Below are 144179 nucleotides of genomic sequence, written 5' to 3' on the forward strand. Positions count from 1 at the left end.
ACCTCGGATGCCTTTGTGCCTTTTAGGAAGTTTATACCCCACATATCTATTTTTTCCCATGGGTGTAACAACCCTTGTCTGCCTTGGGGGAAAAAAAAAAGAATGCTAAACAACGTACTACTTTGAAAAATGCGAAGTGCAGCCCAGGTGCCAAAAGTTCTCCAAGGGGTGGATAACACGTCTTATTTCTTCGTGGCTCAAAGAGGGTGGAAAGGGAAGGAGAAGCTTGACGCTTGGACTAGGCTGCGAAGGACCTGGATAAGGCTACCGCACCGTTCCCACCTGCTGCTCTCTCCCCCGGCCCCCGCCCGCAGCCCGGCGCAGGCTGGTGTCCCGGCGACACCCCGCGGGACACACCGCTGCGGGGTCGCCGGGGTCGGGGCCGGCTGCCGCCTCACGCCGCCCCGCCGCCCGCGCTCACCTCCGCCGGCTCGGCCCGCGCCGCCACCGCCTCGGTCCGGTCCCCGGGGCTGAGGCCACCCCGCCCCCGGGGCGGGGCGGAGCGGAGCGGCCGTTAACGGAAACGCGGCGGGGGGGCGGCGAGCCTGCCCCAACGGCCGGCTGGCTGCCGCGCGACAGAAACGGGCCTACCCGAAATAGCAGCACCGCGGTGCGCGGGTAGCGCACCTCGCTGTTTGTCACCCTGCTCGCTCTTTCCCCATACACACCAGCCGGCTGAAGTGAGAGTTTTCAAGAACTCAACCCGTGTGAAACGGTGGAGGTGCTGAGCGGTGGCAAGCGGGCTGCCGGCCCCGGGCGGCAGCGGGGGAATCCCTGCTGTCCGGCTGAAGGAGCCGGCCTCAGAGAGAGCGGCTCTCACAGAAAACACGGATCGTGCTTCAGCGACTGAACTCGTGCAAGGCAATGGTAAACGAAGGCCAGCACAACGCGCAGGTGGGGTGCTGCAGGGGTAAAGAATAGAGGAAAATGGTGATTATGTGGACATGGAATGGAAAAAATATCTCAAAGAAGAAAGGTAAAGAGAGTAGTGAAGAAACACTGGCAGGTAAATTCCCCAGCAGGATGGAAATCCCCCCCAGCTTTCTGAGACCAGCCACTAGATGCTGAGAAGGGGTCGGGCAAGGGGAAACCAGGCTGAGGGGTGCAGCCGGGGTGCAGGAGCCAGCTTTTATGGGCTTTGCTCAATGTAAGCATTTTAATCTGTAGAAGATGATCACACCGACTCATCTCAGTCTAGCAATGTAAAAATTTGTGTTTGCTGGCTGCTTTGTGCTTGAGCCGTTTCTTCTGGTCTTTTGCAGGTGGAAAGAGCCAGCTCATCTCTGCTCTTACCTCTAGTATGGCTGACCCTCTGATGTGTCCCTAATCTGACCCAAGCTAACTGTAAGCAGCTGATCCTCTACTCACATTCTTATCCTATTTCTAAAGGTCATTATATTCCATTTTCTACATTACCTTCTACTAAGTAGAATACTTAGACTTACTAAAGAAGTTAAGATTGAATGATAGATCTGTAGCTGAAGTGATTTATTTGCTTGTTACTGTAATTCTTAAAGAGGAATCCAGGGATGAAAAAGGGGGGTAAAAGAGAGGACAGGGTAATTTTTATTTTAAAAAATTATAGTAATTTAAATTTTCGTTTTGCATTTAAATACAATTTCTGGAAATTGATGGTGTTCGAAAAAGTGGCGACTTCTGAGCTAACTCTTGAGCACACTGCTGCCTGGCCTTATCCGCAGCAGTGAGCTGGGGATTTAGTAACATTGCATGGGAGACATAGGTGCCTAAAGCATTGGATCTACAATATCCGCCATGTAAACCAAAGCATGACCTAATCTGGACAGTTGGAAATGCAGAGCTGAGGGTCATATCTTAAGATTCACCTATTAAATAAAACAAGGCTCCTCTCTGTTGGGATTGCACAACTCTCAACCTCTTTTGGAATTAAATGCCTAAGGCAGCTCTTGCTTGCAACTTCCAGCAAGTTGTAGCACTCTTCTCCTGTCCTTCCACTCAATGGTCAGATTGCTCCTTCTGGAGCCTTTCTCTTCCTAATAGGATCTGAACTCTGCTTCTGTCCCTGATGTCCCCAGATGTCCCACCAGACCGTAAGGGTGTCTAGATAGGAAATTCTCACTCTTTCCTGCTTAACCTGTTCCGCTTTGTGTGGAATCGATTGGGCCAGAGATGACACCAAAGTGCCTGTCTTCATGCTAATTTGGGTTATGTACCTTTAATTACCGATACTTATGTCACTTCTATATTAAGTACTTACAAGTGATTGCATATATATGTATTTTAATGGTATTAATGCACCTCTTGTTGCCTGTGATACATTCTACTTACGTTAAATTGGATGAGAGACTACAACACACTCAGGCACTGAAACACTAGTTCTAAGGCCACTGAAAACAGGACCTGTGTATCTGGAGAGAAGTAATTTTGCTAAATTTGGAATACTGTGTTTAAACGACATAAAGGGAATCTGACAAAGCCAAACAAATCAGCTTAGGGAAAGTCCTACAGAATTCTGTCTGGTCCCATGGGATAGTAGAGAAGTATCTAGAAGCACCCATTGTTTTGTGCAAATTTACAGTGTGAGGAAGTGGTTGTGATACTTATGCTCAAATATATAATACTTATTTTCTGTTTGGTCCTGCTTCTCTCTCTTACTTATAATTGAATAGATGGAACTGGATACCTGAAGTTCTGAATATTTGCAGGATTACTCTCAGCTGTAATTAATAGGAAAAGACAGTAAGTGTCATTTCTACGGAGCCTGCCACCACAGCACCTCTTTCCAGGTGGTAACAGTAAGAACATGTTTGCCCCCAGTTTACACACACATCTCTCATGTGGATGATGTGGACACTTCACTTATAATCCCATTGTTGTTGATGTAGGTGGGGAACACCTATGTTTTTGTGGATCCTGTCAGCTTAGGCCTCTGTTTGTCCGTATACATAAAAGACTGAGTATTTTATATTGAAGTTACTGAAGCAAGGCCTAGAACCCAGTGACTGTTTAGGTGCCCGCTGAGCCAGTTTCAGATTGTGAATAAAACCTTTAGAAGTAGCTGAAGCAGCAGGTAAGCAGGACTGCTATCCTTTTGATGCTTTGAGCATCTTTTTGTTTAATATATAATGTACATTTCAGCATGGAAGCAAGGTATTCACTGCTGCTAGTTGTACAGTCAACTGCTGCTAACAAGCGGTCACAAATTTACAGAAGTAGTTTTTGCAAAAGCTCTTGCCAAGTTATGGTTGAAAACCTAACTTGGAACTTTTTTTAGTTTGGTGCATTGACTTTGATTTATCACTGAACTATGCTCACACACTATTATTACAACTGTAGACGTGCTTCTGGATTAAATCTTTTTGATTCAGTTATTAAAAACTTCTAAGTTTAAAATGTGTAAATCACAGGACTTTATAAAAGATGCCAATATATTCAGCTACTGTGCTTGTGCAACTCGGAGAGAAAAGAAACAGCTAAGTTGTCTGTTAACGCAGTCATATTTTCTGTACCACTGTGCTGATACCTTTAAATGCCTTCTTGCAGAGGAAGTAATGTAATTTCAAATGATGCAGATGAGCATGTTTTACTCTGATGACAAAAGGCACACCTACACACCCATCTCATGTTGTTCTGTCACTTGCAAGAAACTAAAACAAAAGTTGTGTTTTTGCCAAGGTGTCTGTGTTAAGCAGAGACATGTTTTTTGTTCCTCTGTTGTCTTATGCAAGTCACATACACATAGCGAGCTAGACACCTAGCAGGCACCAAAACGGATTAGGAAAGATGGAGAAAGAAAAGATGTCCTCTCCGCTATACACGTGAAAACACCAAAAATTAGGAACAATTACTTACAGAATTTTACTGTGTCCTGGATTTATGCAGCTTCTTGAAATTAAGCACCTGATTTTAAGCACATTACTAATTTCAAGAAAATACCATATATGAAGGTTCATTTATAAAAGGTCAATAAATGCTTTAACAGGTTTTGTAACAAATAGTCGTTTGTCTCATATTTTGATAAGACTGCGACAGGTTAATAGGCTGTTTATTGCCATGGTTTATCACCAGCTATGATGTCTTCTACTGATGTGCTTGTAACATTTCCAGTGTAACCCACTCCGATTTCAACATGCTAATAAAATACATTAATAATGTGCAATCTTTATAAGCCCCCTTAAAATGCAACCAGGATATAATCTTTATTGAAATAAGACCCAAACAGGTGCTCTCTCTTGTATTTAATGGGGTGGATTTAATACTGAAAAAACGTGCTTCCAGCCAAAGAACAGGCCCTTGCGTGTGCTGGTTGTGCAAACGACATTTGCCAGTTGCAATGAACTCGGACTATGAAATTCTAATAGCCACTGAAGGTTATCTATGGCGAATGACTAATGCCTTCTAAATTAAGGTCTATAATTGCACTCTAGTGATTAATGCATTAAACTACTGATTTCTTACATGTAAGACACCGAATGTGTATCTTATTGTACCTCTGGGCTCACCTATGATGTACAATAGGCAGGTGAAATCCATGATCATTTCCCACAGGCTTCTTCTAAAGCAGGCTTCCACCCACACAAGATCAAGGCTGTAATAAGGTCATAATTTCTGAAGATATGCATTTTCGTATCTTGCATAGGTAATGACATTAAGTTCCTTTAGCTTATGAGTCTCAGTTAGAATTATCATATTAAATACCAAGAATTATTTGATTTTTTCCCACCTGGATTTCACAACATAGGAAAATGTCTGATCTTCTTATAAATCTCCAGCTTTAAAAAAAAAAAAGCCAGTGTGGGTTGTGTTGAGTGTTTGGGGAATTATTAAAGTGTTTTAGAAAACTTTTATCAAAGCAGTGAACTCAACAGTTTGTCCACAGAATGGATAGAATAAGAAAAGATAAATTTCTACGTGTACAAAGATAATTATTCTCCCTTTATGCATATAGAAGGATCCACAATGAGCCTCTGCAAGTGATTTTTTTCCTGGTTTAGGTAGCATCGATTTTGATGTGAATGTGCTTCTGTGAGCTTCATTCTTAGTGAGACTGAAGACTTTGGAGAGGCAGGGTTTTGCATTTATATGCTTTTATAGCCTTGGCTACCACTGAGTTCAATTACAAATATGACTGTTAATTTGAGCAAAGAAGAGAAAAGCAAGATCAGTAAAGTCTAACTGAGCAAAGTTTGATCAATTGATGAAAGTGCTCTATCAGTCTCAACATAAGAATAATTCAACATATTACGTTTTAGCTTCAAAATGCTGACATTTTCATTTTAATACATATTGAAACCAAAGTTTCACCTGTTGAAATTAGTGTGGTCAGATCTTGGCAAAAAAGCTCAGAGCTGTGCTTACCCTGCTTTGGATTCTTAAAAATAAGGTAAAAATATGCAAAAGGGTAGTGTCTGAGGAACTGATTCAGCCCGCTCTGCTTCTCTCCAAGGTATGAGGAGGTTGTAGGAGAAAAATGTACTCCCACACTTAAAATATATATATATAAAAATACAGCCCCGGATTGTCTGACCTCCACAGCTGTACAGGGCAAATCCCTATTTCAGGCCCTGCTGCCAGGCCAGCCAGATGCAGCAGCAGCTTCCCCCCCGAGGCCACTCAGAGTAGAAGGAGACCTTTGTTCAGGCAGTGCCCACCGGCCAGGCAGCTGTTCCCTGTATTCTGCAAAGAAAAGCTGACCAGAGCTGAAACCTGGATTTATACTAACCTAAACTTAGGACTATAGTAAACCGGCCTGTGACAGCTTTCATGTTCCTGAATTGTCTGGCATTTGTATGTGAGCGTACATACACACGCACTCGTGCAAGCTCAGGTCTCTGCCCACAGAAACCCCCTGGGACTCACACAGCACACGGAGTATCAGGTAAGACAGGAGAGAGCCCCAAGAAATAATTCCTGCAGTGTTAACAAAAAGGGAAGATGAAGGTAAAACAAAATCCACTGGTAAGACCAAAAGAAATGTCCCGTGAAATTGAAAATTGTACATGCTGACAATATGCCAAGGTTCTGCATGCAATTGGGATTTAACGGTCAGCACCTCTACGACAGCCTCGTGACTCCTGTTGCACTTGAGACATCTTTCAGTTAACAACAGCATATTCAGGTGGGATGGCTGGACTGCTCCATTTTGACCACCTCTCCAAATGTGAAAATGACAGATGAATTGCAACATGTCATGTTGTGCCACTCAAAACCATAAAGGGTGAGGAGAGCGTAAAAACAGCACAGGACTTCTTGCACTCCCAGGAACATTATTCTTTTAAGCATCTCCAAAGTGGTTTATTAGCAAAGCACGTAGTATCATAGAAAAAAAGTCCTTAACATTTTTTTCACATGGAAAGATGCCTGCAGGCATCAGAATAATAATCTGAAGTCTTGATACTAGATCACATTTTTACCAAGAATCAGGAGGAAGTAATCTTCTACCCAGATTCAAGACGGAGGACTGCTGGGCGGCCACGCGAGTTCCCAGGCTGGCTGGCAGCCCCTCTGCTGCTGCCTCTGGCACCTACGCCCAGGGCGGGAGAGGCCCCAGAGCGGTGCAGATACGGGACCGGGAGGCTGTGCTTCCCGGCGGAACCCTGCCACTGCAGCCCTCTCTGGAGAGGTGACCTGCTACTCGGCCTCCTGCCCCGCAGCAGGTAATCCCATCAACTGGGGTCTCACCTGCCAGGACAGAACAATACAGCAGTTGTGCTGCATCTCTCTCAGTGCCTGGTTTATAGAATCATAGAATAGTTTGGGTTGGAAGGGACCCTTAAAGGTCATCTAGTCCAACCCCCCTGCCATGGGCAGGGACATCTTCAACTAGATCCGGTTGCTCAGAGCCCCCTCCAACCTGACCTTGAATGTTTCCAGTGATGGGGCATCCACCCCCTCTCTGGGTAACCTCGTCCAGTGTTTCACCACCCTCATTGTAAAAAATTTCTTCCTTATAGCTAGTCTAAATCTACCCTCTTTTAGTTTAAAACCATTCCCCCTTGTCCCATTGCAACAGGCCCTGCTAAAAAGTTTGTCCCCTAAGTACTGAAAAGCTGCAATAAGGTCTCCCCGAAGCCTTCTCTTCTCCAGGCTGAACAACCCCAACTCTCTCAGCCTTTCTTCATAGGAGAGACGTTCCACCCCCCTGATCATTTTTGTGGCCCTCCTCTGGACCCGCTCCAACAGCTCCATGTCTGTCTTGTGCTGAGGGCTCCAGAGCTGGACGCAGCACTGCAGGTGGGGTCTCACCAGAGCAGAGTAGAGGGGCAGAATCACCTCCCTCGACCTGCTGGCCACGCTTCTTTTGATGCAGCCCAGGATATGGTTGGCCTTCTGGGCTGTGAGCGCACATTGCTGGCTCATGTCCAGCTTTTCATCCACCAGTACCCCCAAGTCCTTCTCGGCAGGGCTGCTGTCAATCCCTTCATCCCCAGCCTGTATTGATACCGGGGGTTGCCCTGACCCAGGTGCAGGACCTTGCACTTGGCCTTGTCGAACCTCATGAGGTTCGCAGGGGCCCACTTCTCGAGCTTGTCCAGGTCCCTCTGGATGGCATCCCACCCCTCAGGTGTGTCAACCACACCGCTCAGCTTGGTGTCATCTGCAAACTTGCTGAGGGTGGACTTGATCCCACTGTCTATGTCATTGATGAAGATATAACAATACGGGTCCCAATATGGACCCCTGAGGAACACCACTCATCACCAACCTCCACCTGGACATTGAGCCATTGACCACTACCCTCTGGGTGCGTCCATCCAACCAATTCCTCACCCACCGGACAGTCCACCCGCCAAATCCATATCTCTCCAGTTCAGAGAGAAGGATGTTGTGGGGGATCGTGTCAAAGGCCTTACAGAGGTCCAGATAGACGACATCTGTAGCCCTTCCCATGTCCACTGATGTAGTCACTCCATCATAGAAGGCCACTAGGTTGGTCAGGCAGGACTTGCCTTTGGTGAAGCTGGCTGTCTCGAATCTCCTCCCTGTCCTCCATGTGCCTTAGCATAGCTTCCAGGAGGATCTGTTCCATGATCTTCCCAGGCACAGAGGTGAGACTGACTGGCCTGTAGTTCCCCAAGTCTTCTTTTTTTCTCTTTTTAAAAATGGGGGTTATGTTTCCCTTTTCCAGTCAGTGGGAACTTCACTGACTGCCACGACTTCTCAAATATGATGGATAGTGGCTTAGCAACTTCATCCGCCAGTTCCTTCAGGATCCACACATGGATCTCATCAGGTCCCACGGACTTGTACACCTTCAAGTTCCTTGGATGGTTTCGAACCTGATCTTCTACAGTGGGCGGCTCTTTATTCTCCCAGTCCCTGCCTTTGCTTTCTGCGGCTTGGGCGGTGAGGCTCAAGCACTTGCTGGTGAAGACCTCGGCAAAAACGTCATTGAGTACCTCAGCCTTCTCCGTATCCAGGGTAACCAGGTCTCCCATTTCATTCCAGAGAGGTCCCACATTTTCCCTAGTCTTCCTTTTATTCCTGACGTACCTATAGAAGCTTTTCTTGTTGCCCTTGATGTCCCTGGCCAGATTTAATTCTATCAGGGCTTTAGCTTTCCTAACCTGATCCCTGGCTGCTCGGACAATTTCTCTGTATTCCTCCCAGGCTACCTGTCCTTGCTTCCACCCTCTGTAGGCTTCCTTTTTGTGTTTGAGTGTGTCCAGGAGCTCCTTGTTCATCCATGCAGGCCTCCTGGCATTTTTGCCCAATTTCCTCTTTGTTGGGATGCATCGCTCCTGAGCTTGGAGGAGCCGATCCTTGAGTATTAACCGGCTTTCTTGGGCCCCTCTTCCCTCCAGGGCTTTGTCCCATGGCACTCTGCCAAGCAGATCCCTGAAGAGGCCAAAGTCCGCTCTCCTGAAGTCCAGGGTAGTGAGCTTGCGGCATGCCCTCCTGTGCTGTTTCCATTCCTGCTTTTATGCTGACAGCAGGAGTAACTGGAGAAAGCGCTCGGAGCGGGAGGTGGCTCAGCAGATGTCACATCGCTTCTGGCTTCACCCACACCTGAGAGTCCAACCTTTTCACTTTTTTATGGCCTCTTCCTGTATTTTTCCTACCTGTTTTGTCTTGACAGCAGTTTCTGCTCATTTTGTGCTATCAGCACAAGCCCTAAAACACTGCTGTTATCTACACCTGTTCCTGCTGTGGAGAGTGCTGCCTAAGGAAAAGAGAGATGCTGCAGAGGCTAAGCTTCTGTGACTCACTGCCTGTGAAGCAACCGTCACCTCACAAATCATGTTTGCCTGAAAACAGCATGCTTGCCATTTTCAGTAACCCCTCAGATTGCTGATATTTTTTATTTACTTTGTACGTTTGAGAGAATTTTGTGTTTAGTCACCTTTGCTACCGGTTTTCCTGGCTGATGTGCCACTATTTGCATTGATGGAGCTGTGTGGGTCAAGACCCGGTACAGATGGGCTACAATATTATAAACTTGTGTCTCTTTTGCACTAGTGTATATGGTGCAAATCAACAACCAGCCTTCAGCAGCAAACAGCTGGTGTTTTAAAGAGAGCAGAATCAATTCTCCATGACCAAGGGGTAAAGCAGTTACTCAAGTAGTGTATTTCCCAGTTATGACAAATTTATGCTTTTTAATTTTTTTGCATTTCCTACCTCCTTAGAGTTATATAGAAACAGTTGTGTTTGGCATCCACACAAGTGAGTCCATCTACATTTGGAATTTAAAATCTATTGCAATCTGCTTGGCACCAGTTTCCCTGTAAGCTTTCAGCATATACTTATTGCTCTCCACAGTCGTTCTTCATTTCTTTCTTTGTGCCCCGCTAATTAAAGCCTTAGCTCATTTTCCTTTTAAGGTCCAAACTCTCTTCGCTCTGTAAAAGAGAAAGATATTAATCAAATGTCAAAGGTCTTCAAACTGTTGTATTTGTGTTGCACCCTGTGATGATTACACAGGAGTCTCTCTGACCAGCAGCCTGGCGTGTATGCCTTTCTCACTGAGTAAACAAATCTTTTCCACAGAGCTTAAATATGTAATTGCATGGCAGAGGCTGTTTCTTTCCACAAAAGCACTTATGAACACATCTTGCATTAAGCTTTGAGATTTCAAGGCAATCATGGGCTAATATTTTTCTGGTTTACATGCTGGTTTTTCCTTCCAGGGTCCTAATTCTGAACACGAGATTTGGCTGCCCTGTTGTGAACTTCCTATTCTTCAAGTGCATGACTAATCTGAACAGAAAAATGAATGCACAGGGACAACACAACAAGGAGCCTACTCCTAAGCTTGATTTTTTTGTTTAAGGTTTTCTAATTCGTTTAGTTTTCAATGGCACTCGCTTTGGAGCTGGTGTGAGTTGAAAATAGCTCACTGCCTCATACAGCTGGGTCTGAAGAACATGCTGATACAATGATCTGTTAGTGTCGTATGCTGCTGATGCAAAAACCTAAGAGGACAAACCAAGGAAAAGAAAGGATAAAGCACTGCTGCAGGGGGAGGCCCGTTCTGCCACAGACTGTAAATATACCGGGTTCAGTGGGGGCTGCGGTGCCCAGCGTACCTGAGCGAGCAGGCGCAGCAACGTGGGCAGCACAAGGTGGCACGGGGGCCAGAGTGCTGCTCTCTCCCCATTGCATGCAAAGGCATCGGCCTCCCGGTTCTCGTCCTCCACAGATGTGGCTACAGCATGTGCAGATGTTGTGCGCTGCAAGCATAGGTGCTGTTGGAGACCCAAGGCCCATTGTAATTTCTCGCTGATTATTTGGCAAAAAAGTCCCCTTTCTACTTGCTGTTTGTTCAGTCTTGGATCACAGAAGTAAAGTGCATGGGGTTCAGTCTTCTTTTGGGCTAATTAAATTATCATTTAATTTCTTGAGAAAGGATACCCACCACCTTTCCTTCTGAAGAAACCCAAAATCTAAATTTATCTTGGGTGTTGTTTTTTTTTTTTTTATAAATTATTTATGGTTTTTAAATTATGTAGAGGAAAAAAAAGCATTTAGAAGATGAAACAGAGTGGCAGGTTGTTGTTCTTGCCAGCGCTGCAAACAAACTGAGGCAATGCCCTCGTACTGGAAACCGACAGGCAGACCTGTGAGAATGAAATTGCATTTTAAAACTGAGTTTGGAAGGCAGAAAATCCTCTCAAGAAAAATCTGTCTGCGTTAACGGATGGAAGTAATTTCCTCCCTTGTTAGGTATTCTAGAGCAGGCAGATATTTGATTTACATCTGCTGTCTCCTAGTGACATAAAATATGGTTTGGTGACACAGTCTCAATGAAGAAACTGAAGGTCAGGGAACAATTAATCACTTTCTTGCTCATAATTTATTACGAAGATATTTAGCCGTGTTTAGGATACTTAGGCATCCAAAGATGAAGACAGCACCGTGCTGGATTTAAAAAGTATCTCAGAGGGGAACTGTCTTGCTTTCACTTGCTTGTCAGTGCCTAGAGCAGCCACAGGCTATCGATGACCTGTTGCACAGCCCTATGTTGTGAAGGCTTAAATGAATGCAGAGCACCACAACGCACCCAGTCAGCCTCAGTTCACTGCAAATAGTGTAATGCAAGTAAAATTTGCTCTAAAGGAGTGGAATGCTAAACCCCAGCTTCCCTTGGATGGGAGCACGTGGCCTTTCTTCTGCTCCGGGGAATCAGGAGATGGGGACTCCTGACTGAGATGGGGTCAGAAAGAGCTCGTTGCTGAAAGGGGCTCAGTGGTCCCAGTTCCCATCCATTTCACTGGAAGCTGAGAGCAGTGCATATATCCAGAGCCTCCTGTCTGCAATAGCTCCTAGATTCAAAATTTCAGGGAACAAGAGACTGCCAGACGGGAGAAAACTGACATTAAACTATCTTTAATGATGCCTCTTTCTGGCAATTCTTCCCCCACTTTTTCTGTAAAACAGAGAGAACATTATCATCTAAGTCTTGTCGTAGATATGTCTATCTCCAGTAAGATGTATTTGTGACAGATCAGCCCAGCACTGTAAGCCTAACTGAAATGCTGGACCCTTTACAGCTGCCATGATGTCCTTTTTAATGCCGGGCTTCAGCACTTCTGTAGCTGTATCTGAGCTGCGCACTGCTCCAATGTGAATGGGTACGTAAGTGAACCTGGCACTGTGGCACTTCTCCTCCCAAGTGGTTGCCCAAAACCCAATGAAAAACCAGGCAGTGGGTGTACAAGCAGGCAGCTGGCTTTCCCAGTTGGACTAACCCTCGTTTTTGCTGCAGCACTTCAGTAAAAGCCAATTACAGCAAACTTCAGGAACGTCTGTATCAGTGATAGACTGCAGACATTTATAGTCTTCATCAATGAACGGGCTAAGCTAAGCTAAATTGTTCTGCTAAACTTTTTAGTAAGTAATTAACCCTGAATTATCAACAACGGGCAGCTATGGTAACGGTTATGAAAGAAATAACAACTGGTTGCACAGTTATTAATAGAGAGCACTGAACAAGGCAGACGAACAGCATGTGCTGCCATGGAATTAATAGAGGGGACAACGGTGGCAAGTGCGATCTCCCGCAGGGTGGTACAGTTCCAGGGGGCTGAGATAGCTGCTGAAAGACGCTCGCTTTGGCAAGAGCAGCATGTACTCGGCAGTAGATGGATGGAAGTCAGAAGCGGATGGTAATAAGGAGCGTTAAAAATAAATCTAGCCTAATTAGGTTAAAAAAAAAAAAAGATGTGAACCTGACAGCTGAGCAACTGGCAACTGTTTAGTTCGAGCAGTTATCCTGGGGACAAGAAATTCATATTGGAGCACCAGGAAGTGGACAGATGAAGTGACCTGCTGTGCAGCCTGTGCTCCCTAACTGGATCGTATCAGTGCCCATTTCACAGTTCACCAGTTTCAGAAAGGAGGGTCTCTTTAAAATGTCTTACCTTGAAACACTCTAAAATATTAGCTAATTCTTAAAAATCTTGGCTACTGTGTTTGTAGAGGAGCATTCACATGCACCTGTCAATTCTGGGCCAATGAAAGATCATGAGCTGACGGACCCGGCTTGGGACCAAGGCATATAGATACATTATAAATGTGGTAATGTGGGCTCCCCTCAGTGTCCCTCTCTAACCATTTTCACGGACCATTAGTCAGCAGAGTGAGGAGCTCCATGTCCCTTCTTGTCCTCTCTGCTGAGAAAGTAAATGAGGAACGCAAATAAGAGCAACCTCTTAAGAGGGAGGGGACAGGTCCTGAGGTCCTGCTGCGTACTGCACTGCAATTAAGCAACTTGTTTCGCTTCCCAGCATGACTGAGATGGCAGGATGAAACTGGAACAACAGTATTAGTCACAAAAAAAAAAGAAGAAAGAGAGTAAAAGGATAAGCAGTGGGGAAACAGAAGGCAAACACAGTAAAATGGAAAAAGTGGATCCAAACCAAAACCAAGACCCTTATTGCAAGCAGAACCAGCCTGACCACTGAAATGTAGAGGCGATGGAAAAGAACTGCTGGACCCCCACACCAGGAAGCTTGTCTTCCTTCCCTGCCCCTTGACTTTCTTTTGAACCAGCTGTACTAAGAAAACAGCTCCCTCTGTTCTTACTGGAGAACATGGGGAACTTACCCATGTATCCCCTGGACTTTATTAAAATTTAAGTGGCTTTTCTTTCTTCTCCAAGTTTCTGTGTAATATATTTTAGCAGGTGAATCCAGTTTTCCTGGGTTACAAAATGTCCCCACGTAGCAGCTCCCCCTGCCCTGCAGGACAGTCCCTTTGCCTTGCTGAGGAAAGCTGCCTCAAGAATCCCAGTCAGCCTTACCCGTCCAGTTTCTGTATGGGGTCTACGTGAACTATTAAAAGTCTGCTCTGATACCTGGATAGCAAATAATTTAATCTCAAGCTAATGCCCTTTCTGTTATTGTTAAATAACATATCTTACTGTCCTGGAAAAGGTAGGGTTGGAAGAATGGGCTGCACGCTACTATATAATGGTAGTGAGAAGAGAATCTTACAATGCATGAAAGAAGTTATATACATTATTCTGGGGGAGAAGAATTTGTCTGTCTGTTCTGGCTGCACACCCTGGCCTGGGAAAGCGATAGGCAAAGCAGGGCCTGTCTCCCCTCACCATAGTGCAATTCCTTTGGGAACTGTGTCAAGGGGACTGGACATGCCCTTGACAATGAGAGATGCTCCTGGCATTGGGGCAGGTGTTTACTTGCTTTCTAGTTCTTCTTGCCCTGGAGTCCTCTCTGAGAATCCATGGGAGACCAAGAACAGGAGCTTGAGATGTGCTTCTCTCATCTGTGCTACCCCTCCTCTGACAGCTGATGTGGTAAGCTATGCTACCATCTGCAGCACAGCGCAGAGGGGAATAAACAGCTTTTGTGGCATGGGAAGCAAATTTTGCATAAACATGACAATGGTCTCTGCGCTCCAGTGCCTGAGCTGCTGTTTTTCCTTGAACTCAATAGATGCCTTCAGATAATTGCCAAGAGAGGATTTACTTCACCTAATGCGCAGGCAGTATTAAAAGGGCTGCATTCATTTAGCTGCCTAAGATAGACACGAAGACCAGAAAATCCCAGATTTGGATTTGTCACAGAACAAAATTCTGAAATCAATGTCACTTTAACGCAACAGGGTTTAATTCACAGGATTTTACTGGAGTTCAGCCCACGCTACACAAAAAGCTTCTGTTGGTGGAATAGAGAGTATTTCTGGCTGTGATTTTGATGACTGCTGACCAGTTTGCCCAGTACCATCAGTCTGGAATTAGTCTATACGGGGAAAACCGTGCATCAACCAAGTTTAGTTGTCACAAGCTAGGAATCACACAGAAACAGAATGAGAAGGGGCCCCAATGTTCACGTAGTGCATCCCACCCCAGTGTTTTCCTGGCCCCTATTTATTTAAAACCGTCTTTAAAAATCTCTCATAACAGAGGTTTTTGACAGCTTCCTCAGACCATCTCTCCTTGCTTGTAACCATCCCTGTGGTAGAAGGTTTTTCCTAATATCTAATTTAATTCTCTCAAGCTGCAATTAAGCCTATTATTCTTGTCCTACTTATATGGATAATTCCCTTCTTCTTTGCAAAATATGCTTCTTACAGAAAACCAAATTTCCGTGTCCCCTTTGCTCTTCTGTTGTTCACACTGAACATGACATGATCTCTAATGTGACCTGTGAGGACAGACTCTTCCAAACTTCTAATAATTCTTGATTCTCTCTGCTTGGCTTCCCTCCAGCTACTTCACATTTCCCTTGAAAAGGAAAAAATTTGCTCAACATTTGACACACTGCTCTAGCCGAGGTCTTACTAGTGCTGAGTGGAGCTGAAGGATTGCTTCATGCAATTTATAAGTTTTAGTTCTGTGTAAACAACCCTGTATTGACATTTAACATTTTCACAACAGCCAGGTCCTGTTGACTCATGCTCAGGTTGTGATTCACTCCCTGCAGAGCTGCTGCGAGACCTTGGACCCCCACCCTTCCCCCAGCACTCTGCAGGTCAAGCCCTTGTTCACAAGTCGGTGTTGAAGGCTGACACATTGCTCCTTCTCCGTTTTCATTTTTAGAAATATTGGCATGCTGCAGCCAGTTCTTGTTTTTCTTTCCTGGATTTCTCAGTACATACCCTTTCCTCCCTCTGCCGAAGGCACAGGGGTTGTCCATCTTCACTAACATGCTGCTTCTCCCCTCACCAACAAGGGTTTTCCTGGGGTTGTTTTTTTATTCACATCCCGTTAGCTCAAGCGAAAACAGCTTATGATCTGCATAACATGTGCTCGTCCTCCCATCCGGTTTCATCTGCACGGCAAACATACGTCATGATCTTACCAGCTCTCCAGTCTCTGGGGGCCCTAAGAGTTATCTGCCCTCCTGAAGGTTTGGCTGCCGGGGCTCAGGGAGTGCTCGAGGTTGACCTGAGGTCTCAGGCCAGGGAGCTGCGGGGTTCTCCAGGCTGGCAGGGTGGCCGGGGGGCTGGGCAGGCTGGGGGGCACCTGGGGGCAGCCCGCAGCCCGGGGCATCAGCTTGTGGGTTGGGGCACGGGTGCAGACCCAGGGGCAGGCAGACCTCCCATGAGAATTCAAGCCCAATGTGGAAAAAAACAAGCAGCAGAAACAGTCCTCTCTTCTCCCCCAAATATTCAAGCATGCAAAACCCCCAAACTCAACCACACAAGTAATCCCCCCAAAACACCCTTTCAGGAATTCTTGTACATCATAAGCAAAAAATGGTAAAAACCTCTCTTTTACCTTTGTAAGCGATATTTAGTACGGTGCTATCAAAAGACTATCAAGCAATATTAATACATCAATGTTTTCTGGTGTATTTGCAGTTCTGCACTTTTAAAAATAAAATGGTCTAATAAGCCATAAATTTACATTTCTTAAGTTACCCTGTATGGCTCCCTTAACAAAATTACTGCAATGCAATACATACAGCAGTGTAAATCTGTAAAACCGTAGAGTTCCAAATATTAAGCAGAAGCTTTCCTAACAGAAATTAATAAACGGAAGTCCAGAAATTTAATAAGGAAAGAAATTTCACAAGCTGTTAAAAAAACAGCAAAGACAGGTTTCATAATATTTTATAGGGCATCTAAAGCAAGTTCAATACTTTTCAATGACATTATGAAACAAAAATCACTTAACTGACTGTAGGCTTGAGACGTGCTTCAGTTCAAGATTGGTATTTCAGCACTCTTCTTTGCTGGGGTGACAATTCTGAACTTCAGCTGGTAGTGCAAACACCTCTGGAAAGCATGGGACCTAAAAAGGAAGGGGTAGCAAAGAAAATACTAATACCCAATAGATACGGCTCTGGGGTCAAACTGAAGATACGATTGCCATTAAGACAATTTCAGCAGAAAAAATTGTAAATCTTATGTAAGCAAGAATGGAGGATAATGTGGAATATGTCTTATCTTTCAATACCAATCACTACATTCTCATCAATGATACTGTGGAATAATTGAGATTATTGTAATAATTCCTATTACACAATTTTTTGTCTCCATTCGCTCCTTGCTGTCATACACAGTTGCTGACAGGATGCTAATAAACACTTTCTTGAACGGTTGCAGCACATCTATCATTCTACTAGCCTGACTCATAAGTGGGGCCACTAGATGCTACCAAAATACAAATAAATAATTAAACTATCATGAAAAATAACAGAGCAACTCGTAGCAATCCTCTGTTTAGAGCAATAGAGATATTATTGGTTTACTTTGCACACATAATCAAAACTCAGTCTCATTTTTTCCTTTGGTTTGGATTAGCCCACATGATGGCAATCTCTATCATTTACATATGGTGAGTTCTTCCTTCAAACACTGCCAGTTTAGCATATGTTTTGTTTGTGCAATACCAAAAATAAGATGAGAAAATCTGCTTGGCTTTCAGTAAGTATATGAAACAGTCAGGAATTTTCCTGACAAATAACAAACAGCCTGTAACATCACAAAGGTGAACCGTTCATTCAGGCTTTAGCGCAATGCTCCGGCGTAGAGGAGAGACAAGCCACCAGCAGCATCTATAGAAGCCGTGCCACTGCTGCACCCATTTCACGTGCTGTGCTTAACCAAAACCCCTCTGTCCCTCCGTAGCTGGGTAATGACTATAAAGCTGAAAATGCTACAGACCAGGTGTTCTGCTGCCATCTCAACCTTCAGGCGGCAGCAGGTGAAACAAATAAGGAAGGGAAAAAAAGGCCAACTACACACAGTCAAATAAGTCAAAAGAACTGAAGCTGAACTTTATTATTTTTTTAAAAAGTATTCTACAATAATGGCTCAGAATACTACCACAACGTACAGGGACAAGGCAGTGCTCTGGGCTATGACTGTAGATTACTCTAGTATACATATATTTGTAAGAGCTAAAGAAAGGTTGAAGCAGGGCAGTTCAACGTTTCTTAAGCACATATTTCATTATTTTAACATTTTCTAGATTTCTCGCTGAAGGCTTGCATAAATAGAAATATCGATACTTTACCTTGAATATTGTACATGATATAAATTCTGCCTTACCTTTAAAAAAATCTCCAGATCATTATGTGACCTGGGAGTCTTTCCTTTTCTTTCTCTTTAAAAGTTTTTAAATATATATATATATATTTATATATATTTGCTATCATACATCAAAGTATATATGAATCCCATCACTTCTGTTATATTTTCTGCAGACATGGTCTGAAACAAAATCACCAACAACTAAATCAAAAGCTTCCTGGTTAACATAGGAAAGCCAAAGAGGATCTTTCCTCTTTTTTTGCGTTTCAGTACCAGTATTTTTTTAAACTTGTAAGGATTCTTCATAAACTAGAGGTCCAAGATCATTTAAAGCAGTCTTTATAAGCAAATTTACATACTTTGACATGCTTTTGTGAGGCAGTTAGTATCAAAATCCAATAATATTTCTTACAGAACCATATGACTTTCTGCGATGCAGATATACATTTCATTTCTAAAAAGCCACAGTTCTTTTTCTACATCTGCTCTCATCAAATCCCCAGGATTCATTCATAATACTGCTGCTGTTCCAAATGCTGATGCTGTTATCCCCGCTGTGGATTAAGATGTACACCCAATCTGGTGACATCATCACGTGGAAGATTGATAAGTAGGAAAATACCCTCCCGAAATCCACAGATAGTCTTTTCTATCTCTAAATCCTCATGATTCATGTCACCCAACAGTGCAATGCGACGGAGACACGTCTCTGTGCAGGCTAAGGGTCTTCTTCCATCAAAGGAATCTCTAGGGGAAAAAAAGAAATAGCATTAATTGCTGATTGTAACTTCCCTTTACACTTTTGCAGAGTATTAGTATTAGCAGTTCTGCAAAAATAGAAATGGACATTGCAATAACCTGAACAACACATACGGTGTCTCCAATTCTAGACCCATTTACGCTCTAACACCTATGTGAAAATTAACCTACAAAACCCACTCAGATTTTCTAAAACACGTTAAGCCCACAAAAACCCAAATGCAAACATCCTTTCTACACTAATTACTGAATCAGCATTCAGAATAGGCAGAGAATTTTGCTGGCATTATCATAATTTCTCCCTCCTCCTTCTAGCTGCCCTCTTGCCCGCGTGATGCCATTACAAGTTAGCCCCAACCCTATGAAGCAGGAAGACTTCCTCACCCAGACCTTCACCCACACTAAATTTAGGACACTGGGCTTCAGCTCTGCTACCAATAAATCACAGAGATTCCTTTGCCTAGTGACTCTCAGTGACTGTGGAGAGCAGGATCACAGCCACTGCTTTTAAATGTCTCCGAGGAAAGCTATCTAGTTTCCTTAACGTGCCGAGCAGCACACCATACGGCTCCATCAGAACTCAACGAAACTATATCAATGCATGCTCATATTCGATTTAAATGCAGACGATAATATATGGCAATCTCCCTTCTCATACATGGTCCTGTGGGTACGTTCCCTTTATGCTGTGACTCCCATGTCCATGGCTTAACGCGTACATGCTTTGGACTGAACAGTTTGCTTTACACGCAGATATGATGAGCTTGTTAATAAAGGCTGCTAATTTTGGCTTAGTACAAAAACACGATTTGCTTTCCATTTTAAGGAAAAAATCCTGTTCTTTGCTGTGAAAGCCATGGTATGTGAGGGAGTTGTGAGTGCAGGAGCTGAGGAGCGGATGAACAGCCCAACACAGACATGGTGATGGTTGGCTTCGCTGCTGTACCCCGGTGCCTGCTGCCATCCCTGTTGAGTCTGCTGTTACGGGGTCTGGACAGGAACCTTCTGGCCTGGAATTCAAATCCCTTGTGCCACAGCTAGCAACGACATATCACTGACACGAAGCTCTATGACCGTGGAGTAGTATGGTTTAAAAAATGTCCAAATTAAGATGTGGACAAAAACATGAAGAAAGTAGGAGCAGGTCAGCTGGGTTTATTCCTGCTCTGACAGTACGAACAAATGATGGCTCCTGTTTACGGACTCACCTATTGCACCTACGCAAGACTCACCATCTGCAATATCGATCCGCGGACTCGTGGACGCAGCCTCCCCGGCACTGCTACGGGATACATCAGTTCGATCTGAAGCGGGAAGCGCTGCCGCTTGGCATGCCGGGGACGGGTACAAACTTTGGAGCAGTTCAGAGGAGCCCGACCTACTGTCACAGGTCTCAAATTCGCTAGGCAGCGTGTCTGTAATCCTGGGGCCAGGGTAAGCAGGAGGATTCTGATCTTCTGTCTGCAACCTATGCCCCTGGTCTGTGGTAGCTGAGTATCCGGGTGCCAGAGCATTCAAGCCGCTGCTTACAGCTTCATCGTAGGAAGGCAGCATGACAGGAACGCCATCCACCACCACAAAGTCGGGGTCACCCATGGAGCCCTCCTGGTTGCCTCTACGTCAAACACAGATGAGTTACCACAGAGAGCAGGAGCATGTCAGAAGCACCTTGGAGCAACTGCTGAACTTAAGTAAACACAGCACTTTCTAGTCATGCAAAATGAAGCTACAGGATCATTAACATTCACAAAAATGTTTGCTTCACGGGTTTGCAAAACTCTGTTCAGGTTGGCAGCCAGGTTACAATCAGAAAAATGAAACCAATAATGCAAAGAACAATTTTGAGAAGGGAAGGAAAACAGGTGCTTGGAAGAGATAAGGAGCATCATTTGCTGTGCTGTGCATAGTAGCTATCATGGATGTAAGATCACAGATGTAGTTCACCAGTCAAAAGTGTCTGAACCCCTGGAAAGATGTGGGCTAGAGCACAAAAGTGCTTACAGCCCATGTGAATTGGCACTGAGGTGACTACTACTGGCTGACAGGACTTTGGTGGCCAGATTTGTGGCCTCCTTCAGGTCTTACTTTCAAAGGATGAAGGCTTCCTTAACCAGTACTAAGCTGGTTTCTTTTTTAAGCAAAACATTTCTATTAATTGGGAAGGTCTGTTAAACCCTAAAGTATCTGTCCAGTAGCCAATTAAATCATAGCAGAGTCCCAGCAGGAGGGAATTGGTCCCAGGTACCTTTAGGACATGAAAACATCTGAAAAGGAGAGGACAGAAAGCCATTTCAATCAGCTAAAAAAGTACAGGCTATAAAGCTATCCGTAGTGCAACCCATTACCCTAAAGATCTTCCTAGTTATATACGTGCATGTATACTACTCCCCATATACTGTATATATGCACGTATATATGCACCTATATATGCATATAAATTTACACATTACTTATATAATCTGTATACTTTTACGTACACATTTCTTTAACATTAAGATCACCAAGTCCTTTCTGCTGCATTTATTTACTGACATACATCTTTTTCATCTCTGTTTTCTGCACATGGTAGAATAAAGACACGAGAAAAAGCAAGCGCAGGAGAGGAGTCACACCGTGACGGTCCACAGCAAACTGAGCAGGCTGAAAACTAGAAACAAGTCTAAACCCAGATACAGTACTGGCTTTGCCTAAAACTCTGCATGCCTGCCTTTGTTTTTCCACTTGTAAGATAATAATAATAATAATACCCACCTACCTGTCTCATGAGGAGTGCTGTGAGAATCAATGACAAATGCTCATAGCTGCACGGTATTTTATGGAAATAAAGGAAGATGTAGGAGATGTTTATGAATCGTGATGAAAATAATACTCATGAAGGGAATGCAAACTTTTAATATAAATTTGTCCATAGAGAAAAAGAAAATCTTTCTTAAAACTTACATTACTAAGTCTACAGTAGTTAAAAAATTAATTCCCCCAGCACCTGAAAATGAGTATTTAAAAATATTGTCAGCTATTTTTACATGCAGAAGCAGCAATTCTCAGTAGTAGAACTGTAATTGCTCCCAAAGTGAATCTGGCAAACTTTGCCTTTTATCTTAGTTGCAGAAAGGACTACTGCGGGTTTTTGGGGGTACCCTTCCACACGGGTGGTTCAGAGACTTTGCTCAGAGCAGAAGAAGGTGGTATCTGCAAGGCTTGTGAGCCGCGCCACCTCCTCAGCAAGGAGTGCTGAACGTGAAAACTGAATCAAGGTCCTCAGTCTTCAAAAAAAAAGAAAACAGTACAAACCTTGGAAGGAAATGTGTCTTAAATTTGGTCTGGAACATCCTGGCTAAAATAACCAGCAGCAGTACTAATAAAACGCTGGTAGCAGTGAACGCCACTATTTTCCATGTCGTCAGGAGGGTCTCCTGTGTATTTGGCCAGGTTTGTTCTGTAACAAAAAGGCAATACAAGAGTTGTGTTTGATTATTACCGCTGTTATTTTGTATTAATACTTCAACAATACTCAGAAGTGCCAGTTAGGACAAGACATCTTTTATACGTATGTTGTAAAAAACACACATGAACTCAATGCCATATACCAAAAGCAGTTTTAATATTAAGCTGCCACAGGGGCTGGACCTTGCTTTTTCCCCTTGACTTTTTTTATACATGCAATCATGAACTTAGCTTGTTTACATATAAAAGTAGCCAGAAGATGTTAAAAAATACATTTGAAGAGCTAATGATTGAATGGTTTAGGATCATTCGGGATCTTGGAAATGTACTATATTTAATAGCATCTTAAAATCGATGTTCATCACTTAACCATGAAACAGATGAAGTACACCAGGCATTACAGACAACAAATTTGCTCTAAAAAAGAGGGACCTATAAGAGAAGAGAAGTAATGCCATTGCTGCTCCCTTACCTGTTTTGACACAGTATACTTGGTAGGAGGGGAACCACTCTCCGTACTGGCAGGTGATGTACTTGTAGTCGTTGGTGAGGGTGTAACCAGGATCACAGTAAAACTCCACCACCGTCCCGTGGTTGTAACGCTCGCAAGGCCGTGGGTGGCAGATGTAGTCTCCATGACTCACCATTGGAGGTAGCGGACAAACTTGGGCAAATAAACAAAGAGAAAAGGAGAAAGACGTTAACGCCAGCAACCCACTGCTGGGTAGCTTCAGTATGTCAAAATGCACAGGGGACACTTCAGGCTCCCTTTCGGGCTCCCTGCCGCTTTGGGTTCATCTCGGTGGTACCAGACCGCTGCTGCTGGGAGATCACGCACCCATCCGCACCAGCAGAAGGATGCGCACACCTCCCGCGTGGTAACGTGGGCTGGGGTGGGTCACTTTCGGCTCTCACCGACACCAGCAAGCTCTGCTGTCACCTGCTTGTTTAAAGGCCTGAGAGATGGGATCTGTGAAGCTTCCCATCCTCCGGGGGAAGAGGGGGTGGGAGAAACACAGAAGGGGACACGTATGCCTATAAGATGGCTATACAGGGATGGAGGGGACAGTCAAAACAAGGAGAATCCCTCTCCTTATGAAGCATCTCAAATTCAGCTGTAACATTCTATTTTTTGTTGCATTAACATAATTAAATGGTTATATGCACTAACTAAATTCCTAAATATTCACTTTTTAAAATAGGTTTGCCATCACCTGTGCTGCAAGAGATGCACAGCGCACAATGTTGCTTAAGCACTCACAATCTGTACCGCTGTAATATTATTAAGTTGAGCTTAAATTCTACTGGTGTTATTTGTGTTTTGGTATCTCTGAACAGCCCGATTGATCTCAGTGGGACCACTGGTGGGGTGGTCTGTTATTAAATAGAACAGAGGCTGAGCCTGTGTTAATTAAGTAGAGTGGTCTACATGAGGCTAGGTAAATAAGAGAGAATTGCAATATAAACATGTGGAACTTTTACTGTAGACCCTGAAACGAAATGTCCTCTCACATGGCTGGGCAGATGAACTCGATGGAGAACCAAGGGAGCACTCTCTAGGAAACAGCAGCGGGCAAAGCAGCTCGCAAGCAGTATTTTTATAAGAGAGGAAACTTTTGACTGAGTAAGTGTTAGTTGATTACTATTTTCTTAAGTGCTTCTAACACAGAGGAAAAAAACCCTACACAGTGTCATGATGTCTCCAATGGCCACATACTGACCCAAAAAGGGCTTAAATTACTGGATGGCCTATCTCCCTTCAGAGGCAGTAACCAACTGGCTCAGTGCCCCACCTACAGGCTGTTCCCTTCACTCCATGCCTCCCTCATGCAGGCAAGACCTACTGCATTGATTTAAATAATGAAAATGCCATCTCTCCGAAGAAGAATCTTGCCAGAAATTACAATTCAGCTGCTTCTCTCTGTGAATCTTGTTACATGAATAATGCATTTCATAAAAAAATACACAAGACATTAAATGAATCTACAAGAGAGGCTGATTACAATGTGCAGCAATGTCTATTCCCCATCCCCTGGAGACATGGTTTTGTTTGCATTTTCACTGGCAAGGCTTAATAATAACTTGAAATCAGAGCAAGTAATTCACATAAAAATTCACATGCTCAGTACTCTGCATACTTTCCAAAGTCTCTGGGCTCACAAGAAAGAGGAATGCTTTACTGGGAAGTCAACTCAAGATTGAAAACAATTTTCTTAAGACTAGGGCAAAGGTGTCAGACTGAAATAGTAGGAAAGCACCTTTTGTCCATATCAGGGATCATTCTTCTATTAAAAAGAAAATGATCAGTGAAAGCAACTATTCTGGTCTGTCATAAGAAAACCTGATATATTTTTATTATCTACGCTTAGAGCATGAGAACAAAGACAGCAATTTAAGCTTCTTTGCAACTGAGTTTTGCCAAGCTACTGCAGGCTGCAAGAGATGTGTAGATGCCCGGTACCTTTCTAGCAATGAGCAAGTAGAGCACACCTTCTCACAAAGAGCAGCACTCAGAGAAATAAATTTGCCTCTCCAGCAACGTACCTGCTGCCTCATCCCTAACCTCTTAATGTCATTAAGAGCCAAAGCAGCCTGCTGAATAAAAAAAGCCTCAAAGTTGGTGTCCCAGCAATGTGTATCAGCTCAGGAATGACACATTTCCAGGCAGATTAAAAACAATACGCTGTGGGGACAACCCAGATACCAGCTGTCGGTCTGTTTACAAATGGAGATGCATTTTATAAAACCTGAAAACAAGAGCATCACTCTTTGTGTAGGATATGTCCCCAGTGCTAAAAAAGAGTGCCACCCCTTCCACTGACACCCTCCATACTTCAAGGGAAATGCCATGTATTGGGGCTGCCTGGAAACTTCTGCAAACATTTCTTTAACGCACTGCTGAGCATTAGTCATGAATTAGAGTCAAATTTTAACTGGTCGTACCTGCCAACAGCTCTTGCATTAAACACTCTTACAACCAGCAGGTGCAATGGAGCGGGTTTGAAAATGAGGGCGTTTAGCTCAACTGAAACAGAGCTTCATTCTTACGTCAACTGGACTGTCAGAGTCAGGGGTTTTCACTCACTTGGGGTATCCCTCACCACCTCCTGTGAACTTCATGTTCATCCAGTTTCAGGATCCCTCAACATTTGCATGGGCAAACTGGCCCCCACATACACTCAGTAACGCTCAGGTTTGGAGCCTCTTTTTCCAAATCAAGTCAAATGAGATACATCACAAACAATCAAAAATGAACTCGCTTTGAGCTCTGGGCAGTTAGTCATACACCCTGTCCCTTTCTCCACTCGCTCCATTCCCATGGTCATCCTAGCCCAAGATCCTTTAAAGTCAGTGGAAGGACAGCCATGAAGTGGCCTTAGTTTTGATCATAGAAAAGCAAGATTATGAAAGTCTGGAGGGCCACTGAACACTCTTGGCTCCCAAAGGCAGAAGATGTTTAGTGCAGAGCTAGTCATCTTACAGGGTCAGATCCCTTATTTATACTGGATAGCAGAGTACAATACTGGTTACACAGATTAAAGGAATGTGCCAGAGCAAATAGGAAGGAAAACTCAGGTGGCAAACCTATGCCCACTGAAGTTTTCTAGGAAAGTTAAAATTCTAGCATTCCCAGTGATCAACCCTAATTGTATTTGGAAATTACAGGCCATGGACTTCAGGCAAATGCATCAGACTCACAGAATGAAAACAGCCACAAACTGATTAAAATAAAAGTGTGTCTGGCAAGTACATTTTCACTGTCAAAGCCGACAGCAGTATGAACGATAAATAATCACAGAAACAAGTGAATTCTACTTCAGGAAATTCTCACAGCTTAAAAAAAGCCCTAGGTGCTGTTCTTAAATATGACACCAAATCTTTACTACCAATAGCTTTCCGCATCTTCACCTCATAAGGCTTCTGAGACTTTAATGCTCTAATAACAACATCCAGCATGGATAATCCAGTAGTATCTTCTGACAACCAACATTAAAAGACCACATGCATGTGTCCTTAACCTTGGAGCTTGTCAGAGGGATGGACATAATTCAGGCAGTGTCTGCCGGTGGTTCTGCAGCACGTGGCACAGACTGTAGAGGGACTTACAGGAACTTTACAGCTCAGCTGAAAAGCTGAATCATTCACCAAAAAGAAAGAATAAGTGTATATATGGCAAACAAATCCCTTCCAGGATGCTCAAGACGCTTCTTACTCAAGGAAGTTGAAGGGAGGAATTCCTGATTTGATTTGATGGACTTCTCCGCCTGCTCTTAGGAGCTGCTGGAGCTGAGGGCTGTCCTCTGAGATCAGCTGTGGGCTTTCTGCTCTGACTGATTTTAATGAAAGATTAACGCTCTCAGGAAGAGCTTAAAACCTGGGGAGTCGAGCCTTGTATTACAAACGCTGTCACATACTGGCTTGGAGCAGAGGCAAAGGCAGGTCTGCCCCACGGCGTGCCCCCTCCATCGCAGTGCAACAGCCGCATCCCTTGGACCAGGGTCACAGCGAGGGTGATGCAGGCTGCGGGCGCTTACTGCCCAGACACTGGAGGAATAAATGGGGTTCACCCGGTAATCTTTCCTACCCATTACAGTCAAGAAGCTTTTTAAACTCTGCCCGGAGGATGCTGCAGTAATTCTGCACTGTTGACACTGGAACTGTAGGAGGGAGGGAAGATTTTGTGGCATTAGCATGTTCTCAATTAACATTGATGGCACAGATTAAAGATGTTGTGTCACTTCTTAAAAGCCACTGGTAGAGAGATAACAGTGGAGTTACAGATATTTACAGTGCTCAAAACCTTCTTTTTAGTCAATCAGTTCAATGGCTAGTTGGTTTAGTCTTTGGTCAAAGTAGGCGGGAGGTAAATTATTCAGGTTTTGCCCAGCTTTTGTATGTAAGCCAAAAAATAAAAGCAAGAATGTCTTGAAATACAGGGCGCTGACTTACAAAAAAGCGGTAGGAATAAGCAAGCAGCTTATTTTCCACCTGTGATTTTTTGCATAGGTTTTTTTTTTCTCTAGCTACTAGTCTGCCTTTCAGGTAGGACATTAGTTGCTTGGTTAGCTCGGTTAGCAGAAAAACCCCGTGTAAGGCCAGCCATTTGCTGTTTAACACAGGGATGGACAGGGCTAGCGACATTTGCACCTAATCAAAAATAACACTTCTTCCAACCACACCATGAATGCCTGCTCATTATGCAAAGAGTGAGAAAAGATTAAGATGAAACTTCATGATGAGAAAGACACAGATAAAAAACTGCCATTCCAATGTGCGGGGAAAACGCTGGTGTATCTTGCTAGATAGTAATCAGAGAGGTGGACACACTGTCTGGTTTGTGCACAAACTGGAAGAGAACAAGAGCTTCTCCTGACCCTCACTTGTCATTCTTGTACATATCAGGACGCTAATTAACACCAGAAATCCGGACACCTGTCATCCGACTACTGCATTCCAACCGATGTTTAATTCGAGCCATGATTTACTCCATGAGACCGCAGCAGTATACATCCCAGCAGGTCGGACTCTTCCCATCTAGGGTGGCCTGGTCCCCACCTGAGGCTTTACCGGCTGGCTTCTGGGGCCTCAATAAGGATCCTTTTCCATATATTGCCTTCGTACAAACACATGCTTGGGTACGTAGGATCTGAAAATTCTTTTTTTTACAGGAACGTAGAAGATGAAGATTATGTTTGTTCCTTTTGCTGCTTCTTTATGAACTCTGTGCTAATAAAACTTGGTTCCTTGGTTACTTCAGTGTCATCACCCTTCAGAATACAATAAATACTCAGCCAAGAAGCCTTTCTCTCATATAACTCAACAATTCCTATCAGTTCACCTGGCAGACCTGGCCATTTCCACAGGTATTACGAGGACATGAATCACACTTGCACTGCACAGTACAGAGCCCTAATTTCAAGCTCCTCATCCTCTACACATACACGTAACAACACATTATAAGATAGTCAGTGTGGAGGGGAACGTAATGCCTATATCCTATGTTCAGTTGATGGAACACCAGTATTAGCATCTTTCACAAAGGAAAATGTTTCTTAATAGTTATGAGTTTGTAAAAAACAACAAAGAAAAAGAAAATAAATCAGTGGTGTTCAAAAAAAAGTAACTGTTAGTTGTGCATTTTTAAACTCTAAAGACACTATACTGTTTAGAGAATTTACCGATTTATTTGTTAGCCAAAAAGATCTCAAGACAAAAAGTGGTATTTCTAGTGCAATATCAAATAGGGAAATGCATGGGGGAAGGGGGAGTGGATGGCCAACTGGAAGAAGAGGAGGCAAAGGAAATTACTTCTGCACTTTAAATATCAAAAAAAGGATTTTTCTATTCTATACTTAGATTTCAATTTATAGTAATGTAAAAAAAAAAAAGTATTTTAATTCTAAAATTGCAAAACAAAAATTCCCATTAAATTGTCCAGTATTGTAAGTAGGATGGAATTAAAACTGTTGGACCCAACCACTCATATCCAGTTGAGAGCTTGAAGAAAAAATTAAGAGGTTTGTAAAAGGAAGGAAGTAGCAAACCCAGTTGCTTTAAAATAAGCCCTGTCAAAACACCTCAGTCTAGAACAGTTGCTTAACGTGAATTTATTTCTAATGACACTCTTCAGAAATGTAAGCAGAACAGGAAACATTAATAGAGTAACTTTTCATTTATCGTGAAGATCAGCTTAACAATATCCTAATGATACACTCCTACAACAAATGGTGCCGGCATTGTGAAGGGAGACTTAGTGCATATTATAATTGTACTGCAACAAGTGAGAAAAACTTTGAGGCCATTCAATTTGTGTTTTGAAAGTGAAGATATGCTTTGAGAAACTTTTCTGATTACTCATTCCCACAGCAAAACAACAGCACCGATAGCAATACCAGAATAGAAAGTTTAGGGGAAACAACTAAGGGAGCACTAATACATAAAGTAACTCCTATTAAGCCTGACAGTAGACATGACTTAAAGTAACGAAGATACAAGATGCTTATTTTAAACTCTGAAGTTGCCAGCAAATGTATTTCTTGAAAGCCTACAGCAAGAATTATTTAAAATATTGTATTCTTAGCCAATAATTTCCAAATTCTTTTCAATCTTAACCTTTCTCAATTACTTAACCTTCACAATCACTTAAAACAGATATGTTTTATTCTGAAAAGACACCTAACAATTAAGCAACTTCTTCTCGACCATTCAGCAAGTCAATATTCAAGCTAGGAACATACCCCAGGGCTCATGGCTCCAAGCTCCTTGTTCTACCCCTAGGCCATCACCCCTGGGTAATTCTGTGCCAGCTACAATAGCAAGGTAAGCCTTTCAATGTGCACACAGTGAGAAGCACTTTTCACCTTCTACAAAGTGTGAAATGAATTAAATAATTAAGTTTTAAATGAAAAGCTGCTTCTCTGGTCTAGCTTTGACAAACACCATCTTGCTGAAAATTGCAATCACTGACACCTGCTGTATGAGCCTAAAAGAAACAGTGTAAAACTAGTTTCAAGCCTATTTTAGTAAGAGTTTAACATTAGCTGATTCCTAAATGGAAACAGAAGGTGATTTACAATCACTTATTGTACACAGAGCTTCCTTGTTACTGGAGTAACAAATTACGGAGCCCATTTTGCAGTTCCAGTCAGCTGAGCTCCTACAGGAGCATCACGCCAAATTCACACTCATCCTCAACAATCCTGCCGTTCCCAGCACAGCAACCTGTGAAACATTGATCTTAATGCCAAAGTCTTTAGTTTCAAAATGCACTTCACAACAGATATGGGATGAAACACACCCCAAATAATCTTTCTCCTATAAATTATAAGTTAAAAAGTGCAATTTTTATTTAAACTACAAAAAATTGATGACGAGTTTGCAGCACTAAAGAGCTAGGAGTTCTTTTAGCAAGAGACCCATAATAAGGAAATATTTATACTCATTATTCATATGGGAGTGCTTGCAGCACTGTGGTCTCATTTACAGCAGATCGTTTTAGCTTTCTTCATCACTTGCTTCTAGTTTTGTTTCTTCCTTTTCTCATGAGTGGTTGACTTTATGATCAGTAATGGTCTTTTTAGGACTTTGAAAAGCAGATGCTGGTGACTGCATAGACACCTGACAGGAAAGAATCAAGAGAGCTTCAAAATAAGTCAAGGCTTGGGTATTTGACAGGCATCACAGGATAATCCAGACCTGGAAAGGGTCAGAATGCTTAGAAGCAGAATGGAGGTGGAGGAGGGAGAGAGAGGCTGTTGGGAAGCCGGCTAAGACAACCAGACAGATAAAAGCACCTGACAGGGATGTCCGAAGAAGCCAGCACTCACTGCCAGCTGGACATATCGATGTTTTAATGCTATTTTAACCCCTCTTTCTTTAATTGCTTTTTCCTCCTTGTTTATAAGCAAGAAGCCCTTGAGCCTGTGTGGTGTCACCTACACCAGTCATCAGGGATAAGACTGAAATGCCAAATCCAGCTGGACTTGCTGGAATAGACGAGCTGTATTCCAGGGCTTAGTTGAAGGCTGAGGAAATCAAACTATACCACCTGAGAGAAGGAAAAGCAGACTGTCTTATTCCCAATGGAGTGCTACTAGGAAAAAAAAGGGGGGAGGAAAACCAGCAAGTGATCTTAGCACCGTAATACCACAAACCAGCTTACAAGACTAGGGAGGCGTGGAAGACTATCGGTTTCTATTTATGTGTAGTTATCAAGTGTCTGCCTACACTGACTGGTGAAACTACCACCCTTTAAATATTGGTTTTTATCTCTGGAAGTGAACGAACCTACGCAGCAAGTAGACTTCCTAATACATAGAGTCTGTAGCTACAGTTTCCTCCATTTGTGGAAGATATTCTGTGATTGCACTGTGTAGCCAAATTTAATGAACACGTCAATAAAGCAGAGATCCTTGATTTCAAGGTAGACAATGTAGTATGCCTTTCCTTTCCGAGGAGCCCTGCCAGATACATTTAAAGATTAATATTATAGAACAGCCTTCAGGGAGAAATTTTGTCTGCCTTCCCCCACCTAACCCTCAGCATATTTAAAGTGCCATGAATAAAATACTACATGCATCTGGCAGCTAACGTGGAACTTCAGGGCAGAAATTATGGCTCCATAAAAAGTTGGGATGTCTGGCTGATTCTGGAAATGCTAAGGAGTTTCTGAAAGGTACACAGGTGATAGAGCAGGTGTAAAACAATGATTTACTGTGACAGTCCTGTGCATCAAGCAGAAACAGAAGACATAAAAGAAACAGATTACAAGTTGTTGTTCTGTTGCTTTCTTGAAAAACTATGAACAGTGGAGAAGGCATCTATTTCAATCACAGCCAAGATCAAAGAAGATTTCTGCAACGCAAAAAAGGAGCAGTCACTTAGAAATATAATGGTATTTGTCTTCTTCAAACAATGTCTTCAACTTGGAGACTGTTCTCTAGGCCCCCTATCCCTCATAACGAGAGCTGTAAAAAGCCCACTTTTTGTATCATTCTGTCTCAAAATGTGGTCTGGTTTTCTTTCTGTTTCACTTTGCAATACACCTGCTGGAATTAAGTGATTAGATGATTATTAAAAAGTACGTCCACAGAAGAACATGACTTGTCTGCCTAGTATTTCATGTCACTGTGCTTTTTCTGAATTCAATTCTTTTCCATGCCTCTTCAGCTGTAGGTAAAGGTGTACAGATGAATTTCAGCATTCTCCAACAGCACAAAAATCCAGATATTCCAAGTCACCTATGAGCAGCTCCTTAAAGTGTTCAACATCCACACTCGTAAAGGGTGGCCGGACATGTATAATTTCTGCGATCTCAGGGGATGAACGAATTAACTGTCTACAGTGCAGAAACACATAGAATTATTGAATAACCTTTTTTAAAGAAAACTATCCTTCTAAACTTCTTCACGCTTGCTTTCTAAACTTACTCACCCCCAAGGTGAAAGACTATCAGCCTATTTCATCCTTTGGCCATCAGGCTAAAGGTGTCACCGACGTAAAGGTGTTGCCCAAGTAAACATGCTTACAAATATTGTTGTCTGCTGCTATTTGAGCATTTACTGCTGGTTGTCATTCCTGAGTTGCAAAAAGTATTGCTCCAGGCAGTGAATATCTTCTGAAACGCCGCCCTCGTCAGAGCTATTAAAAACAAGGCTATCAATGCGTATTATGTTAACATTAACTCAGTTAACTTGGATGACCTCTTCGGCAGTTGAGCAATATTTAGTTTATTCTCCCTCCTGCCTGCAAGCTGAGTAGGTGTAAATATGGAACAGAATCCTGGTATCTACCTCTCTTAATTTCTTAATATCACAGCTTGTGAGTTGTTTTACAGCTTGCTTGTATTGCTGCCCTCTGCTCGCTCTACAGGATTTTTATCTGTTGGAGATCTGCTGCATCAACATTATCTTCCCTGCGGATACGCATCAGTCTGTCATGTTGGAATTTATCTAAAGCCTTCTCAATGTCAACAAAGAAACACAGAGAGAAATCCATTCGTACTAACGTACAATATTTCAGGCTTAGGATTGCTTACTTTATTCTGACTCCTGAACATAAAATGATTATAGGTTGACTTGTATCTTTTTTCTCAGTGTATTGCTGTACGTTCCATCAAGAATTTAAAATATTTTAAGGGCATAATTTGTCAAATGTATAGCTCGGTGTCATTCACTGTTTATGGCACTAGCAATTGTTATATAAGAATGACGATTTTTGAAGCTTTCCTTCCAAGTATCCTGCATGTAATTGGTTAGAAAGTTTCAGCTACTTTGGTTTGAAATATTAAGCGGCTATGGCATTTCACCTGTAATATCACCCTCCTCCAGTGCTCTTTCGTGCTCTTTACTTTCTAGGTTCTATGTCAGAATTATCAGACTCTCTCTATGGGTGTCTGTCCTCAGGTTTACGAGAAGAATAATTTTAAAGCTCTGTCGTGTGTTCTTGGCTGTCTTTCCAGAACATTTTTTTATGTGTAGCATACTTAGCTGGTTTTAATTTTCATGTGATTTTATTCTACAGAAATTTCCTGGTGCTCTAGGTAGGGGGTTTTTTGGGTTCCCTTGCACTTCTTCCAGTTTGTTGTGCAATTTTCTTAATTCCTTCCTTCTCCTGTGTTTCTCTCATAGTTTCCATAACTTTCAGGATCCCTTCTGTAATCAATTGTTAGCTTAGTGTTATATCTTTTCACCACCCCCTACAATGAGGTGGCTTTATATACCAGAGTTCTGAAACGCCTTCAATTTTCCGCTTTTTCCTCTCTTCTACTCATTGACTCTCCCCTTTGAAGTCTACTCCTCATGTTTATTTTGTATCTACCTAGAAAAATTTGAAATATTTTCTATTTAACATTCTTTCAAGCTTAACCTCAGCTAGAGAATCTGTTGATTCTTGCATGTAGACTGAAGTTTTGATATTGCAGCGTATCTGATTTCCTGCAGGACCAGCTTTTGTGTTCAGCTGGGATGATGCTGAAACCAGACATTCCAGGTAACAGGATCATGTCCATTTGCAAATTCAATCAACCTGTTCTCCCTTTTACTCTTAAATACAAAGCCAGAAATTTCCAATTACACTATCCATACAGCTGCTTTATATTCTAGCATTAGGACTAAGATCAAATTCTCCCAGCCTTTCCTCTCTTTGCCTGCTTTCCCCCCAGTTCTTACATCTTCTTGGAAATCTTCCAAAGGGCATGAAAGATTAAAATACAGAGTCCAGATGGCAAGGTGTGTAATCATATGCAGATCACGTTCCCAAAGTACTAATGGACAGGCTTTTTTTTTTTTTTTAATTTCTCCAAATCCTGTGTAATGTCTTTATTCACCTTAAAGTATCGTATCATAAACATTTCATAGTTCTATACATTTCATTTCACAGAGTTCCATACCAGCATGTTTTCAAGTGTTTCCCCCAGTGTTTCTGGAAGCCATCTGATTTTACAATTAATGTCTATACCCCATGCGGTAATCTTCAATTTAAGGGTCCCCCCCATCTTTTGCATATCTGATTTTACAGAAGGCAATCACTAACTCACATTAATTTCAACAGATGGATGATTAACCCAAAATTGGTAAGTTAAAAACCACATAAATAAGTAAATTAACATTTTCCTTAGATTTCCATATATCCTTGGAAGTGTCTAACAAGTTTCAGTACAAAAGAAATTTAAAAAACTTCTGCATAATTATGGAATTCCACCAGAAAAAAGGATATTAAGAAAGTTAAAGATGTAAATCAAGGAATTAAAGGAGAAAAAATTTCAGTGTTACGATGTTTCATCTTATCCTCTAAATGACTGTAAAATTTTCTAGCACTGGTAAAACAACACCATTTCCTCTACCGTCATTCTCAGATATAGCTGAACCATTTCAACTGAAGCTTCCCAAATGATTCAGCTTGAGGCAGACACTCAAAAATCAATCTGAATGTTTTAAATTTGGCAAAGGTACAAGCATTTAAGAAGAGAATCTCATACCAGTAAATACTTGGCAATCTGAACTAGAGGCATCTTTATTTGCCTGAGCTATAACAACGTCCCTGATCAGGTCCAAGCAGCTGTTTCTGAGAAGCCACCGCACAGCGTTGCAGTGTTGGCTGCACTTCAGTAACAGGTAACGCAGTTTTTATACACTGCTGTGAATAAAGCCACAGTGATTTTAATTATCAGAAAAATCTTCTTCCCTATCAGCAAAAATTAGTCTGTCACCAGACTAATGGTGGAAGCTCTGCGCTTCACAAGATTGAGAACAAGACTGGACGGAGCATTGGAAATCATGCTGTAGGATGGGAGCTGAACGGTCCCTGGTGTAACTATTTATTTAAATGGAGCTACAAACCCTTCATTCAGAATTTATTTGGCCTAACAAAGAGGGAAAAATTCATGAGATTCACATATAGCATTTGTGTGATACACACACATTTAAGAAATTCCTTCTGTGAAGGCTTCAAGAAGAACATATATCAAAATGAGAAAGCTGTAAGCAGCATTTTTTATAGCAGAATAAAAGCTCTAAAATAGTTTACTATAACTTCCTAACAACCATTTGCTTTCAATCATTACCATATTAAAATACTGAGCAGGAAATGTCAGTAGAATAAATTTTGAATTGATCATGGAAATAAATAAATGGAATTAATTTATTATTTGCAGATTTCCTCTGTGAAAAATACTGCTTGGCGAGATTATACCTCACATGTAAAAGGAATACTGAAAAATGAGCTTGACACCGGTATGCATGGTGCAGAATAAAAAATACACAGGGAGGGAGTTTTGTCCGCTGATTAAGAGTAGTAGATTGTAACAAGATTCCTAGAGACTGGCACTCCTTGCATAAAGCACTTGAACAAACACTTTCAAACGAGGGCATCTCAGGTTGATTTACCCTATCTGGATTTAATTTTGAAGTTCGCTGCATACCAGCTGAAGCGTCCCTACAATGGAGTTCACAAGGGGGGTTGTCCGGGGTGATCTTTTAGTGCTGCTGCTCTCTCTTCTGCCCCAACAGAAGCAGGAGCAGCCCCAAAGCTGAGGAGGAGAACCTGCTCGTGCAAGCGTTATGCTCTAGACTTCGGTCTCCTGTGGTTCACTCAACACGTGCACAGATGGGACGCCAACATGAAATCACCACGGAAAGTTTTAACATTTAAAGAGAGCAATAAGAAAGCGATTAAAAGGGAGGCTGGATCTAAATCAAAACTCAGGAGGCCTCCCAGATGGCCTTGACCCAGCGCCTGGCACACACTGATCCCCCCATCACAGATCATCATAGTTGACTGGGGAGGATAACTTGTGACATGTTATTTAAAATGTAGAACTGTCAGGGCAGCAGTCCTTACCTCATGTTTTAAATTATCAAGGAAAAAGAGCCTCTCCGTGACATTATAATACAAGCAATAAACAAAGAGCACATGAGTTTTCTCGGGTATTTTGATAGGACACAACTTTTTCTGCTTCATACACTTGAGTTTCTGTATTTTAATGCTCTTATCTTCCTAACTGGAGAATTGTCATTTTTATCAAAACAGTTATACTGTTTGGATTAAGCCTAAGAAGGCTCTTCTGATTTTTTAATGTGTTTTCCATGTTATAAACAACAACAAACAAACCTTCCAAAAATGGCTTACATAGAGCTGATTTGGGATTAATCTTTTAGGGTGTGCTTAAAAAAAAAAAAACAAACCCAACCATCTGGTTATGTCATTCCAAAATTGCAAAGGCATTTATGAACTTTGGAACTTGAGTTGTGAGTTAAAAATAAAGATAATTTTATTATTTTTGTGCAGTATATCACGTCGGTGATGCTGTTGGCAAATTTTTGCACTTCCAGAATGCTTAGCATTTAGCTCAGTGACATAAGAATCACATATGAATTCCTATAATTGCTTTTAGCTAAATTCTACATATAGATAGCTTCCTTACAGGCTTGAAATAGAGCAAAAATGTAGTCCTTTTAGGGAATGAAATGCAGAGGATGTATTTGGATTCTGATGACTTCCTAGGATGTTTCATTCAAGATGCAGTATGAAGATGGAGGAAGGTAGTTCACAAGGTTTTGACAGTGTATGGAGCAATCCATTCTGTATCTTTGTTTTAAACGTATGGGATGCAAATATAAATGCACTACAATATCCTCCATTCCAGCACTGCAGCTACAGTCACAGATTATTCCTTTTGGCTTGGTACAATTTACCTCTATTTCACACTGAATGGTTTTTATGTTCCTAATCAATAAATTAGCTCAGTCATTTCAGTTGCAAATCCTTCTTTAAGGTTAACTACTATGAAAGACAACAAATATTCAAGCGTGCAGCATCATGTAGCACTGAATAATATTTGCAGCTGGCACAAGCCAAACTAGGAGTTTCTATGGAGTATGTTTTAGTTTATCACGGAAATCTACCCATACCTATAGAAATTCTGACCATCTGCCTATGAATGTGAATTCCATAACTTCCTCAGAATTTTTATTAGAAAAGCTGCAAAGAATTTACATTTTAAGGGCAAAGCAATCATTGTTAAGAGCTTCCCCTCTTGCACTTCAGACACTGAGAGAGTAAACATTAGTTAGGGAACACCAAGAGCTAACGGTGCAGTGAACCACAATAGGTTGCACACAAGAAAACCCAGATACGCTCTCCATGGTCTGCAGAAACATTACATAGAGCATAACCGTGATTACAGCCCTGAGTTAAAATCATATAGAGCATGCTGATTTTGCAAAGTTGAAAGAAAAACAAACAAGAAGACATTTACCTTCCACATCAAGGCACCTAGGTGGGCTATCTGACCAGATAAGGTTATACATGCACTCAAGGAACTCTGCCCCTTCTAGTTTATATCCAGGAAAGCATTGATAATACACCACTGTTCCTACGGGGAAGGAGGACTCGAACTCAGATATGTTAATGTAACTATGAGGAAGAACCAATGGCCTCAGGCAACCTGCAAATTAAGAAGAGGGAGGTATCTTTTATTACAAGGTGCTTATCTCCGTCATCTTGACACATGTTGGTTATAATTCCTAAATTGAGCAGTGTGGTATTTTTCACCACCTCTACTATGAATGGCATGCCTGCATGATCTCCCTCAGATACACATGCCTCATTATCCTGTTTCAAACCCTTTTATTGTTTAGCCCACATGCTTTGCTAGCGTGGGATTCACTCTCAACAAATCCAGGAAAGGTTTACTAAAAATGACAGCATTTTGTTTCACAAACATTCACTGGTTTAGCAGATGGCAATTTCTTTTTGAGGTAGAATCTTTAATTAAATAAAGATTGTCATTTATATAAACCATGAGTTTTATTCCTCCTCTGACAGGCATGTAAACCATCTTTAATATTAAAACTGCTCCCGTGACAAAGTGCACACAACTGTAAAAGATTTGCAGACAGAATTAATGATTTTGAAATTCTGGTTTGAGAAAGTCTAAAGGGATGTGACTTCCTATGAGCAGTCCCATGATAAACACTGAACGAGGTCTCAGATTAGGTTATCGAAAAGTTAAGGTACCCGTTATCACCAGAAATTGTAAATGTAGTCAGAGACTACGTTCTACTTCTGGAATTACTTCTGAGGGATTTGTACCATGAATGATACTGAGCTGTGACAGTTAAATGGTCACCAACCATATTTGGTGCAAGAAAGAGCTGTGAATTTAATAGATGACATGACTTTATAACATGACATTCACAGAAGTTCAGAGTCTGTTTTGAGCTGGTATTTAGGTAAGAGTTTGTACTAGAGAAAAAAAATAATTCCTCATGGCCTTAGAAATGACCCTCTGGGTAATACTTCATACTGTTGATTTTTTAATTTGCAGTAATGTGGAGGAAAGTTGGTTAGTAATCAGGGAATGAAAAAGAAAATTATAAAGTTATGAGACTAATAGGAGCTGCATTATGGCAATCCATAAATAGGTCTCTTGCCACTACTAGGAATTTGTGAAGGATGTTCATAGGGCTCTCATAATTTTGAGCCTGAGGGGGAAACTAAAATCAGTCTCAGAACTTCTTGTAAGATACTGGCATCTAAAAGGCAAAGTCTCGGCAGCACTTCAACTGGTTATTTCCTTCCAATGGTCTTTTGAGGGAGAGGGACGAAAGCAAAACAAAGCAACAGAAAAAGCTTGAAAGCTCTTTAGAGCACATTGTACTACCAGAGCAATGGTTTTGATAGCTGTTTTACTAGCTGGTTATCTCCCTGCTCAAATAAAGCATTAAGCATCCTATTATGGGCCACTGCTCATACCCTTGATCAAGTACGCCCCACACATAACACGCCGGTTCCTGCAAACTGGGCAGCCCACTGAGCAGGACAAGATAAGCAGCCTCCAGTGGGACAGAAAAAGGGAGCGCAGACTGCCCGAGCAAGACCGAGCTTACTCTCCTCTGAACTGTATCAGGGAAAATTTTGTCCTGCTGGCTTAGAATTTTAATGCTCATTGGGAGCAGGACAGAGATTTACTTTAATTGTATGAAAGCCAAATGTTTGTGAAAATCCCTAGGTCTCCAAACACCTCAAGCTGCTTGAAAACTTCATTTTGACATTTTTTTGCTAAGTAATTCACATCATTCCAGATCAGTAATTATCATTGTTATCTCGTGGCAAAAATAGTTTGAGGTTGGATTATATGCTGTACAATCCCTTCCCAGTGCACTGCCAGAAAAAAGGCATCTTCGTGTCATGAGACTCCCCTGCCTGTTGAAATCAAAGGGCCATTGAAATGTAATTGACAGTCTACCTAGTGCAAGTAGACAAGTGCCTTTGATATTACGAGTGCTTGACATAGCAAAAAGAAAATTCTGGAGTCACTTTTGGAAGAGGTTTATAGAATTTGGCAAAAATGGCAGATACTTGAATCTGAATTGCCTATTCTCTACCTGTTTGATAGTTACAGCACTTTGCTCTTGTGCAATTGATTTAATAACTTTTATTAGCACTGCTTTTATTTCTAAAAGCGGTTAATATTGAATATTGAGTAGCAGCAATTGATTGTGTTTGATAGTATAAATACAGCAACAGAAGAAAGTAACATGCCAAGGGGTACTGGGAATACTTTTGCTTACCCAGTTAATACTGGCTCTCACAAAATTTCCGCCTGGATCTTTGGCAATACAGTACCTACAAATTAATCTTAGGAGCATTCATCTCACCTAACTGCAAGAGTCTTAATCTACCTTAATTAGATGTAAGGTGCACCCAAAAATGGGCTGTATACTTCTTACTGCCACACACCATGCCATTGCTGATACAATACCCCAAAACTAGTGCCCACTTTTTTATGGGTTTGTGAAAACTCCCCTTTCTGTTGGCCCGCTTCAGATACACTGAGCTAGCCCTGTAATGTGCCTAAAATTCTGCCTTTACCATACTCTATGACAAGACCTTGAGACATAGTTTGATGTGCCCCAAACTGAGGGTCCTAGCCGTGGAGACCCATACAAAGTAAGCTCCTGTAAGTTTGGACTCTGGTGCCCATCGATCTCATCACTTTACAGCAGAAATGGCAAGCCCTGACTTTCATGTCTCACCCTGCCACTGTCCCAGCTCCCCGAAGTGTCCCAGCTCCCCGAAGCGTCCCAGCTCCCCTGCCTGCCTGCCCCGACGCTGCAGGTTGATGTAACCCTGTAAGTGCCTACAGAGAACTGTCAGGTTTAGGAGACAACAAATGGACTAACCCAGTCTTCTCCTTAGCACAGATAGTTAAAATCTCTCGATGCTGTTCAGCTGGTCAAGCTTGTTACCAAGACGTGAATTGGTTAAAACCAAGTCAATTGTACTAACACATGCGTGTTAGAAAAGTAAAGGTAATAGCAGCCCAGGGTTATTGAATTTCCATTCACTAAAGCTGGCTTACCCCAGCCATTTCTTGCAGTCGAAGCGAAGCTGAGATCCCGTGCTACCAATACTACTAGTTCTATGGCTAATGGCTCTTCTGGCCAAAATCATTCCTCTGCACATCCTGAATTTTCGGTCAATACGTATGGGTTTAATGGACTGTGAACCTGATCAACAAGTCTGCTGAAAACTCCGATAGAAGAACGGGTTCCAGCTTCTCTCCTCTACCCCTGCCCACTGCACCAGGCAAAGAAAGATAAATTGTAGTCAGAAGCTTAAATCTTTCCAGAAATTGGTGCAAAAATGTCAGTTGCCCGTCAGATCTTTTGCCGAACTTCTGGCTGATTTAACCCTGATTTTTTTAAAAATTCAATGTATCTGTGTCAGATTTTAGACTAGCAAACAAAAAGCAACATTTAAAGTAGTATTTGAATTATGGACATGTTCAGAAAGTGGCGTCTTCTTTCCTGCAGTGAGCAACAGGGAAGAGAAATCGAAAAATCTTAGCAGCAGCACTATTCAAATATGGGACTTTTATCAGATCACTGACATCCTTACAACTGTAGAAAAAAATATTGGCAAACTATCACAAGGTGCATGAGCTATAAAACAGGATGTGCTGGTGTACTAAACCTTGACAAATGGGCAGATTATCCCATGTTCCATCGTCTTGACATACTGAAACCATGATGTCTAAGTCAGGGTAACGGATCTGGAATCCTTCATGACAGCTGATTATTAACTTATCGCCAGTCCTGTATGTCTTGTTATGAATCTCTGCATCTTCAACATGTGGAACAAGGCAATCTGTGACTTCATGAAAAAAAAAAATAGTAACTTAATTAAAAAAACATGGCTAGCTATTCAATAATCAAGCTCTTAAGCAAAAGTTATCAATTAATGTAAGTGCTCTGCTTAAACATGCATTTCAGTAAATATGTCCTTTCCCTAGTTAACCATTGGTTACAAAGTCTACAGCACTGTAGTAGAAGCTGACGTGCTACAACAATGGATCACTCCCCCAGATTTTTTTAAACAAACACAATTAAGAGCGTTTAGGAGGACTGTTTTTAATTTTGTCCTTCCATTCATCATGTGTGCAAATTACACCACACAGTCTGACTATCCCAAAGTCCCATGTGAAGGCAGACTCTTTGACAGCACTAAGGACAGGACGAAAGAAAAGATAAAATACAGATATGGCACGAGGAACACAGAAAAACTGCAGTTTTAGCAGAGAGACAGATGAAAATCAGGTACATTTACAAGGGTTTATCCAGCTCCATTCCACAAAGTTCATTATGAGAATGTCTTGACTTTGATCTCATTGATTCGGTTTTAAATCAGATAATTTTGTGCCTGAATTCATATGCCTTTAGAGGGCGTGATTTTTAAGACCCTAAGCAGCATCTCAAGTGCTTGTAGAAGACTCTCAACAAGGGAAACGACTGCAAACCTCTAGTGATGTACAGGCATGGGCTCTATAACCTGTCTGTGATACATGTATCGGACAGTCTTATATCTCACTATATATACCAGTGCCAAAGATAACAAAACATAAAATAAAACCCAAGACTGAAAAATGAAAGGTGTTGTGGAAAGTGGAAGGAAAGGGTGAGGCAGGGTAAAAATCCCTCTGCTAATACTGAATAATTAAGAGACAAGCCAAGAGGATATAAAGGAATAGTCCAGGTGACTCAAAGTTCATCCTCCTCATAAATGTAAAGTGAGATTAAACAGAAGACAGGAAAAGATTAAATACTGGGAAAATATAATCAAAATTATATGCTTGTCTGCCAGCAGTCAGTCAATGGCAGAGATGGTGATAAAAGTTTCCAGGCATGAAAACCCACAAAGTATTTCAAATAAAAGCAAGACAGTAAAAATATTATAAGCCTGTTTTACGCTGGGTTTTTTCCAACACTTCCCCCACAAGAGATAATTACCTTCATTTAGGAATGCAATATTTATAAAAAAAAGAAGTTTCAGAAGTCCCTTGAGATTTGCATAAAAGAGAAAGTTTCTGCCACTTTCAAGGGTAATTCTCGCTAAAGAGGAAGAGGCAACTCCAAATTTGTATTTAGCAATTAATGGTGAGCAGGCACAAAGTAAAGTGATAGCAACAGCTTGCTTGTTTGCTTAGAAGCGCAACTAGAAGCAAGATAAACTGTCATTTAGCGTAGTACACGCAAACTACTAAAAGCAAACGTATTTCATAATGTATTTATTCATTCAGGCAAACTAGGGGATCTATTATTCTGAGACTCCATCACTAAATTTTACTAATATGAAGTGGAAGAGTGTTGCTTCCCCAGTTAAAACATATTTTCCTTTGTACCTTCCCATTAGAGGGATGTTCTTCTGAAATACTTTGTACTTAGCTAACTTTTAGTATGGGGCCTGGAGATAATATTAGTCAAAAATTCTCCCACTTCTCGTGTTAGTTCTCCCACTTCTCCTGTTACTTTTAGCTCCTTGGCTGCTGTTGCAGGTCCCTCCTGCTGCCTGTAACAGGAAGGGCTGGCAGCCTGCCAGGCGGCCTGAGAACCTGCAGCAAGACATTTTATTAGAATTTATTCATTTATAAATGCCTAAGTCTGGGAAGGTTATAAAATGCACTGGGCTGAGGATGAAAACATCACCTTCAAAGACTGGACAATTTTCTCTCTCTTTCTCTCTCTGGCAAGTTAATCAGCAGAGGAGGCAGCAGAGGATGCCCCGTAAGAAATGCCTGACGCTAAGCCTTGAATGGTGTCACGGAGAGGCTGCCCTGGGCACCCCCGAGGATGGGATGAGATAGATGGGGATCCTGTTCCGCAGCCACGCAGGAGGAGGTCGGAGATGGATGCCAGAAGACAGCGTCAGTGAACAGCTCGCTCTCTTGGCACAACAGCTTTCTGTGGCTATACAAATAAAAGAGGTGTGTATACATACACTGCAGTAAAGTATGAGATTTCACTTTCAAAGCGGGGGAAATTGATTCTGTAACAATGATCTATTACAGCGACTTCATCCCCATTATTCCAAGTAACAGCTATAGATCCAGTCATTTTAATCGGCTAGATGTTGGCAGAGAACAGTGATAAGTTGCTCACTGTACCATCCTTCCCCTGCGACATCCTGGCTGACTTTGATAACAGGCCTATTACAAGCCCTGGCTAAAAGCGAGACCAATGGACCACAGTGTTACAGCTCTTCTTCCTGATGCCTTGCGAGCAAATGCTTTCCCACTGGCTGAATTTGTATTGTTTGGCATTTAGGCATGAATTGCAGTAACCGCCTCTCCGCAAACAACTGGATTAGCTGGCATAAATTCTGCTTGGAAAAAGCTGAGAATAAGTGACTGGATTTTAAAATGTCCTGCCCTAGAAAATAAACTGTTTTATTCTAAGTACTTTTCAGCAAATCCGTGGAAGCTGCTAAACCGTTTAAGGGAATACATGGTCTTTGACCAGCATCGAACAGCAATGGCTGTGACTTATACTCCTTTCTGGCAGTTTTACATGATCTGCTTAGATCTACCATGTGAATATTAAAATGGGTCAGCCAAAAGAATGCCCCAGTTAGGAACACATTTCTTATCTTGCAGAGGCACAAAGAGGTGGGGTGCAACTGGCAGGCCCGACAGCCTGCCAGGTACAAGGGCTCATCTTGACCTAACTTTCATGAAAATGCAGCTTTGTACATTAGGAGTTCTTGGCTTTAGCAAACAAAGTGTGTCCCCCATCACAGGAAGATTGGTCTGAAGAGTAAAACTTGTTAAACACTATAGTTATAGTGCTTTAGCTTGTGGGCAAACCATGCATCATCTCTCAGAACTGCTTCTTCCAGCCCATAAGGAATGAGGACCACTCTCCCTCCTCCCAAGAGCACCTGGACCATAAAGGCAACTCAGAAGAAAGGCATGACTATGGAGATAGCCACACCATCCATGGGTACCAGCTGGCTTCCCATGGCTTGTGTCTATTGCAGATGAACTCGCACCCTCCAAAAAATGTCCCTGGTCCATGCTAATCCAGAAGGTGCTTGTAGGAATTGCTTGAGGAGCACTACTTGACATTGACCAAAACCACGTCGGGGACCTTTCTAACAGTGTAACAGTATGTGCAATTGAAGAACAGTGCCCTGGCCCATGCTCTGGCACTGTTTTGTTTACTGGTCTGTATGTAAACTCAAATGCAGAGGTCCAGTGCTCCTATGTATCTCACTGTGGAGCGGTCTCTGAATTAGCCTTGACTACATCTAGCCACAACATTGACAGGCTGGAACGGAGAGGAACACAGAGAAAGGATGAAAGGAACATCATGAAGAATGGGTTGAATGTAGGGACAGCTCATCTGGACCCTGTGCTCTTAAAAATAAACATCTAAGATCGATATTGTCTCTTGTTTTTTACTAGTGTTAAATCCATAGTGCTGTGTTAGTAGGATAGTTCTGTGGAAGGCCAACACCGTATTTCACAACATATTAAATAACACCTTCTCTTTATTGTCTTTGCTTGTATTACAACAGCGCACAGAGACTTCGCCTAAGATCTGTGGCCATTGTGCTAAGCACAGGTTACAAACATCATATAGGTTTAAGGCTCGACAAACACTAGGCAAGACAAATAAGAGATGGAGAAATAAAAATATTCAAGTCATCTCACAGATCCAGGGACAAAGGCAAAGAGAAATGAGTGTTAAATGTCATACAGGAAAACTGTAGCCAAACTATGTCCTAGTCCACTACTTTTACTGCAGGTTTATCATCCCTGTCACTGGGAGAATGAGGCACTGAGGACATCTCGAGGGCGTCTGCCTGCAGAAGCACTGGGAGAGAAGGGTACAGCTCTTCGCTTGGTTGCCATCCCCACGTACACTGTAAACTTAGATTCAATCTCACAGGAAAGAGGTAGCGTTTGTTCCAAGTAGGGCAACAGTCTCAGCAGCCACATTATCACAGTGGGAGAAGATTAGATTAAAGTGTGAACAACATGACATATTGCTCTTAAATATTAAATACAAAACTCCTACCTTAGAGCTTTGGTATTTATGTGCATAACTGTATTAGAATTGATGGAAGTTACAGTCACAACATGCTGTAGATCAACATGAGAACATAACTCTAAGCACACCAATTTTTGACAGGGCATTTATCGGGCAGCTAGTCATGCAACTTCATTCTCATACTGACACTTAAAATCTCCTGCCTCTTAATGAGAAATGACAGGCCTATAAAATCAAATGGATTGGATGAAGGGCTCCAGACAAATGTATTCGTTTTAAAATCAATTACATTCTGAAACGGGTTGCTTTGCTTCCTTTGCTTTGCTTCCTTTGGTAGCTAGCATTCGTTTGTGATTAGAGATTGTTCTAGCAAACACATAATGACAGTTAAATGTACATAACATATAGACATAAAATTATATGCAACCATCCTTAGTCAAATCCAAACTTCTGAGATTAACTTAAAGTGAACTGCAGTATTCAGTGTTCTCACTGTTCAAGCTCAGCTGGCAATATCTGTCATTTATATATCCTGGGATGAGAGGCATGTATACCATACGATAGCAAACATGTCAATCAGCCCCTGCCTTAAATGGGTAAATGCAATATAAAAGACATTTTGCCTTGTGAAAGCTAATGGTGAACGGTAAAACATTAACTTCTTACTTCTCCAGTAGCTGCTACAAATTTGAAATTTTTTTTTAATATATCATTACAGAATTTCTGCAATGAGGGCTTTTATGTATGTCATTAGACAGCTGAGAATTACAAACCCTGTTATAATTCCTCCTTAACTGCTCTCCAGATGTGCCACTACCCACCTCCCTATTGTGCTGCTCTCTCATGATTCTGCTCCCAGTACACAAAAGGATCACTCTAAAAAGCGCTTAAGCAAATGCTTAGGTCTCATGGATCGCCACTGATCCTTCGCTTAGTATTTCTTCTGAATCAGTGGTTGTATTGTGCATTGGAAAGAAGAATTAATTCCATCATCTTTTTTTTTTTCCTATTGCTAAACCCTAGGCTTGTTTTAATAATACCTGAGGTATTATTATACCATTAATCAGGAAAGTACTTAAGCACTTGCTTCACTAAATCCTAAATCAGGGTCCTACTCTTCAGTCCAAATAATAAAAAGCATTTTTGCGTATGCCTGATTTTCAGCACAGAACTTTAACAAGACTAATCACATAATTACAGTTATGCTCAAGCTTAAGTGCTTTGCTTGATCAGAGCATTGGCTTACAATCCTTTTTAAGTGTTCTGTGCTGTAAAGTAATGATTATCTCTTAAGCAACTGTTGTCACATCATCCATCACATTCTCATCTTCCAATTTCTTTCTTTTTTAAAAACACCGGGCTCAAATGTTGATCACACTGACATCAGTGCCAGTTTTGCTGTTGATGGCATTGTGATCAGAAACTTCCTCCACAGATTTCCACTGGACTGGGGGGCCTGGGAAGAGGTTTGAATATTCAATAAAACATGTTAATGCTTATTTTAACAACTGCAGTGGATGATACGGGTACTATTTAAAAATTCCTAGAAGCTATTTGCAGTGGTTAAGAAAACAGATTTTGCAAGCATTATAGCTTTTTCTGGTAGTTCGAATATACAGATTAGACATATGCTGCTGTCACTCTACATGTATTTTTTTCTTAAATAACGATGAGGTGAGAGACAAGGGCATTCATGAAAGGTGGCTGTAATAGGTGAGGGTGTGGATTTCATACATACATTATTTTTAAAGGCATCAGATTGTTTCTTTGAAGCTGTGCCACGCCATCATTACGGCCAGGTGTTATTGGCCCCCATTGCCTTTATGTTCTACACATCAGCTGTCGTCTCAGTGCATACCCCGAGACAGTTCAAGGCTGTGTCCCTCACGGCTCTGTAGCCTGTGGCCTCACATGTCCAGGCGCCCGTACGTTACCAAGACCTCTCTTGCCAACAGGGCAGCTACCTGAAAGACCATGGACTACTTACCAGCTGCCTCTGGCTACTCTCTCCAATATCTCATGCACCACTTTCACACAGACCACTGTTTAGGGTTGTCCCCTTCTCGTGTATCTCCTGAGCATGGTCCTCCCAGTCCTGGCTTGCTCCTGTTGTGGCACATTCCTTCTTGCACCCCTGTTCCAGCACAGGATTCTCATACCCACCCACCCATCAGCATAAACAAGTACTTGCAGTTTTTATACATGCTGAGTGATGCATGATCCTATGTGGTAAATGTGTTCATGAGCCACGTAAGTATTCAACTACTTTTGAATGAAGTCCATACGTTTATCTGATTTTAAATGATGGAAGGCATCCTGCAATAGAATTTGTCTTGCTCCACCTTGAAGACAATGAGGCAATGGCAAATTACTTCAGTGGAGAAGTCACAACAGTAACATGTACACACTTGATTTAACTAACACTTTCCATGTCTGTTGATTTTAATAGCTCTGTTGACCAAAAATAAATAAAAAAAACCCCAAGTTATAGCTTTAATATACTTGGTGAAATAAATCATTTGTGCTGCTTAGATGTATTTTTGGCCAAAATTTACATTTATGATATTCAAATTAATCATGCCTCTATCTAACTCCTAGAAGAAGAAAGTAATTTAACATCCTAATTATTTAAAACCAAATTCAATTTCAAAAATGCAATACAATAAAAATAAATTGGTTTATGCCATAATAGTCTGAAAAGTAAACTCAAAGTAAACTTCTACTGTGACTTTAAACTTCTGCAGTCCAGGCATATTTTCCTACCCAAATCATGCATATGCCATAAAATATAATTGTTTAAAACTCCTGGTTAGCAGCAGCAGTAACATTGGAAATTCATTATATTTTCCTAGTAACATATTACGGAAAGGAGTATTAAGTGGACAGCTTTAATAAATAATTACAGTTTACTGATACTGGAGGTTGTTTTTTCTCTCTGCATCAATTCGTAACTAGGTAAAGGAGAAATGTATTACCTTTTTTCCTTCAGATTTCTTTATATCCCTTTCAACACATGTGCACACACACACAGAGCCTCCCACGGTATAAATTTAACTGACAAATGGATGGGATGGATGGGAAACTGAAGTATGTATCAAATAAGATGCAGTGAAATGGATGCCAGTCTTTTGCGGTTTGTGCTGAGACACACAAACATGGTACATGGACAAGTGAGAAGAACTGACACTGGTGAAGTGCTTTAAGAAAACTGACTTACCTTCTTGTAGGCACACAGGTTTATCACTTGGTTTCCAGCTCAGGGAGCCATTAAAGTGTCTCACACAAAGTTTTTTTGAAGTACCATTAAGCCTGTATCCTTCTTGGCAATGAAACCGGACTACCACGCTTTCAAAGAAGACACCTGCACTGGGTGTCTTGTATCCATGTTCAGGAGCTCCAGGATCAGCACAAGCATGTAGGTCATCAAACCCTATGTCAGACAAAGATACAATCAAACTGTGTTCATTTACTCCCCGTGCAGCCCTAGTCGTGCTTTTTCTAGGTTTTTCCATTTGACGTCTAATTTTCATGGAGGCCTCACACCATCCATTAATGACCACTAGCAACCCTACTTGGGTACTGGGTATTCCAGACTCGGGAGAGGACCAACCTCCAGCTACAGCAGAAATACTCAGGTGACAGAAACACTCCCGTCTTGTCGTGCAGCTACTGAGGAAGCAAAGTCAACCACACTCCTCAGTAGCTGACCTGTGCAAACATAAAGCACTTGACCCAACCTACCAGCGAGGACTGCACAATAATGTATCTGTAATTACTCTTGGGGACTATGGGATTTTGGAGGTCTGGCACAGTCACTGGAAAGAATAATAATGTGTCAGAAGTCAAGAAAAAGAGGAAATAAAGAAAAGGGCATGAAGCCTAACTGCCATCTGAAGACACAGTGACTAAAACAGAAGATGAGCTGCTAGGTACAGGGAGATTATGAGCTGGGAGGGAGCTCTACCACAGGGAAAGGGACACTGGATGCGTCCCTTTTGGATGTATGTGATCTCCCTATCACGTTGGTTTGGTGGCCCTATCAAATTCTTAAAATGCTGTTATGGGAGTGCTGTATCACTGCACTGACACCAGAAGGGAGTTTGTAAAGCCCTTTACTTCCACAAAATTAACTGTAAAATAACAAACAAACACCCAACAGTTGCAATCATAAAATGTGACTGTTTATCACTTTACCAAACTCATTTCAATGTCATTTGCATAAACCGAAGCTTTTTTTTACTGCAAAACAGCAAAGGTTTAGTGCAGCACTGAACAAGTACTGCATACTGAAAGAGCAAATAGCTTTGCAACGGGAACAGCAGGGGGGCAATTAATGCCGGTGGGAGGGATGCCTGGAAAATTTGAAAATCATCGCATTGTAGCTTTAATGTTTTGAGTTTAAAAGAATAGTATCAGAGAGCCTCAGCTACTTCCTGCATGATAAGCATGAAGTGCCTCTGTGGTACAGTCAGAGAGAAGGAAGATATTACAGTAGAAGACTTTTCAAAATAAATTTCCGTTTCCCGAGGCTAAATCATTCCCTCCATCGAAGGGCTCGGTGTGACGCTGTGGCAGCCAAATGGAGAGCACTGAGGTGGTAAAGGGCTCTTGCATTTCAACACTGAATTCCTCCCTTCAGTCCCCTGGCTGAAGGCTGCCAGTGAATAGAAGCAGCCCACGCCGAGCCACTGCGTTGCATGTCCTGTTACCTGCCCCCGCTAGCAGAGGCAGGGCACACCGTGGGGTCACCAGAGAGGATTGCATTTTCCTGACTCCATACACGGCTGATTTTATGTGAGTCCAGGTCACTGAGCTGAACTCCCCCACCAAGCCACAATTTCCAGGAGGTGACCTGATGGCCAGAACCCAGCCCGAATAACTACGTGCCGTGCGTGCCAGAGAGAGCCATCGCCTACACCCAGCCTCTGCCCCTTTGCAGTGCTCCAATACCCGGGGCACATCACCTAAAGAGATTTCACTAGTGTCCCCCCTCTTTGCGCTGCTGAGGCAGCACAAGAGCAGCAGAGCATCTGCTCTTACGCGGTTTTACTCCTCTGTCCAGTGAAGTTTATCGTGAAAACTGAAGGCTCAATGCAGTAGCCAAGTCAAACAAATCTCTGACTTTCATACCCGCACATTTGCCGCGTGGCTCAAGACCTCCAGTGCAAATTGCCCAAGACTCTGTCATTTGCTAACATGACGAACGAGGAGAAATACAGTCATTATGTTCATGGGATTACACACTGCAGGCAATACTTAATAATAGAGAAGGGCTGCCCATTTTTACTGGAGATTAAAAAGAAGCTTATGCTTCAGGCAGCAAACCCACATCCTTCAATAAAGTCAGTGATGATCTTAATTATTTTCCATTAAACCAAGGGATAACATGACATTTAGCTCAATTTTGTTACTTCGGTAATCTCAGAATTTGCAGTCAGGCAAGGAATATTATAACCCACCTTGAAATATGTGTCCTTTCTTACTAGCTGCATCGGGGAAAAGTACACAACTGCCTATTACTATGCCTCCGCAACAACAGAAAAAAGAAAGGTGCTGAGGTCACATACAATTTGCCTGGTGAAAAAATGAGCCAAGCTCATTTCTCAGTTTTCATTAAGTCAAATATGCAAAGTTAGAGATTTTGGGACTGTCAGCACAAAACCCAACATAGAAGGCAAGAATGCTTTTTCCCTGGTGCGGGCTAATTCTGTGACCCTACTGCCACTTTTCTGGTGACCTTTCACAAGCAAAGATTTTCATCCCTCCTAGGGATCGTTTTGCAGTAAGTTTGTCTCTTAGGTTCTTTTTCTCGAGTGCAGTTTGTGAGCAGGCAAATCTATCCCCAAGGGGAACTCCCAAGAAGGAACTGGAACACAAATGGAAAAATTGAATTATGTACCCTCTAGTTTCTGTAAAGCCAGCAGCCAGCTGTTACTCAGCTACTGAATAAGAAATGACACATGGAATCAGCACAGGATCACTGCTTCCATGAAGCATTTCCATTGCTTGTTCCTGAAGCAAGGAAGAAGGAAAAAGCCTTAGGGAATAGCCAGTTGGGTGGATTACACATGCAATACGGTAACTTCTCATGGTAAGATCATAAAGGCAAAGCAAACAAAACCCCAGCCCCATCTTTTCTCCACAGATGTCAACAGTAGACTTGGCCCAAATCTTAGTCCTACTAAAATCAATGGAAGTCACTTGTATGGCAAGCTTCTTTTTGAAGATATATATGATCCAGGCACAAAGCAGTGAAGCCAGCGCTGTGCCACCTCTTCCCGTGCTTTGGCTGAGAAGGAGGCAAGGACGTGTGTGAGGAAGGCACAGCCGCCGTGCTGAGGACCTCCCAGTGCACAGAGGGCAGGTGTTTCGAAGGGGCCATACAATCTAGAGAAGCCAGGAACTGCTCTGACTTTCACCAGGGTTGCTCCTCTCTTGCACAAGAGGTGTGCTGAGTATTTCAACAGCTTATTTAGCTGAGAGCTAAGTCCATCAGTCTTTTCCAATTTAAGTGTGAAACTTCTGGTACAATATTCAAGAACAACAATGCTGAAACATCCCTGAGAATTGCCATCTTCCAGTAGTCCTTAATGATATCAGACCTGGACCCTTTACATAATAAGCCTTTCCATATAATCTAGTTAAGCTCCACCTTATCAAAAATGGCTAAATGTATGTCGTCAATGCAATACTGCTTGGTAATTAAGTCCTTTTTTCTCATGATCTTTAGTTTCTTTCCTTTTTCAAAGCTATGCATTTAACAACAGCTACTCAAAGTTGTGATATAGTATTTTTATAATGGCAGGAGTAATCTCGCATTATAGACAGGATATCTTTTGCTTTGGTCCCTTTAGAACCTGATTAAATCAGCCAAAGCAGTTTTCAAGATAAGTCTTTGGAAAGAATCATAAAAGTTACATAAATGGGAAAGCTAATCTTTTGGTTATAAAAGAAAGGCATTATCCTGCAGGAAAGAGTGTATCAAATAAGATAAAAAATAACTTAGAACTACGATGGACTCTGTTTCTTTATAAACCCTTCAATGAGTCTTTGGGGAAAAGAATGAAATTTTACTTTGACTACTGGACTTTTTTTCTCATGGTTACAAAGAGGGAAGGGGGAATCATTACTAGTAAAAACTATACAATACACTTGTCAAATAAAGCAGTAAATTTTCATGGTACCTATACAGAAAAATTTAGTAAGGTCAGCAGCCATCATCATAATCAACACTGCATCACTAGCAACAACTTTATGGGATGCTATTGTACGGCTTTAAATCCCTAAAGTAAAGACTACACAATTACTGCTAGAATTGATTATTTCAGTAATCAAAATAGCTTAATATTTAGTCTAAGTTGCAAACTTTCTGTATCATGGCACCTTTAAGGGATGTTGTGTAAAATATAATGAACAATAATACCTTCTGATAAGGTTATTAAGTACATAAGGTTATCATCACCAGTAAAACATGCAGTTGATACAGAATATATTTTGGTTGTGGTATTTACCATATTTTTACTGTTGGACCAACGGGAGGTCATCAGAAAAAAGCAATGCTCTTAACCTGGATAAAACACAAGCAGTTTATATGGGTTCCTATTTTATCTAAATTACTTGGTATTGTCAGTCAGACAAAAATGATGTCAAATTAATCAGAAGACTGAAAAATAAGCAATGCCCTCTGTGGCGTGTAAAATGAACCATTACAATTGATTTGAACGGACTGTATTTCTAGAATTCTGCGTTATATATTCTCAAACATATAATGATTCATCTTGTCCCTGATGAAAAGCTTGCAATATCGGAAGCCAGGGGAAAATTACATATTTGTGATGACAAGAAATCATGATAGCCACAACTGAATTTCAGACACGCCTGAAAAAAGGCAGGAGGAAGAATCCCTCAGCTCTTCCTGTCATTCTCTATTTCTCCACACCTTTTTCTCAGTTTCCTCTTTTGTTTTCCTTGTTTCCGTATCTTACAGCTCCTTGTAAATTCATGGTGCTGGCAAGGTGATTTCTAATCTAGATTTGATGGACTACTTTGCCTCTAAAACTGCTATATAGCATTTCACTGACACACTGCTGATGCATGTTAGCTCAGAAATGGCTGCACTCATTCTTGAACAGAGACATCACTCTCATTCCAGTTAGTTACATACACACAGTGAACGAAAAGTGACATGTAATGTGTAATAATATTAAAGATATAGATATTTTCAGTATTTGTCTTCAGTAGGATGGAGAATGGGCTTCTCGTACAGCAACACCTGCATTTGGGTTTACTGCATCAGCAAGTCCTTTCTGTCTCCGGCGGTGGTAGAGGGAGGCAGAGGCTTTGCAGCCTGTGGCAGGACCAGACTGCCTGCCTGCACATTTTATAAGGAGTCTGGAAACACTGCCGCAGCAGGTTATCCTAGGCCAGCTCTCAGTAAAAAGCCGTATGAGGACTAAAGCAGAAGGGCCACAAGTGCAAACATGCCGAGGGCTTGCTTGTCTTGTACAAAGGAAAAGTAATTTTCATCCCTTTAAGAGTTTCTGCCCTGTTTCTGCGAAAGCCACGCAGGCAGAGAATTTTGTGCCTTTGGCTGTTTATGCTTCCTCGCTCTTGATGACGTTAATTGAACTATCCACATACCCCTGTAACAAGAAAAGGAAGGATGTGCTTCGATTAGCATCTAACCTTGGAAGTGAAATGAAATTATAAACCTGTGATTTCATTAGTGAAATGCCTGCTAAAATCTAAACTCTCTCTAATCCCTTAAGGGTCACTAATGCTTCAGCTTTCCTGAGACTTCAGCAGCTTTGTAAAACCCTGCCCTGTTTAAGATGTGAATCACAACCTCCCTCGCTATCCTTGCAGAACATACTCCCAGCTCCCGGCGCTGTTGGATATCCCTCCTCACTTGGCTGAGCCTTATCAGGGGCAGCCTAACAAGCCACTGGAAAAAAGGGAGTTCAAATTACTTTGTAGGAGAAACAGAACAGCAAATAAGATCTCCAGGGGGTGGGTAGTTTGCTTAAGCCACAAGCTGATCTATAAAATCAAGAACACCATTAAGCTTCATTCTCCTTCATATAACCCAAGAGTGTCATAGCAGAAAAATTAGAAAATCAGTGTGTAATGCAGTCCATGAGCAGCAAAACCACCCACCTGCAATAAAAGATGAACATGCAAGCCCTGCACTAAGGGCAACAGGCTCCAAGAGAGGCAACTGATCATTCAAAAGGCTGAAAGGTTGCCTCATTTGCAATTCCCCATTTTTCTTACCTTTCCATTTCATGCCATCTTCTCTCCAAACCCTGGCCTCCCACCTGTGTTCTCCATCCTCCTTCACCCCAACCCATCCCAAGCCAACTCACCACCTGCCCCTGCACCCTCCTATTAAGACCTCCATGCTCTCAAATCTTACCCACCACCATGCTCACCACCTCTCTTTCTCCTCTTCTAGCGTGCACTTGGAAAGGAGCAGTCAGTCAGAGGTGCTCCTAAGAGCGATGGTCAGCTCAACCTTAAAATCTCTACTCAGGCGTGACAAGTCCCTGGGCACTTCTGTGCTAAATCAAACTGACATCTCCCTGGAAAGCCAAAGGATTGCTGCTCCCTCCAGAGCAGGCACAGGGGAGGGAACATGAGGAGCCGTAAGCAGGACAAAGCCCCCATGGAGGGCAAAAGGGGTCTTCCAGGAGCGACGCTGGAGCTGCTTCTGCTGGGAACCTCACTGGGGAGAAAGGGGGAAAAGCCGCAGCATCAGCAGGGCAGGTTCAAGGGCCCTGCATAGATAACTGCAGATGTAGTAACAGCACCTTTATTTCAGAGGTCATGCCTCCGATTTGTTACTCCAATTACCATTCAACACGCAGGGATGAATGCACACCCCAGCTGGTGCTTGACCAGTGTCATAGAGCAGGGAACAAGCTGAATATTCTACCCATGGAGGTGATCAGCATTTTTAATTTTGAATGTGAACCTTGACAGAGGATTCTTTTATTGCCTTGACATTAGGCTAATGCATGAGGAAAAACCACTTAAAATTGCTGGAAAAGGAAGATATTTTAGAATACAATCAGCAGAGCACTTCAGTAAACCCACAGCAAACTGAAAAGATGCATTTGTTTCTTCTTGAAAATGAGTTGCTTCTATTTAACATCTTAAACAGTGCCGGCCTGTCCTTTTAATCATAACTTCTCACAATTAATATAGCTATGTCATCTTTGTAAATACGCCATTTCATTTATAATGCAAGAAGCACTTGTTGCTTCCAGCCTTTTGTAATCCAGCAAGTCTGACTGCATAATTTATGAACCCTTATGAAATCCTTATCTGCTACTGGGTGCTCCTCTGAACCTCCCATCACTTAAATGAAAAACAACAGGCAGAAAGTAAATCTGCGGGTGGTTCTGCTGACAGAGCTCTGTTCCTCTATGTTTTTATTACAGAAAGTTGCCATGGTTATCCTGGGGTATGAGTCAGCTGATTTATCACACAAGAAATCCCACAACATCCTCCCAGTTCCTAAACATTTAAACTGGATCTTTCATTTTCAAAGCCGTTGAAAACGATAACACTTGCACACTGAGGCCTAAACTGAGGCCAGTTCAAATCAAGCATTAGGCAGAAATAACTAAAAACCTGAAGCCAGGTTCAGTTTCTAATTGCCGACAAACACGCTTTGACATAGATGATGAGTTTTTGAAACAATCTAATTAAAAACAATAACCAAATGACATCTTTTACCATAATAAAAACAAGGATGCAGTAAATACACATTAAGCTCTATATATGCTTCAATAAATGAGCACATACCTAACACATTCTCCTACTCCTGATGCTGATAAGGCACTGTAATAAAGATATTTGCCAACATGTGCTTGTTGACTGGTGACAAGCCTGATAACAATCATCATAACGAATTAAACATGTACAAATCCAAAATATAAAATATTAATGTATCACTTATGCCAAGATTTCCTTTTTACTGATTTAAATGAATAAGTGAACTTATTACTTTGTTTTAAATCAACCAACCCCACTTACATTTTCATCCTGTCATGGTTTAACCCCAGCCAGCAACTAAGCACCACACAGTCACTTTGCTCATTCCCCCTACGGTGGGATGGGGGAGAGAATCAGAAGGGTAAAAGTGAGAAAACTCGTGGGTTGAGATAAAGACAATTGAATAGGGAAAGCAAAAGCTGCGCGCGCAAGCAAAGCAAAACAAGGAATTCATTCACTCCTTCCCATCGGCAGGCAGGTGTTCAGCCATCTCCAGGAAAGCAGGGCTCCATCACGCGGTTACTTGGGAAAACAAACGCCATCACGCCAAACGTCCTCCAGCTGTATATGCTGAGCATGACGTCATACGGTATGGAATATCCCTTTGGTCAGTTGGGGTCAGCTGTCCCAGCTGTGTCCCCTCCCAGCTTCTTGTGCACCCCCAGCCTGCTCGCTGGTGGGGTGGGGTGAGAAGCAGAAAAGGCCTTGGCTCTGTGCAAGCACTGCTCAGCAGTAACGAAAACATCCCTGTGTTATCAACACTGTTTCCAGCACAAACCAAAACACAGCCCCATACTAGCCACTATAAAGAAAATTAACTCTATCCCAGCCAAAACCAGCACAATCCTCATATGTAACATTTTATATATTATATGTCTAAGGATTTCATTAGAGTTGCAATATTGTCGATGTGGGAATCCAGCCTTAGGTCACTAAACAGGATTAATAACGACAGAGAAAGCTACTAATAAAAAAGTGCCAAATAAAACTATACTCCCATAATTTCAAGAATGTTATGGGCCTCTGTGTTTTTAAAAAGCAGTATCTAAGTAGTGTTGTTTATCTGTCCCATATTTTTAGCACTCTGGGAAAAATTAATTACCGTTACCAAGAGTGAGTTTAAACATTTCTAGTCTAGACAGGCATCCCTTAGGAAATATAGCAAAAAAACATTAAAAATGAATCATGAGTTAGTTACTATAGTAATATTTCTTCTAGGCCAATAGTATATAATATTATTCATTACAGCAAATCCAAAGTAATGAAATGTCACACTGTTCAGCAGAGATCCTTGTTTCTATAAGATGCAGGAATCAAATACTCAGAGGTATGAGTTGGGGGTTTGATATTTACGCTCTAATCAACTACAGACTTCCCTAGATAATGCTATATTTTTATTGCACACAACAGTATGGTAATCCAACAGTTTTTGCTTTTCAGCTGTGCTATAGAAATTGATTTTATACTTTCCCAAGAACAGGCAGAATTCAATATAGGGATAATCAGGATTAATGTGCGAATATTATAATATTAAACTTTTAAATAAAGTGCACACTAGAGAAGACTGAGAGACAAAGGATTTTAAAAGCTGCTACATACTTAAAGTAGGAGAGCAGACAGACACCATTTCCATCTCTTGCACTTGATTCCTTATCACAAATCCTCTGATGCTTCTGGATACTCTGACAGCTCTTATGCCCTACAGTGATTTTTCTCTATATGCACCTACCTGTGTCCTTTCCTCTTAGATGGGGACCTCATCGCAGCCATCCATTTTTTATTCACCTTTTCCTCTGTGTATGTTTTGCTTGCCGGTACTTATTTGGTTAGCCTTGCAAAGTTGGGACACTATTTACCTACAGGTCTAGAAGATGTAAAGGAAGATAAGGTGGTTTTGCTGGTTCACCAGGTATTTTCCACATGAGGACAGCCACTGCACCTTTCACATTTGCTTCACATCACACCGCAAAGCACTTCTACTCAAGTAAAACTTTTTCAAAGAAAGCAGGTAATATCTACTGGAAAAAAATACCTTGATTGATTTTGGTCCTAATCTGGACACAAGGAGAACTTCTGATTTCCTTCTATATTGAAAAGTGACTTTATGTTCCTATGTTTTGCTAGTACTGTTAGCATTAAGCACAGTTTTAGTCTGTGGTTTCCCTTCACGAGAACGCATTCACTGAAGAAAAATGAAAAAAAGTTGGCTTGTTATTTTCCAAGAATGAGACAAACCTACCAAACTGTAGAGAAAGGAAGCAGGAATCCAGCTGGGCACAAATAATGAAGCATTGTCATCATACCGAAACTCTTTTTACTTAAATTATTAATTTAAAATGTTCTATCCTGTGAGTTATTCTGTCCATACTGAAAAGTCTGGAAAAATCAGTAGTAGAAGCATAATTTTTTCCTTTCTTTTTGACTCAGAATTGTGTTCAATTTAATTCCTCATCACAGAGTAAAAACTCCCCTAAAATTTGTTCCAGACACTGCATGAACAGCTGGTTAGGAGCAGCAGATAATATATAACAGCAGATAATCCAGTTGCGGGGCTGTCTCCATTAAAAATCCTCGTGTGCCCATTTCCCTGGTGCAGTCCTACCCGAGGACCTCCCAATGGCTGGGCAGCGATGGCAGGCTGCTCGCAGCGCCAGAACAAGCAACTCAAGGAGCAAAGTCACAGCAGAGCAAGCGAGCGAGACGGAAACGTTTATAATTAAAACGTTGTGCCACTACAGAACCATCATATTTAACCCCCTAAAAAAAAATTCCAGAAAAATGTCAATGGCAAATTTCACTGGCACACTCTCAATTTTTGTGGCATCGTCAAAAAATCATCAGTGTGTAAAGGCCCCTCTGGCCCAGTATTTCCCCTTTCAACGCAATCTGTTTGCTCTCCAGACAGTTTCTTATCAATTCCACGATTCTTCTATTAATCCCAACCTTCATGTGTACCTTCCCTGGTGGCAGTTTACTAAAGTCAAGCTAGACGATATCTGCTGCATTTCCCTTCCCTGGGAAACCAGCTGTTGTCTCAGGAGATTAACAGATTAGTCTGACACAATCTTTCTTTAATACATCTATGCTTTATTTTATATCATACCTCCAAGACTTTTAATTTCTCTACCTTAAAAAAACCCTAAAATCTTGTGAATTATTGAAGTGAGAGAACCAAGTGCCTGATTGCCCAGATCATGGAGTTTTCTTTTCTTTTTTTTTCTTTTCTTTTATCTGTGGGTATTACAGATAGTGTCTTAGGGCACTACTGAAAGTTGCTCCCTTTCACTTATGGATATGGCAGTGAACGTACGCAGAAGAGGAGGAAGCTGAGGACAGAAGAGAAACTGAAGAAACCGGAGCAGGAACAGCAGGAGGGACTTGGCAAAGGTACAGAGATGGGACATGGTGACATACAAAAATATGTTAGCCTGGAAGCTGAGTGACAGCTGTTTGGATGGTGATACCACTAGAAGATAAGAGAGAAGGAGATGGGAACACAAGCAGCAGCCCAACAGGGTTCCTAGTAGGCTAAAACGGGGAGCTAGAGAGGGACAAGAGGGAAGAAAGGGGGAAACCCTGAGTCACAGGCAGCAGGGCTAAGAGGATGGGCAGTGCCTGAAACAAGAACAAGGCATCAATGCCAGGAAGCTGCCTGGCAGGACAGTTTTGGAGGCTGGCAATACACTATGAGAGCCTTCCCAAGGGTTAATGGCCTATCCTTTTGAATCAGAAGAACTTGATTATTTTTTTTTCCTGCTGACACCTCTAAAAACTACAGACTCCATAATGTACTCTGCATTGACAACACTGAAGTTGAGACTGTCAGATGAAATCTAATACACTTTATATAATGTATACACATCGCTATTAGTCTGTTGAAAGATTGGGAGTTATGGCATTCATGTGCACGGATAATAGGTAATGCTGAGCTACCTGATGCTCAAAATATTTTCATAAAAGCCAATCTGAAAATCACATATACTGGTTAAATTTAAAGGTTATGGGCTTCTGTTCTTCAGAAAGTATTCACATCCCTACCTATCATGAAAATAGATTCTCATCATTTTGAAGGACTAGAAGAAGAGGAAGAATAAGCTGTTATTAAATTTTTTATGGTACTGTAAGTTGATTAGCTGGGAGCTAGGAAAGGTCTAAAACTAGCAAAGAGATGTTCTTTGTTCTGTTCAAGGGATAAGAGTTTTAGCCACATAAACAAGCAATTTATTTAAAACTTATTTTTGTTAATAGATATTCATTTGAGGATTTCTGCAACTTTTCTTTCCCCAGAGTGTTAAATGGTTCTTTTCAGAGCAACAGCTGCAGCAAACCTAGTTAAAATAAAAAGCAGGCAGTACACAGATCCATACATATGCTTTGCGAGAAACAGGCAGCATACCCAGATTTATATGTGTGCCAGTCCCCTACGATGTCATAATTGTGCTTGTTCTTTTAATAACTTTAGGCTCCAGTGATCAGAATAAAAATTCTATGCTGAAGCTAATGCTTCATCCTTAGATCACCTCGCTACCCTGAATTATATAGTTAGCAGACTTAAATAAATGCAGGAGTCTGGCTCCCTCCTTACACCATAGACTCCAGCCACACACATAATGGGTTGCCTGATTTAATTCAGAGGCTCTCTTTTCAAATCTTACTTTGTTTTTACAAATATTTGGCTCAGCCATTTCTTTTTATAACTGCACAGATTTTCGAGCCTGCCTTCCAGTGTTCAGCGGATTGCGGTCTCCACTGACAAAAGCAACACATCAAGCTTCCTGACTTGCAAGAACAGTTGGGTTATTTAGACAATTATGTTCTTCCTAATTATTATATCTACACTTCACATCTACAGTCTCTTTCTATAAATGTAGCCCAAAATACTGAGTTAGTTAAGCAGCTTATTAAGTAGGCATGGCCTTTCAGTAGCTGTTGTGACTACAGCATGCCAGTACTAATCTTATGATTATAAATTATTTTTTACTCCTATAACCAGATTCCAGATCCCCCTATAATGAAGACGGACATATATATATTACCAGCTTACACGAGGGGCACTGAGACTAACAGAAGTAGGTCATAAACAGCACGGGCTATCAGCACAGTGCTGAGTAGAAAGCCAAACTCCAGTCAGCCAGTACCTTGTCCAATATGCCTTACTAGATTAAGGTTAAAAGTGAGCTGAACTTGCCTAAATATACTGCCATTTTCAGTTCTGACCTCCTTCGAAAGATTTTTTTGGGTAATCTGACACCGTCTTGAGCCTCATTTGAGACTAGAGGTGAACTGCTTTAGAAAGTTCAGACAATTCTTGCAGGCCTTGCTGGATCAAGCAAGACTAATAGCTTTGTTTTGTTATGCACGAAATTCATGGGTATTTTTTGCCTCGAATAACTCAAAAACAGTTTCACAACAAAATTCTGAACTTGGCTGTCGATAATGCTGGTTGAAGAAGAACATCGACATAGTCCCTGCACCAGTTTCCCGACCATTACGCTATCTTTCCCCTTTGCTAGTCCTCCTTTCTCTTCATCATTACCAGTTTTACTGTCCTCCCAAGAACAATAACAACCCTTCTCTCCTTAGCCACCTTTCTTCTGTGGCTCTGTTGGTGCCACTTTCCAAAAATCTCACTTAAAATCTTTTCATTTCTTGCCATTCTACCTGATGGGAGTCATCCACCATGAATTGGCATCTAGTTGTTTGGTGACAAAACTGCCCTTCTAGAGCTGCCTCAAAGCCCACGCCTACTTGCTATTTCTACTAACGTCTCTGCTCTCGTGTCAAACCCTGCCAGGACCCTGAGGGCGTTGACAGGCCTTCATGGTCCTGACTGGCCTTACCCGGGACCCCCACTCACACCCTCTGCCCATGGCCTAGGAGCTTCAGGTAGCTCAGCCCTGGGCACCCAGACCTTGCCCGGGCTATGCTGTAGGTGTGCCTGTCTCCAGCCCCATCTTCTGGGTGGGCCTTGGACCCATGTTGTAAACCCATCTCCTGCTTCTCTGACTGGGTGGCTCCTGGACCTGGTTCATCCTCTGGCTGTGTCTGAGGCTGTCGATGGACCCCATTACCAGCACCCAGCTCTGCTGAGACCCTGTGGGACTGCGCCCTGGTCAGCGAGGGCACAGCCATGCTGGGGTCACTCCTGGCTCCTGGCTTGTCCCCCTCTGTGGAGCAGCGCCGCCGCCCCCGCCGCTCCCTGACGCTTCAGCCAGGCCACACATAGCCCCAGCTCCCTTCACTGCTTTTCTTCCCTTTCTTTGTGAAGTTCAAGGCCCTAGTCCTGTTCTTCCTCACCATACGTCCCTATTCTCGGTTCTTTCTGTGCCCTACCTTTCTTCTACATTCTCCCTGGGATATAGTTTTAGTTGCTTTGTTTTTTCTCAGGCTTGAATTTATCTTTTTATGACACCTCCCTATCCCCCCATTTTTCTCCATTCATGTCCTGTTGTCTTTTAAACTCCTTCTTGAAATCCCACTTATTTCATTTATCCTTTGCCAGGCCCAGCTGCTTTCCACTTTGAGGGCTGTTCTCCATGAGGTCTTTGAGTTTAGGCTATAAAATCCAAAGACAAGAAAGCATCTTTCCACGCTTGGTGGTCTCTTATATAGTCTGCCCTAACTGTGGCCTGAAAATTTTCATCTTTTAATTAGTTTTTTGCATTCCTGAAAAAAACCCCACAGGTACCTTCTGGAATTTCTTCACCTGCCATTAATTTTCTGTGAATACGTCGCTGTACCTAAAACCAGAGAGACTGCCATTGATCTGATCTGCCTTATTGTTAAGCAATACTTGTTCCCGGTATGAAAAGAAGTATCTCTGCTCCTGATTTCTGACTCAAGCCACTTCGTAGCCCACATGCTGCTCAGCAAAGACGCATCAATCATCACACATCAGGCAGGAGTGACCTCCACAGGTAGTTACGAGTTCCCACACAGAGATGTTGCTACATGGTGTGAAGTGTATGGCTTGACCTAAAGATCTTTCCCACTCACAAAGCATGCCTGTTCTCCACGCATTTAGACCTACTGGTCTCATAAAATGCAGCATCTTGTGCTCTATCATGTTGAAACTAGGCATGGTTATAGCAATAAAAACCTTACATTGTTTTGTTAAAATTATGATTAAATGAAAGGCTAAAGGACATATAGACAATAGTGTAAAGGGATAAATGCCAACCTCATGTTTAGTAGCTGTCTTAACATGGGACAGGCAACTTCCCCCTTAGCCCAGATATTACTCAGCCGTTAAGAGAAGGACCAATGTCACTTATTATCCCTTGTCAAAGTGTTCTCTCCGAGGAACAACCTGAATGTTTTGCTATGCTAGGATTAGGCTTGACTCAGTAAGCACAACTCTGCGTACCCCATACGCCACTCAGAAAGGAGCTGGGATGAAGGACAGAACCGACACACCCCATGCACACATACACATTCACATACATAAACATACCGTGGGCTTTAGCTTCAATCGAAACAGAGGGTTGAAGGATTCTTCTAGGAACTTCACCCTTCTTCCTGCCTAGATAACTCATTTATATTGCAAGTTTAAACTTAACTTCTTAAGTTCTTTCAACTCAACTCAGTTGAAGAGGAACTTTCTCAGAAAAAATACCAACTAGGCAATACTATCGATTGCACCTGATTCTCCGAGGGAAATACAAAAGCTAAGCTCCTCTCGCACGTCCAGCACTTCATAAACCAATCCACTCTATAGCTTACTTGACGCCTTACTAGACATAATGCCTTATAACTGCTATCTTAATTAAAATAACTATATATACATATGTCCTTGTACATCTTAAAACTCAGCATGTTTCCTATGTCATAGATGCAATTAGGCACACGGGACACCACATACATAAGCCTAATTTGAAATGGAGTGAAGATTGAGGTAAAACGACTGTATCCCACGGAAAAATTGAGGAAACTGCTACTCCTCAAAGCCTCTGCATGCATTTCTGGCTTGAAACACCTCAGCTTTCTCTCAGGTGGCAAGGGATGCTGTCTTAACTTCAACTGTTCTACATGGTATGGAGGAAGTACAAGAACAAATAATCCAAATTGGGATGAATTCAGCAATTTTTTAAAATTCATTTAATCAGTAATCAGGTAAACTTATTCTGACGCCAAAGAACACATCTTGTTACACTTACTTTTGAAATACGGCATACCCAAATTGGGAGGAAATTGTTTTAGTGTGCTTTATAACAGTAATGAAGAGTTATATTCTTTTTTGTAATGACATTGTGCGATACATTTTCTCTTTTGGGAATAAGCTTCTCAAGTATTTTAGTCTGTCTCATCTACCATTACAGACTTCAGCGAAACTGTGAAATCCGCATGAGAATCACGCCTGTATATAAATCCAGTAATAACCCAGAATCATCTCTCCATTTTGGTTTTATTTACATTGTAGATACTAGGCTTTTTCAAACTTCCACCAACCAGTGGAAATTTGCCCACTATCTAACCCAGTGGTCCATTTAAAGAGATTTTGCTGCAAATTATGAATGCTGCATTTGTGGGCAGCTTTCAGTACCAGAGAGTGGAAGGGGAGAGGCAGAATGTGAAGACCAGGGAGCGCAGCTTTCAACCCGAAACCTTCCCAGTATTTGTTCATGACCTACAGAAAATGGATGAACTGGACAGCATGAGCTGTGTTCAAATGGGCACGGCATTACTTAAAACCAGTCCTTGCTTTGGCAACTGGGGGGAGATGTCAGTCATGTCTCTGAGGCTGGCAGAGGCTGCCTGGAGCCTCATTTAAGCTGGTGTCTGTACAATCAAGCTATTGTGGCTTACCTAGGTAGTCTGTGGCAGCTGAGCTGCGGCAACAGACTGTGCACGCTCTTCACCCATGAGATGAAATGCATTAGCTTTAACTTCTTGCATCCAGACTATTTGCCAGACGGATTCCTAACAAACAACAGAACCCAAACTGCTGAATATGCTTACATATGCTTGGAAAGCCTGGGAAAAAATAAACACAAAAGAAGTAACTAATGGGAACCGAGTGATGCGTTTTTGAACGCAACAGACTCCATCATTATTTCAAAAAACCTCTGTACATTACAATTCTATTTAAAAAAAAAAGTCAAAAGTCACAGTAGTTTCCCATGCTAAGTGAGGTCTAATTTTTTAGATAATCAAAAAGAGAGGCTCTATTTTCACTCAGTAGATCTTATGTCCTGTTCCTATCTGAGCATATTGCTCAATAGCAACGGTGTACGAATGGGTTAAATTAAAGCTCATATTGTGCTGCAAATCCTTCAGCTATCCCTGCAAGAAATTACCTTTTCTCTCTTCAGTATGAATCTACATTGCTGCTCCCGTACAACAGATGTGTTGTTATTATTATTATTGTTTCTTTTGGTTTGGGCTTCCAGTCTTACAGGATACTCTGCTTTTTTCATCTTTCTTTTTAAAAAAACAAAAGCCAAATTAAGTTAACGTAGCCACCAGAGGGAGCTTCTGATATCTTTCTAGAGAAGAAAAAACTATTGGAAGTGACAGAGAAATTAATGAAAATTATTATAGTTGAGAAATTGAGTTCCAAGAAGCAGCAGCTTTGCCTTAAGACCAAATTCTATTTCAGTGTAAGGTTTTGTAAAAAGATGTAATTTATGGCATAACTGGCTCCTTTCAATATGGTAAGCATGCAGAGGAAGGACAAGAATCAGAGTGGGATGAGAACAACTTTGATTAACAGTTGCCTCATCTGAAAATGCAGCAACCCTTCAGTCTCGGTGAGTAGCTAGAAGCAATTCAGATTACTCAAGAGACCTAGCCTTTTGCAACCAGATATTAATATATAAATACACTCAGGTAGTAGAATAGTATCAAATTTTCACTATCTAGACATAAACTTTTTAACAGATTTTGCAAAAGAAAACATATAGCTTGTTTCCTATGCATGAAGCCTGTGTGTACACAGGTTTTATATGCATGACGGGTGCCTTGCTGAGCGGATGGATGAAAGCAGAGTTCTTCAGAAAAGACAGCAGAGCTTTCTAAGACCTCTCAACATCTTGCACAATCCCCTCATGTTCCCTAGACAGCTGACCTTCAAAATGTCATTAAAAATATGAAATATTAAAAATACGCTACTAGAGTAGCATCTGTGTTTTATATCCTATTCCTTCCGTGGCTCTTCAGAAGAAATCTGCCTTAAAGCATATATTGCGTAGAAGATGAAAAAGGATATAGCATGTTTGTATCTGCAATAGTACATTTATTGAAATATTCATCACTTGTTCTAGTCCCTGAACTACTTCTGAATTGCTTATGCCATTTTTGAGGAGGTGCTTGCCATATAAAGACTTTATATGTTGTTATTCTTAACTATCATCCTTCTAACCAAGCAATTCTGCCAGAGGGGCTTTACTTCACAATGACAAGAACTTATGTTTTAGTTTACTTAGGCTGGAACTGGGACGCTTCCCCTTCTCTTCCTACTAATGGAGGAAAATGTTGCCAAGCAAATACCAGACGGATTGCTAGGTGATGCATGGTACTTACCACACTCTCTCAAGACGCTTCTCTTGTACGCTAGGGGACTTCAGTTCTGGATTTTTCTTTCCCATAACTGAAGTAAATATCCTACTGGAATCCATACTGGTAACATTGATCATCTGAAGCTACCTTTCTATCACATATCTGAAATAACTCTACACAGGCAACCTGGGTTAAAAGAAGTGATAGCCTTGAGAAAGATCACAAATATCTATAATGGGCCCAGACATAAGAGGACTGGAAGAATGGCCATATAAGCAAGCCTAACATCAGCATTTTGTAACAACCTGAGGGTTTTTGCAGTCCAATGTCCTTTCAACCTCTTCTACTATGTCTTTAACTTCAATTGAGTGTGACTTTAAGATGGCAAACTGATGCTTTCCTTCATGTGGCTCTGTTCTGACCAACTCTTTTCTGGGCAAAAGGGTAGCTCCTGCCTCAGACTCAAACCCAGTTACTCCTTCCCTTAGGTTACAGAGGGGAGGCTACACCTCTCTTCTGCAACCTGAAGCTCCAAATGCGTGGGATAACGTGCAGTGTAGGAATACTGAGATACTTTCGCAAGCACCTAAATGCCTTTTGGGCATTTGCAAACTCTGATAATTAATTAATCCAAAAAAGTAACATGTTGGGCACAATTAGGTATTGGTAAAATCTTGTTCTAACGTTTCCTGAAATCCAAAGCTATGAAGCCAGAGATAAAACAAGCATGGAAAATTTCAGCTAAACTGTTATAAAGTTATAGGGCATTGAAAACAAGGATTCGTACTGAAGCAGCTTTAGCTACAGGCATCGCTACCAACTCCACCTTCCACAACACAACACAGCCCCTCTCGACTACACAGCTGCTCATCACACCTAATATAATCACGGTTATATAACCAGCCCCAGCACAAGGCACTTGATATAAATGTTGATGTCATGGTGATTTTGAAAAACAACATTTCTATTAACATTCTGTCTCCAGCTTTCCCAGCTGGCTGACTGCAGACCATTTCCCAAGATGTTCCAGTTCCTCCCCGCAGAGCTCTCTCATGTATCTTAATAATAATTCATAACATTTCTATTGCACCTTTTACTTTGACTCCCACTGACATATTCAGCTGTGACTTTCAGAGCAGCAGTAATAATGTTGTAGCTGTGATTGCCTTCACGACACACCAAGGCAACATTCGTAGGGAAAAGAAATATATTTTGCTAGACCAATTAAGTTAATTATAAAAAATGGACCATCTTGGAGTCACACAAGGCCTTCCTCACAAAGTCTGCTGTATTATCTTTGCTACAATTATGAACTAGAAAATATCCATTTAATGACAGGCTGGCCAAAAGATTCAATTGGTTGGAAATAAAACCTAATAAGGTTGCAGGAGTTAAAAGTTTGTAAAGATTTTATATTCAGAACCAGGAGCAAAATCCAATCAAACTAGAAACATATTTTCAAATGCATCTTTCCTCTCCCTCTCATCATTAGTCTCTTCACTGACCTCTTTCCCCTTTTGATATATATATGGATCAGTGAGTAACTATTTAAGTTTTACGCAGAAAATTAAGAGACCAAGAAATATATGTCAGAACAAAGAAAAAAATGTATATCAATCTAATGCAAAAGCAATAAAGGAGAAAATGAGATAAAGTCACTTTGCAGATCTGTTCCTAGCATTTTTTCCCCTCAGTCTCAGAACAAGTACAGCAAGCAATCACATGCCGACATAAATTAGCCTACATCTAGTAGCATACATACAACGCCAGCATTCAGTGAGCAAACGTCAGTGAATATAGTCTAAAAAGCATAGAAAGGATTTTCCTTTTGGCATGGATGTAAAGCGCTAGAAAGTAAAATAACAGTACTCTTAGTGGAGGGGGATTGGAAATTTCCTCCGTGGTTCCAGCAGCACCTCTCCAGCCCCAAGTAATTAACTTCTACAGCCAAGCACAGTTCGACTTCCAAGATCTCATCCAAAACTGGCATCTCTGCTAAGACTGTGAAAGGTCATGAGGAGACCAGTGTGATGCAGACACCTGAGCAACCGAAAAATCCATTTTACATTTGTGAGGTCAGCTAATACCTATTTAGATGGCAGCAATCTTTTGTTACTGTTGAACTAAGGTCACTGAATCAGGAGCTTAAAATATAACTGTTTCTTTATCCCTCTGTCCAGATTCAAGGTTTCAAGGCCATAGCGGCTTTTATGTAAGCACTATGAGATGCTGCCAACAGAGCAGAGTCATTTTATTGCTATACAACAAAAATGTTGTCTCTACACGTTCAGAATCAGATATGGGAAGAAATGTCTCAAAATGCATATATGTCTACGAAATCAGTCATTTTGCATCTTACTTCTTAAAACCATTCAATTAATTTCTGTGTCGTATATGCTTCCCACACTTGAGAGACCTTTGATCCTCTCTGTGCAATGGAGAAGTACATCTAGGATTGATTGTTAAACAACGACGAACTGTAATAGCCAGCATATTCCAATAAAAGCCAGTTCGTATGACCTTCTGCATCTTTGTTTTAACCAAGCCAGGAACACTCCTGCTAAGCCATCTGTTCCTGTAATGAAAGCACCATCACAAGGACATTGAAGAATGTGAACTGTGCCTTAGCAGTTTGGTCCTACTTGCGCCAAGGCAGCATACGGTCATGTTGTGTGTTCATAAAGACACCAATGCAACAGACTGTTCCCAATTTCAGCAGAGGATAGTAGCCAGATTACGTTAAAAACAAATATGTCAGTCATAATAGCAATAACAGTGATGATAATAGTAATAACAGATCACAATAGCACTGCCATACATAATGTCTCTATATTTTTTTTCATTTTCTAACAGTCATTCTCTTTACTTACATTACACTATAGACCTTTAACTCCCTATTGAAAGGGTTGCTAAATTGTTTCATCTTGATCAAGTACTGCGTTCATTCTGGACTAAAGTCAGAAGAGAGGTGAAAGAAAGGGGAGGAAAGGTAGATCATATGCTGCCAGAATTAAGTATTTCTTAGGCCATATTTTCAGGTTGGAATCATTGAGGCTCTTGAACATGAGCAAAAATGTCCACATCTGTGGACCATATATACAAATCTTGTTGGATACATTTAAAAAATTCAAATAGCAGATCTCAGTTCTTCAGCTGCTTATGTTAGGAACACACCTTAGCCTTGCACCCAACTTGCCGCAAGTCCATGTGCTTTGGACATGACCTGAGCATCACATTTAGTCATTCTACAACTCTGTATAATGGAGTGTGTCTCACACACTTCCCGTGTCCTTGACATGACTGATAGACAAGTCTGATAGGGAGGATGTGTTTTGATATGTGGTATATCACAGAATAACAGAACCATTGAGGTTGGAAGGGACCTTCTGATCATCCAGCCCAATGCCCCAGATCAAACAGGGTCAGCTAGAGCAGGCTGCCCAGGACTGTATCCAGTCAGGTTTTGAGTATCTCCACAGATGGAGTTTCCACCACCTCTCTGGGCAACCAGTGCTCGGTCAACCACATAATGAAAAACTGTTTCCTGATGTTCAGAGGGAACCCATTGCCTCTTGTGCTGCCACTGGGCACCACTGAAAAGAGCCTAGCTCTGACTTCTTTGCCCTCTCCCTTCAGGTTATTTTTATACATCAATAAGATCTCCCTTGAGCCTTCTCTTCTGCAGGCTGAACAGTCTCAGCTCTCTCAGCTTCTCCTCACATGAAACGTGCCCCAGTCTCTCTCTTCCTAATGCAGCCCAGGATGCTGTTGGTCGCCTTTGCTGCAAGGGCACATTGCTGGCTCATGGTCAGCTTGTTGTCCACCAGGACCCCAAGCTCCTTCTCTGCAAAGCTGCTTTCCATCTGGTCAGCCCCAAACTGACTAATAGGATTTGTAAGCATCTGAAAATGAACTCCCCTTTAAAATGTGTGCCTGCATAACACCAGACTTGGATGTAGACGCACAAATAGCAAAAAAAGGTACTTTAGACTAGGCCAGGCAGTGGAATTTGTTACAGCTGACTATGAAGTGTTGATGAGTCAAAGATGAGAATTAAAGTGGAGACCTCAGCTTGCTACCCTGACTTAAAACATTCCTCTCAGACATTCACATAGAATCAGAACAGACAGCAAGTCTTCTGCTTTGAAAACATCTCCCCACTGTAGTTTGATAAGATTCAATTCTCTCCTGTACAACAAAAGAAGATAAATTTCCAGTGAACACCACCAGGTTTTATGTCTCCTATGAAACACAACCGATCCTCTACTTTGTACATGCATCATTTCAAACACACAGATGAAACTTTCACTGAGCTATCTTGATTTCCAGGTCTGGTCAAGGAAGAAGTGAATCCTTGAAAAGGAAAATATTTTAAAGAATTTGCTACATTGTGAAGATTGCTTTCAATCAAAGGCAAGTGGTAGATAGTCTGTTGCAGTCTGGAGTGTCTTCTGGATTCTTTACTTGATATTCACATGGCTTCTGTAATTTTAAATACTTCTTCCACTGTTAAGTCACTTATGATTTGAAGTCAAGGCCAGAGCACACTACATCTTTCTCATCTTCTGGCTCAACTACCATATCACACTATACATGGAGACAGACAAGGAAGCTACAGAGTTTATAACTTAGTTTATAACTAAGAAGAACACGTTCCCAAGAACCCAGCATGCCACCTTTGTTTCAGGACCCAAAATCAAATTGATCTTCCAAATCTCAAAGTGAGAAGGTTCCACCCTCTCCTGCAACTGCCCCTTTAGGGCCACAGCAGCTGCAATCTCTCAGTGTTCCTAGGACCGAGATGCCAAAGACAAGACCTGCAACCACAACAGATGTGGGTGACAAGGGGTGTCAGAATTTCACCTCTTCTGCAGAGCTCTCACATATGGAATATGATTGAGATCTCAAAACTTACTGTTACCGGAATGAAACAAAAGACTCATGTCACAATCTAGGTTTTTCTACAGGAATTTTCTCAATGAGAACAAGAGGAAAAAATGTCAAGAAAAAATTTAGCTATGTTGCACTCTTGCTTAATGCACTGCAGAGGAAACGGGGAATATATATGGTCAGTGATTGCTTTTTTGACTTTTTTTGCACAGAAAGCTCAAGTACGGGACATGTTTACAGATTAGTCAGATGCACAAGGGCAAACTGAGGTTAAAAATGTGAAAGCCAAAGTGCATGGTTCATATTCTGCAGTTGTCTCTCAACACAAAATTCTACTGAAAATCAGTCAGATTAATTCTTTTGTTGGAAAATGAATGAAGGATTGATTACCAATGACCTCAATGCATCTCAAAGGTCTGTACCTAGTACAAGGACAGACTGGAAGCTTCAAGTGATCAGATCCTCCTTCCAGGAGATTTAGAAGACAGTGATATAGAGAGGGTTAGTCTTCAAGAGGCACTCAGAACAAGTAACAGCTTGAGTCTTAAGTTTTGAGGATGTTTCTACAGAAAAATGTGCTTCATTTCAGATATTTCACAATTTAAATCTTTAACTTTAATGGCTCATCAACTCCAGACCCACTATACAAGGCAGAACTTTCCAGAGTCAGAAATAGAACAGAAAGAAACGAAATGTGTGAATGATCATTTATAAAACCAAAATGTTGTATAAAATACATACAGGGCATTAAGGAAACTGAGGCAGGAGACCAGCTCCACTAATTTCTTCAGCCTACACAGACACATGCCCAAACGATGAAACTGTCATCTTCCACATGTTATGTCTATTCTGTACCATCATAATTTTGAAACAGTCAGATCTTTTGCCTAAGGAGTCTTCCCAGCTGGCAATGCTAACACATCACTGAAAAATCATACATCCATTTCAAAACCGAATAGAAATACAATTTGGTAACAATTACTTCAGCTATTTATTCCTCCAGATTTCAAATATGAAGCCAGACAGCTTTCCACCCTTGAAATAAACTCACCCTGCAGGCAGGATATGGGTGGGGTTCTCACCAGTGAACTGAGGTGCACAGAGACACCTCAGCTGCTTCTGTGTAAGTCCAACATGCGGTGGAATTGCAGTGGCTCAGCTCATTTGAGGTAGACTACAGACCGGCATTGCCTTTATTTCACGCAGCAGCTTTTCGATGTGGTCATACAAGCTGTAGAAGAAGACAAAGCCAATGCTATGGCTACTGATTCCAAGGGTACCTGTAGGCACAGTGCCTGAAGAAGCCATGTGGCAAGGCCACAGCAGGGACAGTATCTGTGAGCAAGGGTGGTGACCACTTCAGAATGAGAGGAATGCTTTCCTGTGCATACAGAAGACACACTCACGAAGGCTTTGAACAAGGGAGAGGTGTTCATCCTGAATAATCAGTCTTAGGAACTGTCACCTGCTCTGGTGGAGTGGATAGAAGATCCATGCCTAAATAAATATAACTTGTTTGATTTAAGAAATCACTGCCTCCAGCAAACGCTTGAGTATATATTTACATGAAGAACTGAAGAATGAGTAGGTAGAACACAATATTCCACTCCATTCCAGAAGTACATTGCATGAAAACCCCACAAACCCAAGCCTAGAGCAATGTTAAGATTATTTCACTGCCTACTAAAAACCTGCAATTTTTTTTGCTGTTAAACTGGACGTTAGGAGCAAGATTCATTAATGGTCTAACAAGAGGTGAATCCACTCATATGGCACATTTGGTTTTGGTAGCAAGGGATACATGACCTCACCCAGAGGCTGTGGTAGAGGTTCTCAGTTCAGAGTCAGCACCCAGAGGACAAAGCCAAGAGTCAGGAGCTGGACTCAAAAGCAAGAGGACAACATTAAGAGCCACTACTGCTAAAAGAGCGAGACGATAGAGGCACTGCCCTTGTTTAGCAGGCACCCAAGTCCGTGAGCAGTTTTGCAGACAGAGTAAGCAAAACTGAACAGTGTGGCTGAAGAGGAGGCCTCTCATGAGCTTGGCTAAGGGGATCAGACTGTAGCTCTGATGTATAGTTCCAGTTCTTAAAATGTATCCATTTAGAAACCTTTTCGTCTTAGTTCATTCGACTCGTAGCATATACAGCATTATCTATTGACAAATAACCTTTATAACATATAGGCATAGGAGAACATCTACTAACAAACTGTCAGATTTAATAATTTCCTGGTTGTAGCTGACTCATTATGCAACTTGAACTTTATATTTAAAAACAGTGCGTGCGCACAGTATGTCTCTTGGTATTTGCTTTGTTTTTTAAAATACGTTGTTAAGTGAAAAATGTTCTGCTGTACAAACCAAAGATGTTGAACACAGTAAGCTACTGTCAGTCTTAAAACACATACTAATTTTTCTAACTGCTACATTGCATAAATAGATATTTAGAGTCTGTTTAAAAGCAGATTATTTATATAACTGTTCATAATAAACCCTGTAGCAACAGTACCATTTTCATGCAAATTTGTACTGAATGTTTTTTTAAAATATACTCCTTTTGTCTAATATTGTTATACAAAGGTAAAACAGTTCAGAAAACAAAGCGCTCTTTAGCTATGTAATTTTTCATCTACATAAATTCTGATCAAAATCAATTTTGTATATGTAATGGGCCAAACTCAGCTGTGTTATAAATCCAGAGCTGTCAGAATATTCTGTAACTAATATTTCCTGCCTTTGCAGAACACTGGGCAGATGGTCACGTTTTAAAGAGATTTCAGTACAGTGGCCAGAACTCATTCCCCACTAATGGTGGCATACGATTAAGGTGTCTTAGGTCAGGATCCAGTTTTGAAAGATGGTACAAAATCACAACTTTCAAGGACTTTTATTAGAAATTTGGGGTAAACCACCTCTGAAAACAAAGTACTTTTTGATTAAACCGGTGGTCTCCAGTGCTTCTTTTTATGCCACCTCACCTGTCAGGGCTCAGCCCCAGGCAAAGATTTTACATTAAATGGTAAAATAAATGCTTAGAGGACAAACTCTGGAACCTAAAAGAAACACAAGCCATCAGTTGTCCAAATAAACTGCAGTCACAATATAACCTTCAGAGGGACCAAGGGTCTCCCCTGCTCTGTTTTATAAGTTACAAGATCAGGTAGGGCAGAAAAATTTTGCTGTGTAGGCATTAGCCTACTACAACTGAAGTCTATTGAAAAGAAATATCAATTTCTAAATTGGCATTAAGATTAAGATAAAGAAAATTGAAGTGAGCTAAATCTTGTATTTTAAAGTATTTTCAATGTCTAAACAGTATCTCTAGAAGTATGATCCTACAAGGTAAATTTGGAAACTGAATTCCTCTACTTAATTGTGACATTTTACTTCTCATGCAATCCAAAGCATAACTCCTGCGGTCTTCACTGAACCAGGTAACATTCAGAAAATACATAGGAGAGGCCACAGCAGCAGCCTTGTGCGACAACTGGCTGCTAAATGTAAAACTTTTAGGGACAGGAGAACAATTCACTCTTTCCCCGTTCGGTACTGGCTTTCCCTTCAAAACTGGCAGCAGTTATTAGGAATTAGTGTCAAGTGACCTGGGGCTATGAGACAGACAGGTATCCCGTAAGAGTACAGTAAGAGAAGGTCTTCAGGTGAAAGCAACTTCAGATTTGGAGCTAACAAGTGATGACCTATTGAAGGAAGAAGGATCGATGATCAAGTACGAATCCCTGTTGTACTCAGCCCTCTTGAATATACACCCATTCAATATTCATTTTCCATTTTTTTTACAAGTCAACTTTTCAAACCCCTGCTCCTATTTCTGGCTGCATAACTTTGCATTCTGTCTTACACGTGTATAAAGAACAGGATTATTGTGTACAAGGATATTTTTTCCTCAAGCAATGCATAAAGGAGTGGGCGTTCACATATGTGTAAGGCGTATGTGTGAGCATTCATCCATACTAACATTTTTGGTTTGTCAGTGGCTAGGTCTGTGTGCAAGTAATCAAAAGACAGGTTGAGACACAACAAGGAAATCTGTCCCATCTGCAAAATTGAATCAATCATGTGCTGTCAACAGAGATTTAGCTGACAATGAGCTTGAGTCTTATAACGCGTTATTGCCTTCAATGCCATGCTGTTAGAGAAAATGATATAAATGAAGCCATTTCTCACCACAGTATTACATCCTTTATTTAAATGTCTAACAGAGGAACAAACAAACAAAAACCGCAGCTGTCCAAAAATGTTAGCATCTAGCCCTGTAACTCAATGACCACTGCTGAAACCAAGGTGCCTGGGAGCCTTTCTGCAACCAGCCTTACAGGGATACTATCTGGTTTTTTCCTGCTAGCTCATTTTTTTTGCATCCAAGCAGTGTATTGCAGTTGACACCATTTCTTTTCTCTGAAGAGCAGAGAGAGCAGAAGTCTTCTGAGTTTTGCTTCTCTGCCTGCTCAGGGGATCTGAGGAAGCAGGGAGAACAGATGGGCAAAGTAGCATGTGCAAAAGTATCTCTGAACCCAGCAAGTCACTCAACAGAAGACCTAGAAGGGACACTTCAGCTGTCACATTCCCTAAGGTATCAGATAACATTTTTAGTGCTGTTTTTTTGTTGTGTTTTTTTTTTTATTCACAGGCATTTTAATTTTAATATTAAGCTTAAAATGAGAATACCTGTGGGACTTTTGGCATTGACAGCATTCTGTTAGTCCAAGAAACCAAAAGGCTCTCTCCACTGGGTCACAATTTATGACCTTGCAGAAAAGGGCTTGGATTATGATGATTCTCGAGCTGCCCTATTCAGCTAATAGAAACTGCTGCACTTCGCATGGGGAGGGTACAACTGAGCTCTGTTCCCACCATGGCACTTTATTTCCTGAGTCTGGGTAGCTCCTCACAAGAAAAAGGATTTGCACCCTAGCAGCATTTAACACCCACGGACCCTGACAGATTTAGCAAGAGGTACAGTGACTCAGCACACAGAGGATGGATTAAAAATAGTGACGTTGTGGCTAAATTGCCTCCACTGTGTCTCTAAACACCGACAACCTCAAAGCAGTCACTAATGATACCTGAAAACTACCTGTGCAATTGCAATTGTGTGTCCACAAGCAAAGGTCATGAAGCACCCCCTGGACATGAACGCAATAAGCCCAGGAAAAAGGCAACCCGGCAAAAAAACTACCTGATTTTGCAGGTAGTTACTGAACAAAAACAGTATTTCCTATTCCATGCATTGCAGCTTTAAAAAGGAGTAAGTCAAAAAAGCAAGGAGAGAGGGGCATAGCATAAGCTCAGTGGCATCACTGTGCCCCAGGATATCATATAATGGATACAGAAAAGCTCAAATATACAGAGAGACTGATTCTACTTCCTCTATCTGCAATCAGTATGTTTGTTCTGGGATAAAACAAACATCCATAATCAATACTGAAGGAATGCTGGACTGTGCCTCATATACTTGAGCAACTGATCAAGAAGTACATCATCCCTGTGCAAAGCTTACCCTTGTGAGTCTGCCAAGGTCAGTGTCACTTTGGGTTATCAGCTGCTGGAAGTGCTGGCTAAGTTAAAACTGCCTAGAGCAAGCTTTAAACTTACGTACTCGAGTTCTTTGACAAAATGTCTGTGTCTTACTTTATCTGAGTTTGCAGTTCCCTGGTAATGCAAGGCACATTCTCCCCCTGTCTTCCTTATTCTCTGCCCTTACTTCTCTTTTTGGCTCAGATAAATCTTCCTTATGTAGCAGAATGAGGCTTGATTACAGAGAACATACTAGTATCACTCAGTTGACATTCACCATCGTACGTCCTTCCTAAGAAATAATTCAAATTAGATTTAAATACTGTTAAGTTTTTTCCAGGAAAAGGTTTCTGGATGTGCAGTTTCCCACTGTGATTAAAAAAGAATCTTTTCTTCAACTTAACGTATAAGCAGTAACCTCCTTATCAAGTATGCTGCATCACCGCTATGAGCTACAGTCTAAGACCTAAACCCCATGTAATCTGAACGCAGGTTTTTGCTTTGGTCATACTCTTAGCAAGTATCCCACAGGCAGTAGCACCTCTCTGGTCTGCCCTGTACCTTCACAGTAGCTCAGGACCTTTGCTTCGCTGAAAGTTTATGGACTTCAAGTTTACTTCAGTGCCTAAGCCAATTCTAAAGCAGTCCTTAACCTCCGAAGTCACCTAACTGCTTTTTTAAGATTAAAGCATGGTTTTTTCTTCCAAATCTGACAGTACCACCATTCACCTTTACTCAGAAACTCAGAGTTAGAAACTGGAACTGCTTGGGTGCCACATAGGGATTTTAATGGCCAGTTGATTGCCTGGGTAACCCTGGCAGGAACACAGAGGCCACGCAACCTGCTAGGCTTTGCAGCACTCTACAAGACTAGGAGCAAAAGCTTTCAGAAATCAGTGTAATTTTCCAAACTGAATCTGGATCAGTTATCCCACAGGAAAATGTGATTCTTCCTTTATTGTATCAGTACCACCAAATGTTTCATCTCTGAATATTATTCTTTAAAAATAAAATAATTAGCATTCTGAAGGGAAATGGAGGAAATATTTGTGCTTTGACTAGCACAAACCAGATCCAAAGACTTCTGTGTTGGTGTTTCAGTTAAATCAGTTACCTTTTCTACTTCGGCTGTTTCTAGCAACAGTTGAAGTTGCAAAGTCTCTGTCCTTAGAAATACTAAGCAAGGACCCGTACCATACAAGAAGAGCAGAGAGCCATTCTCTCAAGGAGCGAGCCTATTATGAAAAGACCAAACAGATGCATAACATCTTGCAGAAGTCTGATTAAAAACAGAAACATGAAGGTTAAACCTCTCAGCAATATCAGATTGTTCAACAAAAGACGCAGCTGGTAGGAAAAGATGAACCTTTGCTCCGCTGTCTCCCCTTCAGAGCTAAAAATAATAAGTGAGTCATGCCAGTAGCAGTGTTGCTATTTAGCTTTACAAATTCAGGTCATTAAGCTTACATGTACAGAATCATTCCCTTCCTACCACTACCGTGAAGTGATAGTAAGGACATGAGCACTCGGGAATTGGGCACCGACCAGCCCTTGGTTTCAAAACTCAGTAGGATAGTTCAGGAATAAAAAAAGTTAATACAGTCAAGTTCAATAAGAGAGTCAAGACTGAAATTACCATTACAACTAGGAAGAAAAGGGAAGCTATACATAAACCTCTGAATAGTACATCCCTCGATCCCTTTTTTCCCCATCTAGTAAATCCCTGGCTTTTTTTTTCGGTCTTTTTTTGGTATTTCAGATCAAGGCAAATGGTTATAAAGTGCTTGTGAAGAATTTTTTTAAAAGCTAGCTGATCTAGACAGATAGACCAGATGATCTGCAGAAGGCTGTACAGGAGCCAAATTACAGAAGAAACATATTAAACATTTTTTAAATGCCTTGTAGCTTCCCAGAGAATCTCCAAGAAAAGGCACCAGTCCACCTGTTCATTTTATTTTCATGTAAGTACTTCTGCTGAAAATAGGTCAGAGGAGGAGATAAGTATGGACTGACAAGGCTCTAAGGGCGCAGGAATGACTGATCTTCAGCTGCTGAAAGGAGAGTCTGTATATCCAAGCAGAAGGACCAGCATCATCTTGTGTTCTAGAAATACGAGATTTTCTTCATCCCTGCATGTAAACTGAGGTGAGGCATTGTTTTAGAACTGTTTCATAAGGCCAAATCTCTTCATCTCATACAAACTCCACTCACCCCTACCTCCTCCATTCCCAAGGTCAAGCGTAGGACACAAAACAGAAGATCCAAATTTGCTCTTGTAGGAAATTTGGCAGCGCTGCTGGCGATCAGAGCCCCCATGGCCTGAACGACTGCCTCGGAGCGAGAAAGGAAATTCACAGGAGGAATGGAAAGCTGATGAATAGGAAAATCCCTACATCATCCTATTTCCAAAGACGTTCGGATCAGGGAAAAACCAGCAATGGTATTTCCAAGCTAACAAATAGCAGTATCGTGTTAACATTCACAGTAAGCTGCCAGTCTCATTGGCTCCTGAAACTCTGCTGCAGCTCCCCATACCGCTTTGGGTTTGTACTTCGGAGGAGATTTTATGGTAACAGAATCACTTGACTGCAAAGACAGAAAAATCGGCATATGGAAAAGAATTTTTTCTAACAATATATGTATAGATACACTATCAAAGGACTTTTTCCTCTCCATCAAAACAACCGAAGAATTAAACTGAGATTAAGTATGCCAAAAGGTGACCATAAACAGCAAATGCTAAGATGACTACACAGTTGCAACTGGGAGCTGTTATATTTTCCTCGGAAAAAATAATTATCAGGCTTCAGATCAGATTTATAACTATTTCCTCTGAAAGTTTGCATTTTTAAATCACAGCTTTAAACAAGCCAGAACAGCAAATGTAATGAATCATTTACCTGCGATACTAAATGCAGTGCAGCAAAATCTCTTTAGCTGACATAATCCTGAGCTACTTTAAATGAGTGCCCTCTTACATTTTTTTTTATATTCTAATAATGCTAGCATTCTAAAAAAATGTTTTAAATACAATTTTTTTCAGTCCGCTTTATCAAGTTAGATCCCTGTAAACTTGGCCTGGCCGACCTACTAACTTTCTGAACTGCATAGATCTACTTGCTCTAAGTACAAGGTTTCTCAGATAGCCTGCTGGAAGAACCAAGAAAACTCTACCACATGCAGAACCCAGAGTTGAAAAATGCACCCATTAGTAGCATCCAGGAAACACACCTCCCATCACATCAAAGCTACTGCAAAAAGGCATCTTTCATCCTGGTTTTGACAAAATCCCTCTCCCCACAGTGAATGCAATTTATCTGATGGATTTCTCTTTGAAATAAAGAATGAAGTCCTTCTCTGTAATGTTACTGTATATGAAATAAAAATGAAATAGAATCTAAATATACCCAACACTATTCTGTTCTCCATCCCTCACATGAATCCAGTATCATTCTTGCACCCAAACAGAAGCATTAGAGGCAACACTCATTCATTTTGCAGTGTAAAAAACAACCTTGTCAATGTTAAGAACAAGCATAAGAACCTTGAAATGACTGTCAATGACAGTAGTATGTTTTTTACAATTTCATTGCTGGTTTTTTTTTTACTTTCTTACTCTTATCCAGCATATATGCACACCTCTCTCTCTCTGTCTCTCTTCCCCCCCCACCCCGTAAGATTAATAAGGGCACACTTAAGTGCATTAGAGCACGGGTGCATACAAAGACAGTTATGTACAAAGACAGTTGGGTCCTGTTGTCTTGTGGTGCTTAGCTGCTGGCCGGGGTTAAACCACGACACCCTCCTTCATCCCTCTTTTATAACCAGGTGTCCCTGCTAGTCCATGTGCCCTTTCCCGCAATTCCTTCCACTGCAGCTCTTACAGCTGGTGTGCAATGGTGTGTCCCATCATGACCCAATTTCAAAGAGATCATAGGTATAATGGATTTGGGCTTCATCTACAGACATTTTGCAATAATTTGCATGTTTTGTTTGGTGAATATTTTCACTGGGATTTTCACTTTGGACTAAAATATCTTAGCCTCTGCAAACCAGCCTCGTCTTGACAAAATCAGTCCTAGACTGTACCTTTCTTGTGCTGGTCTCTAAGACAGACACACTGGGTAAGGGCAACAGTGACAGATGACGCACGGGTTATCAGCAGTGAATGGCTCTTCTAGATTTGAAAGATGGATTCTCCCACCTGGACAACCATTTCTGAGTGTCATTCTTCAAAAAGAGAAGGGACTAAAGCCTGAAACAACAACCCCGCTCTTTGGGACATGAATCATATAGCAGAGAGAGAGGGAGAGTTTTAAAATGTGGGTATTGCGCTGGGAGAGGGATCTGAATGCTGTCAAAAGACCAGACTACAGCAGTGTAATTTGCATAGGGGCACACAAGACATAAAAGGGGGGTGTAATCACGGTAAGGTGTGTAAATTAAGGATTTTGTTGCCTCTGATAGATCTACAACATTGATGCTTCTAGACAGAGTAGGGCTTATTTGTTTTGCTTCTTGCCTGCTGCTGTGACTGAAGGGCTTGCTGAGGAGCTCGAAGGGAGGTGGGACACCAGATGACTGCAGCTGGGCTAGCTACAGCTACGGCAGGCAAGAGGGCTGTGCTGTCACAACCACGTCCTACACTCCAGCTCACCTGTGTAACTCCAGCTGGTATTAACCGGGAGTTACATTTAATGAAAAGAGAGGCTGTATCCTCCATCCTTCTTCCCTGGCCTCATAGAAGAACCTCAGGTCTCAGAGAAGAGAGCAAAAGAGGAGCGCAAAAATGAGAGCCCGTGCTTGTGCTTCCCAGCAATGGGAAGAATTGCCCAGGATGGTTCTCTCTAGCTAAGGAGGGATAGAGCGGGAGTTAGTGTTGCAGTCGCAGCAGCGCGGTGCTCCCGCAGAACGGCTGTGACTGTACTTTTTAGGGGTCATGGTCCCCCTTCAGAGGAGAGAAGGACGTTTTACAATGATGCATTTTACAAGACCAAGACAAATGTCTGTGATTTCTCATTTTTACTATTGCTCATGATAACACCATTTTATCTTAATTCCTTCAAGATTACTGCAAAGCTGGTAATTGCAATCAAGCTATTTTATAAGTCCTATTTACAGGAGACCAAATTATTTATTATTTATTTTCAGTTCTAAGTGGATCATTTGTGTTTTCTCTGAGTAATATGATGAGTACAAAATATCCCTAAAAATGACAACTAAGTGGAGAGATACAGAAAAATGACTGTCTGTCTCATAAGTACCCGTGGCTTTCAGAATACAAATCATTATTACACAAACACAGGAATAGCATAGTAGGCTTACACAGAGTATTAGAAATAGATAAAAGACATACTCTGTGCCATGAAGTTCTTACAGCTAAAAGATTTACTCAAGCAAGTAATCCTGTTGACTTCAATCTCCACACCATCACAGTCCTCCTCTTGCTAATTCAGCTCTTGGCGTTGCTCTAAATGTCTCAAACTTCCACTTCAGCTTAAAAAAGCAACCGCTCCCCACACACTCTCTAATATCCCCCACCTCTCCCTGTGCCACTCCAGATTCCTCAATCACACAATCTTTCTGGATACTCACCATCAGCGCCCATTTTACTGGGAATGGGAACTCAGGCGCTGGAGGTGACAGCTGTAAGTAGCTGCTTCTAAAAATTCCAGTTAAGATTGTTTATTTGCAAAGACACATGGAAATCCTAAGCTGCTGACTGGCTTTTGTGTGGATCTAATCTATTACTACAGGGCTGTTCAGTATATACAACTTCACTCAGTCTACAGAAGTAAAATACAAATTCACTTGGGTGCAATTTAGTGTGGCAATAACCATACTGTTTACATCACGATCAAGTACAAAGAGTTGGTCTAATATTCCCAAGGAGAACAGACTGTGTAAATAAGCATCTTTTATAGGAGGGCTCTGAGATTTATTCCTGATTCTTTCCAATTGTGACTTTGGAAAATCCTTGCAAGCCCTTCCAAACTAGCAGAGCAAAGCTGACCTTTTTGAAAGCTGCTGGTAAGATGTCTGATCTTGCGTTAAATACAAACTTAGCTGTGACCTTAACTAAACTAGAAAAATTCAATTTCCACCATGAAGAATCACAACGGCTCCTTCTATGTTGGTAGCAACATATGAACATCGGGCAGTTACAGCTAAACCTTAGCTCCCAGATTGTTAACTATTATCTAACTTTTCAGACGCACTTTGCTGGAGCAGTCAGGATTCTTCCCATGCAGGGAAGTGGTAGCAGCAGCCAGGATGGCCAAAGACACAGCACTGGTGGATTTGCATGGACAGGCAGCACAGTGGAGGAAGAAACACTTGGGAATCCCACACTAGAAACATAAATCCTCAGAGTCCTATGTTACAGCAATGAAGATTTAAATTAGACTTCAGAAAACCCTTTTTAATGGTTAAGAGAGTGAAGCACTGGGATAGATACTCAGGGAGATTGTAGAGTTTCCAACATAAAGTCTTTAATGATAGCTTCCCTGAGATACGTATGTGGGTCCTGTTCTGGGCAGGAGGATGAACTACAGGTGCTTCTGAGGTTTTTCCAGTCCTATTTCTGTGACTTTGCTCTCAAGTCTATTGTCCCACCTCCAGAAAGATGGAAATGAATTTTTCGTTCCATAGTTTTTTTAGTGTATGCATTCACTGGTGCTAATGACAGAAGTGAGAACAGGGCACCACGTTTACAGGCTTCCACTTCTAAGCATCTTCCCCTCCCTCCCAGCACGTATGGGAGCTTTTCTCTTGAATCTGTATGGTGCTCTCCAGTCTCCTGACAGATCAACAATCATGCGTGCTGCTGCCTTTCTGCAGTACCAAAAAAGAAGATCTAAAGGCCTTGCATTTTCAAAGACAACCTCTTCTTTTTAGCATATTCTCTAGGTCTCCGGAATGGAAGTCCAGCAATATAACGATTCCCCCAATTCATGAGCATGCTGTATCCCGCTTTTTCTTTAGCAGTGTACAAAAGAGTTTATTTTTAGGACACTGTCTCATGATACCCTTGATATAAACCAACTTCTACATAATCTAACCCTTAATAACCTAACCTATTTTCTTCTTCAATCTATTGTAAGCCCTGCCTCCTCTTTTCAGTTTCCAAGTAAACTTTTTTTTTTCAGATTTTGTAAATTTTTACTAAGAGCAGAATTGGCTTTACACAGAAACTCTGCTGCACCCATAGCCCTGGTATGCTTCCCAGCTCTGCATTTTGCGCCGCCTCACCACCTCTAGTAAGCAAATGAAACAGCGAGGGACCAGGCGCTATACCTATTTCATCCTTCTCTGTCCTTTACATTACACCTTATGTTTTCATGAACAAACAGTTGCAAGCTGGACCCATGTTTTACATTTTTTACATTATATACCCCCTGATTTCTAAACTGCAATGGGCGGTATAAGGCAATGGCACTCATGACATGGCACTCACGGTCTGCATGGAGCTACCTGGTCATAGAAACATAGAATCATAGAATAGTTTGGGTTGGAAAGGACCTTTAAAGGTCATCTAGTCCAACCCCCCTGCAATGAGCAGGGACATCTTCAACTAGATCCGGTTGCTCTGAGCCCCGTCCAACCTGAGCTTGAATGTTTCCAGGCTTGGGGCACCTACCACCTCTCTGGGCAACCTGGTCCTGTGTTTCACCACCCTCATTGTAAAAAATTTCTTCCTTATATCTAGTCTGAATCTACCCTCTTTTAGTTTAAAACCATTCCCCCTCTAACATACTCAAGTATGTTAGAACTATTTAAAAATCACATGCAATGCTTTTCTAATGTTGCCCTTTCATGTAAACTATGGTCACAAACCACATGATTGAGCAAGGCAGAAATACCATTCCTACTAATATGTGCTTTTCACTATGAGAAACTGCATGATAACGTTTTTCAGTGCTCAACCTTAACTTATAACATTTTCTTATATTTTTTATTATTCAGAAGAAGATGTTTCCAGTGTCTGGAAAAATGCCGTGTGCTGTCTCAGACATAAAGGAGTAAGGCAAATAAACCACACTGGAAAAACTCCCTCTGTGATTTGCTTAAGTAACAATTTATGTGAATAGGAAATCTGCTGCTCATTTCAGTTAGAAGACAGTCACAGCCAAAAAATCCTATTATAAAGGCCGTATCATACAAATGTGGATTAGGAATTTCCCTAAATTCTATTTACAGAAGAAAGTGCTGGATGAAGATCCAGAGGATCTCTTCCCAGTCTATGGCAAGGTCTGTTTCTTACGTGAAACGTGTCTTTACGTATTTAATCTTTCTATAGTTATTTCCCCATCTACAAAAGGACATAATAAAGCTTATTTTTCTTTATAAAGTGCTGTGAACTCTATGAATGAGAAGGGCTATATAAAAAAAAAGTCACATTTTTATCACTACTGTTACTATTAACCTAAAACAAGCAAGAAGATTTGTCAAATTATAGGTTTAATGAAATAGGCTTATCAAAAGTAAGTAGTGACACTGGCAGAAAAGCCCCATATACTACTTTCTAAAGTTGGTCATCCTGACAAAAACAAGGCTTGTTTAATACAGAAATGTTCCTGATAAATTCTGGAACTTCTTTACAGAGCAAAAGCTTTGTATAATCCCTTAATAACGAGCAGAAGAGCAACGCAGGATGGACACTACCCAATTTAAAAGTTGATACGATTCAAGGGTCACCCAATCACAAGTGTGAAAACACGTCTGACACATTTTCCCCGCAGGAGCTCCGTCAGCACAGATGGCACCAACAACCTCTTCAACTGTTTTAAGTACGTGGAGAAAGAAACACCCTGGTTCAGATAAATCCCATCAGCACCCCAGCTGTTCAGGAAAAGCCATCGGGACCCCCCTGTAAAAAACAGGGGGCCAAACTCGGCATCGACAGGAGCAATGGGGTAAGGTAGTCAGAAGGTAGGCAGGGATGTTAAAAACTGCTACTACAAACCGCTCCACTGTGAAATCTTGTAGATGTACAGCCTGTAATTGGTTTCATAACGCTCTGCTTGCGCCACGTCGAAGAAAGTAGCTGAGAATATGTAAAACCAAGTGAGGAGATGTTGGTTTCACCGTTAAATTGCTGAATTTGGTAAGATAAGTGTACCTTCAGTCCCCTTAATATGTGAGAAAAGCAAATTTTTACACTTACTGAATCAAATTGTACACACTACACCGCTTTATCCTTCGAGTTCATTTTCTAACTAAGTTATGTTCACCACTAAATGCAGTCCAGTTTTTCATTCACGTTTGCACTGGCATACAGCAAACATGAATTCGGGCCGTGCTTTGTTGTCCTTTTCATGCCTAAAACCTCACTGAAATGCACAGCACAAGTGCAAGGTTTTCTACTTTTAATAATATATATTTTGTTGTAAAAAATATGAATCGCAATCAGAGGTAGGCAATATTTGGAAAAAAATTGAGTACATGATCAACACTATAGAAAAAATCCATAAGAAGATGTAAAAGTCTGAAAAGATAACATCTTCCTAATTCTGATAAGAATATGTAATTATTAATCCACACAACAACAACAACAATCATGAATGTTAAAGAACCTTCTACTTTGGTAAACTTTACTTCATACTTTGTTAAAATCCCTATTTCTCACTCCTGTAACATTTTCTTTGGGAGGTTCTCAAACTACCTCATAACATGCCCATGAAATACATCACTTATCTACTTTACAGATGAGAAAATCAAGCAAAGAGTAATTAATTCATTCTTCTAAAGTTGTAATCATCCCTAATACAGAGATCAAAGATACCCTACTGTAATTCTGGGAGTAAGGGAGCAAAACAGAGAAGCGAAGTTAACCTCAGTCTCCTCTCATGGTAAATGGCGGATAAACCTCCTTCTTGCAGGGTGCTAAGAAACCGATTTAAGATTAATCTCGTATCAAATATGCCCACCCCTCGCAAGGTTGTAGGCAGAAGGATGTGCCTCTAAGACAAACGAGGAGCTGCCATCCTACAATGTCGCTGGCTTTGCCACTTGCAATCAGAATGACTAGAAAATGGTACTTAACTGCTAACTTAAGTCTGCAGAGAGGGACGGAGGTTGTATGAGGCAGATTTGGGACTGAGAATAAGATCGTGTGACGGTGGGAAAAACTGGCTCCTTCCAAAATACTGAGCTTCTCCAATAAGCTGGAGATTAAAAACAATGCTGCAAAATAACTGATGATTTCATCAAATGTACAGAGAACTCGAGGCTGAAATGTCTATTTTGCTCGACAAGCGAAGCAGACATACTGAGAGGGAGTGAGCAAAATACATTAACTACAGACTTAGCGAGAGGGTATCAGAAAACATTCTGATTGTTCAGAAAACCTTCTTTATAATCTCAAAAGTGTATGCAAGGCAGTTAGGAGGAATCTTTGGCTGGCTTTTCTTGCCAAAAACAACTGCAGGTTGACAAAAAGTAAGCCCTATGGTGGACCTGCATCATCAGCACACACAAAAACTTGTATTACCCCAAGGAACAAGTCCACCATCTTCAGAAACCTGAGGGATATGTTTTTGGTAGCCACTACATCCAAAGGCAGTGGTTAGATACTATAATCAAGGCATAACCAAGGCTTCAATGAAATGCAAATAAAAGAGCAGTAAAAATTCAGCTTTGGTCTAGGAAAAAACCCACCACTATTCTGCATGGCATCACTAACATTCAATATAACGTTTGAAGGCTTCACAACATGCCAGATTTCTTTACCGTCACGCTTGATGTATAGTACGTTCCATCTTAAAAGCACCCACAGATGTGAAGGGATGTTGCCTGCAGGACATGCGACCAGGGAAACCCAGCAAATTGATTGCAACACCAAAAAAAGCAGAACAACTGGCCTGGTAGCAGCCCTGCAGGAATAAGCCTGGGAGCTACAGGGAATCAGAAGCTGAATATAAACCAGCAGCATCATATAATGACAGGAAAGGTACCCGGAATGTCTGAACAGGAGCGGAGCCTCTAAGGCACGGACAGCTATCCCTCAGCTCTGTTCAGCACTGGTGGGGCTGCTGGGCAGCTATTCCACAGGGACATGGCTCCATGGGAGCGAGCTCATGGTCTGAATGACCAGCAATCTAGAAAGCATGATGTAGACTTAGGAAAAGTTTGGAGAAACTGGAGCCATCCAGTCTTTGGAGGAACTGGAGTCCGCATTTCTGCAGCAGAAGACCAAAGAGACGGAACAGAACATGAAAGACAGCCAGAAAGCTGAGGAGCAGCAGCTCTGCTGAACATCTGCGGTGAACAAGGTGGGAGACAGCAGGCTTAAACAGCAGCAAGGATGCTTCAGGTTAGACCTTAGGAAAAACTTTCTAGTGTAAAAGCTGATGAAGCACTGACAGGGGGTGCTTAAATGAGAGGTGGAGACTTTTTAAAAGGAAGATTAAACAAACATCTTGCAAGAAGAACGTGAGTACACCTGACCCTGCTTGAGGCCAGGAGGCAAGACGAGGTGACAGGCCACGGCCCTGTCCAAGCCTACAGAGATGTGTGTTGCAGCCCTGAGCCTCTCCATGGGGCCACGCAGAAGACACTGCAGAAGAACAGAGCTCACCCAACTGACGTAGGACAATAAAGCAGACACGCGCCCAGAAGACGTCCGGGTACAATGACAAAATTCTAAGGCCACATAACAAACCTCAAGACCAGAAGCTTACTGAACATTTTTTCTCCTTTTCCTTTTAGATTCCCTCCGTCCCCTGCAATTTTAATATAATTCCAGGAATTTGAAAAGTATGTAAAAATACATTCCTACAGCTATTTTCTCCATACTACAGGTTTAACAGTGAACTCTGTACAATGCCTTAAAACTCTGAAATAACTTGTCATCAGCTCCATCCACTTGTGCATTTCATTTTTCCTCTTACTAGCCTTCCCACCCTGCTCCTACTTTCTTATTTTCTTTCTTTTTTTTTTTCTACACTACGGAATTATAGCAAAAAGCAAGATAAACAAAGATGATTAGATGAAAGCCACAAGCTGAAGTATGAGAGATTTACTTTATCCTTGGTATCAGCAGAGTTAAATACATCAGGGAGGAATGAGGTATATTGATAGCTGAAAGGTTTGTTCACTTGAGTTCACTTCTACAGCAAATTTTCTGCTAGATCCACTTTTGAGAAAGTCAGAATGTAATAAACAGAGTTATTCTCTGTAGGGTTATTGACAAGAAAAAAAAGAGTTATAAGTAGTATTGATTTGGGGTGAAATGATAGAACGTGACGATCAATAGAGCTTAGGCAGATATAAAATAGAGGGAGTCACACAAGTCATGACAGGATTATTACAGGAGCCAAATCCTGGTATCAGCTGAGGAAAGGAGGATGCTATAAATTAGATCCAAAATGTAAGCCGTGGATTGCTTTATAGAAGAAATAACCCTAAATTATTCATTTTCACTTTTTAATATGTGAGAGAGTTTTTATTTCAGCATATTGTCACTGCTGTTTTTCTAAAGCTTTTGAAACAAATTCTTTCCACCTCCATAGTATTTTCATTAAATGTCATCAAAGCCCTTTTCAAATCTCTGAGAGAAGTATGATTATCCTTATTTAACAGATAATGAGAAGATAGAAGGAGATTGGGGCTACATTTTCCAAAGCAGTCAGTAATGCCGGGTGCCTTCTGTCTGGATACGCAAATCCCTAAAACGAGAGTCCTACAGACACGAAATTTTCAAAGGTCCCAGGAAACCACAACTTTGGTCGATGTCAACAGCTGCTTACAAATTCTCAAACTCTGGGTCACAGCCTGGGGAGCCAAAAGCTGAACCTTCACAGCAAGCTGTGCAAGCACAGTAAGCTCACTTACAGATATAACAGAGCCTAAAATAGGAGGAATCCTAATTTACAGTCCTCTGTTCTAATTACAAAACTCATTAGTTTTACCACCGGAATGACTCAGGGTGAAAAAAAAACAACTACCATATATTCTACCACATGAAAGATCTGTACATTTACCGGTATTTATATAGTACCTAACTTCCGAGCACAACAACACTGGGAAATAATAGCAGTAACAACTTAAAAAAAGCAAGGAATATTTTTCACTGGTTATTTTAACCATGCACAGTCATTCAGTGTATTGCCTCTTCCTAGACTCTGGAGAAAAAAAAAATCTTGAAAGATCCTAAAATGCCTTACAAATGGAATTTGATACAGAATTAGTTACACTACCAAGGTGAAAGGCAGCGGTGTTAATAATGATCATCATCACACAAGAATTCATTGCAGGCTGTGATGAAAACTACTATGTTCAAGGGAGACATAAACCATATTTTGAAGAACCTCTTGCACTAATCAGCTAAATAAATGCCAACAATCAAACTGCAGGATATACACGGCCTCAGGGAGGAGAGGGCCTTTGGATCATTCTCATTTTTATGAATGGAGGCATAAGAAGGAGGTTAGTGAAGGACAGGAGCTCACACAACTCCAATTCTGAGGAAGGCACAGGACAGGCAGAACGGCATCACCACGCTGAAACGCGAGCTGGCCAGGAAACCAAGGGTAACGCAGTTGCAGAAAAAAAAGCTATTGATTTCTAAAGAGGGATTCGTAGAGACTGCAACAGTTTAAAAGCTTGTTTAGCTGGAATCACATTTGCAGTCACGGGATTTCTATTGGAAAATGGCATTAGAGCCTCGAGATAGAAAATTAGGACTGAATCACATCAGGAGAGGATGGACAAGATGACCTCTTGAGGTCCTCTTCAGCTGTATTTCTGTAAGTCTATGTTCAGTGACAGAAAACACATCTGGATCGGAGCTGCTTGGGCTTAGGCATTCAAGTTGGAAAATTTTGGCCTAAGTCTTTGGCATGAGAAGAAGCCCATGCAGTTTTTATATTGGACTCTGTCTGCCATTAGTGATGTGATTCAATCATAAAATGGCTTATTCCCCCAACACAAATATACAATACCATCCCGGAGTAGAAATGTGAAGCTGCTCTCATTATCACAGCTAAGTTCATTTTACAGCAAAGCAGTTTACTTTAAGACTTTTCCAGCAATCCAAGTCTAATTATGGAATCAATTTAAAGCAATTTTGTAATTAAATGTACCTGCTGAAAATATCTCACAGGCTCAATAATTTAAAATGATAGTGTAAAAATGTAATTAAAATGAAAAAGGCCAAATAAGGCTGGGTCGTTCCTCCACGAGGAGAGTGCTGAAGGACGTTGCGTTTTCAGACCCAAATCGCCTGCTTCCTCCCCAAATTTCCGCCTTCCCCAGCCGCGTGGGGATTTAGCACCAAGAGTCATCTGAGAGACCTCTGAGTGGACCGCGGTGGGGAAAGGCTTTTCTTCTTTTTTTTTAATAAAAAAATACGCTCTTTCAAAATCACGCTGTACTTACATGGAGCTACTCCTCCCTAGCAGGGACCGGGGTGAGGTCCCCCCTCCTCCCGGGGGTCCCCACGCGGGGAGCCAGAGGCTGCTCGCCCCCGCGGCGGGGCATGACGGAGCGGCGCTTCGCTCCCCTCGGAGGGCGCCGGGCGCAGGGGGAGGAAGTTTCCCCGCTCCCCCCTCCCCGGGGCCGGGGCTGCAGAGGGGGCGGCAGGGGCAGGGGGTGGCTCGGCCCGGGTGCCGGGCGGAGGAGGGGGCCGGGGCAGGGGCCGGGGCCGCGCTCACTCACCGCCCGCCGCCGGCCCCGGGCCGAGGCTCAGCGCCAGCTGCAGCCACAGCGCCGCGGCCAGCGCCCGCCGCCGCGCCGCCGGGAGGGCACCGCCGCCGCTCGCCTGCTTCCCATGACACATCTTCTGCCCGCCAAAGGCATCCGGTTCGCCGCCGCCTGCAACGAGAGACCCGCTCCGCCTCGCCGGTGCCCGGGGCTCAGCGCCGGCTCCGCGGGTCGCCCCCGCCGCCCCCGCTACCCTCGGCGCGGCTGCCCCCGCACCGCCCCCCGGGGCACGCACCCGCCCGCCCCGCCGCCCTCCCGGCCCCGCAGCTCCCCCGGCCGGGCGCCCCCGCGCTGCCCCGCCGCACCCCCCGCCCCCGCCGCCGCTACCTGCGGGGACCCCCCCCCGCCAGGGCCGGCCGGCACCTCCGCGGCTGCTGCCGCCGCCGCCTCCGCCGCTGCGGCTCGGCAGCCTGCCGGGGCCGGGCGGGCGCGCACAGACACGCACAGACACGCACACGCACAGCCCGGCACACGCAGGCAGGGCTGGCCCTACCTGGGAGGGGGGCAGCGGGGAGCCGCAGCGCGCACCTGCCCGGCCCGCCCGTCCGCGGCCGCGGAGCGGAGCGCCGCCGCGGGGAGCCCTGCGCTGCGGGACCGCCGGCGCCCAGCGGCAGCGCGGGCAGCCCCGCCGCGGCGCACACGCATGGCAGCCGCGGGCAGGGCTGCGGCGCCCCTCCGCGCTCGGCACGGCGCGGCACGGCGCGGGTGTCCCGCCGGGTGGCAGCCGGGGCGGGGGGCTGCCGGCCGGGAACACAGGCAGGCGGGGGGGCGGCTCTCACTGCCCTGCTCCGGGAACGCCGGAGCACTTCCACGGGCAGAGAAACACGAAGTTAAGGCTTGCAGTCCTGGTAGTTTCTGGTCGTTTTCACTTCAAAAGGGGGTTCGTGATGGGCAGCTCTCAGGGGGCGTCTTTGAGATGCCCTGTGTTTCATCAGGTAGGCAGAACGTTAGGTATGAGGTACGGTTTATCAGTGCCGATGCCAGTGCCGCATCATTCACAGTTCGTGGGAGCGAGAAGGTGTATTACAGAGCGCTGTCACCCGTCAGCTGCCGTTGGGGAAAGGCAGTATGCCCAGGCCTGCCGGCTGAAGCAATTTGCCTGTTGGGAAGCAGCACCCAACTGGATTTAGTCAATCTGTGAAATTCACTGCCACGAATCACTGAATCGGACACTGTCTCATGGCTTAAACAGCAGTGGTGTAACTCTGTGTTTCCTGGTGCCATCTACAGTGCGCTGAGTTAGGGATATTGCCCCTTTACCCTCAACCGGGCATTGCAGGCCTTCCCTGGCTCAGAGGCAGCGGAGGGTGTCCTTTAACTGAGGAGGTTGCAAAGACGGTGTTTGTGAAGCAGATTAAGGTGTGCGGCACACACCTGGGACACCGCGAGGGGAAGAAAACTGGGGACAAGAGAAGACACATTTGTGACAAAACATACCTGGCCTCAATGCAAAACCATACCCAAGGATACATGGGCTCCTACTAACAGCATGTGGAAATAGCAACAGCCTGATGCTTCGAAGTTAATAGTCAATATTGATAAAGTTATACGTACAGCTGGTGTTGCTTGCAAATGTCTCAGCTACCTGATGCTGTCTCCTCCAAGTTCAAACTTAAGGCTATTCAAGAGGGATTTTAGCGCAGATCAGTGCATCATGTGTCAGTTCAAAGAGCAGTGGAAGAGCTTTCTCTCTTTACTCTCCCCCAGAGAAAATGGGCATCTCCGAGTGAAATACAGGTCTTCCCTTAAGAAAGGAAAAGTATGTGGCTCAAGTGTTTTATCTCTGAGATACCTTTGCTGCTCCTTTTCAACAGGAAAATTTGGAAACTATAGAGCCTTTTCACCCAAACACCATTTCCTGACCAGGTGAGTTTTCACCTCCCCAGTCCAGCCCAAAGAGGGAGCTCCGGTTAGTAATAGCTCTCATAAGCTGAGCAAAGACAACACAGGCACAATTACATGATAGAGATGGTTCTTCTGAGGCAATAAGCTGTTGGCTACTACAAGTGGCAGGACAAAGCAATAATGCAGCAATTCCTATTATCTGTAATAATGTAATAGGAGGATCTTTATTTTTATGTCACTGGTTTGATAGCTTTAATTTTTGAAATCAAAATAGCAAAAGATACTGTCCCTAGCGAGCTGGCGCTATTCCTGTTTTGCACTGATTAAAATGCAGAGTGCTGGCTGCTAAGTCTGTGTTCAACGTGGGTGGGGGCATTACACCCAGATATATACTGGCCTCCCGAGGAGGAAGAGACGAATGAAATAATGTCCATCAGCATTGATGGGTACTACTTAACCCTCGTTACTGCAGTTTGCTCCTTTCCCCGCCTGTGTGTGGCTGTGTTCCTGATGCCGTTCAGCCTGAGGAAGGACAACCAAGCGCTCTGGGCGTCCGTCAGCCACGCCGGGTGAGTGGGAGGAAAGCACCAGGAAATCAATGTTCGCTTGTGCAGCGGCCCTTCTTCAAAATCTTAATGAATGGTAAAAATTCACCTCTCGCCGAGCAGCGCGTGGATGTAGGATGTAAGAAGGAGAGGGCGGCTGAAGGGCCGGGGGGGCTGGCCCCCCCGGGGGTGAAGGAGTTTGGCGGGCATCCCTCTCAGCCAAGAGCAGGGAACGACTCCTGCAGCCCAGGAAAGCCCAAACCAAGTCAGGAGCAGCAAGAGGTGGAGGAAGACGGAGCCTGAGGCCAGCCTGACTGCAGAGAGGCAGAGGGGAAGGAGCTGCTCCGCTTTCCCTTGGACTTTGTTTCTGGAAGGGGTAGATTGCCTGAAGGGCTACAACAGCTCAGTGACCAGAACTGACATCTGTAATCAATTCTAGTGCATCCCCCTGAGCTGAAGTGGGGCCAGAGCAGTGATCGACGGGCTGGACCTGAAGCTCTGAGCTGCTGTGCACAGCACAGACTGTAAGCTTACACTGCACAGACTGTAAAATACGGGAGGATTTGTCCCGTGATGATCCCCCCCAGTGTTTCACAGTCATAGATTTTGTGATCTTGTGCCTTCCCACACTTGGTTGCCCCTCTGGTATTTATTTTAAGCAAGTTTACAGCCATGCCTCAAACCTGTAGGGACTAACTCTGAATTGCCTCTGGTGAGGGTAACCCCTCAGCAGCACTGGCGCAGATGGGCTGGAAACAAGTCAGGGAGATGACGTGACGATTTTTTTCTCCGTACATCCTCACAGAGATGCCTCCATCTCCCCACACTGCCGCTATGGCTAAAATTGCCTCTCGTTAGCAGCCATCCCCCAGAATGAAGACAAAAAGCACCAGTGCTTATCTGCACCCACCAAAAGCAGATTCCTGTTGTTCAGGCACGTAAACATCGAGGTGGTGCCGGTAGCGGGGGGACATCTCCGCTTCCTCGCAGTGGGTCTTGGCTGCTGCCATGTGGTGAGAGGCGTTTCTGGCCGGCTTCTCCCTCGTCGGAGGGAGAGGGCTTCAGCTCCCCTCCAGCTGGTGCGCACAGCAGGCTCCTGGCTGCTTCTAGCAAGTGTAGGGTGGGCATCCCAGCTAGATTTTGGCTGTTTGTGGGTTTACAGCTTATCTGCTCCCGCAGCTTCATAATGTTCTTCACGAGTAAAACATTGTTCATATATTTGAAGTTACAGGATTTTATTTTCATCTTGCCATACACACTCATCTATTTAATTTTCTTATTTTTATCTTCCCATGCACACTCATTTATTTGATTATCTTATTCTGAGATCCATGCTGGATAAAAGGCTAGATTAAAAAATGCAGCTAAATGCATCCAACCCAAAAAGTGGTCCCTCACTCCAGGCCAAGTGACAAGAGCAGTCACATTGACTCTGCTCGGGACTAGAGAACATGAAGACCATGCCCACCCTACACAGCATTTGACCCTAAGTCCTTAATACAACATCATCATTTTCTGTGTGTGTGTGTGTGTGAAGGTGTAGGCAGTGCTGTTCAAAGCATCCAAGACAACGCGAGAGCCTGTGCCATCGCCAGTCCGCGTGGTGCTCCCGCAGCGTGAACCTGATGGTCGGTGTTGCACAGCTGGTGCCACAGCATAGAAGAGTGCTCAAGGATGCTCAAGGATACAAAGCCAGGACAAAAGGAGGGGAGAGGGAGCCAAATCTGGTGTAGTCTTATTCACACTGCTTACGGGGAAGGTCTCTGGACTAAATTATTTCCAGAACTGCAGACAGGTATTGTTTCAAAGGGAGCAAATTCGTTCACTCCAAAAAAGAATGTTAATTCATTCATAGGGAATGAATTAACATGAGGACAATCTGGGACCAAGACCTGTGAGCAAAAATAGGGTAGACACACCCAAAGAGCTGCTCAGTATCTAAGGTAGGAGCCAGATGGAAGGAAGGCTTTTAAGTCCAATTTTGCAATACGTCTCTCCTCCCATAACTGAAACAGCTATTTCTTAGCCTGGGATATTCCAAAATTCATTAGGTTCTTCCCTTTTTACCTGAAGCCTTTGGACACCCACGATTGCAGTTATTCCAGCAGTGTCCCATGCTCAGCAGCTCGAGAGCCTGAGCCTGTCCAGGACGAGGAGACACACATGGGGCTGCGTGTGACCTGCACCGTCGGGGCACTCCTCGACGCCAGCCAGCTCAGGCTTTCCACAAAGCAAACTGCGTGCAAACTAGGTCAGACTAACGTGGTTCTGCCCACGTTTGCTGGACAACATAACAGTTAGAGCTCTCATCCAGGAACTGGGAAACCAAATTCCTCGGTCTGAAGGAGCTCAAACCTGTACCTCTTTGCTTTTGTCAATGTACAGACACTATAGACACTGAAGCTCCACCTATATAAGTACATTAAACAGTTCTAGGACACCAAATCTCATTTCTCTGTATTTTTAAAATGTTGTCACACCATTAACTTGGGCTACCTAACACTCTTCCAAGCCTGGTTCAGGAGACGCTACGGGCCAAAGACTATTCCCCGTAGGTGGTTTGTGTACAGCTTCTCAGTTTCAGAAAGTAAAGAACTTTAATGGTATGGACATCAACCACCCTGTTCCGGTTGGCCTCACTTCATGAGAGTGGTCATCGGCACCTTTAATTTGCTAGCAAAAATGTAACGCAAAATGTTGGGCACTGTGTCTTCGTGTGATTAAGTATTTTTAAATTTTATTTTACCTATCAGGATATTCCTTCTCCATATTTTACCTGCTCAAAAACAAGGTCACAAGGAATTGTCCTAGTGATGTGGCTGTTGGGTAGGTAAGTTTCGTTGTTTAGTTAGATTCTGGCAAGGGTGAAAAGGGTGTAGTTGTGATTGTAGCTGAGGGTAATGAGAGAATTTATTTGTGGCAGGGTGAGAGTGTAACGCAGCCATCAGGGCAGGTTAGTTGCAGTTGAATGAGTATAGGGGTGGTCAGTCCATGGGGAAAAGAACAGCTTAACAGTCTGCAATTAATTATTTTAAAATATAAAATGGCAATGACTAGCACTGAGATTTGGCTGGCAGAACATCCTTCCAGGCTGTAAGTACATATTGTTGCAATGCATCCTCCAGACCTCCTGGCCACAGACCAGCTTCCTTTTTCGTCGGCCACAAGGAAGAACAATTGCTTCCCAGCCCCCCAGCCCACAGGTATCATGTTGTTAAAGACAATTCTGCACGTACAAATACGAAAAATAGTTCAAGCATCATCCAATGAAATGCAGGGGTGTGCTAAGGGCAGTTCTGCATGCCTTGTGAGGCACAAAACTATTAAGGGCTAGGATTTAATAATGACCCTGTCGTGTCCTTATGGCAGATAATAGCCTAAGATATATGATATTTCTTGTATTCTTAACAGTCTCAAGTTTTCGAACATTTTCAAACAATCATGTGACTCCACTGATTTTACCCCTCTATAAATGAGGTAAGCCATTCAGGCCATTTTTTCATACCTAGAGTATGCTATATTTCAGTTTTAACTTAGAAATATTAATGAGCCTAGATTTCACAAAAATAAGGTGTGCATGGGTGACCTGAGGAGGCATGCATATTAAACCATGTAAGAATACACAGATGCTTTTCAAAGAAAGCTTTTATCTTCTTAGGTGTTAATGTTGATGTCTTACTGTTAATATTGAGGAGTAAATGTGTTCCTGAGTATTTTCCAATCTATTTCCAAGTGTGCTTTCGTCCCTACCAGAGCACACCTGGAGACCCTCCTCTTCATCGTGACATTGCGTTTTCTTGACTCTGCAAGAGGCTACCCCCACACCTCTCTGGGTAGATTTGTATTGGAGATCTTGATTTCATCACTTCAGTTCATCCCTGTCTAAAAAGGGCAGCTTTCTTGCCTACGTCTGCCTGAAGAAGGTGATTGCCGTCCATTCAGTAATTGCAGGGATTGCAGGAAAGCAATTATTCTAAACAGAATACTTTAAGGTGATTGCTTAGAAGAGAGGCTTGCCTCATAAGTGTGCTTTCAAGAACAGGTATGCAATTAGGAGAATAATTATTTTGATAAATTCTGAACCACTAACAATTATGATGGCTCAAGAAAAGCAGCCCTAAAATAGTTGGGTCCTGATTCTGCAGATGTTAAGAGCTGGCTGCTTTCAACTCCTACTGAATTCAAATGAGAGTTAAAGGCATTCAGTTGCTCACAAAGTCAGGATTTCAGAAGAGGCTTTCCCTTCCTTAAACGTAATCACTCTTGTTTGAAGGGGGAGCACCCTGAAGAAAATGATAGGAATATGAAAGGAGGATTCTTTTTCCTTCACTGAGCCATTAGCACCGACAGCCATAAAACCACATCTGGGAGCAATACACAAACATTAATAACCAGCCATCAGTGTAGTTTTACCAATTAGTGCTAATTACATTTCATTAGAAAAACTGGCAGCATAGGGAGGGTGGAGTTTGAACTACTTTTTTGTTTCTTACTGACCTACATAACTAATAAAAAATTTTAATTAACATAAAATTATATTCTTATTTCCATCAACATTGTTTAGAGAAGATTACAGGAAAAAAATTATACCTGGCTAACACGGCACTTACTGGGAGGTTTGTTCTTCAGCTCAATGCATCGAGATTTTTGTACTTTTCTGATTATAGCCAAATTGTACTTGCTACCAGTCCTGTGACTACATTTGGCACTTGCTTTCCATTAGACAGTAATTTCCAGCAGAAGAATGTGAAGTGAAACAATTCCAGGACCTGAAACAATTTAAATCAGTTATGGGTGCTTTTCTTTTCATCCCACTGGACAAGAAGAGGCTAGCAAATACAAAGTGCAATATGCAGTATCTGATTTGCAACACCGTTCTGAGCATGAATAGTATTCATCACCCTTAAGTATAAACTCATGATTAATTTTTCTGTGCCCATAGCACACTTGACACAGTTGATTTCCTTTGTATTATGTCACCTGAAGTTCCGCATAAGAGGACTCAGCGTCTTTCACCTCCAGCTCACAAATTCATTACTCACTGAAGGTCGGTCTCTGTGAATTAAGGTGCCCAGCCCAATCCATTTTCCCACTGGAAGTGTTCCCAAATCACACTTTCTGGCCCTTTTCACCAGTTCGGCAGAAGCAGCCAAGAGCAGAATGAGGAGGCACACGTTCGACTTCCACCGCAGCGTAGGGGTGGGCAGCACGGCCCATTACATAGGGAACCGCACAGGGACAGCAAGAGACAAATTCCTTCCTACCACTGCCTGAACTTACAGCTACAAGCAAGTCCCTTGGACTCAGCTCCCCCAAAAGGGCACTTAAATTCAAAATTGCAATCTCCAGACCCTTGCTCAGCTGCAATTTAACTCAAAGGCACTTCACTCTTTCTTAGAAAAATTTCCCAGGGGTTCGGGGGTGTGTTTCTGGGTGTGGGCTCAGCCTCGGCAGCAGGGATCTTGTGCTTGCCTAGGAAGCGGTGTACCTCCGTGTGCTGGATTGAGAGGAGCGTGTAAACTGGCAAGATGCTTCCAATAAGACGGGTCTCTTTCAAACCAGAAGGGACATGCCTTCCCTTGTCCAAACCGAGCAGCTGAGCTTTCCACCCCGGTGCAGAAGAAATCTGCTTCCACGGCCCAGGGGGATTCACGCCCTTGCATCTCATGTCTCTGCAGGGTTTGTGTAGACACAGTGTGTTTGCCTGGAAGCATTTAATTAACCATGTAGGAAAGTAAAAAAATGTGCGCTACCTTTTTCCTCACATAAAGAGCAGCTTTATATATTCCTTCAGGACACAAGGAAAGAAGAAGGAGGAATCGGAGTGGAGTCCCCATGAGAGAGGAGAATGAAAGAGCTGAAGCAGATGTGTTCACACATATTCTTTGAAAGGCTATGGCACGAATCGAGCTGCTGTTTGAGAATCCTTCCAGTGCAAATACCCGTACCTTTACAATCCTGAAAGCAGAATAACAGAAAAAGGTAAAATGTCACAATTTTATAGCACTACATAATGGCTTTCTAAGTTATTGAGATTTTTTGTGTTGGGTCCTAACCAAACACCATGCAAAACCTTAACTTCATAATGCATGGTCAAATATGAATTCGGTAAGAACTGATTTACATGCATCTTATATATTCCATATCTATGCATTTTTATGTTTCTCGATAGAGATACAGCAGTTTGTGTTAGCCTCATTTCGTGGCAAAGCCATGCAAAAGCTATGAAAGGATAGTTGCGTCATTATTACACTAGAATTTTTGTAACATTCTTTGGCATCCGTTCTGATGCACATATTAAAAACCACAGTATCAAGTTGCAAAACTTTTAGAAAAATCCGCAATGTAAAGCAACAGCCATATAGTGTGAATTAGTGCAGCTAGAAGAAGGGGACAAGAAAGAAAAAACAACTAGGCAGCGCTCAGCGTTAGCAGACTTTGAAGAAGCAGAGATTTGGATCTGAGCTCTTCTCATATCTAATTTCCATGTTTATTTTCTACTTTTTTCATGTAGCCACAAAAATAACTCGATTCAGCTATAGCCACATTACCTCTGAGTTGTGCCAATTGTATCAGCTGTTCATTTGGCTTTCAGTCCAGGCAACAGTCCAGGTTCATTCAGGTTTCTCCCTGCATGTGATCCTTTTTTCATTTTTGGTGCTGCATTTTTGTAGTTGGGTATCTGTCAGCTCTTATCAGGTGAGATGATAACAAATCTAAAGCTGTCTACAAAAACCATGATCACCATTACTGCATACTGTTGCCACCCTGAAATTCATAGCAACAACAGCATCAGCTTGAACTGAAGAGAGCACTAAACTAGAGCAGGTTGGATTAGCTATTCTCCTTTAGCAAAAAAAACCCTAAATAAATCAAACCGAAAAAACAACAAAAAGAACATCAGCAGTTCTTAAAGGGGGAGGTGCCAGAAGGTCAGGATAAGTCCACACCAGCCCTGCTGGTACGTGTCAGGGTGTGTGACTGTGGTGGCCGCCCCCCCCCTCTGTAGTCCATGGAGGGGAAGCTGTGGGTGGAGAGCCACTGGGCAAGTGAAGGGAGGAGAGAGGGGTGAGGAAAAAAGGGCATGGTCGGAATTGGGGTGAGTTACCCTGTGACAATCTGTTTGGGATCAGAAGACATGAGAGAGCGCGCAAGACCTCTATAGCCTGGAGAAGGAGAGGGCAGCAGTCTGCCAATGACACTCTGCATGTGACAACAGCGTGGATCGGAAAAGTCTCTGAAACGACTTTGCCTTCTTCTTTTCTTCATGTTCCTGCCTTCTCTGCACAAGGTCTACTGCACCCTCCAGGGACAACAGCTCCCCAGAGCAAGGGCTGAAACCCTACTTAGCCACACAGAGGGAGGAGTTCTGTCTTTTTTCTGAGTAGGATGACTTTCAGGTATTTGGATCCCCACGGGAGCTGTCTAATTCTTCATGCTTGCTAATGAAAAGCGAATCCATCCAGGGCTATTCTTCATCAACAGGTTAATTGTTGTAATATTAATTATTCCTTTTTATTAAGTTTAGTGCCATTTAAAAGCTTTGCCCTTCTTTGTAATTAGGTGTTAAGGTTATATTCTTTATATGAGGTGATTGCTTTCTTTAAAGTGTAGAACACAAACTGAAACATAAACTAATTTCTCTGGTATAGCAATGTCAACACATTTTTGGTGCATAAAGCAGCAGGTATTATATACATGGATAGGACCATGTATGGTGATGATGATGGCAAGAGCTTCAGATGACAGGCTGTCAAAATCTAATGCTAATTAGATCTTAATCTGATCAGACCTTCTATGTGTCCCTGACCATTACATTTCTCTCAGTTGCCCCAGTATATTCTGTGTGCTGGAGCGTATTAGGGTTTGGTTAAACCTAAGTTTCCAGAAGGGCATCCAGTTGTCTTGTGGCAGTTTGTTCAAACAATGAGTTACTTTCCATGTGAAAATAAGATCCACAACTATCCAACTTGAATTTGTCAACTTCGGCTCCCAAACAATGATTTCTCAGAGCCTTTTTCATCTGGACTTAAGAGTCCCTTCACAACTGTACTTTTTCCTGTGAAAATACCTCAATACCACATTCAAACCACTTCATGAGATTTTTTAACATAAGCCTAGCAGACCGAGCTCCTTACATTTCTCACTCCAAGAGTGTTAAACAGGAGCTTGTTTGAGCAGCTCCAGGGCCACCTGGCACACGGGGAGGCTGAGCAGGGGCAGGACCCCCAGGCCAGGCTGCCTGGTCCCAGCTGCCTGAGCTGGTGGTCCATGTGATCTGGACCTGCTCAAGCCACCACTGTGCTCCCCACTGCTGCGATAGTAAGGGGAAAGCACTGCTGGGCAGAGGTGGCCTCGGCTGAGCTTGCTCCTGTCCTGCAAGCAGCAAGGACATGGGGACTTTTGAGTCCCCACCTTTGCTAGCCACTGCCACCGGCTTGGCCCCGCTGAGCTCCTGCACAAGGGAGGGAGAAGCCTGTGCTGAGCTGGAAAAGGCTTTGCTCAGTCCTAGGAGAAAGGGCAGGGAAAAATGGACACTCCTCTCTTGGAAGGTGGTTCCTTCTCTTCTTTGGAGCAACAAACTTCAGGCTTGCTTTCACTGTTGAGAAGCTCGTAGCAGCCCACAACCCTTTTCAAAGGGATCACTCCATGCTGGGTGATGACAGCCACCAACCCCAATGCTGGCTTTGTAGGGAGCTACCACTGTCCTACACAGTGGTAGCTCCCTACAAAGCTCCTAATGAAAAGCCCAAACTGCCTTGAGCCCAGCCAGAAAGAAACTGAAAGTATTCACTGTCATGTCTTTGTGTCCCTTCTCCATTCCCCACCCTTGATTGTTATATGTCACCCTTTTTTATTGATTGTACATCACTGCTTATTCCTAATTGCTGCTTTCATTTTTTCACAGAGTTTGGATGGCCTTTCAGGCAACGCTGTCATCTTTCTTGGCACTGGAATCACAGCTTTTTGGCTATTTAATGAGGTCTTCTTGAAAGAGCTCACAGTTCTCCATCACATTTGGTCCTTCTGATTTTTTTTTCTCACTATCAGTCTCACCTTTTTTTCTTCATCTTTGGGAAACTAGTCCTTCTGAAACACTAAAAATGTCTAAAAGTCTGTTCTCTTTTTGCCCATTTTGAATATTAGCAAGTAGTGAATACCGTTCTCTGGTTGACCACTTAGCTTTACCTGTCACAGAAGGGTCCAGAATAGGTTTGGTGTAGGGTGGGTGTTCTAGGTTAGGAAGTTACCCTTGTAGCTTTTAGAAAAAATGCCTTCAAAATAGTCTCAGAGGATATTGCAGTTCTTTCCACACACAAAGCTTGTGAAGAAAAGAGGAATTGTATATGTGAAATTTGGTGCAACTGATTTGAATCCAGGAGTTCTTGTTCGGTCCATCATAGTCAAGTCAGAAATTATTTTCCTAACATTTGAGACTGTTTGGGTAGCAGGTTGTATTTCAGCTGATGATTTATTTATGAATCTGAGGAAAAAGTTTATTTATGACTGCAAATGTGGGATAAATTGTAAAATTTTACCTATACCCAAAATTGAATCACAAAACTTCAGCCTATATTTTATTCACAAGCTTCCTTCCTAATATATTATTTAGCAAACATAACATCATCTCATTATATGTGGTCTTTGCCCCAAAGAGTTTGCAGTCTCATTCAGGCACCAAAGACTTTTTAGCAGAGGAGAGCATAATGAAGTAATTAGTTTTGAAATAAACAGACATCATTTCAGATTAGAGAGGATGCACTTTAATTAAGGCATCATACAGAAACCTTCATCTGCAAGGCACACATTCTGCACCAGCAATGGCAAAAGATGTTATGGGAAGGACTTCACTGAAAGCATTATGACAGTGAAATAATTTTACTTATGCCTAGGTCAGAGGTCCATCAGCAAAACACAAAGGATAGTGATTTCAAAAGCCATACGTTATGTTTAATCCTCCTTACAATATACTGAGCGCACTTCCCTGCAGTTTGATTTTGCTGGGAACTGAAATCATTAAGGTGCAGGGTCCTCAGGCAGAGTTACAGCGCTGAGATTTATTCCACCACAGTTCAGTGCAATTTACCACGTCTCATAATGCCTGAATACAGGCAGGCAGCCCATGAATGCAAATGGGAAGAATAATTTCATTAAATTATTTTTATAACGGCATAATTTTAGTAATTAAAACCTTTACTTATACCGATTCAGGAGCAAGCAGAATATTATACTAATGCACTGCACTTATTAAATTTTTAAGGTTGACTAGTAAATTTGTGGGGGATGCAAACCATAGTTAAAAAGCTTTGAGGAGAAAAATGGTCGAGCAGCATTTTGATTAGTACAAATATATTTATGGGAATTGTCAGTTTGGTGGGAACAGATGGGCTTTTTCACGTACCTGATTCTATGGCTATTTTGCTATGCTTCAGATGTTTCTGAGGCACAGGTGTTTCTAGGCAACATTTACTGAATTCCCTGAGGAAAAATATCAGCATAGGAAAAGCAAAACTAAAAGCTGCCTGACCCAGGAGCTGTACAGAGTTAGCCTGTTGTCTAGTCCTTCAAGGCCAAAGAAATATGCTTATTTATTTCTTTGGGCTTTGAGTCAAGATTTTAGATTATGATCTGCAAAAACAATGAGAAACCCAAACTGAGCAAAGCCCGAGAGACATGTAAGGGAGCATTGAAAATAAGTTGCTCATCAAATACTGTTAATCATTCAGCCATCTCCATAAGCATGCACAGGACATGGAAAACAAATGCAACAAAGCACATGCATTAAATGAAAATCCTGATTTTATATATATTTTATCCTGCCAAAAACCCTGCATATCCCACAAAAAATACATGTAAGGGAGCAGGGCTCTGTACAGATTTAATCAAAGTGTCTGGTCCCAGGTTAGCTTAAAGGAAAAAGAGAGAAGTCATTTCACATTTAGTAATTCATTAGAAATGTAAGTTAGACACTACAATTGATTCAGAAGAGAACATGACACTTTTTTCATTGCCTCTTCTCTATTTCTCTGCCGGAAAGCTCTTATATCTCAGCTTCTTACAAGATTGTTAAATTACTAGTCAGAAGAACAAACCTTTCAAAAGATTTAGAGGTTTTACCTTCTGGATTATATATCATGGTGATTTAACGCTAACATGCTGTGGTGCTGACTAGGGCAATTTCATTCATAAGAATTTATGGGCTACTCAAAATATATCCTGAATGATGATTATAATTATCTGACAAGTTGTTCTGTGAGCAGGGGGACTGATGTTGCGTCCATGTCCCTCAAGCCCCCTCCCATCCCAAGCACCCCATCTCTCTGCCTCCTTCAGCAGCCCCTGGCCGTGGCTGGGGCAGAGCTGCAAACGTTCCGGTGCCACACAAAACCTGCAATGGGTTCTATGCAGAAAACCAGCATGCACAAAAGAAGAATCAACTGGTTAATTGTCCTGGTAGAGAGAGGCTTTCTTTTCCCAATGCCTTCAGAAGTCTGTTTGTTCTCACCGCTATCCAAGCAAAGGCAGGTTTGCCACGACAGCTTTAGGCACCTGCTGGAAACCAAGATCACAGGTCCTTTGTAATTGATGGGGGTTTGCCTTTGACCTCTGTAGTTAAAGGATCGTTATTGAAATCTTTAGGCTCTCTGCTTGCTCCTGTTTGTACTCGCACAGGTCATGTTGATTATACCTCCTATGCCTGATCACAGGTAAGTACACATACCAGCACTACAAACAGAAAAGTCCTGGCTGAGAATATAAAATTTACAGTTTCACCTTATCTGTGCTCCGCTGTGACTACGAGGTAACAAGTTGTAAAGAAAAAGACAAGACAATAAAAAAGGGAGTACAGTGGGACGAAATCTATTTTCTCTCTCTGGAATCACTCTCTGGAGCTGTGCAGCTGAAGTAAGTGCATTTACATTCAAGTAGATTAGAGCAGATTTAGTTCCTAGACTGTCACCCATATCTGCCTTTTATCTCATCATTGTAATGGTTGAGCTATACTTTTAAAAACTGTCGAGGAATGATACCTTCATTTAACACTGCCCACAGATCTGTAACTTTAACTGTACAACAGCGAGGTTTTAGCTGCTGCTGAATTTGGCCTCTACTTCGGTTCTTTAAGAAAAAAGATGTTCTTAGCCCTAGCATTTTCCTGAGCAGCATCCATAGTGCTGCTCACTCACATTAGCACTAATTTCACTTCAACTCTGATCAAACAATGTCTTGAATGGCTTTAAAGAAGGAGAAATACAAAGTTGCTTCTGATCTTCCTAATAGCAGAGCAAATCAGAAACCTCCCCATAAGTGATTAGAGTTACTCCAATGGAAAACTACCATTAAGCCAACTCCTAAGATGGGAAATAGTAGCTAATTACAGACTACTGATGGGAAAAAGGATGATCTCACACCTGCGTGTTGCTTCTAGCAATCAGAAAATAGGGCTGGAAAGAACCCCAAGAGGTCCCTTGCAATGTTTCTGGATCACTGGTATGCGACTCTGTGATTTCCCACAGAAACTTGTGCCATTCACTGTGGATGTGGAAAACACATTATTCCCACCATCTTTGCAGCTGCTCTCTACATAGTAACTGAAGACTATTATGATGTCTTACTTCAATCTTCTCCAGATTAACATCCCCGGTTCCTTCAGTATTTTCTTATAGTCATTTTTTCCTAGATCTTTGATCATTGTCTTTGCCTTCTTCCAAGCCCTCACCAGTTGGTTTAGATCTGTTTGAACTATGGTGTGAGAAGCTGAACACAGAAACTTGCCCGTGTGCCCTACTAGGTGTGCCTGCCTTTGTAGGGAGCATGGTCCTAGGCATGTGTCTGGAAGACAGCATCATAGGTCTTCTGATCTAAGCGGCTTTCTTTTCAGCCTTTGCAGTACCTCTATCACCTCTGGCTGTAACATTGCATATCCACCTGTGATAATCATTCTGGAGTCATTGTAAGCTCTTGTTTCTTGGTTTTCAGGTGTAATTTTCATTAATAATTCTAAAATAGAAGAGTTTTCCTGCACTCTGAGAAGCTAAACTGGTTAATGCCCTGAGACTGTGTCTCTCCTTCTGGCTGAATTCTCTTGGTATTTAGACTGGCCCTGCTCTCCACTGGAAGGTTTGCTGCTAGCTTTGTTTATCAGAGACTGCAATAATTAATTTCCTATTAGTTTCCTGTGACGATGGATTAACCTATTTAAGGATCTGAGGGAAGACTCCAGCTGTGAAGAGAAAAGTAGAACCACAATGGGAATTGCCATTGCAGGCACCAAGGAAGTCTGAGAGTCTGCTGCCTGCTCAGAGAATCCATGAGTGGGCATTCCCATGTAAAGTGCATCTTAAAACCAAGGCTTCATGCCACGCTCAATTGCCGAGAATTACAGATTGGAAAGCTAAAGGCTGTGCATAGCGACCAGTAAAACAAAAGTTTCTCTATATAACAGAAGAAATACTTGACCACTGTACAGTATTTGTAGGAGAAATAATCTGCAATCCCATTCAAACTGCAGAAGGAGGAAATCCATTAAAAACAAATCACATTAAAGTGTTTATGCTTATATCTTGCATAAATGTCTTGCTCTCTATAAGGTTTGACTCTGATGAGAAGAAAAGCTGTGGGAGGAATGATTATGTGCTTATTTTCATAGAAATGATCCACCGGCTTCTGATGAAAACAACACAGAAACGTGCTGGAAAGATACCAGCTCTGACATCAGCTCACTACACTCATTTTCTTCTACAAATACGTAAGTCTTGAGATAAATCTGAAAGTGCTTTAATCTCTTAGGAAAATGAACAAACTCAACTGTGGACTGGTAAGTTTGATACTGAAAATGCAACAAGCTATGGAACAGCATCCTTTTGTGGCAATATTTGGGTTTATGTCTTGTTTGGCGTGCAGTCACTGAAGAATCTGATCTATCACAGCGAAGGGGGTATGTCATCCTCTACGAAGCAGTCTGACATGCATTCACCGTGAGAGAGAAGCCAGCAAGCTGCTGATTCACTCTCTTCACTCTCTTCCCACTGTCTAAAACACATAATAGCAAAAAACTCCAACCCAAGCCCCAAAACTAAACAAAACACGGGTATAGTTCTACATTTAACTTAAATAAGGATTTGTTTAAAACCTTACAAGCTGTCATATCCAGCAGCACGAAAAAGCCTAAAGCAGAAAACACATAAAAAAGAAATCATAACTCACACCCAGGTACAGAAGGATGCCATTATGCATGTGCAGTTCACTAACACTTATTCAAATAACTTCTGAAAACACTGCCCCACATTATACTGTGAATCCCAGCACAAAGAGTGAAAAGGTTACTTCATATATGTCTCAATAATCTCATCTAGTTGGGCTTGGAGAGAATAAGGTATTTTCTAGGTATCTTGGACAGAATATCAAAAATTTAAATCCATACAGGGTCATTAGGCATCTTGGAAAATCTTAACTTTTTCCCTCTTCATCTTTAATATTTTGTCTACAATAAATAATGAAGATCTCATCCTCCCTAGTGCTGAGATCTTGGCCTTCTAGATAATGCCCGGCAGATTTGCTGGACTGAGAGATAAGTGTCCAGCTTCTTGTGGTGTGTACCACTGTTCCCACTGCTATAAGGATACTGTGTACATGAATGTTTTTCTGTCTTGTAGCAAGGAATCTGAATAGCTCAGTACTCAGATCATTTATTTCCTTTCAAAAGCTGTATGGCTGAATTATATGGCACAGAACAAATCTTTTATATTTAAATAGAGTAAACTGGGAATGCCACAGTGGTATGGTGAAATGAATTTGTTTTTATAACAGGAACGTTTTTTGTTACAGCCATTTCAATGGAAAGGTAACTGGATGAGCTTGCCTGTTACTAATTCCTTTTCATTGTGGAAAAGCCTAGCGTATCAATTGATAATGTATTTTACTTTGCCTTTATATAATGAGCTTGAGTTTTCTTTAGTTGAATCCCTAAACAGCAGGGGAACTCAGTTCAGCTGAACTGGCCATACTGAGTCATAACAATTCAAAAGTTGAGCAGGCAGAAATCTAATTATCCCCTGGCCCTCGCCATAGATCAAGTCTCTCTGGGCAAAGGTTGGTGAGTATGACTAAATGATGGATAAGAAATCTTATCCATTCAGATCCTTCCAGCTAGTTACTGCTCTAGGGATCAAGTAATGGTCCCAAACTCCAGTTTTCACATTGCCTCCTGCAATTTCAAAGCAAGATGTAATCTAGATGGGACACTAGATGTAATCTAAACAGGTATCCTTTTTACATCATGGCATCGTGCAAATTACATCTGCTTTATCCAAGAAATTTGCAGCCAAGAGGAATCATGTACTTAAAACTATGAAATTAGTGTGGCTGCATCTTAAAGGGCCACATAGCTAACATGCAAGGCAAATTACATCAGTGGAGCAGTTCACTGTAAACCAAATACTTCAAAGTGCTCATGCCTCCTTGTGGATGTTCAACAGGTGAGATCAGGCTCGTTTGCAGAAATCCTCTCTCCTCTCTCTTCAACATTGATCACCAGACCTGGCATGCAACCCACCACTTGCAGCAAGACTGATGTACTCCCAATGGCTTCCTTGTGGTCTGGACACTTCTATAAGCAAAACCCTAAGAAAAAGAATCACTGGCCTTGAGAAACTTCAGACCCTGTGGTTGACATGTCTGGAAAATGTGGAGTAAGAGGCAGCTTTGAATAGAGTCTGGGAATAGAATCAAGTAAAGCACCCTCTGAACTACTCTTTATTATGTTGGTCTACTCAGGAAGACATGTGGCTGTTTCTAAAGGTGGGAGTCTTGGGTCACATCACTCAGTCCAGCAGCCTGGATGCTGCCTCTTGTCACACGAAAGAGCAGAGTGGAGCACCAGCAGCCAGGAGAATGCCCTGGTGTACTGGGAGAGGTCTGTACAATACACCGTTGCAGTCCTCGCTTAGGCAGGAGTGAACCCACTCTACTCGTGCTCCAAGCTAGCATAGAGACATGGTGTTATCTCTCAGCAGAATTTAATAATACAGGCCTATTTCATTAACCCAGGCTTCCAGACAGGTCTGAACACCAGACAAGTTATCTCATACCCACCCACACAAGAACAAGTAGACAAACTCTGGCCGCATCAAACATGAGGAAAATGCTAACTCCCTCTGAACAAGGACCTTATTTAGTCCCACTTATTTACCACAGAAACTAATGGTAGTTCCTGGGCAGCTGGGGTTTCACTAGGAGTCTGACTCAAGAAGTAGCCAAGAACTGCTCTTCACTTGGACATGTAATGACAAGAGATCATGACGAAATGATATAAACATCTTCAGGAGAGGAGCTGAAGGTGTTGTTTACTAACTTTGTCTGCAAAGTGATTTTGTGCTCATATCCAAGATACACAGGCATACAGAAACAATAGAGTATTAGCAAGATCATCATTCAAACCTAATAGCTTCATGAAACTCAGTGCAGAAGAGTAATTTTTGTGACTGAAATTTTAGATGACACAAAATGGAAGGATGTGAGCAAGAAAAGAAAAACATAAGGTTAAAAACTTCCTCCCGTTTAGCTATCCCCTCAGATTCCTTTCTGTTTAACCTTGACTAGTCGATTAACTTCTCATGGGTGTCCTGGGACAAGTAAGGCTGGAGGACAGATTTGGAGATTCTGATGAATCTACATTGGGGGACCATCCAAGCATCCTGATGTGGTCTGCTGAAGGTCTGAGAAGGTGTTAAGGTCCTTGAGAGAAAAGCAGATAAACAACATTTCAAATCTGAAGTAGATCGCTGAAATCTAATGAGAAAAATGCCCTACCTCAGAAAAAGGTATTTTCCAACACGCCAGCAGTTTCCTAAGCGAGTACATAGATTGCTATGCCTTGCTCCTAAAGGTCAGTGACCGTTAATTAAAATTTCACTGTACACCCATCTTTTGAAGGATGTCTCCTCAGCTTGCCATCTGGAAGGTTAATAACGGACAGATTTGCAGACCGTGCTGCAACGCTTAGATCCAAAGATGAATTTCAAACACTTCTGATTGCAGCAGCTGTTCAGATCTGCATTTTGAGGTGGTTTGCAGAGAAAGGGCCCCTTCTGAAAGTTTGGGTTCAGTGTCAAGGCTTTAACAGGGACTGATTCCAGTGCTGGAGACGTTAATGTTGACGACTCTAATGCTGGGCACATAAATAATAACCAAGGGTAATGTGAAAGGATAACAAGGGATTCTCTGTGGCCATCTGGGTGGAGAGAGAAACTGAGTCTCCTGGATGGACACCACCCGAGGCTGCTTTGACAAGCAAACAGCTTCCGCCAATATTTGCTACCATCTTCCCTTACATGATGTTGGGCCTCAGGCTTGGAATTCAGGTACAAGTAATAACACAGGCAGGTTACAGCTTCTCTTTTAGCATCAGAGAGAGAAAGATTAGCAAAAGCTTTCTGGACAATGAACTTCTATAGCTTCTTTGTGACTCTTTTGAATGTTTTGGGGCAATTGCTGGTAATACATTCACAGCTATGACACTGGAAATACATAACCCCTGGGATGGCATTCATAAGCATGCTTAACACAAACTCCTTCGATGGTCTCAGCTCTCTTTTCCAAAGAACATCCCACTTCATTATATCTTTTAGCATTAAATAACTGGTGTTTGCTTGTGCCTGGCATTTGTAAAGGTCTCAAAACCAACAAATCCTGTGCTTTAATATTGGTGTGTGGCTTTGGCTTGCTCTTATGACCTCAGCTAATTTAACCATTCTTTGCATTCAAGCCATTGCCTAAGAGGTGCAGAGGAGCACAATGACATATAACCCAGGGATGCTGTTCATCCTTGGAAAATGATGTTGCATTCTGCACCCTATGACCCATATAGGGCTGTAGTTTTTTACCACACACAGATCATCAGCCACTGAAGCGCAAAGACACTTGATCAAGCTGAGCTGTCCCATGTGCATGGAGTCTTGTTTCCTGGTAACATATTGCAGCCCATATAATAGAAAAACAGCATCCAGAACTGTAGGCAGTGTGTCCCCCCCCCCCCCAGAGAGGAAAAATTTGCAGCTAGAGAAAAGGCTGTTATTTAGTACAATATTCTGGCACTGCTTAGCATTTTGGTCTAGTTCTGTTTGGGAAGACATCTCGAGATGGAAAATGTCTCGCCTTATCAGCGATGGACAGCAGCTGCTGCACAGGGACAGGAGGTCTTTAGGTGATCAGCTGCACTGGAATAATTTGAAGAGATGAGAGTTAATTAGTTCAGGGTAAACCAAGAAGGGATCTGATTAGCCAGAGTACTAAAAGCCAATTACTTCCAGAACACAGCTAAAGGGCTTTACAAAGCTAAGAGAAGACAGCATCTGAGAGCTTTTCCAACACATGAGCTCTGATCACTAAAAAAATGACCTCTTCTTGCCCTCCCCCCAGAAGTTTAGTTCTGGATGAGGGCAGATTTGGGAGGGGTTTTGGATTTTTTTTTTAATAAATAATTTCTGCAAGGGCCTGTAAGATACCCAGCTATTCATGAGCAGGCTTTAATGTGGATAAAAACTCATCACCATGAAGCAGTATTTTTTGGAGAACCACTGTTAGAAGCAAACTAATTTTCCTTGCAAAGTCAAGTTGTCCCTTCTTCGAGTGGAGTTTGCTCTCAGGCAATGTGACCACCCTGGGAACAGCATCAGGTCACCCTCCCACCAGCTGGTCCCCTCTTCTCTGACAAGAAGAAACTGTCCTGTATATAACTAAGAACCCAATGATTTCCTTCCCATGGGTTGCACATTAAAATATCCAAGAACTCTGCTTGTGGTCTTAGCCCATAGCTGAAACATTAAGAAGTGCATTTCTGGACATTCAAACACATTCAAAAGCTTGCATAACATTTATATAAAAACAAAAGGATGCTCAAGGCAGGCAAAGCTAAGAATGTTTGCAAGAAGCGGACCATCTGTGGACTGGTGTGTGGCTGCCTCTGTGGCTGCTAACACTCAATTCCAGCTGGACCTGTCAGCTCCTTTCTTGTAAGCATGCTGTCAATGCAAATTGACAGGAATCCCTGGGATTCGAGCCTCAGAACGTATTCCCTTATGCAACGCTAATTGTTCACAACAGGACAGATATCGCAGGAGAGGATGTTTGACTAATTGCATATCAAATTGCATCCAAGCGAAAAACCGGTCGCAGAAGAGGCAGTATGTAATTTCAGATAGGGTGAAATGGGATCATGTGAATGCATGAACTCAGCCACTTACGTTCTGCTTAAATTCATTGTAAATATTCAGCAGAATTTGCAAGGCCATAAGCTGATGCTCTGCATGAAAGTGAATTGCATCTGTAGCATGTATGGAACTGTGTCTTGTATAATTCATGAGAATAGCCACACGGGGTCATACCAAAGGTTCAGCATCCTGTCTCTGAGTCTGAACAGTGAAGGATGTATAGGAAAACATAAGAAATGGGATAGGCATAGCATGCTCCTTGCCTGCTGTAGCCTCTACCTACTGACAGTCACCAGTTCAGGGATTTCTGGAGGCTGTTCCTGCTTCCCAGAGCTTAACGGCCCATGAGTTACCTTTCTTCCCTGATTCTGTCTAATTGCTTCTTCAGCCCATTCATACTTGTGATATCCAAAACATCCTGTGGCAAGGAGGTGCACAATTTAATTATGTATTGTGTGCAGATGTTCTTCCTTTCATTTATTGTGATTAATAATTTCATGTGTTGCCTGCTAATTCCTGTGTTATAAGAAAGAGCAAACATTCTTTCCTTACTCATTTTTGCAATTTTCACTTTCTCCTGCAGATTGCTGTATATTATTTGGAGAAAATTAAACCTTGAACTAACTCATCTCAAATATTAAGGTGATAAGAGACCACATCTATTTGTTAACTTCCAGCTGTATCTTTATAGCGAGCCTCTTCTGAATTCCAGGAACAAGAAATGGTATCTGTAGTGTTCAGGCTTTGAATACAAATTGCAGCATGAACCCGCCTCCAGCATTATTATCCATTGGGCTACTGGGATTTAGAAACTCTTTGTATCTTGTCTGGTTACTACGGCCATTCTCAAAGTCTGTTATTTCTATGCTTTGTACCAGATCTGTAAGTATAAGGCTATGCTTTGCGTTGCCTTCAAAGGTATAGAGCATTTCAATGAAAATCTCTCCATGTTCAGACACAGAGGTTTCGGCAGATCCCCACATGTAAAGACCAAAAAGAACTCCAAAACCTTGGCTCTAACAGAAAGAGAAAAACAACCCTTTCCCCCCTCTCTCCTTGTCTTCACACGTAACATTGTGCAAAATGCTGCTATGAAGGTCTCCCTCTGCAACTGCTCCACCCATCATTGGCTTCTCCATCTTATTCAAAGTCTCACATATATCTGGTCTCATTTTATCCCATGTACCCATCTCCTAATAATGTACCAGATGCATCCTCCTGATTGCTTGCTACGGGCAACAGTCATTTTTTCTTCCTCAATCGATGTATTCATACATCAATTCTCCCCCTTCATGCCAGAGACTCTCTCCCTTGCTTCTTGTTTTCAAAGCCCTTCATACAAAATGCACAATGGGTATGAAATGACAGAAAATCAGAACACCTGTATTTTGTATTCACCCGGCACTAGCTTGAGCAGCTGTGCAAAAGCACAAGCCTGGCGTTTTGAGGTCCCCAGCTCTCAGCACCCTCATAGCTCTCTTTCTGTTACATACTTTTTTCCCCTTGCCATGTCTGAATTTGACTGTAAGTTCTCAAAGGCAGGAAAGAAGTGATATTTACAGTGCTTCATTTCTTATTGCTGGTGTCTGGGACAATTAACAAGTAAGTGCACCCTGACAGTGGTTCACTTCAAGTGTGGAGCATTACTGTTCTCGTCAAGGGGAAAGAACCTAGTGCAGTTCTAAAGAGCTCAGGTTTTTTAAGCTCCTTTTTAAAATGACATTTCTGTAGACAAGAGAACATTTAGTTGAGTCATTCTGTGCAAAATGAATGAAATCTTCCTGTTGCAGCTCTGTGCAATCAATACAGGGTGCATCATTTGAGGAGAGCATTTATACCGCCCAGGATGGAAGTTTGGTTTATACCACTGCCATAAGTGAGGGGATTCTGAAGAAACTGCCCGACAATCAGTATGCAAGGATGATGGCCGCAGGGGACAGCAAGCTGCAGGTGACAGTAGCTGCATAAGGACCTTCAGCCATTCCTGGTCGCTGTGCACTGCCTACCTCTTGCCCTCGCTCTGACGTCATGGCACTGCTCCCAGCATACATCAGGCCTTAGCATGAGCTGTGTGTTAGCCAAAATCTGAGCAGGAGATGAGGGAACAGTCACATCTCCAGATGTCCCCTCTGTCCTCCAGCCTCCTGTGGACCCTGCGCTGCGGTTTGACTCTTAAAGCACCTGAACCTCGGCCCTGATGCCCGCTGGAAAGGATGCTGGGACAAGGGATGTTCCCAAACTCCTCCCTGAGGATTCATCACCAAACAACATCTACCTAGTCCAGAAAATTGTATGGCAGACATAGTCAAAAAAGAGGAAAGATCATTTTATTGGGGACATCAGCTGTGGGGGCCAGGAGTCACCGCGGTTCAGCCAGTGAAAATGAATCAGCACCTACAATGACAGAGTCAGAAATCACTGGTAAATCCATAGAGGCAGGATTTTGTTCCTCTTCCTTGGGGAACACCATTTATAAATAATTGTTCATGGCCCAGAAGAGAGAGCTATTTAGAGCCTACTAAGGCTCTAGCGCCTTACGGAATCATAGAATAGAATCATAGAATAGTTTGGGTTAGAAGCGACCTTTAGAGGGCATCTAGTCCAACCCCCCTGCCATTGGCAGGGACATCTTCAAGATCCGGTTGATCAGAGCCCCGTCCAACCTGACCTTGAATGTTTCCAGGGATGGGGCATCTACCACCTCTCTGGGTGACCTGGTCCAGTGTTTCACCACCCTCATTGTAAAAAATTTCTTCCTTATAGCTAGTCTAAATCTACCCTCATACTTTAAACCATTCCCCCTTCTCCTGTCGCAACAGGCCCCGCTAAGAAGTTTGCCGCCATCTTTCTTATAAGCCCCCTTTAAGTACTGATAGGCCGCAATAAGGTCTCCCCAAAGCCTTCTCTTCTCCAGGCTGAACAAACCAAACTCTCTCAGCCTTTCTTCATAGGAGAGGCGTTCCACCCCCCTGATCATTTTTGTGGCCCTCCTCTGGACCCGCTCCAACAGGTCCATATCTGTCTTGTGCTGAGGGCTTCAGAGCTGGACGCAGTACCCCAGGTGGGGTCTCACTAGAGCAGAGTAGAGGGGCAGAATCCCCTCCCTCGACCTGCTGGCCACGCTTCTTTTGATGCAGCCCAGGATATGGTTGGCCTTCTGGGCTGTGAGCGCACATTGCCGGCTCATGTCCAGCTTTTCATCCACCAGTACCCCCAAATCCTTCTCGGCAGGGCTGCTGTCAATCCCTTCATCCCTCAGCCTGTATTGATACCGGGGGTTGCCCTGACCCAGGTGCAGGACCTTGCACTTGACCTTGTTGAACCTCATGAGGTTCACACGGACCCAGTTTTTGAGCTTGTCCAGGTCCCTCTGGATGGCATCCCACCCCCCAGGTGTGTCGACCACACCACTCAGCTTGTGTCATCTGCAAACTTGCTGAGGGTGCACTCGATCCCACTGTCTATGTCATTGATGAAGGTATTAATCAGTACTGGTCCCAATACGGGCCCTTGCAGGACATCACTCATCACCAGTTCCCATCTGGATTATTCCAAGGGGAATGCCCTTCGAGACCTGTGCCTGTGCAGAGATGCCCAGTGCCCCTGTGCCACGCAGCAGGGCTCCATCGGGAGCCCCTGGGGAGCTGCCATGGAGTTCTTTCCAAAGCCTGCGCAGCACCGTCCCTCGCCATCCCTTGCCAGTGAGTTGGGCTGACTTAGAGCAGTGTTGAGAGTTGTGAAAGATGGGCAGCAGAGCCCGCTACACACCTGGGCTTCCTGACCTGCTGGACCTTCCTGCATATTTTCCATTTTCGATCCCTCAAAACGTTTTCTCTCTTCCTCATTTTCTTCTCTGGTTCTCTTTCCCTCTCCTCTCCGCAGGCCTCTTTTCTCTTCTGGTTTCTTCTGTTTTCCTTGGGCTGGGGAGAGCCTGCAAACCTTTCCATCCCACAGTGGGATTAGATGGGGAAGGCCACCACCCACTGGAGTCAGTGCTGACTGGAATCAAAGCCAGCTCATTTTACCTTCTGTCCTCTGAAAGGCTCCTCAGTTCTTCTGGGTGCCCCAGGGAGTCTGCCGCGCTCTCAGGGGTGGTTGGAGGCAAGGCTGGAGGTGCCTACAAGAGAAATATCAGAGTCGGCAGGTGGCAAGAGGTGACCTGGAGTAGTAAGCTAGTGTTTGCCAAATTGCTCCCTTAGCTCTCCAGAGTAGATCCCTTTGGCTGGTTTGCATCAGCCACATTTTGCACAGTCCCCCTGCCACTCAAAAGAGACTTGATGGAGCTCTGACGAAGTAGGACCTGAGCAAAACCCCTCTCAAGTTGACAGCTATTCCCCTCTTGCCTTGGTGTAGGGATTTTGTGGGCCTTTTGTTTCATGAAGCACACGCCTAGTGCATTTGAGAAACGACGTTGCCAGTTTTCCTTGCTACGTATCATCCAGGGGGAGGGGAGGAATAACCCAAAGGCACACCAGCTCTACTGCCAGGCAGCCACTTGGCCTCCTCAGAAACTCCCCTCCGACACCAGACACGCAGTCACAGTGCTTGGGGACCTGACATACCTCTCCCGTTCCTGACTCCACCACCCTGTCTCCCCCAGCTTCTTGGAGGACACCAAGCAGAGAGGGGGTTGTGTGCGGCAAGGCTTCCGCCTGATGCTCAGTGTCTGCTGTGCCTGCAGGAACACTTTGTTCTTCGAAAGGCAGGTCTAGAAAGCAACAGCATGTGCAGCAAAGTAACTTCTTGGAAGTAAACAACAGCTAAAGCAAGACCCACCTGAAGCCCTACACCACTCACGTCTGCAGCCCTCTGATGCCCTGTCTGCAGGCTTCAGCTTATCTTGCAGAGCAAACGGGTCATGCCCCGAGAGGCAGTGGCCAAACAGAGGCCACGGGACCAGCGGGGCTGAGAGGACAACAGTGGATGCCCAGCCCCGCGAGAAACAACGCTGAGGTTTCTGGTACCCCAAGCCCCAGCCTGTGACAACCCTCAGGCCCTCCTCTTACCTCTGGATCTCTCCGTGGGGGCAGGCGACTCCTCGGCTGCTGGGCAGGAAAGGTCACTGGCCTCCTCCCCAAAGAGTTCCCTCCAGTTCTCCAGCAGGAACTCCACCAGCACCTTCACCTGCACACATGAAAGCCTTGCTCTCAAGCCAGCTGCCTGAAAACGGACCAAGCAGCCTTTCCCACTCCGGAGCCTTGCTTCTGCGCAAGGCTCTTCTGTGGGGCTGCTCTGCCCGGCAGCCACCCCACCAGCATTTGCTCAAGAGAGGAGGCATGCAGAGACCTGTGAGCAGCCAAGCTCTGATGGTTGGGGAAGGCTGCAGCCGCCTGCTCAATGGAGCGTACCTTCTCCGTGACCTCCAGCATGGCCTCCAGCGGGAGCAGGTCCTCGTTGGGCGGGCTCAGCAGGTTGGGCCCAACGCAGATGGCCAGGTTACTGCAGGTCATCCTGCTGGTGGCTGCGTTGTGGCCGATGTGCTGGAGGAGGGCCAGCAGCCGCTTCAGGAGGAGGAGGTTGGCCCCAGGCAACTTCTCGGCCACCCTGAGGGAACAGGAACGCAAGGTTAGTAAAGCACTTGTTGCCCACAGCCCTCCCGCAGGCTTGCCCAAGGCAGGTGGGAGCCAGCGGCCGAGTTGCGCAGCTTCCCAGGTGCTCTCAGGCAGCGGTGAGGGCTCTGCTCCACAGGCAGGCTGCTGCCCACACTTACGCTTTCAGCTCTTGCATCTTCTCCTCCTTGCTGCTCCTCTGCATGGCGGCCATCCAGTCCTCGTAGAGGTTGTTCCCGAGGAGCTTGGAGGGGATGCTTCGGAGGAAGTCCTGCAAGGCCGAGGGCTCCATCTGAGCCTCTGAACGCTCCAGGCCGGGCAGGAGCTCCTCCCGCTGCAGGTCAGAAGCGCTCACCTTCAAGATGACGGCCAGCAGCAGCGGAGGCTGGCTTGCCAGCTCGACGTCCGCGCCGTGGTCCAGGGCCTCCCGCAGCTCCCGAAGCGCTGTCCCGCTGGCGGCTCTGCGGAATATGCCCTCCGTGGCTGGCCCTTCCTGCTGCAGGACAGCCAGCAGCTCCTGCAGGAGAGGGGAGGCAGGAGGAGAGTTGCTTGGCTGAGGAGCTGCCTTCCAAGAGCGCTGGCCGGAGCACTGCCCCAGACCTGGCTCCTTGCTGGGGGTGAAGAGCCCCATCGCCCGTGCCCGGAGCTCCTGGGGACACCCACCGCCTCTCTGGAGCATCCGGAGGGAGGGCTGGGGAGCCCCTGTCCCGGCTGCCTTACCTGGATGGACTGGGGCAGCGTGCGGTCGTCCTCGCAGAGGGCTGCCAGGGGCCGGCCGAAGAGCGCCCTGCTGCAGCCGGAGCCCCCCTGCCCTGACGCCTGGGCAGCGTCCGGGCTCCGCCGCAGAGCAAAGGGCCAGGGCAGCCCCCTCCTCCTCCTCCTGCTGCTTCCTCCTGCTGCAAAGGAAAACAGAGCAAGAGCCCCTCACTGGAGACCGCCAGGCCAGCGCTCCCGGAGCCTGCCCTGCCCTGGCCTGGCCTGCCCTGCCCTGCCCGCAGTGCGGTGCTGAGCGGTGCGGCAGGACGGGCAGGGAGCCAGCAGCTGGAACCGCGGCTCCGGCTCAGCGGCTCTGGCTCGGAGGCTCCTGAGAGCCGGCGTGCCACCGGGACAGCCTGGCCCAGGCCTCGCCCTGCCCTCCTGCAAGCTGTGGGCAGCAGCAGAGGCTGCGTGTCCCCGCAGAACCACGTCCAGCGGCCGCTGCCCAGCGGGTGGCCTTGCTCCTCCAGGTGACGTCGTCCCTTGGGCTGCCCAACCTGCATGGCGACACTCAAGGGACAAGTGAGCATAGTTCAGGCGGTCGCAGGAGGTTGCCTTTCTTTCCAAAACTCACCTGGTGAGTGGCAAAGTTGCCCTCTGTTGCTAGATGGGACCATCGGAGGCCCTTGCTTGGGATCAGCCTGCAAGAACCAAGCTGACCTTAGAGCAGCCCCGCAGCAGAAGGGGCCACCGGCGAGCTGCCACCCAGCACCAGCAGCCTGAGTGCGGCAGAGCTGGGACCCTTGGCCCTCCCGGGCTCTCTGCCCCGCACGGCAGGTTTCCTCCCAGCGCTGCCAGTGAGGACGTGCCGGCGTTGCTGGTGGCTCCCCAACCCTCTCTGCTCCCCGAGTGGCACCGCGGGACCCTCCCGCACAGGCTCACCCCACTCGCCGCATATGCCTGGCACCCCGGCGCAGCCAGAGGCGGATGAAAGGCAGCCATTCTCACCTCTGCCTGGCCCTCCACTAGCCTCTCCAGGCTCCTGGTGCTGAACGTCCTCCACTGGGCAAGGGAGAAGGAGTGCAGGAAGGTGAGCAGCCATGCCTCTGCTGCTCGGCTGGAGGAGCAGTGCTCGGGGCCAGAGCCCAGAGCAGAGAGACACTCACGGCATGGCGGCGCCTCAGCTCCTTCTCGAGGAGTTTGAGTGACGGGAGATGGCTCACTCGGGCCCTCTTGGCTCCTTCGGGAGTCCTGTGCAGCGGGAAGGGCCAGGGAGAGAGCTGGGTGAGCCCCAAGCCGCCTCTTCTCTCTTGGCAGGCAGCTGTGCGCGAGAGCTGCCCGCAACCGCGGGGGCACCTCTCCCCGGCTGGGGAGCTGTGTTCCCCCGTCCGGCTGCGCCTGGAGCATCCCCCCGCCTTACCCCAGCAGGGTGCCCACCCACAGCTCCTTCAGCGCCCGGGAGCTGCAGAAAGAGAGGAGAAAGAACGTCAGGCTCCGTGGGCAGAGGCAGGCGCCTGCCCAGCCCTGCCCCGTGGGGAAGGAGACAGGGCAGGACGAAGCCGCAGGGGGCAGGACAGAGGCGCTGCCCAAGCCCTGGCTCCCTCTGCCCTGCCAGGGCAGCTGCTTCTGCCCTTCCCTTCTGGGCACCAAAAAATGACCAGGGGATGCAGGACGTGGAAATGCCCCCAATCCCTCCCTGCCAGCGTGCTGCCCGCTCCCCGCCCAGGCTCTGCACGGAGGACAGAGGCCATTCCCACGATGGCGTGGGCATGGTTGGGAACCTCTCCTGCTCGGCCGTGGGATGTGGCACCACGACTCACTCGAAAGTGGCAATGCAGGAGCCGGTGGGCCAGCTGAAGATGAGGGAGGTGCTGTCCTCATCGCTGCCTTCCTCCACCTCTTTTTCCTCCCTCGCTGCCTCCTTCCCGCCGCTCAGCACCCACAGCTGGTGCAGGGCCAGGCGGAGCTGTGGGCGCAGGGTGGTGCCACGTCTGCAGAGAGGAGAGGCAGGCAGGGAGCTGGAGGTGGCCTCCTTGGGGTGCCCCCGGGCAGAGCCCTGTCCCCCATCTGCCCTTGGGACGGACAGCGGTGCAGCCAGCACCAAGGTGCCGGGGCCTGGGGCTGGTGCCAGGGCATCCCTGCCCTGGTGCCAGGGCCAGGGTTGGGGGAAAGGCAGCTGGGCTCTGGGGGTCTTACTGCAACTTGGCGACCACCAGTTCCTCCTGGAGGAGGAGAAGGCGCCTCTCGCTCCTCTTGCGGCCCCGGCTCAGCCGCACGTCCGCGCTCAGCACCGGCTCGGCGTCGATGAGAGCCTCCCTGCAGAGCAGAGAGCGGTGGGCATGAGAAAGGCCGCTGCTGGGGGCCCAGCCGTGCCCGCGTGTCCCCGAGGCGCGGGGGAGCCCACCTGGAGCCACAGCAGCAGCAGCTGGCCTGGCCCATCCTGCCCGGGACAGGAGGACCCTCGCCATGCGCCAAGGACGCGGCCCAGGCGGCGACAGCGAGGACGGGAAGCGGGGTGCTGGTGCCGGTGCCGGGGCAGCGCTGCTCGGCCAGAGCCTGCCTGCTCCCAGCGCTGCTGCGTGCCAGCACAGCTCCGTCCTGCTGTCTCTGGTGGCTGTTGGCTCCAACTGACCAACGTTCCGAGGCCAACGGAAAGTGGGAGGGGCCCTGGGGGGGCCCTGGCCTGGGGCTTCTCTCCAGAACGGCCGTGTCTGTCTTGCACTGGGGAGCCTGGAGCAGGACACAGCAGAGGGGAAGGACCACCTCCCTGCACCTGCTGGCAATGCCCCTTGCCTTGGGCTTCACCGCTGGGTCCTGGCCTCCAACTAGACCTGGTGCCACCGGTCAGCACCCTCTGGGCACGGCCGCGCAGCCACTTTTCCTCCCACTGCACTGCTCATCAGCCCAGGTGGGCTTTGCTTTCTTCCAGTCCTCAGGCACATCTCCCTCTTGGGGTGGCCTCGCAAGGCCGTCTGCCAGCTCCCTCAGCACTCGAGGCTGCAGCCCATCGGGGCCCGTCAGGGACTTGCGCATCTCCACTTTGCTTCAGTGTTCTCTAATCTCCTTCTCTGCCACTTGAGGATCTCACTGGATCCTCTTGCACTAAGGGTACCTCTCCTTTGCTCCAGCCCGTCCCCCAGGTCTTCAGGGCCTGGGATGTCTGAAGGCTGGTCTTGCCGGGACCGTCATGCCCCAGGAGGATTGGCAGAACCTAGAGCAGCCTGAAGTGCTGCCACGGCCTAGTGAAGGCCAGGAGAGTTTTAAGACAGAGCCACAGAAGTCCCAAAATGTGACCACATGATGAGCTTCATCATTCCATTTCTTCATAGGCGCTTGCATGGGGCTATGTTTTGCCCCTGTGCTGAAAGCAGCCTCGCTAACCCAGGGATGTGTTCGTTATTGCTGAGCAGCGCTTGCACAGCCCCGAGGGCTTTTCTGCTCCTCAGACTGCCCCGCCAGCGAGCAGAGGTGCACGAGGCGCTGGGAGGGCACACAGCGGGGACATCTGAGCCCCACTGACCAAAGGGACATCCCACACCACACGGTGCCGTGCTCAGCAAGAAAAGTGGGGGGTGGAGTTTTGGCGGGGGCTGCCCTTGCTCAGGACTGGCTGGGCATCGGTCGGTTGGTGGTGAGCAGTTGCTTTCTTTTGCATTTCTTTTTTTTCTTGGGCTTTGTTTGCCGCTTTCTTCTTTGTTGCTTTTCTTTTTCTTTCAATTTTTTTTTTTAATTATCATTGAATCCTCAATTGGTTTGGGTGGCAAGGGTCCTTAAAGATCATCTAGTTCCAACCCCGCTGCCGTGGGCAGGGACACCCTCCACTAGACCAGGTTGCTCAAAGCCCCATCCGACCTGGCCTTGAACACTTCCAGGGAGGGGGCATCCACAGCTTCTTTGGGCAACCTCTTCCAGTGCCTCTCCACCCTCAGAGGGAAGCATTTCTTCCTTAGAGCTAGCCTAAATCTACCCCCTTTCAGTTTAGAGCCTTTTAAAGCCAAATTATAAAACCGTCTTTACCTGAACCCACGCGTTTTCTCCCGTTTAGCCTTCCGATTCTCCCCCCGCATCCCCCCGCGGAGGAGTGAGCGAGCGGCTGTGTGGTGCTGAGCTGCCAGGCAGGGTTAAACCACAACAGCCTGGGAGCAAAATAGGTCCCTACCGACGGTGAGAGGGCTCCTCCTTCCTCCTCCGTCACGGTGCGGGCCTCCCCTCTCTCACACCGGCTGCACGAAAGCCTCAGCAGTGCGGCCCCTTCAAAAGCTTTTTTGGCTGAGCTGCCGCATTTACACCGCCCAGCGTGGAAGTGAATCTCTCCCACTGCCATGAGTCAGCGGGGTCTGAGGAAACTGCCCGACAATGCGTGTGCAAGGAGGATGGCCGCAGGGGCCAGCAGGCTGCAGGGGAGGGTGGCTGCCTAAGGACCTTTAGCTCTTCCCGGCCACCATGCCCACCCTCTGACCTCATGGTGCTGCTCCTAGGAGATAGCCAAAACTCACCAGGACGTGGTCCTGGGCAACCGGCTCTAGGTGAGCCTGCTTGAGCAGCTGTTGGGCCAGATGACCTCCACAGGTCGCTTCCAGCCTCCACCCTCCTGTGTGACTCTGCGCTTTGCTTTCACTCCTAAAGCACCCCAACTCAGCCCTGATGCCCGCCGGAAAGGATGCTGGGGCAAGGGACCATCCCAAACTCCTCCCCGAGGATTCACCACAAAACAACAGCTCCCCACCCCACAATATCCTCTGGCAGACCCAGTCAGAAGAGAGAAAAGATCATTTTATTGTGGACGTCAGCTGTGGGGGCCCAGGGATCACAGCGGGTGAAAAGGATTCAGCACCTGCAACGACAGGGTCAGAAAGCTCTGAGAAAGCCATCACGGCAGGAAGAGGCAGGATTTTGTTTCCCTTTTTCTTTCGGTGGGGAGCAGCGCTTACGAGGAACTGTTCATGGCCCAGAAGAGAGAGCTATTGCTGGCGTTGGCTACAGGCTGGCTCTGGCGCCTTATCCCCATGGGGAATGCCCTTCGAGACCTGTGCCTGTGCAGAGATGCCCAGTGCCCCTGTGCCACGCAGCAGGGCTCCATCGGGAGCCCCCGGGGAGCTGCCATGGAGTTCTTTCCAAAGCCTGCGCAGCACCGTCCCTCGCCGTCCCTTGCCAGCGAGTTGGGCTGACTTAGAGCCCTTAGAGCTGCTGGGTGCTGAGCATGTGCAGGTGCTGGAGATGTGCGGGTGCTGGGTGCTTGGGGTGCTGGGTGGCGGGCTCCAGGGGCGGTGCCTGCTGGGCATGTCTGGGTGCTGGGCATGTCCGGGTGTTGGGACTGTGCAGGTGCTGGGCGCTCCGGGTATTGGGTGGTGGGTGCCGGGGGTGGTGCCTGGGGGGCATGTCTGGGTGCTGGGCATGTCCGGGTGCTGGGTGTTGGGCAGTGTGGGTGCTGTGTGCTGGGCCCTGGGGGCGCTGGGTGCTGGGCATGTCCGGGTGCTAGGTGTTGGGTGGTGGGTGTGCTGGGTGCTGGGCTGTGTGGGTGCTGGGAGTGTCTGGGTGGTGGGTGTTGGGGCCTGGGGGTGCTGATGGTGTGCGCTGGGTGTGCTGGGTTCTGGGCAGTGAGGGTGCTGGGTGCTGGGCATGTGCGGGTGCTGGGTACTGGGCACTGGCGGTGCTAGGTGCTGGGTGCTGGAGCTGCGGGGGGCTGGGTGTGCTGGCTGCTGGGCATGTCTGGGTGCTGGGTGCTGGGCGCTGGATGCAGGGCACTGGGGGTGCTAGCTGGTGGGCATGTCTGTGTGCTGGGCATGTGCGGGTGCTGGGTACTGGGCAGTGGGGGTGCAGGGTGCTGGGCGCTGGAGCTGCGGGGTGCTGCGTGTGCTGGCTGCTGGGCATGTCTGGGCACTTTGTGCTGGGCGCTGGGTGCTGGGCACTGGGGGTGCTGGCTGGTGGGCATGTCCGTGTGCTGGTAGCTGGGCGGTGGGAGTACTGGGTGCTGGGTGCTGGGGGTGCTGGGTGTTGGGAATGTGTGGATGCTGGGCATGTCCGGGTGATTGGTGCATGTGCTGGGGGTGCTGGGTGTTGGGCACTGGGGGAGCTGGGTGCTGGGCATGTCCGGGTGCTGAGCATGTCCGGGTGCTGGGTGCTGGGGGTGCTGGGTGTTAGGTATGTCCAGGTGCTCGACATGTCCGGGTGCTGGGTGCTGGGCACTGGGGGTGCTGTGTGTTGGGAATGTCCAGGTGATGGGCATGTCTGGGTGTCAACTCTCTCTGTTGAAAGTTGAGAACGATGGGTGGCAGAGCCTGATACACACCTGGGCTTCCTGACCTTCTGCACCTTCCTGCATCTTTTCACTGGCCCATCCCCAAAACCTTTTTCTCTCTTCCTCCTCCTCCTTTCTGCGCGGCTTTCACCCTCCTCTCCCCGGGCCTGTTTTCTCTTTTGGCTTCTTCTCCTTTCCTGGTCCTGGGGAGAGCCTGCCAACCTTTCCATCCCACAGTGGGATTAGTTAGGGAAAGCCACCACCCACTGGAGTCAGTGCTGGCTGGAACCAAAGCCAGCTCATTTTACCTTCTGTCCTCTGCAAGGCTCGCCGGTTCTTCTGGGTGCCCCGGGGAGCTTGCCGCGCTCTCGGGGGCGGTTGGAGGCAAAGCTGGAGTTGCCTACAAGAGAAATGTCGGAGTCGGCAGGTGGCAAGAGGTGACCTGGAGTAGTAAGCTAGTGTTTGCCAAATTGCCGCCTTGGCTCTCCAGAGAAGATCCCTTTGGCTGGTTTGCATCAGTCACATTTCGCACAGTGCACCCCGCCCCACAGGAGACTTGATGAAGCTCTGCTGAAGTAGGATCGGAGCAAGAGACCTCTCAAGTTGACAGCTACTCCCCTCTGTCTTTTTGCAGGTATTTTGTGGGCATTTTGTTTCCTTAAGCACATAGCTAGTGCATTTGAGAAACAACCTTGCCAGTTTTCCTTACAAGGTATCATTCCGGGGGGTGGAGGACTCCCAAACACAAGAGACCTACTGCCACGAAGAGGCACAGCAGTGACTTGGCCTCATCAGAAACTCCCCTCCTACCCGAGAGAGGTTGTCACGGTGTTTGTGGAGCTGACGTACCTCTCCCGTTTCGGACTCCAGCACTGTGTCTCCCCCAGCTTCTTTGAGAACATCCAGCAGAGAGAGGGATCCTTCCAGAAAGGCTTCTGCCTGATGCTCCTTGTCTTCTCTGCCTGCAGGACCACTTTGCTCTTCCAAATGCAGGTCTAGAAAGAAAAAGCATGCGCAGCAAAGTGACTTCTTGGAGGGTGAAAGATACCTAAAGCAAAAACCACTGAAAGCCCTACAGCAGTTACCTTCTTGACATTGAGGTTTCTGGTACCCCAAGCCCCAGCCTGTGACAAGCCTCAGGCCCTCCTCTTACCTCTGGATCTCTCCGTGGGGGCAGGCGACTCCTCGGCTGCTGGGCAGGAAAGGTCACTGGCCTCCTCCCCAAAGAGTTCCCTCCAGTTCTCCAGCAGGAACTCCACCAGCACCTTCACCTGCACACATGAAAGCCTTGCTCTCAAGCCAGCTGCCTGAAAACGGACCAAGCAGCCTTTCCCACTCCGGAGCCTTGCTTCTGCGCAAGACTCTTCTGTGGGGCTGCTCTGCCCGGCAGCCACCCCACCAGCATTTGCTCAAGAGAGGAGGCACGCAGAGACCTGTGAGCAGCCAAGCTCTGATGGTTGGGGAAGGCTGCAGCCGCCTGCTCAATGGAGCGTACCTTCTCCGTGACCTCCAGCATGGCCTCCAGCGGGAGCAGGTCCTCGTTGGGCGGGCTCAGCAGGTTGGGCCCAACGCAGATGGCCAGGTTGCTGCAGGTCATCCTGCTGGTGGCTGCGTTGTGGCCGATGTGCTGGAGGAGGGCCAGCAGCCGCTTCAGGAGGAGGAGGTTGGCCCCAGGCAACTTCTCGGCCACCCTGAGGGAACAGGAACGCAAGGTTAGTAAAGCACTTGTTGCCCACAGCCCTCCCCCAGGCTTGCCCAAGGCAGGTGGGAGCCAGCGGCCGAGTTGCGCAGCTTCCCAGGTGCTCTCAGGCAGCGGTGAGGGCTCTGCTCCACAGGCAGGCTGCTGCCCACACTTACGCTTTCAGCTCTTGCATCTTCTCCTCCTTGCTGCTCCTCTGCACGGCGGCCATCCAGTCCTCGTAGAGGTTGTTCCCAAGGAGCTTGGAGGGGATGCTTCGGAGGAAGTCCTGCAAGGCCGAGGGCTCCAGCTGAGCCTCTGAACACTCCAGGCCAGGCAGGTGTTCCTCCCGCTGCAGGTCAGAAGCGCTCACCTTCAAGATGACGGCCAGCAGCAGCGGAGGCTGGCTTGCCAGCTCGACGTCCGCGCCGTGGTCCAGGGCCTCCCGCAGCTCCCGAAGCGCTGTCCCGCTGGCGGCTCTGCGGAATATGCCCTCCGTGGCTGGCCCTTCCTGCTGCAGGACAGCCAGCAGCTCCTGCAGGAGAGGGGAGGCAGGAGGAGAGTTGCTTGGCTGAGGAGCTGCCTTCCAAGAGCGCTGGCCGGAGCACTGCCCCAGACCTGGCTCCTTGCTGGGGGTGAAGAGCCCCATCGCCCGTGCCCGGAGCTCCTGGGGACACCCACCGCCTCTCTGGAGCATCCGGAGGGAGGGCTGGGGAGCCCCTGTCCCGGCTGCCTTACCTGGATGGACTGGGGCAGCGTGCGGTCGTCCTCGCAGAGGGCTGCCAGGGGCTGGCCGAAGAGCGCCCTGCTGCAGCCGGAGCCCCCCTGCCCTGACGCCTGGGCAGCGTCCGGGCTCCGCCGCAGAGCAAAGGGCCAGGGCAGCCCCCTCCTCCTCCTCCTGCTGCTTCCTCCTGCTGCAAAGGAAAACAGAGCAAGAGCCCCTCACTGGAGACCGCCAGGCCAGCGCTCCCGGAGCCTGCCCTGCCCTGTCCTGGCCTGCCCTGCCCTGCCCGCAGTGCGGTGCTGAGCGGTGCGGCAGGACGGGCAGAGAGCCAGCAGCTGGAACCGCGGCTCCGTCTCAGCGGCTCTGGCTCGGAGGCTCCTGAGAGCCGGCGTGCCACCGGGACAGCCTGGCCCAGGCCTCGCCCTGCCCTCCTGCAAGCTGTGGGCAGCAGCAGAGGCTGCGTGTCCCCGCAGAACCACGTCCAGCGGCCGCTGCCCAGCGGGTGGCCTTGCTCCTCCAGGTGACGTCGTCCCTTGGGCTGCCCAACCTGCATGGCGACACTCAAGGGACAAGTGAGCATAGTTCAGGCGGTCGCAGGAGGTTGCCTTTCTTTCCAAAACTCACCTGGTGAGTGGCAAAGTTGCCCTCTGTTGCTAGATGGGACCATCGGAGGCCCTTGCTTGGGATCAGCCTGCAAGAACCAAGCTGACCTTAGAGCAGCCCCGCAGCAGAAGGGGCCACCGGCGAGCTGCCACCCGGCACCAGCAGCCTGAGTGCGGCAGAGCTGGGACCCTTGGCCCTCCCGGGCTCCCTGCCCCGCACGGCAGGTTTCCTCCCAGCGCCACCAGTGAGGACGTGCCGGCGTTGCTGGTGGCTCCCCAACCCTCTCTGCTCCCCGAGTGGCACCGCGGGACCCTCCCGCACAGGCTCACCCCACTCGCCGCATATGCCTGGCACCCCGGCGCAGCCAGAGGCGGATGAAAGGCAGCCATTCTCACCTCTGCCTGGCCCTCCACCAGCCTCTCCACGCTCCTGGTGCTCAACGTCCTCCACTGGGCAAGGGAGAAGGAGTGCAGGAAGGTGAGCAGCCATGCCTCTGCTGCTCGGCTGGAGGAGCAGTGCTCGGGGCCAGAACCCAGAGCAGAGAGACACTCACGGCATGGCGGCGCCTCAGCTCCTTCTCGAGGAGTTTGAGTGACGGGAGATGGCTCACTCGGGCCCTCTTGGCTCCTTCGGGAGTCCTGTGCAGCGGGAAGGGCCAGGGAGAGAGCTGGGTAAGCCCCAAGCCGCCTCTTCTCTCTTGGCAGGCAGCTGTGCGCGAGAGCTGCCCGCAACCGCGGGGGCACCTCTCCGCGGCTGGGGAGCTGTGTTCCCCCGTCCGGCTGCGCCTGGAGCATCCCCCGCCTTACCCCAGCAGGGTGCCCACCCACAGCTCCTTCAGCGCCCGGGAGCTGCAGAAAGAGAGGAGAAAGAACGTCAGGCTCCGTGGGCAGAGGCAGGCGCCTGCCCAGCCCTGCCCCGTGGGGAAGGAGACAGGGCAGGATGAAGCCCCAGGGGGCAGGACAGAGGCACTGCCCAAGCCCTGGCTCCCTCTGCCCTGCCAGGGCAGCTGCTTCTGCCCTTCCCTTCTGGGCACCAAAAGATGACCAGGGGATGCAGGACGTGGAAATGCCCCCAATCCCTCCCTGCCAGCGTGCTGCCCGCTCCCCGCCCAGGCTCTGCACGGAGGACAGAGGCCATTCCCACGATGGCGTGGGCATGGTTGGGAACCTCTCCTGCTCGGCCGTGGGATGTGGCACCACGACTCACTCGAAAGTGGCAATGCAGGAGCCGGTGGGCCAGCTGAAGATGAGGGAGGTGCTGTCCTCATCGCTGCCTTCCTCCACCTCTTTTTCCTCCCTCGCTGCCTCCTTCCCGCCGCTCAGCACCCACAGCTGGTGCAGGGCCAGGCGGAGCTGTGGGCGCAGGGTGGTGCCACGTCTGCAGAGAGGAGAGGCAGGCAGGGAGCTGGAGGTGGCCTCCTTGGGGTGCCCCCGGGCAGAGCCCTGTCCCCCACCTGCCCTTGGGACGGACAGCGGTGCAGCCAGCACCAAGGTGCCGGGGCCTGGGGCTGGTGCCAGGGCGTCCCTGCCCTGGTGCCAGGGCCAGGGCTGGGGGAAAGGCAGCTGGGCTCTGGGGGTCTTACTGCAACTTGGCGACCACCAGTTCCTCCTGGAGGAGGAGAAGGCGCCTCTCGCTCCTCTTGCGGCCCCGGCTCAGCTGCACGTCCGCACTCAGCACCGGCTCGGCGTCGGTGAGAGCCTCCCTGCAGAGCAGATAGCGGTGGGCGTGAGAAAGGCCGCTGCTGGGGGCCCAGCCGTGCCCGCGTGTCCCCGAGGCGCGGGGGAGCCCACCTGGAGCCACAGCAGCAGCAGCTGGCCTGGCCCATCCTGCCCGGGACAGGAGGACCCTCGCCGTGCGCCAAGGACGCGGCCCAGGCGGCGACAGCGAGGACGGGAAGCGGGGTGCTGGTGCCGGTGCCGGGGCAGCGCTGCTGCGTGCCAGCACAGCTCCGTCCTGCTGTCTCTGGTGGCTGTTGGCTCCAACTGACCAACGTTCCGAGGCCAACGGAAAGTGGGAGGGGCCCTGGGGGGGCCCTGGCCTGGGGCTTCTCTCCAGAACGGCCATGTCTGTCTTGCACTGGGGAGCCTGGAGCAGGACACAGCAGAGGGGAAGGACCACCTCCCTGCACCTGCTGGCAATGCCCCTTGCCTTGGGCTTCACCGCTGGGTCCTGCCCTCCAACTAGACCTGGTGCCACCGGTCAGCACCCTCTGGGCACGGCCGCGCAGCCACTTTTCCTCCCATTGCACTGCTCATCAGCCCAGGTGGGCTTTGCTTTCTTCCAGTCCTCAGGCACATCTCCCTCTTGGGGTGGCCTCGCAAGGCCGTCTGCCAGCTCCCTCAGCACTCGAGGCTGCAGCCCATCGGGGCCCGTCAGGGACTTGCGCATCTCCACTTTGCTTCAGTGTTCTCTAATCTCCTTCTCTGCCACTTGAGGATCTCACTGGATCCTCTTGCACTAAGGGTACCTCTCCTTTGCTCCAGCCCGTCCCCCAGGTCTTCAGGGCCTGGGACGTCTGAAGGCTGGTCTTGCCGGGACCGTCATGCCCCAGGAGGATTGGCAGAACCTAGAGCAGCCTGAAGTGCTGCCACGGCCTAGTGAAGGCCAGGAGAGTTTTAAGACAGAGCCACAGAAGTCCCAAAATGTGACCACATGATGAGCTTCATCATTCCATTTCTTCATAGGCGCTTCCATGGGGCTATGTTTTGCCCCTGTGCTGAAAGCAGCCTCGCTAACCCAGGGATGTGTTCGTTATTGCTGAGCAGCGCTTGCACAGCCCCGAGGGCTTTTCTGCTCCTCAGGCTGCCCCGCCAGCGAGCAGCCTGGGGGTGCACGAGGCGCTGGGAGGGCACACAGCGGGGACATCTGAGCCCCACTGACCAAAGGGACATCCCACACCACACGGTGCCGTGCTCAGCAAGAAAAGTGGGGGGTGGAGTTTTGGCGGGGGCTGCCCTTGCTCAGGACTGGCTGGGCATCGATCGGTTGGTGGTGAGCAGTTGCTTTCTTTTGCATTTCTTTTTTTTCTTGGGCTTTGTTTGCCGCTTTCTTCTTTGTTGCTTTTCTTTTTCTTTCAATTTTTTTTTTTAATTATCATTGAATCCTCAATTGGTTTGGGTGGCAAGGGACCTTAAAGATCATCTAGTTCCAACCCCGCTGCCGTGGGCAGGGACACCCTCCACTAGACCAGGTTGCTCAAAGCCCCATCCGACCTGGCCTTGAACACTTCCAGGGAGGGGGCATCCACAGCTTCTTTGGGCAACCTCTTCCAGTGCCTCTCCACCCTCAGAGGGAAGCATTTCTTCCTTAGAGCTAGCCTAAATCTACCCCCTTTCAGTTTAGAGCCTTTTAAAGCCAAATTATAAAACCGTCTTTACCTGAACCCACGCGTTTTCTCCCGTTTAGCCTTCCGATTCTCCCCCCGCATCCCCCCGCGGAGGAGTGAGCGAGCGGCTGTGTGGTGCTGAGCTGCCAGGCAGGGTTAAACCACAACAGCCTGGGAGCAAAATAGGTCCCTACCGACGGTGAGAGGGCTCCTCCTTCCTCCTCCGTCACGGTGCGGGCCTCCCCTCTCTCACACCGGCTGCACGAAAGCCTCAGCAGTGCGGCCCCTTCAAAAGCTTTTTTGGCTGAGCTGCCGCATTTACACCGCCCAGCGTGGAAGTGAATCTCTCCCACTGCCATGAGTCAGCGGGGTCTGAGGAAACTGCCCGACAATGCGTGTGCAAGGAGGATGGCCGCAGGGGCCAGCAGGCTGCAGGGGAGGGTGGCTGCCTAAGGACCTTTAGCTCTTCCCGGCCACCATGCCCACCCTCTGACCTCATGGTGCTGCTCCTAGGAGACAGCCAAAACTCACCAGGACGTGGTCCTGGGCAACCGGCTCTAGGTGAGCCTGCTTGAGCAGCTGTTGGGCCAGATGACCTCCACAGGTCCCTTCCAGCCTCCACCCTCCTGTGTGACTCTGCGCTTTGCTTTCACTCCTAAAGCACCCCAACTCAGCCCTGATGCCCGCCGGAAAGGATGCTGGGGCAAGGGACCATCCCAAACTCCTCCCCGAGGATTCACCACAAAACAACAGCTCCCCACCCCACAATATCCTCTGGCAGACCCAGTCAGAAGAGAGAAAAGATCATTTTATTGTGGACGTCAGCTGTGGGGGCCCAGGGATCACAGCGGGTGAAAAGGATTCAGCACCTGCAACGACAGGGTCAGAAAGCTCTGAGAAAGCCATCACGGCAGGAAGAGGCAGGATTTTGTTTCCCTTTTTCTTTCGGTGGGGAACAGCGCTTACGAGGAACTGTTCATGGCCCAGAAGAGAGAGCTATTGCTGGCGTTGGCTACAGGCTGGCTCTGGCGCCTTATCGCCATGGGGAATGCCCTTCGAGACCTGTGCCTGTGCAGAGATGCCCAGTGCCCCTGTGCCACGCAGCCGGGCTCCATCGGGAGCCCCCGGGGAGCTGCCATGGAGTTCTTTCCAAAGCCTGCGCAGCACCGTCCCTCGCCGTCCCTTGCCAGCGAGTTGGGCTGACTTAGAGCCCTTAGAGCTGCTGGGTGCTGAGCATGTGCAGGTGCTGGAGATGTGCGGGTGCTGGGTGCTTGGGGTGCTGGGTGGCGGGCTCCAGGGGCGGTGCCTGCTGGGCATGTCTGGGTGCTGGGCATGTCCGGGTGTTGGGACTGTGCAGGTGCTGGGCGCTCCGGGTATTGGGTGGTGGGTGCCGGGGGTGGTGCCTGGGGGGCATGTCTGGGTGCTGGGCATGTCCGGGTGCTGGGTGTTGGGCAGTGTGGGTGCTGTGTGCTGGGCCCTGGGGGCGCTGGGTGCTGGGCATGTCCGGGTGCTAGGTGTTGGGTGGTGGGTGTGCTGGGTGCTGGGCTGTGTGGGTGCTGGGAGTGTCTGGGTGGTGGGTGTTGGGGCCTGGGGGTGCTGATGGTGTGCGCTGGGTGTGCTGGGTTCTGGGCAGTGAGGGTGCTGGGTGCTGGGCATGTGCGGGTGCTGGGTACTGGGCACTGGCGGTGCTAGGTGCTGGGTGCTGGAGCTGCGGGGGGCTGGGTGTGCTGGCTGCTGGGCATGTCTGGGTGCTGGGTGCTGGGCGCTGGATGCAGGGCACTGGGGGTGCTAGCTGGTGGGCATGTCTGTGTGCTGGGCATGTGCGGGTGCTGGGTACTGGGCAGTGGGGGTGCAGGGTGCTGGGCGCTGGAGCTGCGGGGTGCTGCGTGTGCTGGCTGCTGGGCATGTCTGGGCACTTTGTGCTGGGCGCTGGGTGCTGGGCACTGGGGGTGCTGGCTGGTGGGCATGTCCGTGTGCTGGTAGCTGGGCGGTGGGAGTACTGGGTGCTGGGTGCTGGGGGTGCTGGGTGTTGGGAATGTGTGGATGCTGGGCATGTCCGGGTGATTGGTGCATGTGCTGGGGGTGCTGGGTGTTGGGCACTGGGGGAGCTGGGTGCTGGGCATGTCCGGGTGCTGAGCATGTCCGGGTGCTGGGTGCTGGGGGTGCTGGGTGTTAGGTATGTCCAGGTGCTCGACATGTCCGGGTGCTGGGTGCTGGGCACTGGGGGTGCTGTGTGTTGGGAATGTCCAGGTGATGGGCATGTCTGGGTGTCAACTCTCTCTGTTGAAAGTTGAGAACGATGGGTGGCAGAGCCTGATACACACCTGGGCTTCCTGACCTTCTGCACCTTCCTGCATCTTTTCACTGGCCCATCCCCAAAACCTTTTTCTCTCTTCCTCCTCCTCCTTTCTGCGCGGCTTTCACCCTCCTCTCCCCGGGCCTGTTTTCTCTTTTGGCTTCTTCTCCTTTCCTGGTCCTGGGGAGAGCCTGCCAACCTTTCCATCCCACAGTGGGATTAGTTAGGGAAAGCCACCACCCACTGGAGTCAGTGCTGGCTGGAACCAAAGCCAGCTCATTTTACCTTCTGTCCTCTGCAAGGCTCGCCGGTTCTTCTGGGTGCCCCGGGGAGCTTGCCGCGCTCTCGGGGGTGGTTGGAGGCAAAGCTGGAGTTGCCTACAAGAGAAATGTCGGAGTCGGCAGGTGGCAAGAGGTGACCTGGAGTAGTAAGCTAGTGTTTGCCAAATTGCCGCCTTGGCTCTCCAGAGAAGATCCCTTTGGCTGGTTTGCATCAGTCACATTTCGCACAGTGCACCCCGCCCCACAGGAGACTTGATGAAGCTCTGCTGAAGTAGGATTGGAGCAAAAGACCTCTCAAGTTGACAGCTACTCTCCTCTGTCTTTTTGCAGGTATTTTGTGGGCATTTTGTTTCCTTAAGCACATAGCTAGTGCATTTGAGAAACAACCTTGCCAGTTTTCCTTACAAGGTATCATTCCGGGGGGTGGAGGACTCCCAAACACAAGAGACCTACTGCCACGAAGAGGCACAGCAGTGACTTGGCCTCATCAGAAACTCCCCTCCTACCCGAGAGAGGTTGTCACGGTGTTTGTGGAGCTGACGTACCTCTCCCGTTTCGGACTCCAGCACTGTGTCTCCCCCAGCTTCTTTGAGAACATCCAGCAGAGAGAGGGATCCTTCCAGAAAGGCTTCTGCCTGATGCTCCTTGTCTTCTCTGCCTGCAGGACCACTTTGCTCTTCCAAATGCAGGTCTAGAAAGAAACAGCATGCGCAGCAAAGTGACTTCTTGGAGGGTGAAAGATACCTAAAGCAAAAACCACTGAAAGCCCTACAGCAGTTACCTTCTTGACATTGAGGTTTCTGGTACCCCAAGCCCCAGCCTGTGACAAGCCTCAGGCCCTCCTCTTACCTCTGGATCTCTCCGTGGGGGCAGGCGACTCCTCGGCTGCTGGGCAGGAAAGGTCACTGGCCTCCTCCCCAAAGAGTTCCCTCCAGTTCTCCAGCAGGAACTCCACCAGCACCTTCACCTGCACACATGAAAGCCTTGCTCTCAAGCCAGCTGCCTGAAAACGGACCAAGCAGCCTTTCCCACTCCGGAGCCTTGCTTCTGCGCAAGGCTCTTCTGTGGGGCTGCTCTGCCCGGCAGCCACCCCACCAGCATTTGCTCAAGAGAGGAGGCACGCAGAGACCTGTGAGCAGCCAAGCTCTGATGGTTGGGGAAGGCTGCAGCCGCCTGCTCAATGGAGCGTACCTTCTCCGTGACCTCCAGCATGGCCTCCAGCGGGAGCAGGTCCTCGTTGGGCGGGCTCAGCAGGTTGGGCCCAACGCAGATGGCCAGGTTGCTGCAGGTCATCCTGCTGGTGGCTGCGTTGTGGCCGATGTGCTGGAGGAGGGCCAGCAGCCGCTTCAGGAGGAGGAGGTTGGCCCCAGGCAACTTCTCGGCCACCCTGAGGGAACAGGAACGCAAGGTTAGTAAAGCACTTGTTGCCCAGAGCCCTCCCCCAGGCTTGCCCGAGGCAGGTGGGAGCCAGCGGCCGAGTTGCGCAGCTTCGCAGGTGCTCTCAGGCAGCGGTGAGGGCTCTGCTCCACAGGCAGGCTGCTGCCCACACTTACGTTTTCAGCTCGGAGATCTTCTCCTCCTTGCTGCTCCTCTGCATGGCGGCCATCCAGTCCTCGTAGAGGTTGTTCCCGAGCAGCTTGGAGGGGATGCTTCGGAGGAAGTCCTGCAAGGCCGAGGGCTCCAGCTGAGCCTCTGAACGCTCCAGGCCAGGCAGGAGCTCCTCCCGCTGCAGGTCAGAAGCGCTCACCTTCAAGATGACGGCCAGCAGCAGCGGAGGCTGGCTTGCCAGCTCGACGTCCGCGCCGTGGTCCAGGGCCTCCCGCAGCTCCCGAAGCGCTGTCCCGCTGGCGGCTCTGCGGAATATGCCCTCCGTGGCTGGCCCTTCCTGCTGCAGGACAGCCAGCAGCTCCTGCAGGAGAGGGGAGGCAGGAGGAGAGTTGCTTGGCTGAGGAGCTGCCTTCCAAGAGCGCTGGCCGGAGCACTGCCCCAGACCTGGCTCCTTGCTGGGGGTGAAGAGCCCCATCGCCCGTGCCCGGAGCTCCTGGGGACACCCACCGCCTCTCCGGAGCATCCGGAGGGAGGGCTGGGGAGCCCCTGTCCCAGCTGCCTTACCTGGATGGACTGGGGCAGCGTGCGGTCGTCCTCGCAGAGGGCTGCCAGGGGCTGGCCGAAGAGCGCCCTGCTGCAGCCGGAGCCCCCCTGCCCTGACGCCTGGGCAGCGTCCGGGCTCCGCCGCAGAGCAAAGGGCCAGGGCAGCCCCCTCCTCCTCCTCCTGCTGCTTCCTCCTGCTGCAAAGGAAAACAGAGCAAGAGCCCCTCACTGGAGACCGCCAGGCCAGCGCTCCCGGAGCCTGCCCTGCCCTGTCCTGGCCTGCCCTGCCCTGCCCGCAGTGCGGTGCTGAGCGGTGCGACAGGACAGGCAGGGAGCCAGCAGCTGGAACCGCGGCTCCGGCTCAGCGGCTCTGGCTCGGAGGCTCCTGAGAGCCGGCGTGCCACCGGGACAGCCTGGCCCAGGCCTCGCCCTGCCCTCCTGCAAGCTGTGGGCAGCAGCAGAGGCTGCGTGTCCCCGCAGAACCACGTCCAGCGGCCGCTGCCCAGCGGGTGGCCTTGCTCCTCCAGGTGACGTCGTCCCTTGGGCTGCCCAACCTGCATGGCGACACTCAAGGGACAAGTGAGCATAGTTCAGGCGGTCGCAGGAGGTTGCCTTTCTTTCCAAAACTCACCTGGTGAGTGGCAAAGTTGCCCTCTGTTGCTAGATGGGACCATCGGAGGCCCTTGCTTGGGATCAGCCTGCAAGAACCAAGCTGACCTTAGAGCAGCCCCGCAGCAGAAGGGGCCACCGGCGAGCTGCCACCCGGCACCAGCAGCCTGAGTGCGGCAGAGCTGGGACCCTTGGCCCTCCCGGGCTCTCTGCCCCGCACGGCAGGTTTCCTCCCAGCGCCACCAGTGAGGACGTGCCGGCGTTGCTGGTGGCTCCCCAACCCTCTCTGCTCCCCGAGTGGCACCGCGGGACCCTCCCGCACAGGCTCACCCCACTCGCCGCACATGCCTGGCACCCCGGCGCAGCCAGAGGCGGATGAAAGGCAGCCATTCTCACCTCTGCCTGGCCCTCCACCAGCCTCTCCACGCTCCTGGCGCTGAACGTTCTCCACTGGGCAAGGGAGAAGGAGTGCAAGAAGGTGAGCAGCCATGCCTCTGCTGCTCGGCTGGAGGAGCAGTGCTCGGGGCCAGAGCCCAGAGCAGAGAGACACTCACGGCATGGCGGCGCCTCAGCTCCTTCTCGAGGAGTTTGAGTGACGGGAGATGGCTCACTCGGGCCCTCTTGGCTCCTTCGGGAGTCCTGTGCAGCGGGAAGGGCCAGGGAGAGAGCTGGGTAAGCCCCAAGCCGCCTCTTCTCTCTTGGCAGGCAGCTGTGCGCGAGAGCTGCCCGCAACCGCGGGGGCACCTCTCCCCGGCTGGGGAGCTGTGTTCCCCCGTCCGGCTGCGCCTGGAGCATCCCCCCGCCTTACCCCAGCAGGGTGCCCACCCACAGCTCCTTCAGCGCCCGGGAGCTGCAGAAAGAGAGGAGAAAGAACGTCAGGCTCCGTGGGCAGAGGCAGGCGCCTGCCCAGCCCTGCCCTGTGGGGAAGGAGACAGGGCAGGACGAAGCCCCAGGGGGCAGGACAGAGGCGCTGCCCAAGCCCTGGCTCCCTCTGCCCTGCCAGGGCAGCTGCTTCTGCCCTTCCCTTCTGGGCACCAAAAGATGACCAGGGGATGCAGGACGTGGAAATGCCCCCAATCCCTCCCTGCCAGCGTGCTGCCCGCTCCCCGCCCAGGCTCTGCACGGAGGACAGAGGCCATTCCCACGATGGCGTGGGCATGGTTGGGAACCTCTCCTGCTCGGTCGTGGGATGTGGCACCACGACTCACTTGAAAGTGGCAATGCAGGAGCCGGTGGGCCAGCTGAAGATGAGGGAGGTGCTGTCCTCATCGCTGCCTTCCTCCACCTCTTTTTCCTCCCTCGCTGCCTCCTTCCCGCCGCTCAGCACCCACAGCTGGTGCAGGGCCAGGCGGAGCTGTGGGCGCAGGGTGGTGCCACGTCTGCAGAGAGGAGAGGCAGGCAGGGAGCTGGAGGTGGCCTCCTTGGGGTGCCCCCGGGCAGAGCCCTGTCCCCCACCTGCCCTTGGGACGGACAGCGGTGCAGCCAGCTCCAAGGTGCCGGGGCCTGGGGCTGGTGCCAGGGCGTCCCTGCCCTGGTGCCAGGGCCAGGGTTGGGGGAAAGGCAGCTGGGCTCTGGGGGTCTTACTGCAACTTGGCGACCACCAGTTCCTCCTGGAGGAGGAGAAGGCGCCTCTCGCTCCTCTTGCGGCCCCGGCTCAGCCGCACGTCCGCGCTCAGCACCGGCTCGGCGTCGGTGAGAGCCTCCCTGCAGAGCAGAGAGCGGCGGGCATGAGAAAGGCCGCTGCTGGGGGCCCAGCCGTGCCCGCGTGTCCCCGAGGCGCGGGGGAGCCCACCTGGAGCCACAGCAGCAGCAGCTGGCCTGGCCCATCCTGCCCGGGACAGGAGGACCCTCGCCGTGCGCCAAGGACGCGGCCCAGGCGGCGACAGCGAGGACGGGAAGCGGGGTGCTGGTGCCGGTGCCGGGGCAGCGCTGCTCGGCCAGAGCCTGCCTGCTCCCAGCGCTGCTGCGTGCCAGCACAGCTCCGTCCTGCTGTCTCTGGTGGCTGTTGGCTCCAACTGACCAACGTTCCGAGGCCAACGGAAAGTGGGAGGGGCCCTGGGGGGGCCCTGGCCTGGGGCTTCTCTCCAGGACGGCCATGTCTGTCTTGCACTGGGGAGCCTGGAGCAGGACACAGCAGAGGGGAAGGACCACCTCCCTGCACCTGCTGGCAATGCCCCTTGCCTTGGGCTTCACCGCTGGGTCCTGGCATCCAACTAGACCTGGTGCTACTGGTCAGCACCCTCTGGGCACGGCCGTTCAGCCTGTTTTCAGTCTGTCTCCTTGTCTGCTCAACCAGCCCATGCTTCTTCAGCTTCTCCATGAGGCTATTCTGGCAGACAGTGCGGAAAGCCTTTTTGCAGTCTAGGTGGACAATGGCCACTGCACTCCCCTCATCCCCCAAGCCAGTCATTTCAGCATTATCAGGTTGGGAAGCAGGGTTTCCCTTGCTGAATCCATGCTGACTCCTAGTTCGAATCACTTTTGTGTCCTTAATGTTTCCAGGATATGCTGTGGCATTCCCAGCACCTCTATGAACATGGGATCTCCTTTTCTTTTCAAATATAGTAATAAGTTCAGAGTACCTGGTCATACCTAAAACCGTTATGGAAATGCCTTCAATTTTGGGTGGGGTTTTTTTCATGCCTCTCCAAGAATGTGACTGTGAACAGTACAGCAAACATTTAACAAGATGTGTGGGCTCTGTCCTCATTAGTCTAAAGAAGAGAGGAGAAGCAGCAGATGCATGCAGAGTAGGCATTGCTGAACGACATGAAGTTAATTTGAGCTTGCATGAAGGGAGCCTTTGACTGGCAGCCAGCCCTCCATAGTAAAGGGCACTGATGTGAACCAGCGCATGCGAGCCCTCAGACACATTGCATTGCATATTGCTGCAGTGCCCTTCATTGGAATCTGATTTTGAAACACCCCAAAAAGCCAAAGGCAACTGGAACAGAAATTTTAGATCAACCTGTCATTGTAGCCATTTTAAACCTCAATTCACCTTGTGTTTGAGAGCATATTCCCTAAAGCTAGGTTCACAGCGCCCACTATGATAATGTTCATCCAGGGCATTTTTTCCTTGCTGGCTTGCTGTACTTTCACCCACATTTTACAGAAAGGGAACAGAGATACAGGGGGAGAGTTGCTCAAGGTCAGAATAGGCTGGCGTGGTGGAAATGGCAAAAGCACAGAAACAATGTGGAAAAGGTGGGTCTGGTCTAAACAGAAGGGACTTGAATGACAGTGATATTGCAAGTATTTATGCCAAGTCTGAAGTAAAAACACAGTGTCATTTGAAATGCAAGTATTTATGCCAAGTCTGAAATGAAAACACAGTTACATTATCTCTTATTTTTATTCTTAATACTGGCAATGATGTGGCTTGAAAATAGAATTACTCTGACCTTAAACATTGCACCGTACTTCAGATATACTATAGTTGATATTTTCCTTAGGGATTTTTAACTTCTGATTATTATTCCTTACAGTTTCTCATCTCCTCTTTCTCCTTCTCAATTTAACTGCCATTTATTTATGACACTACCCACCTCTGAGCAGCCAGGATGTCTCCTCTGAGCAATACTCCCAAAGTGAATTTCACTGAGGTTTAGGAGCATGCCTCTTCCTTAATCTAGCCACAACTGCTTCTCTTTATTACAAGAAGATCCAAATACAGTCACTTTTTTCAGACAAGCTCATGAACCCTCAGAGGTTGCATGCAGCATTTTGTACAATACCATTAAAATAGACAGCCTCCTCCACCTGCTTGTTGTTTAGCTTGAGGGTAGGTTGAAGTCAGTCCCGTACATAAGGCTCTGTGACATGCCACAGTTCTCTCCAGCATAACAGGACTTCCCAAGGAGTACCTGGGGCTAGCTAGCGCTGTTGCATATAACAGTCTGATACACGGTGGGGAAAGAATACCTATTTTGCTGAAAAGAACCAAAAATACAGGCATCAATTGTGAGGTGCTTTGAGTCCCCCTGCAAGGCGCTACATCATGCCACCGGCGACAGTCCGGAGCCAACAGTGGTGCACGTCTTACCCTCAGATCCTTTGTAAGACCACAGAGATTTGAATACAGGCTCCAAATCCAAGCTGCAAGACTGAAACTATCTCTGCTTGCTTGAGTAGATCTGTCTCAGCCGAGGATGATACGGCAAAAATCCCATATGAAAAAAGATAAAAGTGAAAACTATGTGGCCCAGGGAGGAGAAGAATGAGAAAGGCCCTCCGTAATGCTACAGACGAGACCACTGTGCCTGTATGGAACGACTGAGAAAAATCATACATTTTAAATTCGTCCCTTGGCAAATGTATGGTTCTTGTTCTGTCCTACTGCAGAGGACACAACACATCAGCCTGGATCCTGTAGTTCCTCAACGCACTCTGTAAAAAAGCCATTTGGTGAACATCCCAAATGTATGTTAGCAGCTAGAGAGAAGAAGTCAGAGCTGAGCGTCACAGCGTCTCTCTGTTTCAGTTTTTTTCCTGATGCAGAAAACCTGTGGGATTACATGAGCTAGAACACAAGTTAGAGCAGCTCCTAGCACCATTTCAGTTTCCAGTTTGGACTGTTCAGGCCTCCTGTGAACTCAAAAATCAATGTGTTATAAGTGTTGAGAGTTTGTTGATTTGTGTAACTTCAGGGACTTTGGTAAAAGCATGTTATCTTGAAAATCTTTCCCCAACCTTGAAGGAAAAGTAGTCTTTATTACAGCGTAGGCTTAGCAAACCGTGCAATGCCTCTATGGGTGTGTCTTTTAACTAAGGCAACACACAGGGGTGAAATAAGTGACCTTGCTTCGAGAAAGTCAGTCTTACTAAAAAGAAACCTGAAAGCAAAGACTTCCTTTTGCCAATACTTCCTTGTCATGGGACAACATGTGTCTCTCTATTATGTCTGTGTAAGACACAGAGTTTTCATACTTGGTCTAGGAAATAAGGATAGCGATTTAATTCTGATGGTAAATAACCATTTTCCCTCCTGTAAGCAGTCTTTGCTCTCATCAACTGTTACAATGCCCTGTTCACATTAATCATAACATAATCAACTAGAGACTCAAGTCTACAATTCAGTCCTGTTACTATCAACCTTGAATTCAGATCAAACTTTTTGAGAACATCTAATAGCAGTTGCCAATTAAATCATTAGGCTCTGTTATCTTAAATAGATGCAAATTCTACTGGGAAACCTATAAAATAAACAGCTGTTGAGAGAGGAGATGTCTTATACTACAAGTGATAGAATACTGCTAATCGGGCAATGTTTCATTTTCCTAGGGTGAAAATACAACTGCTGGGAGGATACAAATCCTGAAGAACTTGGGTGTGATTCCTGCAGCTCCTTCTGAACTACTGTGTCTCTTGAGCTTTGCCGCTCTCTCTCTTCAAAGAAAAACATCTGCAAAAGAGGCCAACGTTAGTTAACCTTGTGTTTCTCTTGGAGCCCATCAGCAAGCATGATTAATGGTCTGAAGGGAGAAAATCCTTCTTAGCATGGACCCAAAGAATAACCTGAAGGATTGCTGTAATGTAGTGTCTCATACAGAGTTTGTGATGGCATCTACTTGACCCCGTTTGTACTTACAGGTATAGTTTCAACACCAACTTAAGACCGGCCATTTTTTTTCATAATAGCATAGTTCAGCACCTCACAGAGCATTTAGGGATTGTCTTTTCTTCTTGACTGCATGCAGGACACACTGCCGTAGAGGACACCGTATACTGAGGGAGAAAATCCTGCGTCCTATGTCCGGTGGTGAGTGGCTCGCTATAATTGCCCCAGAGAAGGCAAGTGCTTGTCTAACTCAGGAGGCTTAGCCGTGGCAGCCTGGTTAGGTCACTGGTGGGAGTATGACGCGCTGTTATGCATGTGCCTCAGCTCCCACCTAATGGCTGTGGACTCTCAGCCCAGCTTTTTGCTTTCTTGTGCTTGACTTCATGGATCTGTCTTTTTCCTTCGCAGGAACTCAGCTTCTCATTTACCTGCCTTTCATTTTCCCAAACACAGGTTGACTAAAAATGTAGAGTGAAATTTGCAGCACACTTACTAATCCCTCTAAGTATCACTCTCCCCAGGTCTTACTGAACTACTCCTTCACAGGTGGTGTCCCGATCTGTTATATAAGTCCCTGAACACGTTTTCTTTGAAGTATTGGCTAATGGTTTCAACAAAAGCAGGACTTGGTCTCATTGCTATTCTCCCCTTTAGCAAATCCTGCTATTTAGAAGTCACCATTTGTTATCACTCACTGATGCACCATGACATTAAAAAGAACATTGCATAGATGTACTGGGAATGCAGTAACACTCTGCACCTCCGTTCCCTCTTCCTTTCCCTCACCCTGGACATCTGGATCGTAGTGCTTCATCCTAGAAAACAGACATGAACAAGGCTGGAGGAGGTCACAGGCTCAGAAGTCTCTGAAGACTGGACCTTTCATGGACCAGAAGGATCTCTAAGGTGAATATTCAACTAGACTATTGAAACTAGTTCCAAAATTGAAATTTGTGCCTAGTTTGTAGCATGGCAGGCCATAATCGGTGGGGAATTTTTTGCTGCCCCAAGAGAATTACCATTACTTTGAATATCCCTGCTTCTTCTTTATTCTAAATCAAG

The 144179-nt window shown here is 45.7% G+C and overlaps 2 protein-coding genes and 1 long non-coding RNA gene across 3 annotated transcripts; 1 reads left to right on the top strand and 2 right to left on the bottom strand.

Moving 5' to 3' along the window:
• The first annotated feature begins 544 nt into the window (after window positions 1-544).
• On the top strand, window positions 545-13546 carry LOC142080920 (uncharacterized). The gene is made up of 3 exons (XR_012673164.1): window positions 545-894; window positions 1263-1344; window positions 10110-13546. It is a non-coding gene; the product is annotated as an uncharacterized LOC142080920 (long non-coding RNA).
• Window positions 13547-18092: 4546 nt separating this feature from the next.
• On the bottom strand, window positions 18093-95266 carry SUSD4 (sushi domain containing 4). Its single transcript, XM_075147931.1, has 9 exons — window positions 95167-95266; window positions 91822-91977; window positions 48679-48891; window positions 41107-41286; window positions 37385-37573; window positions 22601-22792; window positions 21976-22120; window positions 19917-20299; window positions 18093-18672 (listed from the first exon to the last, which is right to left on the bottom strand). The coding sequence occupies exons 1-9, from the start codon at window positions 95264-95266 to the stop codon at window positions 18644-18646; spliced, it is 1587 nt and encodes a 528-aa protein (XP_075004032.1). The 3' UTR covers window positions 18093-18643.
• Window positions 95267-115854: 20588 nt separating this feature from the next.
• LOC142081243 (T-cell activation Rho GTPase-activating protein-like) lies at window positions 115855-127547 on the bottom strand. The gene is made up of 16 exons (XM_075147932.1): window positions 127446-127547; window positions 127104-127221; window positions 126800-126945; window positions 126259-126350; window positions 121989-122028; window positions 120721-120774; window positions 120347-120413; window positions 119737-119912; window positions 119372-119533; window positions 119178-119287; window positions 118816-119011; window positions 118474-118591; window positions 118265-118372; window positions 118030-118175; window positions 117493-117584; window positions 115855-115861 (listed from the first exon to the last, which is right to left on the bottom strand). The coding sequence occupies exons 1-16, from the start codon at window positions 127545-127547 to the stop codon at window positions 115855-115857; spliced, it is 1734 nt and encodes a 577-aa protein (XP_075004033.1).
• Window positions 127548-144179: the final 16632 nt, after the last annotated feature.

The sequence above is a fragment of the Calonectris borealis genome, chromosome 3 (genome assembly GCF_964195595.1).
Source record: "Calonectris borealis chromosome 3, bCalBor7.hap1.2, whole genome shotgun sequence".
Classification (NCBI taxonomy): domain Eukaryota; kingdom Metazoa; phylum Chordata; class Aves; order Procellariiformes; family Procellariidae; genus Calonectris; species Calonectris borealis.

Excerpts from the sequence above, each read along its gene's own strand:
- SUSD4 (XM_075147931.1), bottom strand. The coding sequence starts at position 95,266 with ATGGCAGCAGCCAAGACCCACTGCGAGGAAGCGGAGATGTCCCCCCGC. Across the intron at positions 48,892-91,821 it reads CCCGGGGCCGGCGGCGGGCG|GGTTTGATGACCTACATGCT; the intron begins GTGAGTGAGCGC and ends TGTCTGACATAG. Across the intron at positions 20,300-21,975 it reads AAGACACATTTCCTTCCAAG|AGGCAACCAGGAGGGCTCCA; the intron begins GTTTGTACTGTT and ends TGTTTGACGTAG.
- LOC142081243 (XM_075147932.1), bottom strand. The coding sequence starts at position 127,547 with ATGACCTGCAGCAACCTGGCCATCTGCGTTGGGCCCAACCTGCTGAGC. Across the intron at positions 126,351-126,799 it reads TGGAGTCCGAAACGGGAGAG|GCAACTCCAGCTTTGCCTCC; the intron begins GTACGTCAGCTC and ends TTTCTCTTGTAG. Across the intron at positions 119,288-119,371 it reads TGCTGGCCGTCATCTTGAAG|GACTTCCTCCGAAGCATCCC; the intron begins GTGAGCGCTTCT and ends TCGGCCTTGCAG.